General features: G+C 45.1%; 1 pseudogene across 1 annotated transcript; it reads left to right on the top strand.

The window, feature by feature from the left end:
* Positions 1 to 242: 242 nt before the first annotated feature.
* LOC147896151 (beta-galactosidase 8-like) lies at positions 243 to 106,239 on the top strand (annotated as a pseudogene). The gene is made up of 19 exons (XR_015541857.1): positions 243 to 419; positions 512 to 607; positions 717 to 829; positions 26,054 to 26,120; positions 26,235 to 26,327; positions 63,377 to 63,520; positions 63,670 to 63,758; positions 64,876 to 64,981; positions 65,077 to 65,164; positions 65,383 to 65,501; positions 81,957 to 82,122; positions 82,227 to 82,435; positions 82,539 to 82,642; positions 82,982 to 83,091; positions 83,208 to 83,321; positions 83,660 to 83,770; positions 104,400 to 104,611; positions 105,321 to 105,642; positions 105,885 to 106,239. The product of XR_015541857.1 is annotated as a beta-galactosidase 8-like (transcript).
* Positions 106,240 to 121,896: the final 15,657 nt, after the last annotated feature.

Below are 121,896 nucleotides of genomic sequence, written 5' to 3'. Positions count from 1 at the left end.
AATAGCTTGAAGGATGAAGGATGACGTGGACGTAGACCCAAAAAGCATGGAGGGCGAAGGGGGGCGTTGGATGAGACGATCGGACGGTGGAGGTGAGATGCATGCAAAGCTTTTTGAATTTGAGTGCGACAAGCGCTTTTCGATGATATGGATAAATACCAGAAACCGTGATCTTCGTTTTTTGCGAACTTCGATCACACACCTTCATCGTTTTGCTTCTTCATTGCTCACCAGCTTCATCCATGGCTCCCAGCTCCTTTCTATCCCTCCCTTGCCTCCTCCTCCTCCTCCTCTCCTCCTTCCCTTTCCCCACTTCCTTCGCTCAAAACGTCACCTACGACCGCCGCTCTCTCCTCATCAATGGACAACGCAAATTGCTCATATCCGCATCCATCCATTACCCTCGGAGTACCCCACAGGTTTTGCTTCGCTCTTCGACAAGTTTCTCGTACTTTACGCTTCCGGAATATATGTATCTTACAAGGTCGTTCATGCATCCTGCTTGTTGCAGATGTGGCCGGACCTCATATCTAAAGCGAAGGATGGTGGCGTCGACGTCATCGAGAGCTACGTATTTTGGAATATGCATGAGCCTCAGCAGGGAACGGTGTGTAAACGCCATAATTCAATTAGTGACACAGTTTGGCGTCCCGGTTTAGCTATATGTGGTACAAAGCGGACAGGGAGCTAAGCTGCTCACTTTGATGATATTGCAGTATATTTTTGAAGGAAGATTGGACCTCATCAGCTTTATAAGGGAGACACAGAAAGCTGGACTTCTTTTTCACCTTCGCATTGGCCCGTACGCTTGTGCAGAATGGAATTATGGGTACGCTCGAGATTCCATACAACGTTCATGATTTTTCGTATTTTTTTCGTAACACTGCTGATTGTTACATCTTAAACGCTTATTTGATCCTTTTCTCGTCTTCTAAGCACGATAGTTATCGGATGAAAATTGGCGAACCCAGTTTACATTGCTGATTAAGACTGAGGTTAAATCTAAAACGCTTATTTGGTCCTCTTCTCGTCTTTCAAGAACCAAAGTAATCGGATGATAATTGGCGAACCCAGTTTTGCACATGTGCCACACAATCTGTAAACGCCATGGATCCATACAGAAAAAGAGGGCGGCAATGCCACACGATGCGTCCTTACCAGGGGATATAGAGTTTCGAGAGTTTGAGTTATAAGCCGAACTATTGAAAAGGATGGTAGACACTGCTAGTCACCAACTACAGTTTAGGAGCTTACAGTCCGAACAATAAGATCAAAGAACCCAAACCATCCACTTTCAGCACGATCTGAGGCTCGGAAATTCAATCAAGCCACAGACAGAGCTCCATCACAGAGAGAGCCAAGCTATGATTCATGACCTGCAGGCCTTATGCATGATTGCAAGGGTCTTCCCTCAGCTTTGACGTATCCTTGGACTTGCCTAAGGCGGGGAAAGAGAAGCCCAATCAATCTTGTACCAAGTGGGGCGGTTCCATGCACACTTATATGTATACATGCACGTGCCCATGTGCGCAAGCCCCAGCAATAATATCTGACCGTATTAGCGGCGTAGGACTATACACTATCAATCCTGGTGTTGCAACTATAATAGATTTCTTGCTTTGTTTTGGAAACTTCTAGAAGAGTTATTTCTTTCAATGAATTTACAATTTTCGCATGCCATACTTGCTAGTGCGTATTTCTCAGTGTTTCTGAAAAAGAAACAATTGATGGGGAGCGCATTGAAGTCTGCAAGCAGATTTCAAAGGGATTCTTCTCTGACAAACTTAATTTAGAGGTCCAAGAGCTGAATACAAGGAATCTAATTTATCATCCACACCCATGACCATTGAATTATAATTCATTTCGAATTTGTCTCGTACAATGTCCTGTACGGTGCTGTATTCACCTAACTCCTTTGCCTATACGACTTACATTGGCTGATGCACTCAGCTCTGGAGCCTGTTTGCTTTCTGAAATGATTTCAGAAGTTTACAGGACTTTTCACGACAAGAAATTGGGGGTGAAAGGTCGTGTCACATGATGCCTTGCTTATCGAGACCATGTTGGCAGCTATGAGACATTTACATTTCATATCTCCGCTCACACTGCTGGTAGGAGGCTGAGGGCCAGAGGCATTTTCTCTGGGGTGTTTCTGTGATGTGTTGGCTCATAGGCAATCTTGATAGAGTCACTTTACTAGACACTCTTTGTATATTATGTGGAAAGGAGCATGGCTTATTCGGGAGGGTTGGACTCTCCATTTTCAAAAGTAGCTAGCCTGATGATCCTGGTAATGGGGGCCTATACTGTGAGAGAGGATTAAGCCCTTCGCACCAGCTCTCCTGACAGGAAATTTTATGAGAGAGGAGCACATCGGGAAGGCTCATTGTGTAGGTGGTCTGGCTAGTAGCATCCTGTACAGGTTTGCATGGTTAATCAATATGCCTCACGTTGCTCTAGCATGCATGCAAAATCAAGTCCTCTTCCTATATAAAGGCCCTCAACCTCATTCGTTCCATCAGCATGATAGGTTGTCACACCATTTTGGGTGGCACTCCATTCATACCTTTGTAGAAGACCACAAGTAGTCTTTACATGTTATTTCCCATAGGTCCAAGAGCCAAGTAACTTTCAAGGTGTTGTAGAATCCAGGAATGGGTTAATGTCATGGAAGAAGAATATAATAACTGAATTCTAAAAAGGAGGCATAGGAGTTGGTGGAATCACCTAAGGGAAAGAATGTCATTGGATACAAATGAGTCAACAAGGTCAAGCACAAAGACGTGGAGAGGAAATCCTAATGGAATAGTGACATGAACATCTACTATCGATACTTATATAGTCAAGGACTAGGCTGTAGATTTACGAACACACAAGACAAAAAAGCGAGAGGAAAGGGACTTTAGCAAGGAAGCAAGGGAGTGAGGGGGTATGTGGAGAAGGTAGAGGGGAGGATGGGGAGGGATGAGAGGACAAGGAGGGGTGTAAAGGGGTTAAACAGTGAGGTATATGGGAGGCAAGGAGCAATGAATGCTGGGATGTTTGAGAGGAAGGTGGAGGTGCTATGCAAAAATATGAGGTTAGAGTGCAAGCAAAGTGTTTGGACCAACTTCCCCACATTCCCTTTTCTACCACTCGCATGAGCGACATTTGTTGGAGCAGTAGACGCCACATGAGGTTTTTGGACCTACCTATGACCTAGCTCAACCTGAGAAAGGTTTTCAGTTGGTAGCATGTGGTTGCCTTCCTGTTGGCCCTTGGCTAGAGCAGATGAGGAGAGGAGCCTAGAGATATCTGTACCATTGTTGTGGGGCACAGGACCTAAAGATGGAGAGGATCTGGCGGTGAGCTTCTCTTAAGGATATGGCGGTATTCACATGGGGTATGGTGGCTTAGCTGATAGAGGGGCGACACACCTTCATATAGAGATAATCTCCTTGGTGGCTGGGCGGCCGTTGCCTCTTCTTTCAGATGATGCCCGAAGTTGTCACGGAGGGAGGACAATGTCTAGGACACTAGCTAGTATCGCCATTTCAAACATTTGGGTTCCTAATTGCAGCCTACTTATGGGGGGACAATAGGTTTGACCTATGGCTACCCTTGTCAATATTTGGCATGATACCATCTACACCCTATGCACCATTTGGAAGCCAGGCACAAAGGGTTCTAGGAAGACTGCTGAGAGGCAGGAGCATTTTCGCAAGGCTTGGCCTACAAGAATCTTTTACACTTTCATGGATCAAGGATTTCATTGGTTATATAGGCCTCCACACAGCTTCCAAGGTTCCCAAGAAGTAGGATGCATGGCAACTAGCTTTTATAGGCCAAAGCCTCACGGATAGCTACTACAGGTCGTTGACCGTACCCTTTGTGTTGTTTTCAAAATTTAATAGAAGGTACTTTTCTCTGACAAAAAAGCACTTAAGTTTTGTGTTGACTATCGACCTGCATGTGAGTTGAGACCTATAGGTTTGGACACACACAAGCACAATCCTGGTGAAGGCCTTCTTACCAACTCCATAAACCTATGTATACTATGATTTTGGGAAACATCAAAACAAACCAGCATGCTTTCCGTTTCAACATTTTGATACTGCTGCAGGATGTATACATGGATTCAGAAATGTGACCTGGATCTGAGTTCAGGACAGATATGTCTTTCTATCCAGATCCCTTAGCTGTTGCAGTACTGTCATGCAATTGCCCAACACCTGGGTATATGTATTTGCTAATGCACGTCTCTTAGCTTTTCCAAACTGTCTCAAGATTATACTGTCATGCCAATACCCCAACACCTTGGGTATATGTATTTGCAAAAGATGGCAGTAATCTTAGTGTTTCGTAGCAGATTTCCACAGGGCCTGGTTTTAAGATGGCATATCTAGCAACGACACCATCATAGACCAGCACAGCATTGCAAAACAAGTCTTGCTATTATGGTCGTCCATATAGTTTCATTAAAACATAATTAGGCAGGAAAAAAGCCTAATTTGTTAAGCCTTCTCTAAAATTAAAAGAAAGGCGTGGAAAATCAAGTGCATGCTCTTAACAACTACCAACCTTATCAGTGGCACAAGAATTTCTCATATACCCAGTATGTAAACAGCTATAAAAAATAATTAAGAAGTAAGGGAAACAAAATCCCAAATTTTAGGTAATTCTATAATAAAAAAAGAGACCCCAAAATAGATCTGTTTTGTATAGCTGATAGTTCTAGGAAAAGTAAGGTTAAGGTTGTCCAAAAACATTATGTTGGAACACATATGCTAAAGGGACATATTTGAATGCTACTTGTTCGAAAATTCTTGCTTTTGAGTATTTTTTCATGAAAACTTCCTTTACCTCCATGCTTTACACCATACAAGGTTTCAAAAAGATGCAATTAATGACCATTTGGAATCCTCTTGCTTTCCTCTTCGCGACAACTTCTCTCATTAAAGTATGCAAGGCCAATTCCATGACCGGTCACAAGCCGATCTTACTCTAGAGGATGGACACATTACCGCTGTCTTGTGACGTAAATATTCTGAGACAGCTTTCATCCTTGGAGATGTATAACACTTTTATTCAATGTATCCCTATCTATGTTCACGACCATTTGGTTTTTTCAAATTAAACCTTTACCTTCACCATCGCCGTTTGCTTATGTGGTTTTTTGAGAATTGACTCAATGAGATTCCTTCACAAATGAGTTGTCTCGCACATTGGTGGCATTGATAATGGATGATTCATATCAACAAGAAACATTGTTTAGGTCTCTAACCTACAACTCATTCTTGGCACTAGTACTTGTCCCACCATTTGAAGCTCCCAAAGCAGTGTTTCTTTAGACAGTTTGGAACTGTCTAGGGCATGTCCTCAATTTAGCAAGCACAATTTTTGTAGATAGAGCCACCCTCTTAGTTAGCATCTCCATCCCTAGTGGAGCTAGGATGGAGCATAGCTCTGTCTCCCCAACCTTATGAAGATGAGTAGAAAAAGACCTACAAAGCTTATGCCATCTCCTCCCACCCCATTCCGCCTTCTCTCCTTCCTGAAAATCTCTTCCTTATCGCCTTTCCACTTTGTGATCTCTTAAAACCTTTTGGGTCCCCTACTTTGTCATCCGTTATCCCAAACCCTTCCATGACTCTATGGGGTGGGGAAGGGGTTACCTATCTCCATTGGGCCACAATGAATTTTTAAAGACCAAGGAGGTATTATAGATAATGTGGCTCAATTGATGTTCGTGTATATATTCAATCCTATGCCTTATCCCCTCGGCCAAGGGGACTTCTTTTTAGAAAATGGTTCGGAATGAAAAGTGGTTGGAGATGCCGCCTTCTTTGAGTCTCGTATTGGTTTGGTATCACACCATATTCCTAGTTTCTTTTGTGTGTGTGTATGCGCATGTGTGCTTTTGTGTGTGTGTTGGGTGATGTCCTTTACGTGTGCAGAAAATGCATAAGGAAAAAATAAAAACAATTAGCAGATTTCTGCAGCACAAGACAAAGGCAAAGCACCGATTGTTTCTAAAGGCTCTACTGCATATGTATCCCCTTCCCTACCTTCACCTTCTCCAACACGGGGGGGGGGGGGGGGGGGGATTTGAATGATGCTGGGCAAAATTCTAGGAAAATGTTTTCAGCCAGGAGACCTTTGCCTTCTTGCACTTGAAATGGTACGTCATTGAATGGTAATATTCCTGAAGAAAATTCGGGCATTGACATTACATGGGCTGCAGTGACAGCATGTCCCACTCTTTTCCCAGAAGAGGAAGTTGCTACGTTGTTGTCTTCTCCTCAGGCTGTCTCTTCATCTCAGGGAAGAGTTTCAGATCCTGAGATTGACATGCAATCGTGAACAGTTTTTGATTGCCTTGTATATATTTCTCTTTAGAATATCAAATGCCTTACTCTCAATGTACAAGGTCTGTGTGACAGTAGAAAATAGAAGTTGATGTGGCTGTATGTCACTAAACTCTGGCCTGATATTGTAGCACTTCAAGAGCATAATCAGCATATGTATGCAGGCCAGACAGGACACTTTGCTGGCTATGATATGTTTTATGCGGGACAGCTTTCTTTTTCTGGTGTACTCTTTCTTGTCAGGCATGATCCTCAGCCAGTTGTTGCCTTTAATGATCCACATGGTAGATGGCTTGTGGTGCAGTGTCTCAACTAGGGAGAGGTTTTTGAATTTGCTTCTATCTATGCACCTCAATCCACTTGGAGTAGAGGCTTGATTTGGGATGCCATGCAATCTTATCCTTGGAGACATTATGCCTTCATTTGTGGTGCTTTTAACAATGCTCCGCATCAGGGTGACAATACTTCTGGTAATACTCACATGTTGGCCTCTGAAAGGCAGAGTTGGTCTCAGTTTTTACTCCATGTTGGTCTTCTTGATTTTTGGAAAGAATTACAGCCCATGCAGCCTGGTTGTACCTTTCAACATAATGCACACTCCTCTTATCAGGCGCGCTTGGATCGCTGGTATCGAGTTGATCCACAGCATTCTGATAATTTTACTTGCAAAATATGGGTTGATTATGCTTTCACATACTCAGATCATGCTCCTCTCTGGCTCAGGGTTTCGTTTCATGACATGCCAGATGACAAGCTCTCACAAAAAAGGATGCTCATAATCAATAATAGTTACCTGGGACATGATACTTTCAAGGCCATGGTTTCTGATGCATTTCAGCCTCTTTCACATCAGAGTCTCATTGACATTGATTATGCTTGGACTGCTTTTGTTTCTAGAATGCAAGCAATTATTCGTGAATATGGGAAAAATTATACAAAAAATCTGAGAGACTCCGTTGCTCAGGCCAAAAGCATTTCTCAATCTTTGACTAAGCTCTGTCACTTTCGTGCTCTATCAGTGGAAGAAAATATGTACTTATGCCAGGCAAAACATTGTCTCCAATCCAATGATCACAGGAAAATTGTTAAGTGGGCGACCAGAGCACAACAAAGGGCTTTTTTTGGACAAAGGCTGCTCGTCTAAAGAGTTCTTCAAGAGTTTACATCACAAACGACAATCTGAAAATATCTGCAGAGTTATCTTGCCTGATGGGGTTTGGACTTCTTCTCGAGCCCAGCTTGCTGAAATTTGTGTTGATCATTTTTCTCGACATTTTGGGCTCATTTTGGGCATGCAGTTTTTTCTACTCATGAGGTTCTTTCAGCAAGAGACCTTTTATTGCATCATGTCAATCCAATTATTTCTCCTATGCAAGATTTGGAGTTGGAAGTTCCTCTCACTAAAAGAGAATTGTCTGATGCAGTAAAATCATGTGGTAGATGGAAATCTTCTGGTTGGGATGGTCTCACTATGGAATTCTTTCTTGAGTATTGGGATTTTCTTAATCCCACCTTGCTGTGTGATTAATTCTACTGGCAGAATCAATGCATGCCTACCTCATGGAGAAAAGGGTTGGTTAAGCTTCTTCCCAAGAAGCAACTATGTGAATCTTTGACTGATTGGAGGCCTATCACTCTCATGCCCGTTATTATAAGATCATTGCTAAGATGGTTGTTGATCGTATCAAAGGATTTTTTCATGATGGCCTTCATCCTACACAATATGGCTTCATTCCTCGTCAGCATATTACAGATAACATTGCCAATGCATATGTTGGCATAGAATATGCCAAATACATTGAGCAGAATGTTTTATTGCTACTACAAGTTGACATTGCTAAAGCCTTTGACACTATCCAACAGGATTTTATCTCGCAGATCATGAGAGCATTGGGTTTTGGGCACAAAATGCAGCATGTCATATATTAGGTCTACAGTGACAGTCAAGCTGCTTGTATCCTAGGCGCTTTGTAGTTCTGTTCGCCAAGGATGTCCGCTCAGTGTACTTTTGTATGCTATTGCCACACACCCGATGCTTCAATACTTGGATCACTTGGTTTTTACCCCGAAGAATACGGAGACGGACCTTTCTTCCCTTATGCATGCTCTCTCTATATATGGCATGGCTGCTGGTCTTCATGTTAATTTTCAGAAATCAAAGCTCTTACCATTGCATGCTAAAGACTGGCATAGTCTTTTATGGCCAGGGGAGATTGTTCCGCCTACTCACTTAGTTCGTCACTTGGGTTATCCTTTGGGTTGGCTGATAACCCGTCGTCAACAAACAGACTGGGTTCTTGAAAATTTGAAAAAGAAGCTTGAATATTGGAAAATGGCGACTTGGCCGTTGCATGTTAGGCTCTGGATATAGTGCAATCTATTTTGGTGGCATACGTTCAGTTCTACTTGCCTTTGATCATGTTTGGCAAGACACGTTGTGTGGATAAAAATGAAAAAATGTTTCTCACTTGTTGCATGTTGATGGGTGAGTGCATAGCTATGTACATAGCTAGTTGGTGGTGGCCTTGAGCTATGGATACCCTCATGAAGGACTCCACACAGATGATATACTTTCTTGAGATGGTAGAAACTTCCACAGGGACTTCTGGGAGATAATGAAGTGCAGTGTAGGTGCACGAGACAATTCAGTGCATGGTATCCAGAGTGTGGCGGAGTTTTGTTGTGGGATGACATGTACTCTTCATGGTTGTCCTGAATCCTTTTTGTATGAGGACATGAGTATTTTTTTGTCGTGGCTGTCTTGAAAATCCATTGTGTCGGGATGGTGTTCACCATATGTGGTAGTCTGGGCAACTAAATGCTAAGTGTTGGAGGCATGCAACTTATTGAATGCCTAACTCGAACCATATGTGCTTTAAGTGCCTTGGTGTAAGAATTTGAGGGAATCCTTGGGAGTGGTAAAAAGGCAAATATGAGGTGGCTAATTAAGAATGATGTGGCTGGAATGGCATGCATGCAAATGTGGCTACGTGAGGATGAAGGGAAGCTTCTAGTTGACGAGCTGGACGTAGATGGAGATGAGAGCTTGCAGGAAGATTCACGACGGAGATCGTGGGCACCTGGAGGATCATCGCGCAAAAAGGAGCTTATGGACGGGCTCTTCTGGGACGACGGGGAGAGCTCGGTGGTTCGGTGAGCTCCCAAGGAAGCTGCAGGGCGGTGGGCAAGAAAGCTCAGTAAGAGAAGGGGTCGCCACTATACGAGCCGAAGGACCACAGGAAGGCGGAAGAGAGGAGCTCAGAAGCACGAGGGTGTAGAAAGAGCTTTGGGAGTTGGGCATCGCTAGTACACATGCCAGGGAGTGCCTTGGACAGAGGAGGCATGAGTCTGTAAGTAGGGGAGAAGCTACGAGGTAGCTATCGACGTGTGAAGGCATAGACACACGACGGGGAGGCTGCTATGATCACGTGAAGGAGAGGCGACGGACTATGGCAGGCAGGTAATCACGTAGACTAAAGTAAGTTGGAGTAGCTGGAAGCTCCTGGACAGCAGTAGAAGGATCGCCACCACACGAGCGCTAAAGCTGGAGTGTGGAAGGACCTTCGCGATGATGAGGTAGAGCCTGGGATGTCGTGAGGCAGGATCTCGGGGATGCACGTAACTGCGGAAGGGGATCTCTACAAAGGATAGCGGACTGTTGCTCTGGAGAGTCTCTCAGGATCTGAGGTCGCTGTTGCACTGGGAGGGCTCCTGGAGGAGGCAGAGATCAAAGGGCCTCTTGATTGAAGAGGAGAACGATGAGCTAGGGAGGTGAATTGTTGCTCGGTGGGGAAGCTTTTGTGGATGGAGGACTTTGGTGATTGTGAATCTTGATTGCAGGTGGAGCACCTTGGAAGATAGAGGGCAGATATGGAGAGAAAAGAGAAGCAGGGCGTTGGCTATGATCATAAGAAGAATGACGAGGCTATTGCTTTTGGAGGAAGATTCTTGCTAAGGGCGACGAGTTTCTGAAGAGGGTGGGCATTACTTATGCTGTGGGAGTAAGGGCAGCAGATGGTTTTAGACAATGGGTTTCATGCAGTCCAAAGGTGCAAATCCAAAGTGAAGATGACATACTCTTGGTCGAAAAAAGAGCTCTGTGATTGTGGCCATACATGATCATGGATCTCGCAAGAAGAAGACTGGCCGATTGTAGTCTAGAATCATAGGAAGGACTTGTGAAATTCTTGGCTGCTTAAGTTTCTCTCAGTGTGGGTTCTCTCACAGAGTTGTGGCAGGTGTTCATGGCAGTTATGCAATTCTGAAGTTGTCATTCTCTGGAGTGTTATGTTTCATGGGTCATCTATGTGTTTCCTGATCAATCAGTAGGAGCTTGTGCAGGGCTGTGTAGTCCACTGGGTTTCTTTCTAAGGTTGTTAGGCTTCCAAAGGAAATGTGGCCAGAGTATGAGTTTGTATATAGAGGTGTGTAGGGACACAGATGTTGAATGAATCCCTTTTGCCTTGTGATGGTGTTGTTCTATTGTCTTAAACGTGGATGAGGGTGGCTGTGAAGGCGGATTAGGCTCTACTGCTTTTGTCCATCCACGTTTTGGTGCCTCCACGGAGGCCTCTGCACTTCAGTTTACAAGTGTGAAGCTGTGCAGTCAGTTGTAGTGTTGAAGAGCTGAGAGAGATGGCATAGGACTTTCTAGAGTTCTGGGGGATGCCATATAGTGAGATTCCTGGAAAAGATGGAATTTACAGCACTTATGACGGATAGGGCAACCCCTGAGATTTTGTTTCAGATCATGAATTATTGTTTGCAGGGAGATGCAAAAGCATGGTTACAGACTCAAGTTGCTACCTTCAGGACTGCTCATCCTCAGCAGCAAAATCCGGAGTATACAGTGGTGAGAGCAGCTTTTCTTGCACAGTTTGCACAATCCAGGAACCCTAATGAAGTTTGGAAAGAGCTGTGCAAAGTGAGACAGGAGGAGCAGGAGGTTGACCAGTTACCTGATTTAGTTTGGGAGGTTATGGAGTTTATGGTGTGAAGCTCTTGTGCCGGAGGTACCTCCTCAGATGATTAAGAGAGACTACCGCTTTATTTCAGGCTTGAAGCCTTCACTCCGTTTGAAGGTGGAGCTGAGGAATATTGATAGCTTTGAGGATGCAGTCCAAGTGGCTAGGGAGAAGGAGTGGAAAGTCAAGAGACTGAGGCAGCTTGGCATGCAAGAAGAGCCTAAGAATCTGGTAAGTAGCCTAGAAATGATCAACGCATATGCAGAGAGAGAGCCGGTGTCTATTCCTGTGCAGGATGATTCCCTGAAAAAGGATTTGCATGAAGCTGTGGAGCTGATGAAAACACTCAGCCTAAATTGGATGGAAACTGCAAAAAGAGGCAAAGGTCAGAATAACAGGAGAGAAGCTATGGCTGGAGGAGAAGGAAGTTCAGCTGGTGCAGGGAGAGGACCAGGTTATATCAGCAATGTTCAATGCTGGAGTTGTGGGGAGTGGGGACATATCAGCCCTCACTATGATAAGCCAGCCAGGGTAGGAGGAGATGTCTATCCTGAGTAGCAGAGAACAAATGACAGATCAAGTGACTATTGTATGGAGGTGAAAGATCTGAATCAGCTCTGTACCAGTGGTATGAAATGGGAGGATAAGGGGAAAGGAAAGGCAATTAGCTTGATCAAAATGGAGACCATACCAGAGATTATGTCTGTACCCATGCAGTGTAATATGAGCTTGTTGGAATATGGAAGCAAGAACTAGAAACTAGAAAACTAGAAGTGAAATAATAACAAGATTGAAAGACAAGAAGTACCTTGAGAAGAGTGTAGACAAGACACAAGCTAGATAGATTGATTGCAATGATGTGACCCGTGAATATATGGGCCAAAGTACAAGACATAAAGCAAGAGTGCTTATGGGATAATTGTAGAGGTGCCACATGGCACACACTCAAGACACAAAGACTAGAATAGACTTAGACAAATGTAGACTAAGGAAATAGTACACTTAGTGTGCACTTATCTCCAACACCCTCCTTAAGTGGACACTAGGAGTAAGACAGAAAGACAAGACTAGAAGACAGACAAAGAGACTGATAGACTGAGAGACAAGATAGAAGACATGACAGACAAAGATCCTGAGACACCCCTCCTCAAGTGATATCCTCATATGGGTCCACAAGGGTAGGGACAAGATGGATCTAAAACAAAACACAGTCAGATTGATAGACAAATAGACAGACAGACAAGACTAGATAGACAGAAGACTGACTGTAGTCAAACAGAAAGACCAAGACACTAGAACCCTTTGACCTACATCATCGGTGGTCAAAGTGGTAGACAAGAAATAGAAGTAATCAGAAAGCCCACTTCTCATCATATGAGGAAGGAACAGCAGGATCAGCTGATGGAGATGTTGCAGCAACATGGGCTGAGGTAGATGCAGGGGCTGATGTAGAGGGTTTTGAGTAGCAGTCCCTCTCCCGGTGATTATCACGGCCACAAATGGTGCATGGATGAGCCTTGAAACAGTCCTTCTCCATATGATTAGTTTTGCCACAATGGGTGCAAGGCTTTCTTACCTTAAGAACTTCCTTTCTTTGCTAAAAATGCAGTGTCAGTTACCTTTCGTTGTTGAGTTCTTTCTTCCTCTTGGAGAGCATTGATGATACCTTCAAGAGAAGGATTATTGTGATACTTGAAGGTAGTGACAAGAGTAGCATAGGTGTCAGGTAAGCTTTTGAGAAGCACAGGAATAGCAATATCTTCGGAGATGGGGGACTTCACTGATGCAGGCTGAACCATAAGACTGCGAAGATAATTGACATGAGAGGCTATAGTAGCTCCCTCCTGCATATGTAGATCAAAGAATGAGATCATAAGTGCAATCTTAGAGTTTTTAGATCTGGGTGCAAAAAGGGTATCCAAAGTGATCCATGCTTGAGAAGCAGAGTGTATGTCGGAGATGTGATGAATGTAATCATCTCCCATGCAGTGTAATATGAGCTTGTTGGAATATGGAAGCAAGAACTAGAAACTAGAAAACTAGAAGTGAAATAATAACAAGATTGAAAGACAAGAAGTACCTTGAGAAGAGTGTAGACAAGACACAAGCTAGATAGATTGATTGCAATGATGTGACCCATGAATATATGGGCCAAAGTACAAGACATAAAGCAAGAGTGCTTATGGGATAATTGTAGAGGTGCCACATGGCACACACTCAAGACACAAAGACTAGACTAGACTTAGACAAATGTAGACTAGGAAAATAGTACACTTAGTGTGCACTTATCTCCAACAGAGCTGTAGGCTGGAATTGGAAGAGGAACCTGAGGAGACAGTCATAGACGAAGAGACACAGAGTGAGACAGAGGAAGAGAGCATCTCATCAGAGAAAGAGAGTCAGTTGTCTTCACTATTGAAGAAACCAGATGTTGATGTAAGGGAGCTGGAAATCATTACACTTATGAATGGAGGCTTGTCAGTTGCTATGGAGGAGGGTGTTGCTCAACCAGATCTGTGTGAGGTGGTAGAAGAGAGCCCGAGAGAAGGGGTTGCTGCCACAGATGGCAGAAAGGTTGAGAGCCCGTTAAAGGCAGCTAAGGATAAGTCTGTGTGTGTAGATGATGATCATGCTCCAGTGTTGTGTGGTGATGATGTGCATATGATGGCTGAATGCAATCAGTTCGTGGTTGACACTGTGATTGTGCATACTGAAGAGGCTGAGGTTTTAGGTTCAACAAGTGAGGAAGAGAGAGGTGAAACTAGCAGTGAAGATGAGAGCTCAATCATGTCTGATAGTGATGAAGCTGAAGTGGCTATTACTGATAAAGTGAAAGACCTACAGTTAAAACACTTAGTTTGGGTGGGGCCAGCAAGTGTTGATTGTGTGCATGTGGACTGTGATGTGTATGATGAGGTTAAGATTCAGTGTTTACAAGATGATGGTGATTCAGATGATGAGCTGGATTGTGTTTTTGATGATGCACTGGATGATATGTTAGCATTGATCTCTTTGAAAAAGAATGTAAACACTAGTATGCATGTTGAGCAGGATGGTAGTGATAGTGTGGTTGATCATCAGCTGGATGCTTTACTTGATGATACCCTTGTGGGTTTTGCACCTGAGGTCGGTAATGACAAGAAAATATGTACTTCTTATGACTATTCAGAAAATGAAAATGTCAGTGAGGACAGGATGCATAGCAAAGCATGTGTTGATATGTTTGAGCATTCTATAGGTGGGAAGGATGTTTGTTTGCTCCTGGGTGATCTTGATAATTCATGTGATGGGTTAAGTTTTGAAATTTATAAGGTTGAGGCAAAAGGGTATGTTGAGAAGTCCCTAATCACAGATTATGAGCTGGTGGTGCTCGTAAGATCTATGTGTGAGGTAGTGACCTCAAAAGATGTGGCTCATGTGAAGATGAGAAAAACTCATGATACAAGTGTGATGGCTAATAGCCAATGGAGTTGTGTGATGTCTTGGCAAGATAAGCTATGGGATCCTGGAGGCTTAGTGAGGATGTGGGTATATGGAAGGAGCTGGTGGCTATATCAATTTGGTGTGTTGTTGATTCCTTTTGATCCACGGGGATGGTGGATTATGCATATCTGGCAATGGAGGGTTCAAAGTTTTCCTTTTGATCCAGGAAAAGAAAAGCAGAGGCATAGAGTACAAGCTTGCTTTGTTTTTTATCCAGGCGGTTTGCTGATGTTTTTCTTTAGCTGCTGGACATGAATGTCACAGCAGAAGACAAGGGGTTGCTAGAGATGTGTGGATAAAAATGAAAAAATGTTTCTCACTTGTTGCATGTTGATGGGTGAGTGCACAGCTATGTACATAGCTAGTTGGTGGTGGCCTTGAGCTATGGACACCCTCATGAAGGACTCCACACTGATGATATACTTTCTTGAGATGGTAGATACTTCCACAGGGACTTCTAGGACATAATGAAGTGCAGTGTAGGTGCACGAGACAATTCAGAGCATGGTATCCAGAGTGTGGCGGAGTTTTGTTGTGGGATGACATGTACTCTTCATGGTTGTCCCGAATCCTTTTTGTATGAGGACATGAGTATTTTTTTGTCATGGCTGTCTTGAAAATCCATTGTGTCGGGATGGTGTTCACCATATGTGGTAGTCTGGGCAACTAAATGCTAAGTGTTGGAGGCATACAACTGATTGAATGCCTAACTAGAACCATATGTGCTTTAAGTGCCTTGGTGTATGAATTTGAGGAAATCCTTGGGAGTGGTAAAAAGGCAAATATGAGGTGGCTAATTAAGAATGCTGTGGCTGGAATCAAGAAAGGCATGCATGCAAATGTGGCTACGTGAGGATGAAGGGAAGCTTCTAGTTGACGAGCTGGACGTAGATGGAGATGACAGCTTGCAGAAAGATTCACGACGGAGATCGTGGGCACCTGGAGGATCATCGCACAAAAAGGAGCTTATGGAGGGGCTCTTCTGGGAAAACGGGGAGAGCTCGGTGGTTCGGTGACCTCGCAAAGGAGCTGCAGGGCGGTGGGCAAGAAAGCTCAGTAAGAGAAGGGGTCGCCACTATACAAGCTGAAGGACCACAGGAAGGTGGAAGAGAGGAGCTCAGAAGCACGAGGGTGTAGAAAGAGCTTTGGGAGTTGGGCATCGCTAGTACACATGCCAGGGAGTGCCTTGGACAGAGGAGGCATGAGTCTGTAAGTAGGGGAGAAGCTACGAGGTAGCTATCGACGTGTGAAGGCATAGACACACGACGGGGAGGCTGCTATGATCACGTGAAGGAGAGGCGACGGACTATGGCAGGCAGGTAATCACGTAGACTAAAGTAAGTTGGAGTAGCTGGAAGCTCCTGGACAGCAGTAGAAGGATCGCCACCACACGAGCGCTAAAGCTGGAGTGTGGAAGGACCTTCGCGATGATGAGGTAGAGCCTGGGATGTCGTGAGGCAGGATCTCGGGGATGCACGTAACTGCGGAAGGGGATCTCTACAAAGGATAGCGGACTGTTGCTCTGGAGAGTCTTTCAGGATCTGAGGTCGCTGTTGCACTGGGAGGGCTCCTGGAGGAGGCAGAGATCAAAGGGCCTCTTGATTGAAGAGGAGAACGATGAGCTAGGGAGGTGAATTGTTGCTCGGTGGGGAAGCTTTTGTGGATGGAGGACTTTGGTGATTGTGAATCTTGATTGCAGGTGGAGCACCTTGGAAGATAGAGGGCAGATATGGAGAGAAAAGAGAAGCAGGGCGTTGGCTATGATCATAAGAAGAATGACGAGGCTATTGCTTTTGGAGGAAGATTCTTGCTAAGGGCGACGAGTTTCTAAAGAGGGTGGGCATTACTTATGCTGTGGGAGTAAGGGCAGCAGATGGTTTTAGACAATGGGTTTCATGCAGTCCAAAGGTGCAAATCCAAAGTGAAGATGACATACTCTTGGTCGAAAAAAGAGCTTTGTGATTGTCGCCATACATGATCGTGGATCTCGCAAGAAGAAGACTGGCCGATTGTAGTCTAGAATCATAGGAAGGACTTGTGAAATTCTTGGCTGCTTATGTTTCTCTCAGTGTGGGTTCTCTTACAGAGTTGTGGCAGGTTTTGATATAGCATGTTGTTCATGGCAGTTATGCAATTCTGAAGTTGTCATTCTCTGGAGTGTTATGTTTCATGGGTCATCTATGTGTTTCCTGATCAGTCAGTAGGAGCTTGTGCTGGGCTGTGTAGTCCACTGGGTTTCTTTCTGAGGTTGTTAGGCTTCCAGAGGAAATGTGGCCAGAGTATGAGTTTGTATATAGAGGTGTGTAGAGACACAGATGTTGAATGAATCCCTTTTGCCTTCTGATGGTGTTGTTCTGTTGTCTTAAATGTGGATGAGGGTGGCTGTGAAGGCGGATTAGGCTCTACTACTTTTGTCCATTCACTTTCAATGTTTCATTTATGTTCACCCAAGATGCATGGGGGCTTGAACATTTTGAATATTCATGTTCATATCCTTGCTCATAAAGGGAAATTGATGTTATAATTCATGCACGGGGTTCAGCCTAGGGCTGCCATGATTCGTTTCTTGCATTTACAAATCACCACCCCTGCTTTTGGTCATTGGCAGCCCACGTAGTGGGATTTTCTCTTTGGTTCTATTGAGGGCAAGGTCAAAGGCTGTCCTTTTGTCTCCAACCTATTATTGAATTGGAAGCACATTCTCTCCCATTTGGAATGGCATGGTTGTGATTCTATGCAAGGCAACTCTTGAGAGCTGAAAGCATACATTGGTCTAGAGCTTTTGCTCTGCCTCTTGCAGTGCAGGAACCTAGACGCTCCTATTTTCTCACTTTCAAAGGTATTTTCGGTGGCAGATGTCATCCATGATGATGGTACTCTCTTTTCCTTTGGCAGCTACAAAATATCGTGTGGGGATGCATTATCCTCCTGTTTGGCGTACCATTGATTCTATGCTTCAGCCTTTTCTGCCGGTTCCTCCTCTTGAGATTGAAGACAAGCTTCATGACTGAACTATTCAACCTTCTGTGTCCACATCCCGTCCGCTGAAAATTTCTCATATTACGGTATCGGCATTGTATAAAGTTCTGTTGTCTTCACCTTGGTCTTCGGACCCGAGCAAATCAGATTTGGCATATGCATCAACATGGTGGTGGAAGAGACTACGCTATATTGGATTCTAAAGTTTCTCTTCGGCAACAGATTTTCTGGTGGTGAGTTTTGTTGGGAGTTTTCCTGTCTGGGCAGCTTATGGCATGCAGACATATTGCTCCTACTGTTTGTAAGCGATGTCATGCTCTACGGGAATCTGTGCTTCATATCTTCTGGCTTTGTCCACATACTCGTGATTTGCTAGGTATCATTGGATAGTATTTGAGAGCCCGTTTTCCAAATGTTGTTTTTGGAAAATTCTTCTAACTCTTTGGCATTCATCCACGTCGACCGGAGTTTGATTTGCTTTTTACTTGGGTTAGATACTGGGCGCTCTAGACTCTATGTATAGATCACAATCATAGGGTCTTTGGTGATCCTCATTTATCCACTTTCTTTTTCTTTCGAAGATCTTTGCAGCAATCTCTCTTTGATTGTCTACAAACTCACGTATAGATTCTGATGTAAATCTTCCTTATACTGAGATTTTCTGTTGATGTACTGTCCAGGTTTCCTTTTTTGGGAAGCTCTCTTGTAATATAAAGCAACGAAATTTTCACTAAGAAAAGTGTCTGTTGGGTGATGTTTGAGATTACTCTCTTTACAACATCTTTGCTCACCAAAAATGCACGGGGGATTAAATATCCTTAACATTTAGGTGCATATCCTTGCTCACAAAGAAAAGATGATGCTGCATTTTCTACAGGATTCTCAGCCTTGGGCTGCAATGATATGTCACTTATTATTACAGGTCAATACTCCTGATTTTGGATATTGGCAGCCTAGACAATGGGATTTTTTTTTTATTTTTTTATCCAAGAAAGAGACTTCTATTAAGCAAGAGAAAAAACCCGCGAGAGCAAGCTCAAAGCGGAATACATCATGAAATCATGAGGATAAATAAACCCCCTCAGAATGAGGTGGAAAACAACCATGGCTGAGGCTGAAAGTGCCACCTCAACCCTGTAGGAGTCTCAGAGAAGAAAGGGGAATCCTTCCATTCCCATAAGAAATAAGCCCTCCTAGCTGAGGCTACACGGGAGTCTCCCTGCATACTCGTCCATACGGCCATCAAGGTATGTATGGTGTCTGTCTAGATACTAGCCAATGTGTGCGAGGGATGAACCCGAGTTCCCTCCAATGCCTCTGTGCATCTGGCTCTCCAGATATGCTAGGCTGCTATGCTCGCTAGAATCTCCCAAGAGGTATCCACAGAGCATTTACAGCTGCAAAAGGAAGGTGTGGTATCACATCCAAAGAACAGGACTCAACCGGATAATGTCGAATCAAAATGGCCCGAGAGGAGTCAACTCTCTCATAGAATACCTGAGGCCCTGTAAGAGAAAGCCAAGCCATTGAGCCCCATGTCATAAAGAATGGGGAGTGGACAAAGTGACTGAAAATCCTAGCTACCCCCATCCAAATCCGTGGAAGGCAAAATTAAGTTCCGTGGGATTTTATTTTAGGTTCCGTGGAAGGCAAAATTAAGGGTTGTCCTTTTATTTCTAGCATGTGGAAGCATATCCTCTCCCATTTGGAATGGACGAGATTCTTTACAAGGCAACTCTCTCAGAGCATAGAGTATACATTGGTCTCGAGTTTTGGTCCCTTCGTTGCAAGTGCAGGAGCCTCGCCCCTCTTATTTACTCAATTTAAAAGGCATCCACTCAGTGACAGATGTTGTCCAAGATGACGGGTTTCCTCTTTCTTTTCCATTGGCTGCTACAAATTTTATTTTATTTTTTCTGCAAAAAAGAGACTTCTATTAAGTAGGAAAGAAACTCGCTAGAGCAAGCTTTGTGCGGAAATACAACATGCTAGGCATGTAATAAAAAACACCTCAGAAGAATGAGGTAGAAAGAAACCAAGGCTGAGGCTGAAAATGCCAACTCAACCCTGTAGAAGTCTCAGCAAAGAAGGGAGATTCTCTCCAATCCTTGAGTAACTCTCCTGGAGGAGGCTGCTCGAGATGATCCTTGCATGGTCACCCATATGGCCATCAAAGTGTGTACCATATCTGTTCAAGTACTGGCCAAGGTCTAAGAAGGGTGAACTTGAGAACCCTCCATAGCCTTAATGCATCTGGCTCTCCAAATGTGCCATGCTACGATGCTAGCTAAAACCTCCCATGGAGAGTCAACCGAGGAATAAGCAGCCCTGAAGAGAGTGGCCGGAACATCTTCTAGAGAGCACGACTCCACACGGTGTCGTCGGATGTGAAGAGCCCAAGAGGAGTCATGTCTCTCAAAGAAAACCTAGGGCCCTGAAAGAGTGAGCCAAGCCACTGATCCCCATGTCATATAGAAGGGGAGGCGAACAAAAGTGCTGAAAAGTCTTGCAATCCCCTTCCATATGATTCTCGCCTATCTGCAATCCCAAAGGCAGTGTTGTCTTTAATACTTAATAGAAGTCTCTTTTTGCAAAAAAAAAAAGGCAATGTTGTATTGTCTTCGAAGCAGAAGGGCAACGAGGGCATTCCCACCATGAATAGAAAGCATTACAAATCCATTTGGCGGAAAATTACAGCTATGCTTCAGCCTTTTCAGCCCATTCCACCATTGGAGCTTCAAAAACGTCTTGATGATTAGATTATTACTTCTCCAGGGTCGTTCTTTAAACCTTTATTGTTGTCACATATTACTGTTTCTTCATTATACAAAGTTCTTTTATATCCACCATGGGTTTCTCACAAGCTCAATCAGCTTTGGCAAATGACTCGCATGCCATAGTGGTGGCGCAAAAGATTGAGATACATTTGGCATTCTAAAATGCCACTCAGACAACAAGTTTTCTTGTGGCGAGTACTATTGGGAGTTTTTCCATTTGGACAACTATTGGCACGTAGACATATTGCTCCGGTTGTTTGTCGTAGAGGCTTAGCTCCCTGGGAGACTCTAGCATTGCTCCTCCACTTAGGATTTTCTCACTTTCCTTAGACAGCGTTTACATGCCAGATTTCCAAATGCTGTCTTTGGAAAGTTTTTTTGGATCTTTGGGATACACCCAGCTACTACAAAAGAGTTTGATTTGTTTTTTGTTTGAGTATGTTTCACACACCTCTTGAGCGGGCTGCTATAATTTTGGCAAACCTTCGACCATATTATGATTATGCAAATATGCCAAAGCTCTATGATGCGCATGACCAAACCTCGCATGCCATAAATCACCAGGAGTAGCATATGAAATAGCCAAAGCATACTGATTATAGGGCTGAGCATCAAGCTTGTAAAGACCCATGCTGGCCTCATGCCTATAGCCACAATCTCATACCCTTTCTTTGGATTCTTGATCTTGCATTAATCATCCTGAAACTCCACAAGCATGTGCTGATCACGGGCCATGAATGAAACTGAATCAAGATTTTTTCTCAAGTCAGGAACATACCAGACATCATGGATACACTTTTTCTTCCCTGAATCTAGAAGGATCGGAACATCTCCCACTCTTGTGATGTCCTGAGTTGCATCATTAGCACAAGTAACCTGTCTGCCACCATGAACAGGTTTGATTTCTTCAAACCACTCTTTCCTGTGAGTCATGTGCTTTGATGCACCACTATCTAGATACCAAGTATCTATGGTAGCAAATGAAGAGCTTAAGTGCTCATGCCAGAAAATGGATTCAATTGCTACAGTGCTCAAGGCCAGTCCCTTGGCACTTAGCTCTCGGAGGATATTCTTGATGCCCTTTCTTTGGGCTTTGATTCTGTGGAGGAGGATAGTCGGATCACTTCTCTTTTCATCATATTCCCTAGCCTCCCACAGGTATACCACCGACTCCTTGCCTCTAATGGAGTTGTGTTCGGTTTGGTTACAAAGATCCCTCCCCTTCCTGGCATGCCCTCTTCGACAGTAGAGGCAGTCATATCTGATGGGGTGCCACGAGTTAGGGTCATTTTTTCTGACCCTAACATGACGGATGACTATATCATGCTTCAGTGCCCCAATGGCTCATTCTTCAGACAGAGGATAGAGGTAGCAGGGAGACAGAACCAGTGCAGGACATGCAGGATTCCTGGGCATTTTGCCAGAGATTTGTCCATGGAAAAAGAAAAGGCTTGGAAGGTCTTCTGGTGCAACTCGTTCTCGTACCACCACTTTGGCACAAACAGCACGTCCTGCACCTTCGACATGTGCTACTAGTCCTCCGACAGATATTCCTGGAACTTTGGCACCAGCCACTACTAGTGAGGGTTGTCGCTTCTACTTCTACAACACAGGAGGATGCCACTGGTGCCACGGAGCATTCACCTTTACAGGAAGGTGACATCCCTTTCATAGTTTCTGACGCTAATGTGGTGCCCCCTATTCCCCCAATTGCAGAGCAGGAGGGGATACCCACTTATGGTTCACCCATGGAGAGAGTCAGAGCTGATAATCACACTGATAGGCAGTCCCTTGACCTTCCACCTCAGCAGCCCCCTTCTTCTTTGCATCGTCGTGTTACTTCTCTTGATAGAGGTAAGGGGGTTATCTCTTTCACACGATCGAGTGCTGGGATTCTTCGCACTCTGGCTCTAGACTTGGCTCACAGGAACTCTTTCACTGCTCTGGAAGATATTGCAAATTTTGATATGGAGGAGTTTGTTCCCTCCACTTTAGGGGAGGCTGTTATTGGGATTCCTATAGACACAACCTCCCCCTCTGAAGGTGTGGGGATGCTTTCCTCCACTGACAAGAGGGGTTTTTCACAGGAGAGGATTGTCTCTGCCACCAGGTCGGGTAATGAGGATTGTCAACTAGAACATTCAGAGCCTAGGTGGTTTGCCACATCGCCGCCGTAGGCAGCTAACCGGTGATTCTATAGACATACTCTTTCTTTAGGAACACAAATTGGATGCCAAAGATTGTGCTAAGTCAGGCAAGTTACTTTCAGGACACACTTTTTGTCGCCTGATCTTGGTACTAGGGGAGGTACTTGCATTTCTATTTCTTCCACTATGCTCCCCTCGGTGGTTGGACACGGGGTTACTATTCCCTCTAGAGCTCAATGGATTATTTTATTGATTGGGGGACGTAAGGTTGGCTTGTTAAACCTGTATGCCCCAAACATTAGAGGGGACCGTGTCCTTCTATGGAAGAAACTGGTCTCTTGGTCCTCTATTGCAGATTCTTGTATTATTGGAGGAGATTTCACCATGGTTGAGATGCCTTCAAATAAAAAAGGGGGCAGAGAAGGTGGGATTCACCCTTTGGAGAGAGAAGCATGGAATGCCTTCCTATTTCAATTCGGTGCCTATTTCAGTTCGATGGCAGAGATGCTTGGTATGATGATGCTTTTCACACTCAGCCACAGTCACTCCTGTTTTCTTGGTCAAACAGGAGGGTGTTCATATCCATGCACGGATTGACATATTTTATGTGGATGATCGGTAGAGGTGGGTCAATATGCATTAGCACTGTGGTATCCACTTCAAACCATTTTCGGTATTGCTTCACATATACCTCCTCTTTGAGGTCTCCATTTTAGAAGGTTGAGTTGACATCAAACTGATACTTTGGCCACCCATATGAGATAGTCATGACCACAACACACCTGATAGTGGTCATCTTCTCTATAGGAGCAAATATCTACTCATAGTCAATGCCTTCTACCTGTGAATATCCCTAGGCAACCATGCGTGCCTTATCTTTTTCCATTTCACCATTGGCATGATATTTCACCTTGTATACCCACTTTGTGCCAATGATAGATCTGCCCACTGGTAGATCTACTAGTTCCCATGTTGCATTCTTCTGGATAGAAGACATTTCTGATTTCATTGCATCCAACAATAGAGGATCAGTATGTGCCTCCTGAAAATTATCAAGCTCCTCTGGAGCTTCGTTTCGAGTCGTAGACCCAAGAAACTCATTAGCTTCATCTATTGAGCTGTTCTCGAGGGTGGAAGATAAAATTGTTCCTTAGGTAGTAGACCCAAGTGAGACCCATGGCTGAGCTACTTGAACCATAACTGTGACAAATTTTGCAGAGTAGACCACTAAGTTGTGTTCGAAGAACTCTAAAGCGGATGAAGGGCTACCTACGGATGAAGGACTTACAACAAGACTAACTATGCTTTTTTTTTTCCCCCCCCAAAAAAGAGACTTCTATTAAGTAAGAAAGAAACCCGCTAGAGCAAGCTCTGTGTGGAAATACACCATGCTAAGCATGTAATAAAAAACACCTCAGAGGAATGAGGTAGAAAGAAACCAAGGCTGAGGCTGAAAATGCCATCTTAACCCTGTAGAAGTCTCAGCAAAGAAGGGAGAGTCTCTCCAATCTCTGAGAAAAGTAACTCTCCTGGAGGAGGCTGCTCGAGATGATCCCTGCATGGTCGCCCAAATGGCCATCAGAGTGTGTATCGTATCTGTCCAAGTACTGGCCAAGATCTAAGAAGGGTGAACCTGAGAACCCTCCAAAGCCTCAGTGCATCTGGCTCTCCCAATGTGCCATGCTGCAATGCTAGCTAGGACTAACTATGCTTTGACTAGACTGGGTGGCGAGATTGACTATGCTTTGACTGGTGGACTGACTCACTAGAATGATTGACCGGCTAACTGTGCCTATATTCAAATGCAAGCCTAATCTATATGCTCCTACATGGTCATGCAAGAAGAACATGACTTGCGATAAGATCTTCAAAACTTGATTGATCTAAGCGAATGAACTTCTGGCAACATGGCTATCATCATGCTCCTAAGGTTGTCCACCTAGGCTTTGATACCAATGTAACATGCACAAGGATTCTAATTGTAGTTAAACAACCCTAGACTAACTTCAATGAAAGACTGCATAGCACAGAGAATGCAAATCTAACACAAGGCACGCAAATCGGTATGCAATGCAATGTGCAATTACTAATATGATGTTGTAAATGTCGAAATATGAACATGAGCCCCTTTATTTAGACGATGGGCTATGACTAACTCTTGCTGCTGCAAGGCTAGTAAGGACTAAATGCTAATGTAGAGACGACAGGGAATGCTGATGTAGATGCTATAACGCACATCCGAACTGTGTAAGACCTTCTATAGCTGAACTGGTGCCTTCCAAGAACTACTCCGAATTGAGGTGGGGCTGGAACTGAATGTTGAATAGAACTGAGGGCCTAACTGCCTAGAATGGATCCTGGAATGCATGCCCCACAATGGAGGGCTAAGGCCCCTTAAATAGACTTTTAGGGAAGACTGACTGGGTCAGCTGGTACCATTGACCCTAGTTGGCTCGTAAACTCCAACAATTGACCCCAGGCCACAATCAAAAGTCAACGTTGACAAAAAAATCAACAAGTTGATTTTTTGACTAAGAAGTCAACTCTGCGTGTTGTGACTTATTCTTCTTGAAACCATGCAAATCTGCTGCTAATTGATGATGGGAACGTGCAGCTAGGTGTCACTGCCACCTAGGTTTGGCCCTGGTGCATGTGACAACTCCTGAGATCTTATTATCATTCTTTAGAGGGGTGATTGGGCACCACTAGTGAGCATCTATGTGGTCCCCCTCTTTGGGATCAAGCATAGCAATCCTTGTGCGACAGTTTGTGGGAGTAGTCCTGACCTGGAAATCCAATCACATAGGAGTGCAAATATGCCTCCAGAACACCAATGTGCGGGCTGGAAAAGAGGGCGAAGGAACTGACAAGCTATAAACAGAGACAAAGGAGGGGAAGGTAGGCAAAAATGGAATAGTTGTAAGGGAAGAAATGGAATAGTAAGAGGGCAGGAGGGTGGGCTGAAGCACAAGGAGGGGGATGATGGGATGGGTAGAAGGGAGAGATACCAGGAGGAACAGCAAAGCAAAGCTCCTAATCTTAACTACTTTATATTCCGTTAAAATAGCTGTATTTCAAACATTAAAATATTGTTTTCAAATTTTCTAAAGGTTGTTATAACCCTTGTTGTGCTCACGATTTATATATCAAATGAGCTCTATGCACTAAAATTATTCTCTTGTCCTTTTGATTTTGTTGGGGAATAACTCCCATCGAAATCAAAAGCTTGAATAGAAAAAATATAAAAGGAGAACCACAACAAGAGAGAATAGGACAATTAATTACGTCTTTATTGAAGAGTTTTCCATGCTCTTTTCTATTGTCACTTGTTATTGTTTTCTTGATTTGTTTTATAGAGGCTTTCCAGTGTGGCTTCACTTTCTCCCAGGAATCAAATTCCGAACTGATAACTCTATTTTTAAGGTAAGCTCTTCAGTGCCATACCTTTTCAATAATATGCATGGTTTCAAATTGCTTTGGTAGCATTATTTAAAGCTAAGCATATAGACTTACGTGATTGTCAATTTTACATGGCAGGGTGAAATGGAGAGGTTCACAAGAAAGATTGTGGACATGTTGAATGACCAGAAGCTCTTTTATGGGCAAGGGGGACCTGTAATCTTAACGCAGGTGAGTCGCATCACAAATATATTAAGGAAATCTAAAGTTAATACAAATTTCATGTAGAATTTATATGTGCAGGGAGAAATTCTTCAACGTTACAGTTTCCCCATGTTTTCCACCATTAGGAAGAAAAAGGATTATACAATACTGTAAACTCCAAGAGGTGAATGAGGAGGAAACCAAGACTAAACTAATTTTTTTGTCCGATCCATGAGCATGGTTTCATTTCCTTCATTCACAGCTATTCAACATTGGTTTGCTTTGTATTCTCTTGGAAATATGCATATGTAGTACGGCCTCTTAGGTCTCCTCTAAGAAACCCCAAGAAGACTTCCCAACATGAAGAGAGAGAGATCTTATCCAACTTCAAACGTTAGACTCCATCCTCTATCACACATTCAAATGTGGGTGTATATTTATACAAATACTTGGGGTCTCTCCAGCTATTTTTGAGTTTTTCATTACTCTTCTAGAGTGTTTTTCCTCATGCCCAGCATGATGTATTTCCGCATCGAGCTTGCTCACCTGGATTTTTTTCATACTTAATAGAAGTCTCTTTTATGAAAAAAAAAATTTGCTTGGGGTCCTTATCCCAACAAGGGTTGGGTCCTCAGCCCCAAATCCATTCACTCACACATCAAAGGGTCCTCACATGCTTATCACACCTACACACCCACGCACTGATATCTTGCTGCTACTACATGGAAATATTCCAGCATCTCCTCGCAATGCCAACACACAAGATTACATTGCATGTTTGTGGATCATGTGTTCAAAAAACCAATGTTCCATGGTTACATACTTCTCCTTCCACTAAAGAAGTTCAAATCATCACTTTTTAAAATAGTGATTTCTCCAAAAATAAGCTTGAGCACTAGCATTCTCTTTGCACATCAAAATTCCTCCAAAAAAATTAATGACAATAGCCTCTTGATCACCAAGAGTTTCACGCATTTTTGGGGGACTACCTAGGGTAGAGTACCCAAGCACACATAGAATCAATCAGAAACAAAAGTCCCGATCATCAGGTACATAGATCTTTGAATGGAGAGAGAGATCTCTGATGTCGGCAGTGAGAGAATGAGTCGGTGTTGAAGCATCATCTTCTTCTTCGTCTTCACTTGTTACAGCCCCAACCAAGTTGGCATGATCTTTGTTTTGTTGCTTGGCAAGCTTCTTGAAGCAACGATCCTCGGTATGACTAAGCTTCCTAAAGTGATTGCATTTGAAAGGCATGAATTTGCCTTTGTCCTTGGAGTACAGTGCATTGGAGTCCGGAGTGTCTGCATACCGTCTTTCATGACCAATGAGCATAGCAGCCATAGGCTCATAACCCATTTGTGTCACACGCAATGCTAGTATGATCTCCCGGTACTTAGAAATTTCCTCAATGCTTGAGAGGAGCACAACAACTTGATCATCTTCCCCTACAGGGACCTTCAGACTAGCAAGCTGAGTGACAAGGGATTTCATATGATTCAAGTGAGCAAGAAGAGAGTCTTCATGCTTCATTTGCAGCTTGAAGAATTCTATCTTAGGAATACCTTTGAATTGATGATTTTGGTGCCGAGAAATCCTTCAAACTTAGCCCATAATTCGTGAGCAGTGGAATCAAAATCAAAATGATGAATAACTTCATCACCCAACCCCAAACCAATGAGAGAAAGAGCTTTGTCATTCAGATTCTCCCAGTGTACAATTTTCTTTTCATCTGATTGTGGTTTTTACTCCTTGCCACTAACAATATGCCACATTCCATCTTTCATAAGTACAAGACGCATCTTTGTTTGCCATGTAGAAAAGTTCTTACCAGAAAACTTCTCAAATGAAATGATAGTTGATTTAGAAGACTCCATGGCTGGAAAAGAGCCTCTCTCCCTCCTTCGCTGCTCCTCCTCTCCCTCCCCTCTCGCCAGCCCCCTCTCCCTCCTCCCTCACCCTCACTCTCCCCTTCCTCCTCCCCGCCCTCCCTCTCCCCCCCCCCCCGCTGCCCCCTACCTCTCCCTCCCTGCTGCCCCTACCTCTCCCTCCCTGCCCTACCTCTCCCCTACCCTTCAGCCCCCCTGCCCCCCTTCTCCTCCCCCGCCCCCTCCCCCGTCATCCCTCCCCCCCCCCCCCCGCTGCCCCCTTCTCCTCTGCCCTCCCTCTCCCCTGCAGCCCCCTCGCCCCCTTCTCCTCCCCCTCCCCCCTCCCTCGCCCTCCCTCTCCCCCCCCCGCTGCTCTCCCCTTCCCCCATCCTTTCTTCTCCCCCGCCCTCCCTTTCCCTCCCTCCTAACCCGCCCTCCTTTCCTCTCCCCCTCCCCCTCCCCCTCCTTCCTCTCCCCCGCCCTCCCTTTCCCTCCCTCCTATCCCCCCCCCCGAGGAGACCCCAAAAAAAAAAAAAGAGAGAGTTATTTAAAAAAAAAAAAACCTCCTCCCTCTCCTTCCCCGCCCCCTTCCTTCCTAACTCAGCTCCCCACGCCTCCCCCTCAGCCTTCGTTCGTCTCCGCCTTTAGTCTATCCTCTCCTTCCCTTCCCCTCTCTCCTACCCTCTCTTTCTCCTTCTTCCTGCGCCCGCGTTCAGGGCATCCTGGGCAGTAGTTTCACGGGCGGAGCTTTTTCAGTGTTGGAATCGGCCTTTTCACATCGATTGGCGAATGGATCCCCATTCAACCAATCTCCGTCCACTTCCACCGGCCGCGAGAACCGTCATTTTTTCAGAAGATGAGTTGCAGCAGCTCAAGAAAGATGTGGAATTAGAGGACTCCACATCACTTTTCGCCCGCATCTTTGGGTCACACCCTTCTAGATCATAGGCTAGAGACTGGATGCTGGCGGCATTACCAGGAGACCTTGCCCCACACCTCAGGGATATTTGACTTTTGGGACGTGGATTCTTCCAAGTGGTTTTCGACTCCCACGAGTCCACAACCCTTGTTCTCAAAGCTAATCCCCTGGCTTTAGGTTCGAGGAGGATCTTTCTTTTACCTTACACCTTGGGCTTCGATCCGGTCGAGGAGGATAGGCAGGTCACATTACTGTTCATTAGATTTCCTAGTCTTCCTCAGGTCTACTACCATCGACTGCTTGCCACTATCGGAGCCACATTCGGAGTGGTCACTGAGATCCCCTCCCTTCCTCGCATGCCTTCTTCCTCGGCAGAGGCAGTCAGTGTAGACAGGGTGCCTCGTGTTAGGGGCATTGTCTCTGACCCTAACATCTCAGATGACCACATTATGCTTCAGCGTCCAGACGGCTCTCTCTTTCGATAGAGAGTCGAGATTTCAGGTAGACAGGACCAGTGCAGGATTTGCAGGACCCTTGGGCACTTTGCTAGAGACTACCCAAGGAAGAGAAAAAGACCCAAGAGGTCTTCTGGTGCGGCTCCTTCAGTACTACCACGACTGCACCTCCCCAGCACCGTGTACCACGCACTCCAGGACCATCAAGAGCAACAGGGTGCCCTGCTTCGCGCACCCCAGGACCACTAGGGGCAGCAGAGCGCCCAATGCCCGCAGCACACCCAATACCACGATGGAGAGCTATCAGAGCGGCTCCCTTACCTCAGGAGGAGACTTTTGATCCTATTCAGACAGACGCCTTCCTGAATCCAGAGATGGATGTTGCTGCAGCCCCAAACACTACAGTTCCACATCAGGAGGGGCCTTTAGATCCACCAGCCCTAGTCACTTTGGTTTTTGACCCCTTGGTTTCCAACCATGAGGGGGCTACAGGTACTTCTTCCCTACAAACTGTTCCTGTTCCTGCCACAGTCAGTACAACTGAGAAAGTGTAGGCGTAGATGAGGGCTCCTGATTCCTCTTCACCCAAGCCACAGGCCTCCTCAACCTCCAGCTCCAGTTCTGTTGATAAAGACCTGGCAGGTCCTTCTCCTCCATCTTCCACGAGTGTAGGTCTTCCTCGCACTCCTTGACCAGACTTGCTTATCAGGAATTCTTTTTCAGCACTGGTAGTTTCGGCGACTTGCATGGATGATGAGGAGTTTGTGACCTCCACCTTAGGGGTCCCGGTCATTGGGATTCCTTCTGACAGGGCCTCCCTTTCAGCGGGTGTGGGGATCCTTTCACTTGCTGAGTTTCCTGCCCTCAGCAGGAGTGTTTCGGCCCAGGGGAAGCTGGTCTCCTCTACTAGGTCGGGTAAGCCTTTCCATCCAGCATCCTCCTGTAGATGAGGATAGGTGCTATTGATATCCTTTTTATCCAGGAACACAAGCTGGATGCCATTGATTGCTCTAAGTCTGGCAAACTGCTTTCAGGACATACCTTCTGGTCACCTACTATGGGCACAAGGGGAGGTACTTGCATTTCGGTCTCTCTTTCTATTCTCCCCTTGGTTGCTGGTCACGGTATTATCTCCCCTTCTAGAGCTCAATGGATCATTGTTTTGATTAGAGGGCGTAAGACTGGTCTTCTCAATCTTTATGCTCCCAACAACAGAGGGGAGCGGATCTCCTTTTGGAAGGAGTTACTCTCTTGGGCCCCCATTGCAGATTCTTGGATCATTGGTGGTGACTTTAACATGGTTGAGTTGCCTTTAGACAAAAAGGGAGGCAGACAGGGTGGAATTCATTCTTTGGAGAGGGCAGCCTATATAATCCCTATGGAATCCCTCACGCTCTTTGAAATCCATCTCGCTCTTCTGAGAGACAGCAATAATTTTGAACGAAACTTCCTTCGTAATAACCAGCAAGTACACTTTCTTTTCTGCTCTCCCTCTCTCTCTCTCTCTCTCTCTCTCTCTCTACAGAGACACTAGGGCCCAGGACAACATGTCGGGCTGGACCCCCCCGAAGGTATTTTATTACTTGAAGAGAATCTGTTACAAAAGTTCAGCGTAGAGCTGTCTGGTCCTCTCTCCTTTTCCAAAACGTGCATCCTTACAAGAGCTTCAAGCTCATTTCAAATTGGCAACATGCCACTTGTCTAAAATCTAGACTAAGTCCTATTACATGCCACTAAGGGGCACTCTGGAGTCTTCAAAGCAATTGGTCACACGAACTGCCTCCTAGATGCTTGTCAGGCTCCCGTAGCGCTTAGGAAAAATAACACCACCATGGCACCCATTAATTGTTAGAGCTTTGCATGCAAATAACACACTGTGGACTAATTCTAGTCACGGTGGGCGTCCCCACTGAACACATGTGCACACCTAACAAATATAAAAATATATATTTATTCTCTGGTTGACCGGAGTCAACACTCTTGATTATAATTAAGGAGCTTTGACCAAGGGTCGAGGCGCCTTAATTATAGCCAAGTCTCTCCAACCGAAGTTGGCACATCTTGGTTAACCGGGGTTAACCCTCTTGGTGCATGCCAAGTCTTGTTGACCGAAGTCAACACTCTCTGACCGTAGTCAGCTCTGTAGTTCTCTGGTTAACCGCAGTTAACCCTCTTGGTAATAAACCAAGTCTCCTTGACCGAAGTCAGGTTTACTTGACTAGAGTCAAGTATCTTTGACCATAGTCAATCCCTTGACCATTAAAAGAACTCTTTGACCATAATTAACATATATAAAACACTTTAATTATGATCAAATAAATGGTCAACTGTACTTTGACTTAGGATATTTACATTGTGGTGACATTCCCCTCGGCTTCTATTTAGTTGACCTCAACTAAAAAGCTTCCTTGTAAACATCCAAAAGCTGTGGATGGTCGGATAACATGTCTTCGTCCATCCACTTGGCATCTAATGCCGTATAATTTTTGAATTTTACAAGATACCTGTAAAACTCCTTACCCTGAGGGCCTTTGCGCACAGTATGGTACACAATCTGCTCTGGCTGAAGGATCTCCTCCAGCTCATCCACTTCTGGTGGATCTTCTGATACTGGTTCTGTAGGCTCTGGTCCCTAGAATTTCTTTAGAAGACTCACATGGAATGCATTGTGAATCCTCCAATGCTCTGGCAATGACAACCTGTATGCAACCTCATTTATTCTTTCCGTAACCCTAAAAGGGCCATAGTATCTGGGAGATAACTTTGCATACACTTTCTGTTTGCCTTTAAACTTGCGGAGCCTAGCTTTTTCAAACTTCAAAAGTACCCAATCCCCTTCCTTGAGATCTAATTGTCTCCTATGCTTATCTGCAGCTCTTTTATGTTTCTCTTGAGACCTTTCAATTGCTGTCCGGACTTGGCTGTAAGCTGTCTGGAGGTCTCTCACAAACTGATCAGCTGCAAATATTTCATCTTTGGTCCTCAATATAGGTGGCAAAATCACTTTCCCATATATGACCTCAAAAGGGGCTTTCCCTGTAGAGCTATGTACTGTATTATTGTAAGAAAACTCTACCAACGGTAGGTACTTTTCCCAGTCTGAACTTTGGTCACCCACGTAGCATTTCAGCATATCCAAAACTGTAGAATTTGCTACTTCACTTTGACCATCTGTCTGGGGATGGAAAGAAGAAGAAAAATTCAAATTCGTCCCCATGTTATCAAATAAAGCTCTCCAGAATAGACTGGTCATTATGGGATCTCGATCACCAACAATGGACTTAGGCATACCATGATGTTTAAAAATCTGTACCATGAAAAGCTTAGCCATATGATCTGCCTTAATGGTTTTGCGAACCGGAATGAAATGAGCTTGCTTGCTGAATCTATCAATGATAGTCCAAATCCCATCATTCCCTGACTTTGATCTTGGCAAATCAAAAATAAAGTCCATTGTAATACTTTCCCATGGTGCCTGAGGCACGGGAAGAGGCATAAGTAGGCCAGGTGCCTTCCGTCTATCATACTTCACTTTCTGACACGTAAGGCATTCAGTAACAAACTGATGTATATCTTTCCGCATCCCTGGCCAAAAGAAATACCTCTCTAGTGCTAGAGTTGTTGCTGTAATTCCTCTATGTCCAGCATAGGGAGGTGCATGGCATTCCTCCAAAATCTTTTTCCTCATCTCCTGGGTGATGCATAGGCAATCATCTTTCATTAAATACCTATCTTTCAGGGAATAGTGACTGGTGGATTGCCCCTCTTGCATTTGCTGCAAAATTTCACCAAAATCTGCATCACGAGCATATTGCTCCCTCATGCCTTCCAGGTCCTGATGATAAGCAATAGTCACATTATTGACCTGGAGTCTTCGGGACAAGGCATCTACCACTCTGTTCCGAATTCTTGGGGTATGGACAATCTGAAAATGATACATTGACAGCATGTTTGCCCATTTCATATGCTTCTCGGAAAGCTTGGTCTGAGTCAAAAAGTATCTTAGACTTTGGTGATCTGTCTTAACAGTAAAATCTGCACCCAAAAGATAGTGCTTCCATGTATGGATGGCATGAATTACAGCCAATAACTCTTTCTCATAGATTCCTAGATATCTTACTGCATCCCGAAGTCTCCTGCTTTCATAGGCTACTACATGACCATTCTGATGCAATGCAGCCCCAACACATTCTCCACAAGCATCGCAATCAACATCAAAAGATTGATAAAGATCCGGGACTACAAGAATAGGCTCTGTAGTCAACTTCTCCTTGAGTGTATTGAATGCTTTCTTCTGTGATATTCCCCATGAGAAGAATGCATTTTTCTTAGTAAGGTCATGTAATGGAGCTGCGATATCAGCAAAGTGTCTGATAAACCTTATGTAGTAAGAACACAGGCCTAGGAAACTTCGAACTTCATGCACAGTTTTCAGCTCTGGCCATTCCTGAATGGCACGGATCTTCGCTCGATCCATTTGTATCCCATTCTTGGATATTATATGCCCCAGATAATGGATTTCTTTCAAGAAGAATTCACTTTTCTTGTTGTTTGCATAGAGCTGATGATTTCTCAGCTCTTGAAACACTATAGCAAGATGTTTCCTGTGCTCTTCTTCTGTCTTAGAAAAGACTAAGATATCATCAAAGAAAGTACCCGTGAAATGCCTGTACTTTCGGAAAATGCGATCCATCATTCTATTGAATGTGGCTGGAGCATTTGTCAACCCAAAAGGCATCACTAAGTATTCATACAAGCCGAATGTAGTGCGGAATGCTGTCTTGTGCACATCCTGAGGCTGTATCCTCACTTGGTGATAGCCACTCGTCTGTCCTGCTGAAAACTGAAGCTCCGTTTAACTGATCCAGCACATCATCAATGCGCGGAATAGGGAATCTATTCTTGATGGTCATTTTGTTCAGTGCGCGATAATCGACGCACATACGGAATGAACCATCTTTCTTCTATACTAACAGTACAGGGGAACAAAAAGAAGACGAGCTGGGCTGAACCAACCCTTTGGACAGCAAGTCCTGTACCTGAGCCATAATCTCCTCTCTCTGAGTCGCACTGACTCTCTAAGGTGGTCTGTTTGGTGGCTCACTACCAGGCATTAACTCTATCTGATGATCTTCTGGTCTCTCTGGGGGTAACTCCCCTGGCAAAGCATCAGAAAAGCAATCTTTAAAGTTTACAAGAAACTGAAACTTATCTTTGTCTGCATCATTCATTTCAGCATGCATATCGTTCTCTTTTTCTTTTATAAAAACCATGTACGCAGAAATTGCAGATTTTATTGATTTACCACATGTAACATCAAATACAATGGGGATAGTGTCCCCTTTATTCCTGGGAACTAAACGCTGATTTTTCCCCCTATGCAAAAACTCTAGCACTCTTTCAGGAAGAGTCAACTTCACTGCCTTGCGATGAAACCAAGGCATTCCCAAGACTACATCATGATGTTTCAGTGGAGAAATGAAGAAGTCTTCCTGATCCACATAACTCTGTACATGAAGACGCAGCTTCCCTATCAAGGGAGTGACTGGCACAGGATTCCCATAGAACATCTGATCGGCATCCAAAGCCCTGCCCAACTCCTCCGTCTTTATTCCGAGCCTCTAGGGTAGATCCTCTGATATGAAATTATCAGTAGCCCCTGGATCAAATAAAATCAGCGCTTGCTGATCTCTGACTTTGCCCCATGATAGCAGCAATTCTCGTTCTTCTGGGTTTGAAGCATGACCCAGTATGTCAGGAATCCCCCCCGCCATTGGCTTTTGCGGTCCTCGTGGCTTCTCTGCCTCTTTTCCCTTCGAAGTTGAAGGCTTTTCTGGGCACTGGGCAGCCACATGCCCCTCTTTGCCGCACCTGAAGCATTTCCCATCTCTACGGAATTCAGCTATCTGTTCAGGGGTGAATAGAGATTTGCCTTTATAAGTCTTTGAAAACTGAGTACCCCTCGGCTTCTGAGGCTGAAACCCTTTCTTTTCAGCCTTGGGGTACTCTTTCTTTTCTGATTTTGAAAAATCAGTTTTCTTTTTATCAGCACGTCCTGCATGCAAGGATAGCACTGTAGATGGATCCTGTAACGGCACAAGACTAGCTACTGAAGCTGAATGCATAAGGTCTTGAATGTTCTTTGCCCCCAAAGCATTCACTACTGCCTGAATTCTTGGAGTGAGACCTGCTCTGTACTTTCTCATTTGGGTCCCTTTGGAGATCTTTTTGAAAGGTGCAACCTGCAAATAAGCATCCCAAAACTTCTGGTTGTACACATCCACTGTATCTCCTGCATCCATATGCAAGCTGTCCCAATCTTGAAGAACATGGTCTCTAAACTGTTTAGGCATAAACTGCTGGTAGAAGGCTTTCTTGAAGTCCTTCCACTTCCTTGGGGCTGACCCATCTGTGGTCTGTGCACTCCACCATGCACTAGCTGTCGCCGTCAAGTGCAAACTGACCATTCTTAACTTGGAGGATTCTGAAAACTTTTCTGTGCCGAATGCAGCATCAAACTGCCTGATGAACTACAATGCTTTGTCTGTATGACCATACTGTCCATTGTAGGTCATAAACTTGACAGATTTTCCTCCCTCTTTAAATTCCTTGGTCTCTCTGGAAGACTTTCTCTTCCTAGACTTCTTATGTTTCCTTCTTTTTCTGGATGGTTTATCTGATAAAGAAGAAGAAGATACAGAAGTCGAACTTGAGGTAGACGGTGATGGACTAGGAGATCGGTGATGATGCCTCGATCTCTTCCTATTATGAGACCGTCCCCTATGAGATCTCTCTTTCTCTGGCTGTACACGGGAGTGTGCCTCTGGCATTGGCACGTCATATACTGCATTAGGCATAGCTTCTGCTTGAAACAAATGCTGAGCCCTTGGATCCTTTTTGAGATTTTCCATCTCTTGTATACGAGTGCGTACCATCTGTTCAAATTCTTGTTGAGTTTGTGGCACACTTCTCTGTCTTGGATGTACATCCCTATCTTGTGAATCCCACTGGATAGGTGATTGATCCATATTCTGAGATCTGCAAATTTCACACACACACCGTGTAGGTAACTGATGCACAACTACCTTTGCTTTTCCAACAGAAAAATACCTCAACAAGAGGTGTCTTGGATTCACAATCTATGCCAGTACCGGCTATCAATTCAAGGCATATACCCACACAGTTGCCAAAGCATCAACAACTATATTGCCCTTTTCTGGCTGCTGCAGATGGCTTCAAAAGGCATCTGTTTTTCCCTCTTTTCACTGCTCAAAGGCATGCATACTTTTTTTCTGCAAATCTCTGTTTTCTCTGCTTTTCTCTGCTTTTCTGCTGCTTTTCTGACAGTAAAAGTCTGCTTTCTTTGTTTTCTCTGTTTTCTCTGCCTTTCTGCTGCTTTTCTGACAGTAAATACTTTCTCAGATAGGTGAAAACTGCTAGTAGAAACAATCTCTGCAACTTCTTTTTTTTTTTTTTTTTTGGGACAGTAACTGGATGGGTAACCGGCTGGTTACTCTAACCAGATCAATCCTGTTCTGGTCTGGTTAGATTGACAGACTAGTTGGTCTGTAACTAGGCCACCGACTGAATTGAACTAGGCATAGTCTGGTTACAATGACCAGACTAGTCTAGTTTAGTCAAGATAACTAGACCTCTAACGAGTTCACTAACCAAGGTTAGGTTAGATGAACTCATGGTCTGCCACATCAGCAAATGTGTCGCTCAACTGTCTGCCATGTCAGCATGTGCTTCCACTGCCACGTCAGCATCCACACGTGTCTGCCACGTCAGTTGAACCCTATCAAGACCTCTGCCACGTGGGCGCCACGTCAGCTCGCACGTGTGGCCGCCACGTCACCTGTGTGCCACGTGTGAGCACCACGTCAGCTCTGTGCATACCTACCATGTCACCTGCCTGCTGCTCACCTCCCTGAACCTTCACAACGTCGAGCGTGCGCCACATCAAGGCCACGTATAAGCGCCATGTGTCAGCGTATCTGTCGCCCGCGCCTTTGTGAAGATTTCAACCTTAGAAAGAAATTAGATGACGGACGAAATTGTCTGCTCACGCGACGGAATCCCTTCGCGTTTGAATTCCGGCGGAGTCTTCGTATCTAACATACAGATCTGAGTCGGAGTACCATAGCGTCACCAATCTAACCCTTGGTATTACACTTCCATCCGACGGCCTTACGCTACCAATGAAATCTGTCTCTGTCAAATCTTAGGCCTGCGCAAATACATAGCGCCCACTATAGGTCTCATCAATTCACGCGTGTCGACTAGCATCCAACCTCCTTGTGATTTCACGCTTCTGCCTCGACGTCAACTTTGGATGTCTATTCGTACGATGAGATCCTCGTCACGCGATTGTTTCTCTTGGCATATGAATATCGTCAATGAGACCGTGCATAACTAGTATGGCTTCAAAGCTCCTGTGTGCGTCACACAACTCTCGAATTTTATTTTGTTTTCAAAATTTTCCTGGATCGTCACAGCCTTAGAAGGGTGTGAACCAGGGCTCTGATACCAATATAATCCCTATGGAATCCCTCACGCTCTTTGAAATCCATCTCGCTCTTCTGAGAGACAACAATAATTTTGAACAAAACTTCCTTCATAATAACCAGCAAGTACACTTTCTTTTCTGCTCTCCCTCTCTCTCTCTCTCTCTCTCTCTCTCTCTCTCTCTCTCTCTCTCTCTACAGAGACACTAGGGCCCAGGACAACATGTCGGGTTGGACCCCCCCGAAGGGATTTTATTACTCGAAGAGAATTTGTTACAAAAGTTCAGCGTAGAGCTGTCTGGTCCTCTCTCCTTTTCCAAAACGTGCATCCTTACAAGAGCTTCAAGCTCATTTCAAATTGGCAACATGCCACTTGTCTAAAATCTAGACTAAGTCCTATTACATGCCACTAAGGGCCACTCTGGAGTCTTCAAAGCACTTGGTCACACGAACCGCCTCCTAGATGCTTGTCAGGCTCCCGTAGCGCTTAGGAAAAATAACTCTTCCTAGTACCTGCAACAATTAATTAAAGCGCACCACCATGGCATCCATTAATTGTTAGCGCTTTGCATGCAAATAACACACTGTGGACTAATTCTAGTCACGGTGGGCGTCCCCACTGAACACATGTGCACACCTAACAAATATAAAAATATATATTTATTTACTGGTTGACCGGAGTCAACACTCTTGATTATAATTAAGGAGCTTTGACCAAGGGTCGAGGTGCCTTAATTATAGCCAAGTCTCTCCAACCGAAGTTGGCACATCTTGGTTAACCGGGGTTAACCCTCTTGGCGCATGCCAAGTCTTGTTGACCGAAGTCAACACTCTCTGACCGTAGTCAGCTCTGTAGTTCTCTGGTTAACCCTCTTGGTAATAAACCAAGTCTCCTTGACCGAAGTCAGGTTTACTTGACTAGAGTCAAGTATCTTTGACCATAGTCAATCCCTTGACCATTAAAAGAACTCTTTGACCATAATTAACATATATAAAACACTTTAATTATGATCAAATAAACGGTCAACTGTACTTTGACTTAGGATATTTACATTGTGGTGACAGCCTAGGATGCCTTCCTCTTTCAGTTCAGTGGCAGGGACACTTGGTTGGATGATGCCTTTCATATTATGCCACAATCACTCCTGTACTCTTGGTCAAACAGGAGAATACACATGCCCATTCATGCACGGATTGACAGATTTTATGTAGACGATTGGGCACTTGACAGAGGAGGATCTGTATGCATTTCTACTGGGGTTTCCACCTTAGATCATTTTATAGTGGTCTTGCAGATTCTTGAGCCTCATCGAAGAGGACGCTCTGCCAGTGTTAGGATTCCGGATGCTTTTTATGCAAAGGAGAGCCTCACGGAGGATATTTTAAAGATTTGGGTTTCTCACATACAGGGTGGAGCTGTCCACCCATCTCAGGTAGCTGCAGCCTTATCCGGAATTAGTGACTATTATCATACAGTCACTAATTGTAGGAGATGTGAGATTCTCAGATGTGAGATTGGTATACGCCAGCAATTAGCGTCCCTTCAGAGGGAAGAGCAGAAGAGGCCCACAGATGCTTGGATTCAGGAGCGCCTTGCTGCAGCAAGGGCTCATTTGTAGACATTGTTGGATCAGAGAGCAGAATATGCCTTTCATGCATGGGAATCCTTTTGGATTTAGATGGGTGGCAGGGTCAACAAACAATTTTTCTCTACTCATGGGCCCAGACATAGTAGAGATAGTGTTTCGCAGCTTGTTGACTCAGACGGGGTGTTACAGTCAGATCCTAATGCTGTCATGCGTGTAGCTTCAGATTTTTTTGCATCCCTTCTTACTGCAGATCCAGGCACACATGCCATTGATAATACCAGAGAGGTTATTTGGCAGTGTATCCCTGTATTGGTGAAGGATGAGATGTATGTTTCTCTGGATGCACCTTTCACCAATGCAGAATTTAAGACTGCATTACTTGCCCTTCACAAGGGCAAGTGCCCAGGTTCAAATGGACTTACTCCCTCCTTTTTTATTACTTTTTGGGAGCAGATTGGTGATCACATTACATCAGCCCTGCAGTGCGTGTCGGACTCTGGTGAGATGCCGGACTCACTTACAGAAGGTCTCATTCATCTCATCCCAAAGGGGGGTAATAGGAATGTTGTGTCTCAATAGAGACCCATCACTCTTTTGGGCACTTTTTACAAGATTCTGGCGAAAGCCATCAGTCCGCGGCTACAGGTTTTTCTTCCAGATTTGATTCATGACACGCAGACAGGGTTTGTGCATGGCAGAAGTATTTTTGATAATATTTTCTCATTTTGGGAGGCCTCAGAATGAGCCATGCAAAGCCGCCAGAGATTGGCCATTCTACTCTTGGACTTTGAGAAAGCTTACGACAGAGTAGACTGGGATTTTTTAGAGGGTAGTCTATCTCGCTTTGGTTTTTCAGATGCATGGATTAAAGGAGTATCCTCTCTCTACAGATCAGCCCATAGCCAGTTGCTCATTGGGGGGGTAAGAGGGGACAGGTTTCAGATTTCCAGATCCGTCCGCCAGGGATGTCCTCTTACCCCGTTTCTTTTTCTGTTTGTGGCGGAAGCTATGAGGATCTACATTAGATCTCAAGCTGATATTTATGGGCTGAGGCTTCCTATCCGCCGGGAAGAAGAGCTCCTGGATAGTGAGTTGGCAGATGACACGGCTGTTTTTTTGGATGCCTCCCCCAGGACACTCACTTCCTTCCGGACAGCCTTGGATTTGTTTTGCACGGCTGCAGGTGCACACATTAATTGGCTGAAATCCAATGGTTTTTGGATTTGCGAGGATGACACCCCGGATTGGGGTAATGATATTGGCTTCACTTGGGTACAGAGGGGCATCTCCGTCAGATATTTGGGCTGCCAGGTTGGGGTGGGCATCTCTCCTTCACAACAGTTTGCTCCGGTGTTGGAAAGCATAAGAAGAAAGCTCCTTTTTTGGAGCTCAGCCAAACTTGACTTGGCCTCCAGGGTGGTGGTGGTTAACCAGGTTCTTCTAGCCACAGCATGGTTTGTATGCTCTTGTTGGTGCCACTCTAGGGATTGTATCACTTAGCTTAAGAGGCCTGTACAAAAGTTTTTATGGAGTGGTCTAGATGGCACAACTGATGTTACAGCCAAGGTGGCTTGGGAGACCTTGATTCTTCCTACAAGAGAAGGGGGTTCGAATATCATTGACCCAGATCTACAGTGCAAAGCTTTACTCTGCAAGTTCGTTCTGAGAGGGCTTATGCCAGGGCAAGAGCCTTGGAAGGATTTTTTTATCAGATACATACAGTCTCGCACGCCCACTTCAGGAGAGGATTGGACACACAGTACTAGATGGGTTTTCACCATAGCCCACCTCAGGTCTCCCTCTTCCCCTCTTATGGTTGCTATCCTGAAAGCATGGGCCAGCTTCAGGAGTACTCTTCGCAGGATTCCCCCATCCACCCGTGAAGAGACTGAAAGGCAGCCTATCATGTGGAATGATAGGATTTTGGATGAGCTTGGCAGACCACTTGGAGCTTCTCCTTACATGCAGTGGCCAAGATGGGAGAGGGGCCTTGCATCTGCAGTGGGAGCATGGAAAGCCTTCAGGAAGCTTGCTGCAGACCGACAGGCCCAGATTCTTAATCTCAGAGGGAGTGTAGGGAGAGTCCAACAGATTGATGCAGCCTTGCCCTTGGATCGGGTGGACACAGATGACATGCCTATTACTTGCTCCACCTGGATAGGGGCATTTTCCAGATTGGGAGTTCCTTTACAAGTGATTGCTTTTCTTGACACACATGAGGATGCCTTAGTTTTTTATGTTTCTTCGGGGGGCAGGCTGTCCAGATCCACAGACGATATCTTGTTGGAGGTACCGTTTCAGCCAGTCATGATAGTGGGCTTCATGGAGCATGGCTCTCTTTCAAAGTGGTACTTGGATCCTGACCCGCTTCTCCTCGCCCTTGGCTCATGGAGGCTGTGGCTCTATGGAGTTTTCCCAATTAAGTTTTTGCAGTGGGACCCTGGGGAATGGGAATGGATAGATGAAGGGCACCCCCTTCTTTCGTTACACGGTCAGTAATGCCAGGAAATTCCAGCTCAGCTGTAGGGGTTGGAGGCCCACCAGAGCTCATCATTGGGAGAACTTTCAGATTCCTGCTGACTTGCAGAAAATTTTTTGGCAGAGACTTTGGAAATTCCACCGGAATAGAAAAATCACTCTCTTCTTTTGGCTTTCTATTCATGGTGGGATAGCAGTAAACCATTGGAGATCCAGGTTCGGAGCTGACCCTTCTTGGCCTCGCTGCCTTTTATGCTTTGGAGACAATACTACACTGCCTTTGGGATCGCAGACAGTCGAGAATCATATGGAATGGGATTTCAAGAATTTTCAGCACTTTTGTTCGCCTACCTTTCTATATGACCTGGGGATCAGTGGCTTGGCTTACTCTTTCAGGGCCCCAGGTATTTTTTGAGAGACTTGATTCCTCTTGGGCTCTTCACATCCAACGACACCTTGTGGAGTCGTGCTCTCTAGAGGATGTTCCGGCCACTCTTTTCAGGGCTACTCACTCCTTGGTCGACTCTCCATGGGAGATCCTAGCTAGCATTGCAGCATGGCACATTTGGAGAGCCAGATGGACTGAGGCTTTGGAGTGTTCTCAGGTTCACCCTTCTCAGATCTTGGCCAGTACTTGGACAGATCTTGGACAGATACGATACACTCTGATGGCCATTTGGGCGACCATGCAGGGATCATCTCGAGCAGCCTCCTCTAGGAGAGTTACTTTTCTCAGAGATTGGAGAGACTCTCCCTTCTTTGCTGAGACTTCTACAGGGTTGAGATGGCATTTTCAGCCTCAGCTTTGGTTTCTTTCTACTTCATTCCTCTGAGGTGTTTTTTATTACATGCTTAGCATGGTGTATTTCTGCACAAAGCTTGCTCTAGTGGGTTTCTTTCTTACTTAATAGAAGTCTCTTTAAAAAAAAAAAAAAAAAAAAAGAGTAGAAATGCAAGTGTAACTATGGAAAGATCACCTTGGTAAGTTCTTCATGAGCTAGAGCAGGTCGGGATCTTCTTCATGGCAAACAGATGCAGAAGTGAAGCAAGTGCAGGCAGAAGTAGGAAGACATGGCGGGCAAAAACTGTAAAATCAGCAGCAGCTCCAAGAGAATGACCGATAGCTGCATACGGGCACCATCTTGCGGATAGAAGGAGCAAATGGCGGGGGGATGGAGCAGAGGTCAACCATGAAGAGGATGGACAGCTCCACGTTGAGATGGTTGCATCATGCTTGGGATGTCAAATCATTAAGCTCAAGAACAAAATCCGCGCGCAGAAACAAATTTCGCCACTTCTTACAAGAGCTATAACTTTTCACAGAAAACTCAGATTGCAGTGATGTAAAAACAAAATTTGTAGTACTCAAGGTCCTATACAACTTTGCTGCAGACACAAAGCTGTGATTCTACTTCTAGATCTGGACAGAAGCGTCACATTGTCCACAAGTCATAGAAATAGCACCACTCCAAGACATCTTTGTAGCTGAAGGAAGGAGAAGAGAGGTGGCAGATCATTGTGTGGTGAAGAGAGGTGGTGGTCGATGTAGATCACCTCCTCCAAATGCTCCAAACAATGGTGAGACTAAGGGAGGGGAAAGTGGAAAGGAAGGAGGAGAAATGGGTGCCTTCCAAGGAGGATAAGGGAGAGTAGCGTCATTGGCCTCCCTCACCACATCCTCTTGGAAGAGAGAGAAGGGCTAGGAACATGGCTCTGATACCACATGAAGGAACATGTGGCAAGCTATCTCTAGGAAAGGAAAGATTGCAAGCATAATGGAAATGATCTAAAATGGAAGTAGGCAATAGCAATGAACCAAAATACTCACATGTAGATAGCTTGATGTTGACTGATATGATAAGACTCCAAGACTAGTATAAGACTATATAGTGTGAGCCTCTAGACTCTAGAAAGTCACAATGCATATGGGATAATCTCCCATATGACACGTGGCATTGTCTAGGACTCACTAGACTATAAAATAAGTCCTAGGGACCTAGGACACACAAATACACTCCAACAGCCACTTTTGGCAGTTAGATTTTGCAAATTTTGGGCATTTGCTGAGCAATTTGTTGCATTTCAAGCCTTTGATAGGCTGTGACAGCAATTGGAATTTTGGGCATATTTTTTGCAAACTTTGGTTGTGCATCTTACATCCCGGAAGGGATTTTACTTGTCTAGCTTGCTGCATTTTTGAGTTGTCTGGCAGATATGGCTCAGAACAATCACAATGAGGTCTTTGGAGTTCTCACACAGGAGGATAAGTTGGATGGCACTAACTACTCCTTGTGGAGCTTTATGGTACGCAACATTCTAGTTGGCAAACATCTCTGGGATTATGTCAATGGAGATGAGACAAGGCCAGAAACTGTGGCTATACCTATCACTCCTACAAGTGGATGTAGGGGTAGAGGTCAAGGTGCAAGACAAGTGGTAGGAGCAATAGCTGCTACTTTGGTGGCTCCCACAGCAGAACAAAAAAGGTGGGATTCACGAGATGCACAAGCTCTTTCAGTCATTTCTCTTTCTGTCAAGAGGTTTATCATTCCTCACATTCGATCATGCAAGACCTCGAAGGCAGCTTGGGATATTTTAGAGAGCATGTTTGCAGCAAGAAATGATGCGAGAGTCTCATTCCTGAAGAGAGAGCTATCTCATACACACATGGATGAGGGAGATTCCATGAATGCTCACCTTACCAAGCTTCAGGATTTGAGGGAACAGTTGCTGAATATAGATGAGATTATTCTAGATTCAGAGATGATTACCACCATTCTGAATTATCTTTCTGAGTCCTATCTCGGCTCACTGAATTTATCATTGAGGGGGGGAATCAATCCTCTTTCATTTCACGAGTTGATAGGACTCTTGTTGCAGGAAGAGCAGACAAGAAAGAACATGGCCACACGAGCTGGTGAGCATGCCATGCTTTCAAAGTTGAGGCCCAAAGGGAAAGGGCAGCAAAAGCAACATGGAAATCAGCCCACACATCAGCATAAAGCTGATTCGGGACAGCAGCCCTATCATAAGGCTAAAGGTGATGCAGAGAAGCCTAAAAGGAAGGGCATTTGTCACTACTGCAAGAAGCCGGGTCACTACATTGGTGAACGCAAGAAGCGAATAGCTAAGGAGAAGAAAAAGGAATCTCGGGGTTGGCTGTCTCAGATGCATCAGCTCCTAATGCACATGAAGGAGGGGATGTTACAACCAACTTTGTGGAAGAGCATTATGCCTTTTTGTCTTGCATTTCAGATTTTCCAGTGGCTAGTCCAGATACTACAGCCACTCTTGAGGATGACCCGTATGCTTTCTTGACTTGCAGCTATGACCCTTCAAAGGATGCATGCTCTTTCAGTGTCAATGAAACACTGAACACTTGGTATTTTGATAGTGGTGCTTGCAAGCACATCACTTCAAGGAAGAGTCTTTTTGCATCTCTGCATGCACCACCCACTAAAAAGAAGGTGACATGTGCAAACAATTCTTCTTATTCAGTGTGTGGAGTGGGTGACATCATACTCACCTCCACGGATGACATAGATTTCAGAATTACTGATGTTCTTTATGTGCCAGGTATAAAGAAGAATTTATTTTCAGTGTCCTCTCTCAATCGAGGAATTCAGGTCATATTTGATGATGCTAAGTGTGCAGTATGAGACAAAGAGAATGACTATGCTTTGATGTTGTCTGGCACTGTGTATCACGGTCTTTTTCAGCTTGACATTTATGAGAAAAGATCCGATCTTGCACTTTTAGTGAGCCGAATGCAGAGTTATGGCATGCCAGATATGGGCACATGAGCTATGGCAGCTTGATGACACTTCAAAAGCATGCTATGACTGATGCATTGCCTCCTTTGGAGTCACCTCCTCCTCATGCATGTGAGGGATGCATCCTTGGCAAGATGCATAGATTTCCCTTTAAAAAGGATGGTGCAGTAAGAGCTACTCACAAATTACAGCTCATACACACACAATAGTCCCATGGAAAGAATTATCTACATCAAGAAGGATGGGGGGGATATTTTGGTCATCATTTTTTATGTAGATGATGATGGAACATACAATGGTATGGTATTGTAGGCTAGACTTGGTCTAAGTTATTCTAGTCTAGGGTTTTCACTTTATACTTGGGTTTCATGTATATCCCAAGTCTTGTACTTCTATTGTTGAACTATTTAGTGGAGCTTTGTGTGTGGACTACACTCTCGTGTTCGTTATCCACTTCGTGTCTCCTCACAGTTCCAACAATTGGTATCAGAGCTTCGCTCCCGCATTGCTTCCCGTGCTTCTACCACTCCCGGGTTTCAGTTCTCTCGCGAAGAGTCACTTCTGTTGCAAAGAAATCAGTCCAGCCAGCTCGTTTTTTTCCTGTAGCAGCTTTCTAGAGGTCTCCTGTAGCTGGGCGCCTTCACCAGGGTCACTACTGGACCTAGGCGACTACAGACTTGCTGTTTTTGGGATATTTAGCAGCCAGACATCCTCAAAATCAGCTCCACTTGCTGATTTACAGTGTTTTTTCTAGTCGCCTATCTTAAGGAGCTCCATCTGGACTAGGCAATCTCATTCTGGGCACTTTTGCTGCTGATTTTGTCAGTTTCCAGCCCCTACATCAACTCGAACTGCTTCTTGAGCATCCTGTGCCTGGACAACTTCAGATCTGGCATTTCCTTGCTTTCTTTCATCAGTTTCCAGCCTATTTTCAGTTCGCATTTCTCTAGGACGACCATCTGGGCTGGGTGACATCATTCCTGGTAGTTTTGTTGCTGATTTTGGACTGTTTCAGCTCCCAAAATCTGGTCGACTTCTTTCTGGAGTCATCTTGAAGCTATTTTGGACTGGGAGATCACTTTTCTTGTGATATTTTACACGCAACAGACAAAAATCAGAATTGGGGGCAAGTTATTGGATGCATATTGAGCCAAAGGTTGGCTAATAGTGAATGCTATCATTGGATGCTTTGTAAGCAAACATTTGCTTCAGATTTTATACCTTTGGTTGATGCTTCTCAAGCCTTTGTTTGGCTGAAAGTTGAGAATACTTACAGAGCAAATACTATTGCCCATTTTGCCTTGTGATTCCGGAAGGGAATTGTGCTTTGTGACAACACCTTTGGGGCAGATTTGCTATCTATATTTGCATTTTATTTTCAGTTTACTTGTGAAGTGCAATCATGTCTCTTTCAGAGAATTTTGGCACCCTGACTGAAGCGGATAAGTTGGATGGATCAAACTATGCCTTGTGGTCTTTTATGCTGAGGAATATTTTGGTTGGAAAAGGCCTTTGGGATATTGTTAGTGGAGATGAAATTAGGCCTGTGACTGCTCCTAGTACTCCTAGCAGTCAAGGTTCTATTGCTAGCTCATCTTATCCTCTTTCTGAGGAGCAAGAGAAGTTTGACCGTCGCAATGCTCAAGCACTTTCTTTGATTTCCTTGTCAGTGAAGAGGCACATCATGAAGACTAAAAAGTCTTGTACTTCTTGTAAGGATGCTTGGGACAAGTTGTCCTGTATACATAATGTTAAGAATATGGCCAGGGTGATTGCACTCAACAATCAGCTTAAGGATCTGAAAATGACTGATGGTCAAACCATCACAGAGCATGTAGCAAAAATTACAGATTTGCGAGATCAGCTTGCAAATGTTGATGAGGAAATTGAAGAGAAGAGATTGGTCTCTATCACTCTTAATAGTCTTGCTCCTTCATATAGTACATTTGCTACATCATTGAGCATCACTCTCAGGGCTGCATCTATTTCTTTTGAAGAATTGGTTGGTTTGTTATTGTAGGAGAAGAAAGAGCTCATAATTTTTCTCGTGGCTCTCATGGTAGTGAGCAAGCTCTGCCCATTGGGGAGAGGGGAAATTTTCAGAAATATAAGCCTAAAAACAACCAGCCACAAGGGGCAAATAATAGTACCAATAATGCCGGATCAAGCAAAGATGCTAGGGTGAAAAAGGGCAGATGCAATTACTGCAAGAAGCCAGGCCATTACATTGCAGAATGTCAGAAACGCATTGCAAATGAGAAGAAGAGGCAAGGCAACTCAAACAGTAATTTTGTGGCTCATACTGAGAGCAATGCATCTAGCTCACATGCACACTTTGCTCAGGATGATCAGGATTTTGTATTTGCAGCCACACTCTCTGAGCTATCTTCCAAGGGGGATTGTGATTGTGATCATGCTATTGCTCATAGCAATAATGATGATGCCTATTCACTTAATGTGAATGAGAATTGGTATTTGGATAGCGGTGCTTCACAGCATATGACTCCTCATAAGGAGTGGTTTGAGAGCATCAAACCTGTGTATGGGCGGCAAGTTACTTGTGCCAATGATGCTTCTCAAGACATTATAGGAGTGGGACATATTCCCATTAAGCTTGATAATGGCAAAGTCAAGTATATTCGTGATGTTTGGTATGTTTCAGAGTTGTGGAAGAATCTTATTTCAGTTCCATCCATAGCTCATGATCAACACATGCTTGTGGAGTTTCACGATGATCAATGCCAAATTAAAGATCCTAGAAAGGGATATGCAGTGGTTGCCACCGGCACTTATGATAAGGGTCCTTATAAGTTGGATGCTAAGCCCCATGTGCAGCATGCCTTGGCTACGTCTAATGCATCTTCATGTGATTTATGGCATGCTAGTTTTGGTCATGCACATCATAGAGCATTGGCATACTTGCAGAATAATCAAATGGTTGAAGGGATGCCAAAATTGCAGCAACCATCTAGTTCTTTTTGTGAAGGGTGTATTATGGGAAAGTTGCACCATTTGCCTTTCAAAAAGGATGGATCAGTCAGAGCCTCACATATACTGCAGCTTGTGCATAGTGATGTATGTGAGGTGAATGTGCGGTCACATCGTGGTGCCAAGTATTATGTGTCTTTGGATCTTCCTCATGAAAGAAAAATCTGAGGTGTTTCATTGGTTTCACGAGTTCAAAGCACTTGTTGAGAACCAAACTAATGCCAAGATCAAAACACTTAGGACAGATAGAGGAGGGGAATACATGTCTCATGCCTATAAGAATTATCTGGCTCATCATGGGACTCATCATCAGAAGACATGCCCTTACACACCAGCTCAAAATAATGTTGTTGAAAGAAAGAATAGGACTCTCATGGAGATGACCAGATGCATGCTGAGCTACAAAAAGATGCCTAAAGTATTTTGGGGTGAGGCTGTAGTTACAGCCACATACATTCAAAATAGATGTCCAACTAAAGCATTGGTGAATCGGACTCCGTTTGAGGCATTCTCTATGGATATAAGCCAAAGGTTAGCCACTTCAGAATTTTTGGATCAGTGGCATATGCATTAGTACCAGATCAACACAGATTCAAGCTTGATGATAAGGGAATAAAATGCATATTTGTGGGTTATAGTACTGAAAGCAAGGGCTATAGGCTTTACAATCCTGAAACACGGAAAATTATCATAAGCAAAGATGTTGCTTTCAATGATAATGATCGCTTTATGCCTAATGATTTACATATGCCCATTGAGGACACTACACCTTTGGATATTGTTCATTTTGAGTCAGAAGATATGCCATCACATGTGTTTAACACACCAAGTTCTTCCTCCACTACATCTGGAGAAATTCCCCATATTGGTGAAGGTAGCACTTCTGAAATTTCAGTTCAGAAATCAGTCAATGAAAATCAACCTATTGTCTATGAAAGGAGGAGGGTAAAATTTGCAGATCAGTCTCAGCCTGCTGCAGCTAGTCAGCCCCTTCCTAGATGGGCTCGGGCTACCATTCAGGATGCACAAAATCAGCCTGTGTTGGGGAGAACAAGGTCTAGCACAAGGCAAGCACAAAATCAGGTCAATTATGCCTTGATGAGCACAGTTATGGAAGCTGAAATTGAACCTCAGTGTTTTGAGGATGCTCAGAGACACCCATTATGGGAAGATTCTATGAAATCTGAAATTCAGTCCATTGAAAAGAATGCCACTTGGGAATTGGTTGATCTCCCTGTTGGGAAGAATGTAGTTAGCACCAAGTGGATTTTTAAGTCAAAATATCATTCGGATGGCACAGTTGAGAAACATAAAGCCTGTTTAGTTGCCAAGGGGTATAGTCAGGAGGAAGGAATTGACTATGAGGATACTTTTGCTCCTATAGCCAAGATGACAACCATTTGGACTGTCATCTCTCTTGCTTCGGACTGTCATCTCTCTTGCTGCAAGTTATGGTTGGCCTGTTTATCAGATGGATGTGAAGAGGGCCTTCTTGAATGGAGACCTAAAGGAAGAGGTCTATGTGCAGCAGCCCCAAGGTTTTGTGGTTAAGGGACAGGAACAAAAGGTATGCAAGCTTCGCAAAGCTTTATATGGGCCGAAACAAGCACCTCGGGCTTGGTACCATAAAATCCATCAGTTCTTATTATCACAGGGCTTTGTTAGCACTCATACTGAGCCAAATCTCTATGTGCTTCAAAAAAAATCAGAAATCATCATTCTTATTCTTTATGTGGATGATATCATGCTTATTGGCAGTGATGAGGGAAATATTGCATCAGTAAAATCAGCTTTGTCTCGGTCATTTGATATGATAGACTTGGGTTTACTGCACTATTGTTTGGGCATTGAGTTTTGGCAAACTCAAGATGGTATTTTTTCATGTCCCAAACTAAGTATGCCAGGAGTATATTACAGAGATTTCACATGGAGAATAGTAAGCCTGCAGCTACACCTCTTGAGAAGGGTCTCAAACTGTCTAAGTATGATAAGGCTACAAAGTTTGATGGCACTTTGTACAGACAATTGGTGGGGAGTCTTATCTATTTGTGTTCCACAAGGCCTGATATTGCTTATGCTGCAGGAGTATTGAGTCAGTTTATGCATTGTCTCACTATCACTCATTGGAATGCCGCCAAGCGTGTTCTCAGATATGTGCATGGCACTATTACTCTTGGGATGCATTATACCAATGCTTGTGATCTTGATCTATGTGGCTTCAGAGATTCTGATTGGTCAGGGGACATTGATGATAGAAAATCCATTTCTGGCTACTATTTCTCTTTGGGTTCCGCATGCATATCTTGGTTAAGTAAGAAGCAGGCCAGGGTCTCTCTTTCTTCTAGTAAAGCAGAGTATAAGGCAGCAAATGCAGCTACTACAAAATGCATATGGCTAAGGAAGCTACTTTATGACTTACTGTCACCACAATGTAAATATCCTAAGTCAAAGTACAGTTGACCATTTATGTGATCATAATTAAAGAGTTTTATATGTGTTAATTATGGTCAAAGAGTTATTTTAATGGTAAAAGGATTGACTACGGTCAAAGATACTTGACTCTAGTCAAGTAAACCTGACTTCGGTCAAGGAGACTTGGTTTATTACCAAGAGGGTTAACTACGGTTAACCAGAGAACCACAGAGCTGACTACGGTCAGAGAGTGTTGACTTCGGTCAACAAGACTTGGCATGCGCCAAGAGGGTTAACCCCGGTTAACCAAGATGTGCCAACTTCGGTTGGAGAGACTTGGCTATAATTAAGGCGCCTCGACCCTTGGTCAAAGCTCCTTAATTATAATCAAGAGTGTTGACTCCGGTCAACCAGAGAATAAATATATATTTTTATATTTGCTAGGTGTGCACATGTGTTCAGTGGGGACGCCCACCGTGACTAGAATTAGTCCACAGTGTGTTATTTGCATGCCAAGCGCTAACAATTAATGGGTGCCATGGTGGTGCGCTTTAATTAATTGTTGCAGGTACTAGGAAGAATTATTTTTCCTAAGCGCTACGGGAGCAGGAAAGCATCTAGGAGGCGGTTCATGTGACCAAGTGCTTTGAAGACTCCAGAGTGGCCCTTAGTGGCATGTAATAGGACTTAGTCTAGATTTTAGACAAGTGGCATGTTGCCAATTTGAAATGAGCTTGAAGCTCTTGTAATAAAGGAGATTTTTCACGTTTTGAAAAATAGAGGTTACCAGACAGCTCTACGCTGAACTTTTGTAACAGATTCTCTCTCATGAATAAAAATTTTCGGGGGGGTCCAGCCCGACGTTTTGTCTTGGGCCCTAGTGCATCTACAGAGAGAGGGAGTGAGGGAGAGCTTATGAAAGTATAATTACTGTCTTTTATGAGCTGTAATTGCTGTCTTTTATGAGCGAGTCGGTTTTATTGGTATCAGAGCAGAGGTTCATGGCCTTCCTAGGCTGTGACGATCTAGTGAGGAGGCAATAGTGGCTAACGGGCAGAGATAGTGCAAATTGTTCAGTTTTGGATTGTATGTTGAAGCTGGATTATACGCAAGTGTGAAGGAAGGCAAAGCGTACGCTGACCCGAGGCAAGATACGCTGGTGATGGCGTGGGCACAAGGGGTGCTGGCTACTAGGCCTGGGGCCTCATGCCTATGACGGTGTAAGGACGCCTCTAACGGAGAGTCAAAGCGAACAGACGACGATGTGGCATATTTGCAAATGAATAGCTCTGTGAGCACTATCGAGGGGAAAGACTCCATGATTCTGCATCTGGCACTTGCCGCTGAGAACGGGAGATCCTCGGTAATCTGCGTGGAAGAGACCAACTTACGCCTTACGTGTGACGAATTTAATCGATGATAAGGCGTCGTAGATCGCAGACGTTTTCCTTTCGTCAACTTGTTCCGTCGTCGATCCCTTGCACGGGCACTAGGTGCTGCAGACGTAACCACGACGCAGGCGCGGCGCGCGACGCCAGTCAGCCAGCCAAGGTCTGAACCTTAGGTTGACGTGGCAGCCAGCAGGTCCAGCTGACGTGGCAACCACACGTGCGAGGTGACGTGGCAGCCAGGTGGCGTGCACGTGCAGGTGCTGACGTGGCAGTACATGTGGCAACCAGCTCAGCAGATGACGTCGCAAGACACGTGGCAGGCTGATGTGGCTAACTAGTGGTTAAGTTTAACTCTGGTTAGTTAACCCTGGTCAGAGGTCTAGCTAACTTCACCTAACCAGACTAGTTTGGTCACTGTAACCAGACTGTGACTAGTCCAGTTAGTATAGTTGTAGACTAACCAGACCAGAACCAGTCAGTCTAGTTAAAGTAACTAGCCAGTTCCTCCATCTGGTTGCTGTTCTTTCCAAAAAAAAAAAAAAGAGAGTTGCAGAGACTGCTCCTGCTAGCAGATTTCACCTGCCTATCAGATTTCTACTGTTAGAAAAGCAGCAGAAAAGCAGAGAAAAGCAGAGAAATCAGAGATTTGCATAAGTAAAGAAATGCATGCCTTTGAGCAGTGAAAAAGGGGAAAACAGATGCATTGTGAGTGTCATTTGCAATAGCCAGAAAAGAGGCCCATAGTTTTGGGTTTATGCTTTGAATTGATAGCCCAGTTACTGGCACAAGTTGTGAATGCAAAACACCTCTTGTTGAGGTACTTTTCTGTTGGAAAAGCAAAGGTAGTTGTGCATCAGTTACCTACACGGTGTGAGAAATTTGCAGATCTCAGAATATGGATCAATCACCTATCCAGTGGGATTCACAAGATAGGGATGTACATCCAAGACAGAGAAGTGTGCCGCAAACTCAACAAGAATTTGAACAGATGGTATGCACTCATATACAAGAGATGGAAAATCTCAAAAGGGATCCAAGGGCTCAGCATCATTTGTTTCAAGCAGAAGCTATGCCTAATACAGTATATGACGTGCCAATGCCAGAGGCACACTCTCGTGTACAGCCTGAGAAAGAGAGATCTCATAGGGGACGGTCCCATAGCAGAAAGAGATCGAGGCATCATCACCGATCTCCTAGTCCATCACCGTCTACCTCGAGTTCGACTTCTGTGTCTTCTTCTTCCTTATCAGATAAACCATCCAGGAAAAGAAGGCAACACAAGAAGTCTAGGAAGAGAAAGTCTTCCAGAGAGACCAAGGAATTTAAAGAGGGAGGAAAATCTATCAATTTTATGACCTACAATGGACAGTATGGTCATACAGACAAAGCATTGCAGTTCATCAGTCAGTTTGATGCTGCATTCGGTACAGAAAAATTTTCAGAATCCTCCAAGTTAAGAATGGTCAGTTTGCACTTGACAGCAACAGCTAGTGCATGGTGGAGTGCACAGACCACAGATGGGTCAGCCCCAAGGAAGTGGAAGGACTTCAAGAAAGCCTTCTACCAGCAGTTTATGCCTAAACAGTTTAGAGACCATGTTCTTCAAGATTGGGACAGTTTGCATATGGATGCAGGAGATACAGTGGATGTGTACAACCAAAAGTTTTGGGATGCTTATTTGCAGGTTGCACCTTTCAAAAAGATCTCCAAAGGCACCCAAATGAGAAAGTACAGAGCAGGTCTCACTCCAAGAATTCAGGCAGTAGTGAATGCTTTGGGGGCAAAGAACATTCAAGACCTTATGCATTCAGCTTCAGTAGCTAGTCTTGTGCCGTTACAAGATCCATCTACAGTGCTATCCTTGCATGCAGGACGTGCTGATAGAAAGAAAACTGATTTTTCAAAATCAGAAAAGAAAGAGTACCCCAAGGTTGAAAAGAAAGGGTTTCAGCCTCAGAAGCCGAGGGGTACTCAGTTTTCAAAGACTTATAAGGGCAAATCTCTATTCACCCTTTGTCAAATAGCCGTAGAGATGGGAAATGCTTTAGGTGCGGCAAAGAGGGGCATGTGGCTGCCCAGTGCTCAGAAAAGCCTTCAACTGATAATTTCATATCAGAGGATCTAGCCCTGAGGCTGGGAATAAAGACGGAGGAGTTGGGCAGGGCTTTGGATGCCGATCAGATGTTATGTGGGAATCCTGTGCCAGGTACTCCCTTGATAGGGAAGCTCCGTCTTCATGTTCAGAGTTATGAGGATCAGGAAGACTTCTTCATTTCTCCACTGAAACATCATGATGTAGTCTTGGGAATGCCTTGGTTTCACCGCAAGGCACTGAAGTTGACTCTTCCTGAAAGAGTGCTGGAGTTTGTGCATAGGGGGAAAAATCAGCGTTTAGTTGCCAGGAATAAAGGGGACACTATCCCCATTGTATCTGATGTTACATGTGGTAAAGCAATAAAGTCTGCAATTTCTGCGTATATGGTTTTTGTAAAAGAAAAAGAGAATGATATGCATGCTGAAATGAATGATGCAGACAAAGATAAGTTTCAGTTTCTTATAAACTTTAAAGATTGCTTTACTGATACTTTGCCAGGGGAGTTACCCCCAGAGAGACCAGAAGATCATCAGATAGAGTTAATGCCTGGTAGTGAGCCACCAAACAGACCACCTTATAGAGTCAGTGCGACTCAGAGAGAGGAGATTATGGCTCAGGTACAGGATTTGCTGTCCAAAGGGTTTATTCAGCCCAGCTCGTCTCCTTTTTGTTCCCCTGTACTGTTAGTACAGAGGAAAGATGGTTCATTCCGTATGTGCGTCGATTATCGCGCACTGAACAAAATGACCATCAAGAATAGATTCCCTATTCCGCGCATTGATGATGTGCTGGATCAGTTAAATGGAGCTTCAGTTTTCAACAGGATAGACTTAAAGAGTGGCTATCACCAAGTGAGGATACAGCCTCTAGGATGTGCACAAGACAGCATTCCGCACTACATTCGGGTTGTATGAATACTTAGTAATGCCTTTTGGGTTGACAAATGCTCCAGCCACATTCAATAGAATGATGGATCGCATCTTCCGAAAGTACAGGCATTTTACGGGTACTTTCTTTGATGATATCTTAGTCTTTTCTAAGACAGAAGAAGAGCACAGAGAACATCTTGCTATAGTGTTTCAAGAGCTGAGAAATCATCAGCTCTACGCAAACAGCAAGAAAAGTGAATTCTTCTTGGAAGAAATCCACTATCTGGGGCATATAATATCCAAGAATGGGATACAAATGGATCGAGCGAAGATCCGTGCCATTCAGGAATGGCCAGAGCTGAAAACTGTGCATGAAGTTCGAAGTTTCCTAGGCCTGTGTTCTTACTACAGAAGGTTTATCAGACACTTTGCTGATATCGCAGCTCCATTACATGACCTTACTAAGAAAAATGCAGCCTTCACATGGGGAATATCACAGAAGAAAGCATTCAATACACTCAAGGAGAAGTTGACTACAGAGCCTATTCTTGTAGTCCCAGATCTTTATCAATCTTTCGTTGTTGATTGCGACATTTGTGGAGAATGTGTTGGGGCTGCATTGCATCAGAATGGCCATGTAGTAGCCTATGAAAGCAGGAGACTTCGGGATGCAGAAAGATATCTAGGAATCTATGAGAAACAGTTATTGGCTGTATATCATGCCATCCATACATGGCAGCACTATCTTTTGGGTGCAGATTTTACTGTTAAGACAGATCACCAAAGTCTGAGATACTTTTTGACTCAGACCAAGCTTTCCGAGAAGCATATGAAATGGGCAAACATGCTGTCAATGTATCATTTTCAGATTGTCCATACCCCAGGAATTCGGAACAGAGTGGCAGATGCCTTATCCCGGAGACCCCAGGTCAATAACATGACTATTTCTTATCACCAGGACCTGGAAGGCATGAGGGAGCAATATGCTTGTGATTCAGATTTTGGTGAAATTTTACAGCAAATGCAAGAGGGGCAATCCACCAGTCACTATTCCCTCAAAGATGGGTATCTAATGAAAGATGATTGCCTATGCATCACCCAGGAGATGAGGAAAAAGATTTTGGAGGAATGCCATGCACCTCCCTATGCTGGACATAGAGGAATTACAGCAACAACTCTAGCACTAGAGAGGTATTTCTTTTGGCGAGGGATACGGAAAGATATACATCAGTTTGTTACTGAATGCCTTACGTGTCAGAAAGTGAAGTATGATAGACGAAAGGCACCTGGCCTACTTATGCCTCTTCCCGTGCCTCAGGCACCATGGGAAAGTATTACAATGGACTTTATTTTTGATTTGCCAAGATCAAAGTCACAGGGAATGATGGGATTTGGACTATCATTGATAGATTCAGCAAGCAAGCTCATTTCATTCCGGTTCGCAAAACCATAAAGGCAGATCATATTGCTAAGTTTTTCATGGCACAAATTTTTAAACATCATGGTATGCCTAAGTCCATTGTTAGTGATCGAGATCCCAGAATGAACAGTCTATTCTGGAGAGCTTTATTTGATAACATGGGGACGAATCTGAATTTTTCTTCTTCTTTCCATCCCCAGACAGATGGTCAAAGTGAAGTAGCAAATTCTACAGTTTTGGATATGCTGAAATGCTACGTGGGTGACCAAAGTTCAGATTGGGAAAAGTACCTACCGTTAGTAGAGTTTGCTTACAATAATACAGTACATAGCTCTACAGGGAAAGCCCCTTTTGAGGTCATATATGGGAAAGTGATTTTGCCACCTATATTGAGGACCAAAGATGAAATATTTGCAGCTGATCAGTTTGTGAGAGACCTCCAGACAGCTTACAGCCAAGTCCGGACAGCAATTGAAAGGTCTCAAGAGAAACATAAAAGAGCTGCAGATAAGCATAGAAGACAGTTAAATCTCAAGGAAGGGGATTGGGTACTTTTGAAGTTTGAAAAAGATAGGCTCCGCAAGTTTAAAGGCAAACAGAAAGTGTATGCAAAATTATCTCCCAGATACTATGGCCCTTTCAGGGTTACAGAAAGAATAAATGAGGTTGCATACAGATTAGCATTGCCAGAGCATTGGAGGATTCACAATGCATTCCATGTGAGTCTTCTAAAGAAATTCCAGGGACCAGAGCCTACAGAACCAGTATCAGAGGATCCACCAGAAGTGGATGAGCTGGAGGAAGTCCTTCAGCCAGAGCAAATTGTGTACCATACTGTACGTAAAGGCCCTTAGGGTAAGGAGTTTTACAGGTATCTTGTAAAATTCAAGAATTATACGGCATTAGATGCCAAGTGAATGGACGAAGACATGTTATCCGACCATCCACAGCTTTTGGATGTTTACAAGGAAGCTTTTCAGTTGAGGTCAACTGAATAGAAGCCGAGGGGATGTCACCACAATGTGAATATCCTAAGTCAAAGTACAGTTGACCATTTATTTGATCATAATTAAAGAGTTTTATATGTGTTAATTATGGTCAGAGTTATTTTAATGGTCAAAGGATTGACTACGGTCAAAGATACTTGACTCTAGTCAAGTAAACCTGACTTCGGTCAAGGAGACTTGGTTTATTACCAAGAGGGTTAACTGCGGTTAACCAGAGAACCACAGAGCTGACTACGGTCAGAGAGTGTTGACTTTGGTCAACAAGACTTGGCATGCACCAAGAGGGTTAACCCCGGTTAACCAAGATGTGCCAACTTCGGTTGGAGAGACTTGGCTATAATTAAGGCGCCTCGACCCTTGGTCAAAGCTCCTTAATTATAATCAAGAGTGTTGACTCCGGTCAACCAGAGAATAAATATATATTTTTATATTTGCTAGGTGTGCACATGTGTTCAGTGGGGACGCCCACCGTGACTAGAATTAGTCCACAGTGTGTTATTTGCATGCAAAGCGCTAACAATAAGCGCTAACAATTAATGGGTGCCATGGTGGTGCGCTTTAATTAATTGTTGCAGGTACTAGGAAGAATTATTTTTCCTAATCGCTACGGGAGCCAGGCAAGCATCTAGGAGGCGGTTCATGTGACCAAGTGCTTTGAAGACTCCAGAGTGGCCCTTAGTGGCATGTAATAGGACTTAGTCTAGATTTTAGACAAGTGGCATGTTGCCAATTTGAAATGAGCTTGAAGCTCTTGTAATAAAGGGGATTTTTCACGTTTTGAAAAAAAGAGATTACCAGACAGCTCTACGCTGAACTTTTGTAACAGATTCTCTCTCATGAATAAAAACCTTCGGGGGGGGTCCAGCCCGACGTTTTATCCTGGGCCCTAGTGCATCTACAGAGAAACTTGTAGGAGATGCTCTCTGTCAAGGATGCGGAGGGGACATACCACAAGATTTCTTGGGCCTCTTCTTCTTCTTTGCGCAATTTCTAGCAAGATGCCCAAAGGTTCTACAAATCCGACACTGATCCTATCTCACGCTCATATGCCAACAGTGCCTGAAGTGCATCTAACTCCTCTTGGAGTGTGGATGGTTGTGGCTGATCCCATACCCAAATCAGATGCTACATGGTTACGATCATATATGTCCAACTGTAATCCATCTCGCTCTTCTGAGAGAGAGCAATTATTGTGAACGAAACTTCCTTCGTAATAACCAGCAAGTACACTTTCTTTTCTGCGCTCCCTCTCTCTCTCTCTCTCTCTCTACAGAGACACTAGGGCCCAGGACAACATGTCGGGCTGGACCCCCCCAAAGGAGTTTTATTACTTGAAGAGTGTTACAAAAGTTTAGCGTAGAGCTGTCTGATACCCTCCTCCTTTCCAAAACGTGAAAATCCCTTTTTTACAAGAGCTTCAAGCTCATTTCAAATTGGCAACATGCCACCCACTTGTCTAAAATCTAGACTAAGTCCTATTACATGCCACTAAGGGCCACTTTGGAGTCTTCAAAGCACTTGGTCACACGAACCGCCTCCAAGATGCTTGTCCGGCTCCCGTAGCGATTAGGAAAAATAACTCTTCCTAGTACCTGCAACAATTAATTAAAGCGCACCACCATGGCACCCATTAATTGTTAGCGCTTTGCATGCAAATAACACACTGTGGACTAATTCTAGTCATGGTGGGTGTCCCCACTGAACACATGTGCACACCTAAACAAATATAAAAAAATATATTTACTCTTTGGTTGACCGGAGTCAAAACTCTTGATTATAATTAAGGAGCTTTGACCAAGGGTCGAGACGCCTTAATTATAGCCAAGTCTCTCCAACCGAAGTTGGCATAACTCTCCAACCGAAGTTGGCACATCTTGGTTAACCGGAGTTAACCCTCTTGGCGTATGCCAAGTCTTGTTGACCGAAGTCAACACTCTCTGACCGTAGTCAGCTCTGTAGTTCTCTGGTTAACCGCAGTTAACCCTCTTGGTAATAAACCAAGTCTCCCCGACCGAAGTCAAGTTTACAAGTATCTTTGGCCGTAGTCAATCCTTTGACCATAATTAACACATATAAAACTCTTTAATTATGATCAAATAAATGGTCAACTGTACTTTGACTTAGGATATTTACATTGTGGTGACATTCCCTCGGCTTCTATTCAGTTGACCTCAACTGAAAAGCTTCCTTGTAAACATCCAAAAGCTGTGGATAATCGGATAACATGTCTTCGTCCATCCACTTGGCATCTAATGCCGTATAGTTCTTGAATTTTATAAGATACCTGTAAAACTCCTTACCCTGAGGGCCTTTGCGCACAGTATAATACACAATCTGCTCTGGTTGAAGGACCTCCTCCAGCTCATCCACTTCTGGTGGATCCGCTGATACTGGTACTGTAGGCTCTGGTTCCTGGAATTTCTTTAGAAGACTCACATGGAATGCATTGTGAATCCTCCAATGCTCTGCCAATGCTAATTTGTATGCAACCTCATTTATCCTTTTTGTAACCCTGAAAGGGCCATAGTATCTGGGAGATAGCTTTGCATACACTTTCTGTTTGCCTTTAAACTTGCGGAGCCTAGCTTTTTCAAACTTCAAGAGTACCCAATCCCCTTCCTTGAGATCTAACTGTCTCCTATGCTTATCTGCAGCTCTTTTATGTTTCTCTTGAGACCTTTCAATTGCTGTCCGGACTTGGCTGTAAGCTGTCTGGAGGTCTCTCACAAACTGATCAGCTGCAAATATTTCATCTTTGGTCCTCAATATAGGTGGCAAAATCACCTTCCCATATATGACCTCAAAAGGGGCTTTTCCTGTAGAGCTATGTACTGTATTATTGTAAGCAAACTCTACCAACGGTAGGTACTTTTCCCAGTCTGAACTTTGGTCACCCACGTAGCATTTCAGCATATCCAAAACTGTAGAATTTGCTACTTCACTTTGACCATCTGCCTGGGGATGGAAAGAAGAAGAAAAATTCAAATTCGTCCCCATGTTATCAAATAAAGCTCTCCAGAATAGACTAGTCATTCTAGATCTCAATCACTAACAATGGACTTAGGCATACCATGATGCTTAAAAATATGTACCATGAAAAGCTTAGCCATATGATCTGCCTTTATGGTTTTGCGAACCGGAATGAAATGAGCTTGCTTGCTGAATCTATCAATGATAGTCCCAATCCCATCATTCCCTGACTTTGATCTTGGCAAATCAAAAATAAAATCCATTGTAATACTTTCCCATGGTGCCTGAGGCACGGGAAGAGGCATAAGTAGGCCAGGTGCCTTCCGTCTATCATACTTCACTTTCTGACACGTAAGGCATTCAGTAACAAACTGATGTATATCTTTCCGCATCCCTAGCCAAAAGAAATACCTCTCTAGTGCTAGAGTTGTTGCTGTAATTCCTCTATGTCCAGCATAGGGAGGTGCATGGCATTCCTCCAAAATCTTTTTCCTCATCTCCTGGGTGATGCATAGGCAATCATCTTTCATTAGATACCCATCTTTGAGGGAATAGTGACTGGTGGATTGCCCCTCTTGCATTTGCTGTAAAATTTCACCAAAATCTGCATCACGAGCATATTGCTCCCTCATGCCTTTCAGGTCCTGATGATAAGCAATAGTCACATTATTGACCTGGGGTCTTCGGGACAAGGCATCTGCCACTCTGTTCCGAATTCCTGGGGTATGGACAATCTGAAAATGATACATTGACAGCATGTTTGCCCATTTCATATGCTTCTCGAAAAGCTTGGTCTGAGTCAAAAAGTACCTCAGACTTTGGTGATCTGTCTTAACAGTAAAATCTGCACCCAAAAGATAGTGCTTCCATGTATGGATGGCATGAATTACAGCCAATAACTCTTTCTCATAGATTCCTAGATATCTTTCTGCATCCCGAAGTCTCCTGCTTTCATAGGCTACTACATGACCATTCTGATGCAATGCAGCCCCAACACATTCTCCACAAGCATCGCATTCAACATCAAAAGATTGATAAAGATCCGGGACTACAAGAATAGGCTCTGTAGTCAACTTCTCCTTGAGTGCTTTCTTCTGTGATATTCCCCATGTGAAGGCTGCATTTTTCTTAGTAAGGTCATGTAATGGAGCTGCGATATCAGTAAAATGTCTGATAAACCTTCTGTAGTAAGAACACAGGCCTAGGAAACATCGAACTTCATGCACAGTTTTCAGCTCTGGCCATCCCTGAATGGCACGGATCTTTGCTAGATCCATTTGTATCCCATTCTTGGATATTATATGCCCTAGATAATGGATTTCTTCCAAGAAGAATTCACTTTTCTTGCTGTTTGCGTAGAGTTGATGATTTCTCAGCTCTTGAAACACTATAGCAAGATGTTCCCTGTGCTCTTCTTCAGTCTAAAAAGACTAAGATATCATCAAAGAAAGTACCCGTGAAATGCCTGTACTTTCAGAAAATGCGATCCATCATTCTATTGAATGTGGCTGGAGCATTTGTCAACCCAAAAGGCATCACTAAGTATTCATACAACCCAAATGTAGTGCGGAATGCCGCAGTTAACCCTCTTGGTAATAAACCAAGTCTCCCTGACCGAAGTCAGGTTTACTTGACTAGAACCAAGTATCTTTGGCCGTAGTCAATCCTTTGACCATTAAAAGAATTCTTTGACCATAATTAACACATATAAAACTCTTTAATTATGATCAAATAAATGGTCAACTGTACTTTGACCTAGGATATTTACATTGTGGTGACACCAACCACGGGAATTGATAACGTACTCATCAAGTTCCCAATTAATGGATCAGCTATCTCAATTCTCTGCTGTAAAGAGAGACATTGGGCATTGAAGCATAATATTATCATCAAAATTGGTAGCAAAGCAAGGAGGGCAGGGATCTCTGTGACCAGCCCAAATGATGATCCAATCGTGGCAAGAAGACCATGGTAAAAGTGAGGAAGACTCAAAAATCTGAGAAGTAACTCGTCTGTTCTTCTGTATGGGGTCAAAACTCAAGGTGAAGAAGTGAGAAAAATCTTAAGGACAAGACTATAGCACTACACCTGTGGCATCCAAAGAATAAAAAAAAGCCCTCAAGTTGGGTTTTGCTGTGTGTTAACGCAACCAAGGGTTTATCTTTAATAGAGAAAAAGAAAAGTTCTTAAACAAATGAGTAGCTTCATGTTTGTGTCCATGCATCCAAATATGGTGTCTGTGAATTCTCTCACTTAAAATCATAGTATATTAGAAAATTTTATTGATATTTTATGTCCTATCTAACAAGTTCAAATTTCTTTTCTCGTGAAACAGATTGAGAATGAATATGGTAATATTGATAAGCCATATGGAGCAGCTGGAAAGCGGTACATGCATTGGGCAGCAAAAATGGCTGTAAGTTTGGACACAAAAGTGCCTTGGGTGATGTGTCAACAAAAAGACGCTCCTGATCCAATAGTAAGTCTCTTTTTTAAACTCAGCTTTGTTGATATGGATTAAGTATAGAAATGTGAATGATGTTCCCTATCAATTTTTAAAGACATGTAGTCTTTACTAGGTAAGGTGTTTTCTTTAGAGTGATTAACACTATGTATAATTTAATGCAGATCAACACATGCAACGGATTTTACTGTGATTCTTTCAAGCCAAATTCCCCTAAGAAGCCCAAAATGTGGACTGAAAATTGGACAGGATGGTAAATGTTTTGATTTTTAAATCTATAGGACGTTTATGTCATTCATAGTTTGAATCATGAGTACATTTTGCTTCCAAAACTTCGTTTTATTATGTCCACTTCGACTTCTTTTCACTCGTGATTCTTGCATGACTTTAGCTTCTGAGGCATACGTGGCTTTCGTTCCCGAGGATTCTACTCATTGCATTGTTTTAATTACTTCCTCAAATTACATAATCTGATTCGTTCATGAGGTTTCATTTCAGATTTTCTTCAGACACAGACTTCATGTTCGGTTATGATTTCAGTATGAGAAATGGAGTTGTACATGAGTAGATTAACCTAGGAAGATATATTATTCATCTTTTGCCCTAGCTAGCACGTTTGAAGGCAATTTATTGTGCTGCATGGAAATGAGCCATGCAGAGGAGGGAGCTAGCATAGCTGAAGGTAGAACCTTACAACCCTTCTTGTTTGTATGGGTGGCAGAACAGCCCATCAAGGGGGCTGAGCACCAAGCCAAGGGGCCTACAGAGTTTGTGCCATAAGGCGCCTTCTACAACTCCCAAAGGGAGCTGAGACCTAAGCCAAGTAGAGGCAAAAGGAGAAAAGGGACAGAAAGATAGGGGAAAGTAACAAATGCGAAGAAAAGGGGCTAGAAGTTCGAAATCCCATGAGCAAACTGTTCACAGGCTGAGCAGACGGAGACGGTGTGGCAACGAAAACTGAATAGTATAACTCATGCTATTCCTCCAACTCAGACCACAGAGCTTCCTAAGAACCGGGAAAATGCTATGAATCTGTTTAAAGGGAAAAGGAAAGAGCAATGGAAGTCACAGGTGGGGAGCAGCTCAACGCCAAGACGACCACTTTGCCCTAAGGCTGATTCTTTTGTGTTTTGGTCTTACCCAAGTGAAAACTTAAGCACATAATTTAGGGAACTTTTTATTTTATTTTTTGAGTGAAAAAGACTTCTATTAAGTATGAAAGAAACTAACAAAAGAAAGACACTCAAGGCACAAATACATCATGCAAAGCATGTAAAAAGTGGTAAAGTGCCAATGAAAATATGTGTAGAATTAAAGATATCAATATCCCCTGGTTGTGAACAAAACTAACATATGAAAATCATCAACAGGTTTCTTGCGTTTGGTGGCTTAGAACCTCATCGCCCTGTTGAAGACATTGCCTTTGCCGTAGCACGATTTTTCCAGAGAGGTGGTACTTTTCAAAACTATTACATGGTATGAGATACAAGATAACTTTGCTTCAAGCTCAGGCTACTTGATTTTACAAAGAAGAACAATACTCTTTAACATTCTGATGTTTGAAATCTCAGTACCATGGAGGAACCAACTTTGAACGTACAGCAGGAGGACCTTTCATTGCAACAAGCTACGATTATGATGCTCCAATAGATGAATACGGTCTGTGCACATCTTACTTTATGCCCTATTATTCTGCATCAGTATCTTTTAGATATCACTACATGCTTGAAGGCAAGATGATTACCTCATCTGTATGGTTACTGACACACACAAATTTCAATATAATCAAAAACTGGAGAATATAAGAGGAAATGGGAACTACCGCTGTTGCACGAATTGTATCCTAACGATTATTGTGTTCCATTGTCTTGCTACAGGGTTGCTTAGGCAGCCAAAATGGGGTCATTTGAAGGAGCTACACCAGGCCATTAAGCTTTGTGAAAAAAACCTCCTTTTTGGAGCTGTCAAAAGTATATCCCTTGGTCCACAACAAGAGGTATTCATTTCCTTTCTGCAGCATATATTTAAGATCATCAAATTGCATGTTTATTCCAATAGTGTTCTGAACCAAGTGCTTGATATTCGATGGAGTTTCCTTTATTTTGTGGAGGAGCAGATCTTCCTTTTTCATACTCTCCTGGAGTTCAATATGACCAATAATTTTGTATATGTTTCCTACTTGTTTTCAGAATATTGTCAGAACATGAGGGTAAATCATCGGGATTCTCTAACTATTTGCCAACTGTTTCCCTTCCAATTACTGTTTTTCATGGAAACTGTCTGACTGATGCTACAAATAGATACTAATTCAAATCTTGGGGTCAGATTCTGACCCCATGCTTGACAAATATTTTCTGTCCTCCTCTTGATTTATTAATTTCAAAGTAACCCAAAAAATATACTGTTTTAAGTGCCGTCCACCTAGGAATCCCAAAAGAAGATGAGAAACTGTTTAGATCACGCTCTTGTTGGTGGCCAGAAAGCATAGAGTAGCTAGTTGGACATGGGTTAGGGCCCAAATGAAGGAACGGAAAGGAGGTGGAAAGAAGGCAAGGGAGATAGAAGGAAGGAAGCATAATTTGAAATTGAAAGGAAAGGAAATGGAAATGGGAAGAACTGCAAGAACCAAAGGAAATCACTTACATGACCAAAAAGATCCACTTGAGTTGATTGATGTGAAAAATAAAAGTACAACACTCATATCTCCCCTTAGAGCAAAGAGTGTGAGACCCAACACGCAAGGAGTAGACCGATCCCCCCTCCACTGCAATACTGCAAAGAGGAAGTCCAACTATCCAACACCTCCCGTGTGATGGTGACTTCTCAGCGACCGGTAGTGAGAACCATTCCTCATCACCCCCCGAACTAGGTAGGAGTCTCGCATAGCCATAAGAGTAAAAACCCAATACAATCATTTTTTGGGAGACTACCCAGGGTAGAGTATTCTTATTAACTCCAAAGACACAAAAGCATACATCATTTTAAAGGGACTACTCAAGGCAGAGGACCTTTATTGACTCACATAAGAGAAATCATAATACATATGGGTCGCCATCCTCAATGAGGGTGACATGGGCAGATAGTTCTTGGTCAATGACTGGAATCTCCTTTGGGGTCTCCTCTCCTTCAACCAAGTTGGCATGATACTGGTCTTGTTCTTTTTCTTTCTTTGTGTAGCAATGTGCTTCAATATGGCCCTTGTGCTTACAATATCTGCACGTGATGTTCTTATGGGCTTTCCATTTGCTAGTGGAGGCAAGAGCTTCTTCAGTGCCTGATGTAAAGAGCGGACATTCTTTGTTCCAGCGATCTTTTTCGAGAAGAAGAGTCACCATATCATCAAAGGTTGTCGAGGCAAGCCAAAGTACTTCAAGAGTATTCTCAAAACGAGAGACTCATTCCATACTCTTCATGAGGATAACCATTTTGTCCTCATCATCAAGTGAACACTTCAGACTAGAAAGTTGTTGAACAAGAGATTGCATTTTTTCCAAGTGTGCACTTAATGCATCATTATCCTCCATTTTTAACTTATAAAATTGCAGCTTCAAGAAAACCTTAGAGTTTTTTATTTTATTACCAAAAATATTCTTGAGATGCGCCCAAATCTCCTTGGCAGTAGATTTGAAGTTGATATGATGAATCAAAGAGTTGTCGAGGCAAAGCCCAATAAGAGCAATGGCTTGAGTTTTGTTCCTTCCATATCTTGAGTTGTTGAAGATCCATCATTGTGGCGTAGTCGCGATCATCACATTCCATACATTTTCTTTCATGAGGAGCAGCTGCATCTTCGTTTACCAAGTAGGGAGCCCCTCGCCCTTGAACTTCTCAACAATGAGGGATGTGGAAAGAGAAGCCATTGTGTGACAGCTTCAAAATGAATGCAGCGCCAAGAGGAGGAAGTGGGCAGCAGAGGCAACATGGAGAAGAGGCAACGTGGGCAGCATACAAAACAGGCATCATGGGCAGCGGGCAAGGAGAAGATGCAACGCGGGCAATGGGCAGGGAGAAGAAGCATCGCGGAGGCAGCACGGGCAGGAAAAGAGAGGCTGGAGGCAATGCGAGCTGTTGCACTGGCAGCTAGCAGCAAGTAGATGATGAGCAGCTCCTCCAAGTCGGCATCTTGATCTCCATGATGAGGCTAGAGCTTGAGGGAAGAGCTGCCCTTTGGGAGAAGAGAGCTTCCATTTCCGGGCTACCTCACTCCTAAGGTTTGCCTAAGGAAGGGAGAGCTAGAAAGGGGACATGGCTCTGATACCACATGAAGGAACGAGGAGGAGGTGGAAAGAAGGCAAGGGAGCTAGAAGGGAGGAAGGATAACTTGAAATAGAAATGAAAGGAACTGCAAATGAAAAGAAATGCAAGAACCAAAGGAAATCACTTACATGACGAAAAAGATCCACTTGGGTTGATTGATGTGACAAGTGAAAGTACAACACTCATATAGAGTGGACACACACACTCAAGTACCATATGTATATGGGATAACTCCCAAGATGCCACATGGCACTCTCTCACACAAAGACTCATGAACTGTTAGGAAATAGAGTCAAGTTGAGTCAGTTTTGGCGTATTCTAGTGAGTCCTAGTGTGAGTTTTATAGTGCTAGGTGTCTAGGAGTGCCACATGTCATATTGGGAGTTATCTCATATACATTTGGTACTTACTATGTGCGTGCCTATCCTATAAAGACATTGTACTTGTCACTTGTCATAACACTCAACTCATTCAAGTACAAGCTACTTTGGTCTACATGTGAGTACTTGTTCATTGCTTTCATTTCCTTTCCATTTTATTATGCTTGCTATCTTTCCTTTTCATTTCTAGTGTTAGCTTGCTTCTCTCCCACCCACTATGTTTATTTCATGTGGTATTAGAGCCAATTCCTAGCCTTGTCTCTCCTTCCCTTTCCAAGAGGTTGAGGTGAGGGAGGCCAATGAAGATACTCAAGTCTCTTCCTCCTTGGAAGGCCCTCTTCTCTCTTGAGCTCCTCTACTTCTACTCCTTAGCCTCACTCGTGCGTTGCTTCTTACTGCAGCAACCCACCAGCCGCCATTAGTCTCCTCGTCGCTATTGAAGTTGTCCGTGCCAAAATCGTTATAAAAAAAAGGAGTCGCAACCTTTACGATGATATCTCTATAGGCCAAACAGCATCAAATTCGAAGTCAAGCAAGGAAAGCAAAATGTAGATCTCATTGAGATATACATTTTTCCTTTTTACAGCTTGTCAATACAACGTCTCTACGGAAAGATATGGGTATTTGAAGATCTGCCTAGCCAAACTATCCTAATTTCACCTGCAATCCCAAAGGCAGTGCTGTCAAGGCTCGAGCTGCTGCTCCTCCCCGTTCCCCTGCTGCTCCCCCTCCCTCAGCCCGTCCCTCTCTCTCTCCCCTCAGCCTGTCCCTCGCCCCCTCCCTGCTGCTCCCCCCCCTCCCCCCCTGCTGCTCCGCCCCCTCCCCCTGCCTGTCCCTCGTTCCCTCCCCCTGCCCTTCCGCCCCCTCTCCCTGCTTCCGCCCCCTCCCCCCTGCTGTTCCGCCCCCTCTCCCTGCCTCCGCTCCCTCCCCCCTGCTGTTCCGCCCCTTCCCCCTGTCCCCCCCCCTCCCTTGCTTGCCCTTCGCCTCCCCCCTGCTGTTCCGCCCCCTCCCTGCTGTCCCGCCCCCTCCCTGCCTGCTCTCCCGCTCCCTCTCTTCCTCTCAGTCCTCTCCCTACCTCTCAGCCTGCTCCCCCCGCCTCCTCCCTGCTTCTCCGCCCCCTCCCCCCCCCCCTCTCCTGCCCTTCCCTTCTCTCCTTCCCCTCTCCTTCTTCTCCTCTCCTTTCCCTCTTAGCCCTCCCCTCCAACGCCCCCTCCCTCCCTCTCAGCTTGCCCCTATCCCCTCTCAGCCCCAGCCCCTCTCCTCCTTTCCTCCCCTTCCCCCCTGCTTCCTCCTTGCCTCCTTTCCCCTCCTTCTGCCCCCTTTTCTCCCTCAGCTTTTTTGGAACGGAAGGAGCCTTTAATTTGTTAGAGTCGGCCTCCTCACCTTGATTGGCGATGGATACCCCGTCAGCCAATCCTACTCCACCTCCACCGGCCGTGAAAACTATCACTTTCTCTAAAGACGAGTTGCAGCAGCAAGGATGTAGAGATTGAATGCTCTACCACGTTGCTAGCACGCATCTTCCGGTCTCACCCCTCCAGATCCCAAGCCAGAGACTGGATGCTTGCGGCTCTCCCCCCAGACCTCACTCCTCGATTGTTAGATGTTCGCCTTCTGGGATGAGGTTTTTTCCAGGTTGTTTTTGACACTCCAGAGGCTGCGAGCACTGTGCTCAAGGCCGAGTTTTTACACCTGGGACACGGGAAGATCTTCTTTGAAGCCTTTCACATTGGTTTCGACCCAGTAGAGGCAGATAAGAAAATCTTCTCGCTCTTCATCAGGTTCCCCGGGCTTCCCCAGGTTTACCATCGACTTCTTTCTGTTATTGGGGAGCATTTTGGCGCAGTTGCTGAGATCCCACCCCTCCCTGGGTTGCCATTGACTGCAGCAGAGGCAACCAAGGCTGATGGGGTTCCTAGAGTTAGGGTCCTTTGCAAGGATCCTAACCTCAAGATGGACCACGTCATGATCCAGCGCCCGGATGGTTCCTTTTTTCGCCAGAGAGTGGAGATTTCAGGCAGGCAGGACCAGTGCAGGATTTGCAGGACCTCGGGACACTTTGCCAGGGATTGCCCCAGGAAGAAGAAAAGGCCCAAGAAGCCCTCTGGTACATCTACTGCCTCAGGGCATCGACAGGGGGGTCAGGGGGGGGGATTAGACCCGGCACTTGCCCCTCGACCTCGACAGAGGGGTGGTACAGGTCCAACTCCTACTCCTCGTTCTTCACGTGGCGGTCCTGCTCAGTCAGGTGGTGGTATAGGTCCAGTACCTATTCCTCGGCCTCGACAGGGGGGTGGTACAGGTCCTTCACCTGCTCCTCGACCCCCACCTCCCTCAGGAACACGCGACGCTTTACAGTGGGTTCCAGTACGTGTGCAGGTCCCTCCTTCAGTTCACGAGGGTACCTTAGTAGACTCTGCTTCACCTCGAGCTGTCCCTCCTGTCTCACCTTGTACAGTCCGAGACGCTAAAGCTTCGACCTCCTCCCCAGTTGCAGCTTCTTCCTTAGATCCAGCAGTGCCAGATGCTCCTCTTGAGGACGGAGAGATCTCCGCGGCTGGGCAGACACAGGATAGAGAGCATTCCTCACTCCCTCCCTTGGATAGGGGGAAGGGGATAGCTTACACTGTTGATCCTCTTCCCTCACAAGGGATCCTTCGTACTCCAATGTCTGGCTTGCTCCACAAGAACTCGTTTTCAGCCTTGGCAGAGAGTTCAGATTTCCCAGAGGAGGAGTTTGTGCCCGCTACTTTTGGGGAGCCAGTGGTTGGGTTTCCTATTGACAGGGCTTCTTCTTCAGGTGCCAGGATTCTTTCCCCTATTGATTTTCCACCACTGGGTTCCTTCCCTCCCTCCTCGAGCAGGAGGTCTTCCCCTGTTGAGGGGTTTGTTTCCGCCACTAGGTCGGGGAAGGTGTTCCACTCTACATCCTCTCGTTGATGAGGATTATCAGTTGGAACATACAGGGCCTAGGTGGCGTCCCACATCGCCGCCGTAGACAGCTGATCCGGGATCAGCTTCATCCAGGTGTTACTGGGGGTTCCATTGATATATTATTTATTCAAGAGCACAAGCTGGATTATAGAGATTGTGCCAAGTCAGGCAAGTTGCTTTCTGGCCATACTTTTTGGTCGCCTGCCTTGGGCACTAGGGGAGGCACTTCTATTTCAGTTTCGCAGTCGGTTCTCCCCTTAGTTGTTGGGCACGGAGTCATTATCCCCTCTAGAGCTCAGTGGATTATTCTTTTGATTGGAGGGCGTAAGGTTGGCTTCCTCAACCTATATGCCTCCAACATTAGAGGGGAACGTGTCCTTATGTGGAAGACTTTGCTCTCCTGGGCCCCCATTGTGGATTCTTGGGTGATTGGAGGTGACTTTAACATGGTCGAGTTACCGTCAGACAAAAAAGGGGGTAGAGAAGGCAGACTTCACTCTTTGGAGAGAGCAGCTTGGGATGCCTTCCTTTTCCATTTCTGTGGCAGAGATACTTGGTGTGATGATGCCTTTCTTATTCAGCCACAGTCCCTCCTGTTCTCTTGGTTGAACAGGAGGCAACAGATGCCTATTCATGCTATGTAGATGACTCGGCACTAGACAGAGGTGGATCGGTATGCATTGCTGCGGGGGTTTCCACTTCAGACCACTTCCCTGTTGTTCTGGCTATCTCAGAGCCTCACTTGAGAGGCCGATCTGCCAGCATCAGGATTCCAGATGCCTTTTACACAGAGGAGGACCTTACGGAGGCAGCCCTACGAATATGGTTTGCTCATGTCCAGGGTGGGCAGCCACATCCATCACATTTAGCCGCTGCCCTCTCTGGTATTAGCGACTTTTACTGCTCAGTTGCTTCTACCAGGAGACGAGATATTCTCAGACGTGAGGTTGGTGTTCGCCAGCAGTTAGCAGCTTTGCAGAGGGAAGAGCAGAAACGGCCTTCAGATGCTTGGATTCAGGAGCGCCTTGCTGCAGCGAGGGCTCATCTGCAGTTATTGCTTGATCAGAGAGCAGAGTATGCCTTTCATGCACGGGAGTCCTTTTGGATTCAGATGGGTGGTAGAGTCAATAAACACTTTTTCTCTACTCTTGGCCCTAGACATAGTAGAGAGAGTGTATCTCAGCTTATTGACTCACATGGGGTTTTACAGACAGAGCCAGATGACGTCTTACGCATAGCTTCAGATTTCTATGCCACCCTCCTTACTGCTGATCCTGAGACACACGATAAAGAGGATGCTAGACAGGCTATTTGGCAGAGTATCCCAGTGTTGGTGAATCCGGATATGCATGTTCTACTTGACGCACCTTTCACCAACACAGAGTTCAGGACTGCACTTTCAGCCCTTCACAAGGGCAAGTGCCCAGGTTTAGATGGCCTCACCCCGTCTTTTTTCATTGCATTTTGGGATATGATTGGAGACTATATTACTTCAGCCATGCAGGCCATTTGGGACTCTGGCGAGATGCCTGAGTCGCTTACAGAGGGCCTCATCCACCTTATCCCAAAAGGAGGTATAGCAGAAATTTATTGTCCCAGTGGAGGCCTATCACACTTCTGGGGACTTGTTACAAGATTCTGGCCAAGGCTATCAGCCTCCGATTGCAGCCACTTCTCCCTGATCTTATTCATGACACTCAGACGGGATTTGTGCATGGCAGAAGTATTTTTGATAACATTTTTTCTTTCTGGGAAGCTTCAGAGTGGGCCATGCAGAGTGGCCAGAATCTTGCCATTCTACTATTGGATTTTGAAAAAGCTTATGACAGAGTAGATTGGAGTTTTTTGGAGGTCACCCTTCTACGCTTTGGATTCACTGATGTTTGGATCAGAGGTGTTTCCTCTTTGTACAGATCAGCCCATAGCCAGGTACTTATTGGTGGGGTAAGGGGTGAGAGATTTCAGATTTCGAGATCAGTCCGTCAGGGATGCCCCCTTGCTCCTTTCCTTTTTTTATTCGTGGCCGAAGCTATGAGTATCTATGTTAGATCTCAAGCTGACATCTTTGGGCTGAGACTTCCCATCAGAAGAGAAGAGGAGCTGCTTGACAGTGAGTTGGCTGATGACACAGCGATTTATTTGGATGCCTCTCCACAGACGCTCACTTCTTTCAGGACAGTATTGGATTTATTTTGCTTGGCGGCAGGGGCGCAGATAAATTGGCATAAATCCAATGGCTTTTGGATCAGTGATGAGGACACTCCAGTTTGGGGGCTTGACATAGGGTTCACTTGGGTTCAGAGGGGTGTGCCTATCAGGTATTTGGGCTGCCAGGTCGGCTTGGGTATTTCTACCACGCAGCAGTTTGCTCGCGTGTTGGAGAGCATCAGAAGGAAGCTTCTCTTTTGGAGCTCAGCCAAGCTGGATCTTGCCTCTAGAGTTGTGGTGGTCAACCAGGTCCTCTTGGCCACTGCCTGGTTTATTTGTTCATGTTGGTGCCGTTCTAGGGACTGCATCATTCAGCTCAGAAGACCGATCAGGAACTTTCTCTGGAGTGGGCTTGATGGCACAGCAGATGCCTTAGCCAGAGTGGCTTGGGAGACCCTCATCCTCCCTACACAGGATGGGGGTCTCAATATTATTGATCCAGATTTACAGTGCAGAGCTTTACTTTGCAAGATAGTGGTGCGAGGACTTATGTCAGGACAGGAACCGTGGAAGGACTTTCTTATCAGCAGCGTACAGAGGGCACACCTTCCTCAGGAGGAGACTGGATGAGCAGTGTTGGATGGATCTTCACCACAGCACACCTCAGGTCACCTTCATCCCCTCTCATGGTTGCCATTCTGAAAGCTTGGGCTAGTTTCAGAAGCTCTCTTCGGAGGATTCCTCCTTCCTCCCGGGAAGAGATTGATAGGCAGCCCATCATGTGGAACGACAGTATTTTAGATGATCTTGGCAGGCCACTGGGTGCCTCACTCTACATGCAGTGGGCCAGGTGGGAGAGGGGACCTGCTTCTTCTTTGGGATCTTGGAAAGCTTTCCGTAGGCTTCCAGAGGAAACCAAATCAAGGTTGACAGGACATCTCAGAGGGAGTGCAGGGAGGATCTTGCAGATTGAGGCAGCCCTTCCAGAGGCTTGGATAGATACAGATGATATGCCTCTCACTTCCTCTACTTGGGCAGGTACTTTCTCGAGAGGCGGGGTTCCACTTCAGGTCTTAGCCTTCCGAGATGCACAGGAGGATGCTTTGGTTTTCAGTGTCCAGGATGGTGGCAGAGTGCTCAGATCTACAGAGGACATCTTGCTTGAGTCTGCTTTTCAGCCTATCAGGGTTGTAGGCCTTTTGATGCAGGGATCAGATTCAGAGTGGTTCTTAGACCCTGACCCCCAGTTACTCTCCACCGGGTCTTGGAGGCTCTGGCTCTATTGAGGAGTTCCCATCAGGTATTTATAGTGGGACCCCGGAGAGTGGGAGTGGATTGACGCGGGGCATCGAGAGAAGACCATCCCCTTCTTTCGTTACACGGTCAGTAATGCCAGGAGATTTCAGCTCAGTAGTAGAGGCTGGAGACCCTCCAGAGTTCCTCATTGGGAGACTTTTGGTATTATTGCGGATCAGCAGAGGTACTTCTGGAGGAGGCTCTGGAAATCCCACAGGAATAGAAAGATCACTATCTTCTTTTGGCTTTCTATCCAAGGAGGGATTGCAGTGAACCTTTGGAGGTCCAGATTCGGAGCCGCCGACCCTACTTGCCCTCGTTGCCTTTCTGCTTCGGAGTCTATTCAGCATTGCTTATGGGATTGCAGACAAGCGAGATTGATTTGGATGGGGATAGCCAGGATCTTCAGTCACTTTGCCCATTCCCCACTTTTTATGACTTGGGGCTCGGTGGCTTGGCTTTCTCTTACAGGACTTAGGTTTTCTATGAGGGACTTGACTCCTCTCGGGCCATTTCGGTTCGACGTTATCGGGTTGAGTTCTGTTCGTTGGATGTGGTTCCACACCGTCCTTTTACAGCTGTACATGCCTCTGTGGATACTTCTTGGGAGATTATAGCGAGCATAGCAGCCTAGGCATATCTGGAGAGCCAGATGCACAGAGGCTATGGAGGGTACGCAGGTTCATCTCTCGCACACATTGGCTAGTATCTGGACAGACATCGTACACACTCTGATGGCCGTATGGACGGGTATGCAAGGGGACTCCCGTGCAGCCTCAGCTAGGAGGGCTTCTTTCTTCAGGGAATGGAAGGATTCTCCTGTCTTCTCTGAATCTACTACAGGGTTGAGATGGCACTTTCAGCCTCAGCCTTGGCTTCTTTCCACCTCACTCTGAGGGGTTTTTTTATTATCCTCATGATTTCATGATGTATTCCGCTTTGAGCTTGCTCTCGCGGGTTTTTGTTCTTACTTAATAGAAGTCTTTTTCATGGAAAAAAAAAAAAAAAAACTATCATGATTTCGCATTTTCAAATTTCTTTCCAATTTCTCGGAAATTTTTTGGAATTTTAGGCCTGAGCTGCACTTGGGGTTATAACTCTGCACATTTCAACCAGTTTTTTTCCAAACCCAACCTTTTAACAAAAACCCTAATTTTCAGAATTTAGGGCTTTTCTGACTTTTGCAGTCCTTTGGCATAATTTTTTTTTCCCCAAAAAAGAGACTTCTATTAATTAAGAAAAAAACTCGCTAGAGCAAGCTCTGAGCGAAAATACAACATCATGAAATCATGAGGATAAATAAAACCCCCCTCAAAGTGAGGTGGAAAACAACCAAGGCTGAGGCTGAAAGTGCCACCTCAACCCTTTAGGAGTCTCAGAGAAGAAAGGAGAATCCTTCCTTTCCCTGAAGAAAGAAGCCCTCCAAGCTGAGGCTGCACGGGAGTCTCCCTGTATACTCATCCATACGGCCATCAAAGTATGTACAGTGTCTGTCCAGATCCTAGCCAAAGTGTGCGAGGGATGAACCTGAGTACCCTCCATAGCCTCTATGCATCTGGCTCTTCAGATATGCCAGGATGCTATGCTCGCTAAAATCTCCCAAGGAGTATCCACAGAGGCATGTACATCTGTAAAAGGAAGGTGTGGTACCACATCCAACGAACAGGACTCAATCTGATGACATCGAACCAAAATGGCCCGAGAGGAGTTAAGTCTCTCATAGAATACCTGAGGCCCTATAAGAGAAATCCAAGCCACTGAGCCCCATGTCATAAAGAATGGGGAGTGGGCAAAGTGACTGAAAATCGTGGCTACCCCCATCCAAATCATCCTCGCCTTGATGTTGGGGATGGAGGTTTACTATCTACTTCCAAGGATGGCATTCTTCTTGAGGTTGCCTTTCAGCCTGTCAGGATTGCTAGTTTTGTGGACCATGGAGCGGGCTTGCAGTGGTACTTAGACCCCGACCCTTTGTTTTTGGCCTTGGGATCCTGGAGGTTGTGGTTATATGGAGGTGCACCTATCAGGTGCTTGCAGTGGGACCCAGGAGAGTGGGAGTGGATAGATCATGGGCACCGAGAGAGGGGGATTCCCTTCTTTCGTTTCACGGTTGGTAATGCCAGGAGGTTTCAGCTGAACAATAGGGGTTGGATCCCCTCCAGAGCCCCCCATTGGGAAAGCTTCTTCATCACCGCAGATTTGCGTAGAAATTTCTGGAGGTGGCTCTGAAAATCCCTCAGAAATAGAAAGATCACTCTTTTCTTTTGGCTTTCTATTCATGGAGGGATTGCAGTGAACCTGTGGAGATCAAGGTTTGGGGCTGATCCCACTTGTCCTCGATGTCATTCTGCAGAGGAGTCAGTGTGACATTGCCTTTGGGACTACAGTCAAGCGAGGACTGTTTGGAAAGGGGTTGCTCGGATACCTAGCATCTTTCACACTTCCCCTTTCTTCATGACTTGGGGCTCGGTCGCATGGTTATCTCTTACCGGCCCCCAGGTGTTTTATGAGGGTGAGCCTTCTTCTTGGGCACTGTCGGTCCGCCGGCAGGTGATAGAGCCCTGCTCTCTGCAGGATGTGCCACTTACGCCCTTCAGAGCTTCTCAAGTTTCAGTGGACACCTCTTGGGAGATTTTGGCTAGCATTTCCTCTTGGCACATTTGGAGAGCCAGATGTACTGAGGCCTTGGATGGCACCCAGATACACCCATCACAGGTGTTCACGGGTATTTGGACTGACACGGTTCATACTTTGATAGCCATATGGGCTAGCATGCAGGGCCCCTCACGGGCAGCCTCTTCTAGCACGAACAAAGGGATGCTCCACCAAATAACCTGTCTAGCATCCTCTCTATCCCGTGTCTCAGGATCAGCAGTAAGAAGTGTGGCATAAAAATCTGAAGCTATGCGCATGACATCATCAGGATCTGTCTGTAAAACCCCATGTGAGTCAATAAGTTGGGATACACTCTCTCTACTATGTCTAGGGCTAAGAGTAGAGAAAAAGTGTTTATTGACTCTGCCACCCATCTGAATCCAGAAGGACTCCCGTGCATATGAAAGGCATACTCTGCTCTCTGATCAAGTGATACTTGCTGATGAGCCCTTGCTGTAGCAAGGCGCTCCTGAATCCAAGCATCTGAAGGCCGTTTCTGCTCTTCCCTCTACAAAGCTGCCAACTGCTGGCGAACACCAATCTCACGTCTGAGAATATCTCATCTCCTTGTACGAGCAACTGAGAGGTAGAAGTTGCTAATACCAGAAAGGGCAGCAACTACCTATGATGGCAATGGCTACCCACCCTAGACATGAGAAACCCATATCTGCAGGGCTGCCTCTATAAGGTCCTCCTCTGTGTACAAGGCATCTGGAATTCTGATGCTGGTAGATCAGCCTCTCAGGTGAGGCTCTGAGATAGCCAGCACAACAGGAAAGTGGTCTGAAGTGGAGATCCCAGCAGCAATGCATACCGATCCACCTTTGTCAAGTGCCCAATCATCTACATAGAATCTGTCAATACGTGCATAAATAGGCATCTGCTGCCTCCTGTTCAACCAAGAGAACAGAAGGGACTGTGGCTGAATAAGAAAGGCATCGTCCAACAAAGTATCTCTGCCACAGTAGTGAAAAAGAAAGGCATCCCAAGCTGCTCTCTCCAAAGAGTGAAGTCCTCCTTCTCTACCCCCTTTTTTGTCTGACAGTAACTCAACCATGTTAAAGTCTCCTAGAATCAGCGACTGAATGATAATAGTCACTAATTCCAGATAAGGCTGCAGCTACCTGAGATGGATGGACAGCTCCACCCTGTATGTGAGAAACCCAAATCTGTAAAATATCCTCCATGAGGCTCTCCTCTGCATAAAAAGCATCCGGAATCCTAACACTGGCAGAGCGTCCTCTTCGATGAGGCTCAAGAATCTGCAACACCACTGGAAAATGATCTGAGGTGGAAACCCCAGTAGAAATGCATACAGATCCTCCTCTGTCAAGTGCCAATCGTCTACATAAAATCTGTCAATCCGTGCATGAATGGGCATGTGTATTCTCCTGTTCGACCAAGAGTACAGGAGTGACTGTGGCATAATATGAAAGGCATCATCCAACCAAGTGTCTCTGCCACTGAACTGAAAGAGAAAGGCATCCCAGGCTGCCCTCTCCAAAGAATGAATATCACCATGTCTGCCTCCCTTTTTGTTTGAAGGCAACTCAACCATGTTGAAGTTGCCACCAATGATCTAAGAATCTGCAATGGGGGCCCAAGATAGTAACTCCTTCCAAAAGGAGATCCGCTCCCCTCTGTTGTTGGGAGCATAAAGATTGAGAAGACCAATCTTACACCCTGCAATCAAAATAATGATCCATTCAGCTCTAGAAGGGGAGATAATACCATGACCAGCAACCAAGGGGAGACTAGAAAGAGAGACCGAAATGCAAGTACCTCCCCTTGTGCCCATAGCAGGCGACCACAAGGTATGTCCTAAAAGCAGTTTGCCAGACTTAGAGCAATCACTGGCATCCAGCTTGTGTTCCTGGATAAAAAGGATATCAATAGCACCTCCAGTGATGCCTGGATGAAGCTGGTTCCGGATCAGCTGCCTACGGCGACGGTGTGGAACTCCGCCTAGGCCCTGTATGTTCCAGCTGACTATCCTCATCGACAGGAGGATGCTGGATGGAAAGGCTTACCCGACCTAGTAGAGGAGACCGGCTTTCCCTGGGCCGAAACACTTCTGCCGAGGGTAGGAAACTCAACAGGTGAAAGGATCCCCACACCTGCTGAAAGGGAGGCCCTGTCAGAAGGAATCCCAATGACCGAGACCCCTAAGGTGGAGGGCACAAACTCCTCATCATCCATGAAAGTCGCTGAATCTGCCAGTGCCGAAAAAGAATTCCTGATAAGCAAGTCTGGCCGAGGAGTGCGAAGAAGACATGCACTCGTGGAAGATGGAGGAGAAGGACCTGCCAGGCCTCTATCAGCAAAATTGGAGCTAGGGGTTGAGGAGGCCTGTGGTTGGGGTGAAGAGGAATCAGGAGCCCTCATCTGCGCCTGCACTTTCTCGGTTGTCCTGACTGTGGCAGGAACAGTTTGCGGGGAAGAAGTACCTGTAGTCCCCTCGTGGTCAGAAACCAAGGGGTCAGAGACCAAAGTGACTGGGGTGGTGGATCTAAAGGCCCCTCCTGATGTGGAGCTGTAGTGTCTGGGGCTGCAGCAACGTCCACCTCTGGAGTCTGGAAGGCGTCTGTTTGAATAGGATCAAAAGTCTCCTCCTGAGGTAAGGGAGCCGCTCTGATAGCTCTCCATCGTGGTACTGGGTCTGCTGCGGGCATTGGGCGCTCTGCTGCCCCTAGTGGTCTTGGGGTGCGAGAAGCAGGGCTCCCTGTTGCTCTTGGTGGTCCTGGAGTGCGTGGTACAGGGTGCTGGGGAGGTGCAGTTGTGGTAGAACGTGAAGGAGCTGCACCAGAAGACTTCTTGGGTCTTTTTCTCTTCCTTGGGCAGTCTCTAGCAAAGTTCCCAAGGGTCCTGCAAATCCTGCACTGGTCCTGTCTACCTGAAATCTCGACTCTCTGTCGAAAGAGAGAGCCGTCTGGACGCTGAAGCATAATGTGGTCATCTGAGATGTTAGGGTCAAAGACAATGACCCTAACACAAGGCACCCCATCTGCACTGACTGCCTCTGCCAAGGAAGAAGGCATGCCAGGAAGGAAGGGGATCTCCGTGACCACTCTGAATGTGGCTCCGATAGTGGCAAGCAGTCGATGGTAGACCTGAGGAAGACCAGGAAACCTAATGAACAGTGATGTGATCTGCTTGTCCTCCTCGACCGGATCGAAGCCCAAGGTGTAGGGCAAAAGAAAGATCCTCCTCGAACCCAAAGCCAAGGGATTAGCTTTGAGAACAAGGGCTGTGGACTCGTGGGAGTCGAAAACCACTTGGAAGAATCCACTTCCCAAAAGTCGAATATCCTTGAGGTGAGGGGTGAGGTCTCCTGGTAACGCCGCCAGCATCCAGTCTCTAGCCTGTGATCTGGAAGGGTGTGACCTAAAGATGCGGGCGAAAAGTGATGTGGAGCCCTCTAATTCCACATCTTTCTTGAGCTGCTGCAGCTCGTCTTTTGAAAAAATGACGGTTCTTGCGGTTGGTGGAGGTGGACGGAGATTGGCTGAATGGGGATCCATTCGCCAATCGATGTGAAAAGGCCGATTCCAACACTGAAAAAGCTCCGTCCGTGAAACTACTGCCCAGGACGCCCTGAACGCGGGCGCAGGAAGAAGGAGAAAGAGAGGGTAGGAGAGAGGGGAAGGGAAGGGAAAGAGAGGGGCAGGAAGAAGGAGAAAGAGAGGGGAGACGGAGGTAGGCTGAGGGGGAGGCCTGGGGAGCTGAGAAAGGGAGGAAGGGGGCGGGGAGGGAGAGGGAGGAGGTTTTTTTTTTTTTTTTTTTAAATCTTTTTTTCTTGGGGGGGAGAGCAGCGGGGGGGGGGGGGGGGGGGAGGAGGGAGGGGGGGGGGGGGGAGGGAGGAGGCGGGGGGCTGGGGGTGCAGGGGAGAGGGAGGGCGGAAGAGAAGGGGGCACCGGGGAGGGGGAGAGCAGCGGGGGGGGAGGGAGGGCAAGGGGGGGGGCGGGGGAGTAGAAGGGGGGGGGGGGGGGGAGGGCGGGAGAAGAAGGGCTGGCGGGGGAGAGGGAGGGCGGAGAAGAAGGGGCAGCGGGAGGGGCAGGAGAAGGGGGCAGCAGGGAGGGAGGAGAGGGAGGGGGGCAAGGGGGGGGGGGGGGCTGGCTAGGGAGAGGGAGACGGGGGAGGGGACAGGGGAGGAGAAGGGGGCGGGGGGGCTGGCGGGTGGGGGAGAGGTTGGGCGGGGAGGGAGAGGTAGGGGGTAGCGGGGGGGGGGAGAGGGAGGGCGGAGAGGAGGAAGGGGAGAGGGAGGGTGGAGGGAGAGGGAGAGGGGGCTGGCAAGAGGGGAGGGAGAGGAGGAGCAGTGAGGGGGGGAGAGGGGGGGGCAGCGAGGAGAGGGAGGAGAGGGAGAGGGGAGGGCAGTAGCTCACGGGGAGGAGCAGCAGCTCAGGACTTGATGCACCCCTAAACACTATATTTTAACAATAGAAGTCAACAAATTACATTCCATTTCAGGATTTCTTAAAGTTATCGATCCTCATTGTAGCTAGGAACTTGCAATAGAAGTCAACAAATTACATTCCATTTCAGATTTCTTAAAGTTATCGATCCTCATTGTAGCTAGGAACTTGTTTTATTTGAATAAAGGATTCTTGAACATAAGCTATTTTTTCTGCTTGTAGTAGATACCAAAATATGGTGTCTGTTAATAAACATTAGAAAAAAGCACTCTCAAGTAGATAACATTTTGTGCACATGCAGTCCTTTGTTTCTATTTTGCACATGACGAGCTAAATGTTTTTTTAATGCCATTTTTGACGAGAAACCAGGGGCATGTCTATATGACCAAAGGAAATCGCTGTTCCGCTTTCCTTGCAAATAAAGAAGAAAAGCGAGATGCAAAAGTTCATTTTTAATGGTACACTCTATGTTCTTCCAGCTTGGTCAGTCAGTATATTACCTGACTGCAAGAATGTGGCATTCAACACTGCAAAGGTGAGTGCACATACTGATATACACATCTCTCATATTTCAAAGCAATCCAACTTTCTTTGCAAGTCGCTTTCTGTGCCCTGATCAAGAAATCTTTGCTTACACAGGTCAAGACACAGACTTCTGTGATGAATATGCAAGCTGTAAATCCAAAGTATGTGGTCCCATCATACAATCAATCACATTCATCATTAGCATGGAGATATTATAAAGAACCAATAGGAGTGTGGGGAAACAATGCCTTCAATATCACAGGGTTCAGGGATCAAATCAATACTACGAAAGATGTAACCGACTATTTGTGGTACACAAAAAGGTGATCTCATGATCTTTACAATTACTATTTTTTTCTGGAAAGCCTATAGAGACCGCCAAATGTATTGTTTAAGGATTGCTGACCGTTTGGTCATTGCTTGCAGTGTTCAGATCAACAGTACATTTCTGAAAAGCCGTGCCAGGCCAAGCATCTCAATAAAGTCACTAGGGCATTCGATGCTTGTTTTTGTAAATGGAGAACTTTTAGGTAAAGACATTAGAGCAATATAGGTTCTTCAAATACATTGCCACCTGTGTAGAGATTCCAAGTCCCCCTCATTATTTCTTCTCACAGTATAAAGGTGCCGAAGTGTGCAAATATATAATATATGTATGAATAAATACATCCATAAGTGAATAAATGAATAAATATAAATATGTATGTATGTCTCTCTCTCTCTCTCTCTCTCTCTCTCTCTCTCTCTACACGTGTGTAGATATATAATATATGTGTGTAAATATCCCTCATTGTTTTCTTTTTTGTCAAAGTATAAAGGTGCCAAAGTGTGAGGCTCTCTTGCAAACATTTTAGTGTTTAAATGGGCAGGTAATGGATATGGAAGCTATCCAAGCTCAGATTTTCAGCTGCAAGTCCCTTTGAAACTACAAGATGGCAATAACTATATTTCTCTTTTAAGCACAACTGTTGGATTGAAGGTGAAATATTGTAACCTTGAATTACCAAAATATATTTAAGGCATCTAGATAAATTCAACACCACAATCTCTAGTCAAGACCTATGATATTCTAATATCTGTTTTGTTTTGTCATAGAATTATGGTTCCTTCTTTGACACTGCGGGGGCTGGAATTGATGGACCTGTTGCGTTGATAGACGTTTCCGGAAATGGAAGAATAGATCTTTCATCTGGACAATGGACCTATCAGGTTTGAAAGATGAAACAAACATGAATGAATGCACACTTTTAGCCATGCAACGTACATAAGTCATGAGGAGATATGTATGCAAATTTAATAATAGAAAGAACCAGGCACAATAAGCCTGAACAATAAGGACAAGGATTTAAAGAACTGACTCCCTTTGCAAATCAAAAGTGGTTTTGTTATGCATTAGTCTCCTTGTTTCCACTTGAGTCATTGAAAATTCCCTTGAATCTTATGGAAATAAAAGATTTTGATAATTATCACAAGCATATATGATTGTGCAAGGTTACTAACAGACTGTATGGAGGAAGCTAATCCACAAATCTGCCATTTGTAAACAGATCGGTTTGAAGGGTGAAGAGTTACGACTTAACTCAGAAAGTGAGACCCTGAATGTCAAGTGGACATTGGAGCAACCACCACCTACATATCAACCCATGACATGGTACAAGGTAAGAATCTTCTTAGCCATGAAGGACAAGCTTCAACAATGAAGTGTTCTTGCAAGCTAGGCAAGAGCACAAAAATGTTATTACGAGTCATGGTCTTGTCCTTGTTGGGAGAAAGAGGCTAGTTTAAAGAATAATAGTCATGGTCTGGTCCGTGTTAGAGTTGACTTTTGAGGGTCAACATTGATGAGGATAGGGAGACGAGGTATGAATGATTTGGTTCTAAAGGCCAACAGTTAAAAATGAACCCTCTAGTGACAGATATCCCATGACATTTGATGTAGAAAAAAAAAGTGACATTTCAGCTTGATTTCCACCATGAATGAATTCAACTAGAGCATGAAGCTCTTTAGAAATCTTCGTGGCCTGAGTGAGCTCCTGAGCTCCCCGTTTGAGCTGCTCCCTGCTGCCCCTCCATCCTGCACCCCTCTCCCCTCCCTCCCCTCCCCTCCCTTCCCCTCCCTCCTCCTCTCCCTGCCAGCCCCTCCTCCCGGGCTGCTGCTCCCTCCCCCGCTGCCTTCTCCCACTCCCATCCCTCCCTCTCCTGCTGCTCCCGCTCCCCTCCCTCCCTCTCCCGCTGCCCTCTCCCACTCCCCTCCCTCCCTACCCCCCGCTTCCCCTCCCTCCCTAATCTCCGCTCCTCCTACCTGCCCCTCCCTCCCTACTCTCCGCTCCCCCTCCCTGCCCCTCCCTGCCTACCCCCCGCTGCCCCTCCCTCCCTACTCTCCGCTCCCCCTACCCGCCCCTCCCTCCCAACCCCCGATTCCCCTTCCCCACCTCTCCCTACCCCTCCGCTGCCCCTCCCTCCTTACCCCCCGCTTCTCCCTCCCTTCCTCCGCCCCTTCCTCAGCCCCTCCCCCGGCCTCAGCTCCTCCCTCCTTCACTCCCCCTCCCCTCCTTCCCTACCCTGCCCCTCCCTTGCCTGCCCCCCCCCCCTCCACCCTCTTCAGCCCTCTCTGAGAGAATCTCTCTTCCCAGTAGCAGGTTTTCGGACGGACTGAGCATCTTTGTGTTTGTGTCGGCCTTTCCACCTTGATTGACGAATGGGTTCCCATTCAGCCAATCCTCGACCGCTTCCACCAGCCGCAAGAATGGTTACCTTTTCCAAAGACGAGCTTCAGCAGCTCAAGACAGATTCAGAACATGAGTACGCTACCTCACTCTTTGCTCGCATCCACGGTTCCCACCCTTCCAGGCTACAGGCTAGGGATTGGATACTTTCGGCTTTACCTGGAGACCTCGTAGGGCACCTCACCAATGTTCATCTGCTTGGGCGAGGGTTCTTCCAGGTGGTCTTTGATTCTCCAGAGTCAGCAGGTTTAGTACTCAGGACTAGTCCCTTGGCATTGAGCTCCAGGAGGATCTTTTTGACACCCTTCACTTTGGGTTTCGATCCGCTAGAGGAAGATGGCAGGGTTACCTCACTTTTCATCAGATTCCCTAGCCTTCCTCAGGTTTACCATCGACTCTTACCGTCCATAGGAGCCACTTTTGGGTTGGTCGCAGAGATCCCCCCCCTCCTTGGCATGTCCTCTTCAGCGGCAGAGGCTGTCAGATCGGATGGGGTGCCACGAGTCAGGGTCATCGTCTCTGACCCTGATATTACAGATGATCACATTATGCTTCAACAACCAGATGGTTCCTTTTTTTGACAAAGAGTCGAGGTTACTGGGAGATAGGATCAGTGTAGGATTTGCAGGACCCTTGGGCACTTCACCAGAGATTGCCCAAGGAAAAAGAAAAGGCCCAAACGGTTTATTTCAGCTTCTCATCCTACTTTTTCTACACACGCTGCCAAAGCCCCCCTTTCTCACCCAGGACCTTTGGGACCAGCCCGTAGACTTGGACCCTCTTCTTCAGCGCGCACAAAACGATCAACACATCCTGCTCCTGTCGTCCCCTGTTGGATGCCTGTGAGGGTTGCTGACACTCCGCCACCTCTACGAGGCACCTCGGACCATTCTCAGTTAGAGACAGGTGATATTCCTGTAATTGTTTCAGGCGTAGATGTGGTTGCCCCAGTCCTCCCACTTGCTCATCAGGAGGGGCAACCCATTTCTTCAGGTCCTATCACTAATGTTCCTGATCAGCCCCCTCCCTCTATTAGTCACACTTCACCTCTTGATAGAGGTAAGGGGGTTATTTCTCCTACTCCCTCGAGTGCAGGGATTCTTCGCACTCCTATGCCAGTTCCCTCTTACGGGAACTCCTTTGCAGTACTGGCAGATTTGGCAGAGTTTGAGATAGAGGAGTTTGTACCCTCTACCCTGGGGTAACCGGTTATTGGGATTCCATTGGACAGGGCTTCCCCCTTTGCTAGAGTGGAGTTTCTTTCACCAGTTGATTTCCCTCCGTTTGACAAGAGAACTCTTTCAGAGGAGAGGATTTTCTCCACCATTAGGGCAGGTAGGACCTTTCACCCGGCCTCCTCCTCCTGTCGATGAGGATCGTTAGTTGGAACGTTCAGGGCCTTGGTGGTATACTTCATCGTCACCGTAGGCAGCTGATTCATAACCAACTCCATCCATGTGTTTTAGGTGGCCCCATTGATATCCTTATGCTCCAAGAGCATAAGCTGGATGGTAGAGATTGTGCCGAGTCAGGTAAGCTTCTTTCTGGCCATACTTTTTGGTCACCTGCCTTGGGCACCAGGGTAGGCATTTGCATTTCTATCTCTTCTTCGATGCTCCCCTTGGTCATTGGACACGGAGTCATAGTCCCCTCTAGAGAACAGTGGGTTATTTTGCTGATTGGTGGGCGTAAGGTTGGCTTTCTTCACCTTTATGTACCCAACTTGAGAGGGGATCGTGTCCTCCTTTGGAAGGAGTTGCTCTCTTGGTCCCATATTGCAGATTCTTGGATTATTGGGGGCGATTTCAACATGGTTGAGATGCCTTTAGACAAAAGAGGGGGTAGGGAAGGTGGCATTCACTCCCTTGAGAGAGCAACATGGGATGCCTTCCTTTTTCAGTTCAGTGGCAGAGATGTTTGGTATGATGATGCTTTTCACACTCAGCCACAGTCTCTTCTGTTCTTTTGGTCGAATAGGAGAGTAAGGATGCCTATCCACACACGGATTGACAAAGTTTATGTGAATGATTGGGCACTGGACAGAGGTGGGACAGTATGCATCAGCGTTGGGGTATCCACTTCAGATCATTTTTGGGCTGTTTTGGTAGTTTCAGAGCCTCAAGAGGCTGCTCTACCAGTATCAGGATTCCAGATGCCTTATATGCAGAGGAGGGCCTCACAGAGGCAGTGCTACGAATTTGAGTTTCTCACCTGCAAGGTGGGCGACTGTCGTCCCCGTCAGATGTGGCTGCAGCCCTCACTGACTTTAGGAGCTTTTATCATTCTATTGCTAGTTTCAGGAGAAATGAGATTCGCAGGTGAGAGATTGCCATTCGCTAGCAGCTGGCAGCCCTCCAAAGAGAAGAGCAGAAACAGCCTACAGATGCTTGGATTCAGGAGCGCCTTGCTGCAGTAAGGGCTCATTCAGATACTTTTAGATCAAAGAGCAGAGTATGCCTTTCATGCCAGAGAGTCTTTTTGGACGCAGATCGGAGGTAGAGTCAACAAGCAATTCTTCTCTACTCTTGGCTCGAGACATAGTAGAGAGAGTGTTTCGCAGCTTACTGACTTAGACGGGGTACTTCAAACACACCCATATGCCATCATCATATTGCTTCAGATTACTATGCCTCCCTTCTGACTGCAGATCCTGATTCACAGGCTAGAGCTGATGCTAGACAGGTTGTTTGGCAGCATATTCTTATGTTGGTAACATAGAGTTCAGGACTGCTCTTATTGCCCTTCATAAGGGTAGTTGTCCAAGGTCAGATGGACTTACACCTTCTTTTTTTATTACTTTTTGGGATCAGATTGGGGATTGCATCACCTCAGCTCTGCAGGACGTTTGGGACTTGGGTGAGATGCCGAACTCACTCTCGGAGGGTCTCATTCATCTTATCCCAAAAGGAGGATGCAGAAATTTAGTGTCTCAGTGGAGACCGATCACCTTACTAGGCACTTTGTATAAGATCTTGGCGAAAGCCATCAGCCTGCGATTGCAGCCCATCCTGCCAAATCTTATACATGACACGCAGACAGGCTGTCCATGGTAGAAGCATTTTTTATAACATTTGGGAGGCTTCTGAGTGGGATATTCATGAGGGCCATAGACTGGCAATTCTACTCCTGGACTTCGAAAAAGCATATGACAGGGTAGATTGGGATTTTCTAGAAGAGGGGTTTCTGCTCTTTACAGGTCAGCCCATAGCCAGGTACTCATTGGTGGAGTCAGGGGAGACAGGTTTCAGATTTCCAGATCAGTCCGACGACATGGCTGCTGTTCAGCTGCTCCTCTCCCCGTGAGCTCTGCTGCCCACCCCCCCTCTCCTCTCTCAGCCAGCCCCGGGTCTCCCTCTCCCTCACCCTCGCTGCCCTCCCTCTCCCTCCCCTTGCCAGCCCCCTCTCCCTCTCTCCCTCTCTCCTCCTCTCCCTCTCTCCTCGCCAGCCCCCTCTCCCTCCTGCCTCACCCTCCTACTCCCCTTCCTCCTCCCCGCCCTCCCTCTCCTCCACCCGCCAGCCCCCCCGCCCCCTCCCTCCTTCTCCCCCGCCCACCCCCTCCTCTCCCTCCCCGCCAACCCCCTCTCCCCCCTCCCTTACCCTCCCGCTCCCCTTCCTCCTCCCCGCCCTCCCTCTCCTCCACCCGCCAACCCCCCCGCCCCCATCCTCCACCCCCGCCCCCTCCCTCCTCCTCCCCTGCCCACCCTCTCCCCCTCTACCAGCCCCCTCTCCCTCCTCTCTCACCCTCCCACTCCCCTTCCTCCTCCTCACCCTCCCTCTCCTCCACCCGCCAGCCCCCCCGCCCCTCTCCTCCACCCCCACCCCCTCCTCCTTCTCCCCCGCCCACCCTCTCCCCCTACCCGCCTTCCCTCTCCCCCTTGCCAGCCCCCTCGCCCGCTCTCCCACCCGCCCCCTCCCCCGCGCCCTGTCCCCTCCTTTCCTCTCCCCCGCCCACCCTCTCCCTCCCAGCCAGCCCCTCCCCGCCCCCCTTCCCTTCATAACCCGCAGCTCCCCTCCACCTCCCTCTGCCTCCTCTCCCCCGCCCCCCTCCTCCCCCCCCGCTGCTGCCTCCCCGCTTCCTCTCCTCCTCTTCCCCTCTCTCCTACCCTCTCCTGTTCTCCTTCCTCCAACGCTCGTGTTCCAGGGCGTCCTGGGCAGCGGTTTCACGGACGGAACTTTTTCAGTGTTTGAATCGGGCCTTTTCACATCGATTGGCGAATGGATCCCCACTCAGCCAATCTTCGTCCACTTCCACCGCCCGCGAGAACCGTCATTTTTTTAGAAGACGAGTTGCAGCAGCTCAAGAAAGATGTGGAACTAGAGGGATCCACATCACTTTTTGCCCGCATCTTTGGGTCACACCCTTCCAGATCACAGGCTAGAGACGGATGCTGGCGGCGTTACCAGGAGATCTCGCCCCACACCTCAGAGATGTTCGACTTTTGGGACGTGGATTCTTCCAAGCGGTTTTCGACTCCCATGAGTCCACAGCCCTTGTTCTCAAAGCTAATCCTCTAGCTTTGGGTTTGAGGAGGATTTTTCTTTTGCCCTACACCTTGGGCTTCGATCCGCGGTCAAGGAGGACAATCAGGTCACATCACTGTTCATTAGATTTCCTGGTCTTCCTGAGGTATACCATCGGCTTCTTGCTACTATCGGAGCCACATTCGGAGTGGTCACTGAGATCCCCCCCCTTCCTAGCATGCCTTCTTCCTCAGCAGAGGCAGCCAGCTCGAGTTAGGGTCATTGTCTGTGACCCTAACATCTCAGATGACCACATCATGCTTCAGCGCCCAAATGGCTCTCTCTCTCGACAGAGAGTCGAGATTGCAGGTAGACAGGACCAGTGCAGGAAGAGAAAAAGACCGAAGAGGTCTTCCGGTGCGGCTCCTTCACGCACTCCAGGACCACCAGGAGTAGCAGGGCGCCCTGCTTTGCGCACCCCAGGACCACCAGGGGCAGCAGGGCGTCCAAAGCCCGCAGCACACCCAGTACCACGATGAAGAGTGATCAGAGCGGTTCCCTTACCTCAGGAAGAGACCTTTGATCCGGTTCAGAGAGACGCCATCCAGACTCGAGAGGTAGATGTTGCTGCAGCCCCAGACACTACAGTTCCACATCAGGAGGGGCCTTTAGATGCACTAGTACCAGCCCCAGTCACTTTGGTTTCTGATCATGAGGGGGTTTACCGATACTTCTTCCCCACAGAGTGTTCCTACCACAGTCAGGACGATCGAGGGAATACATGCACAGATGAGGACTCCAAATTCCTCTTCAGCCTAGCCACACAGGCCTCCTCAGCCCCTAGCTCCAGTTCTACTGATAGAGGCCTCGTAGGTCCTTCTCCTCCATCTTCCACGAGTGCAGGTCTTCTTTGCACTCCTTGGCCAGACCTGCTTCTCAAGAACTCTTTTTCGGCACTGGTAGACTCGGCGACTTTCATGGATGATAAGGAGTTTGTGCCCTCCACCTTAGGGGTCCCGGTCATTGGGATTCCTTTTGATAGGGCCTCCCCCTTAGCAGGTGTGGGGATCCTTTCACCTGTTGAGTTTCTTGCCCTCAGCAGGAGTGTTTCGGCCCAGGGGAAGCTGGTCTCCTCTACTAGGTCGGGCAAGCCTTTCCACCCAACATCCTCCTATTGATGAGGATATTCAGCTGGAACATACAGGGCCTAGGTGGAGTTCCACACCGTCGTCGTAGGAAGCTGATCCGGAATTAGCTTCATCCAGGTGTCACTGGAGGTGCTATTGATATCCTTTTTATCCAGGAACACAAGTTAGATGCCAGTGATTGCTCTAAGTCTAGCAAACTTCTTTCAGGACATGCCTTCTGGTTGCCTACTATGGGCACAAGGGGAGGTACTTGCATTTCGGTCTCTCCTTCTATTCTACCCTTGGTTGCTGGTCATGGTATTATCTCCCTCTCCAGAGCTCAATGGATCATTATTTTGATTGGAGGGCGTAAGATTGGTCTTCTCAATCTGTATGCCCCCAACAACAGAGGGGAGCGAGTCTCCTTTTGGAAGGAGTTACTATCTTGGGCCCCCATTGCAGATTCTTGGATCATTGGTGGCAATTTCAACATGGTTGAGTTGCCATTAGACAAAAAGGGAGGCAGACAGGGTGGAGTTCATTCTTTGGAGAGGGCATCCTAGGATGCCTTTCTCTTTCAGTATAGTGGCAAGGACACTTGGTTTGATGATGCCTTTCATGTTATGCCACAGTCACTCCTGTACTCTTGGTCGAACAGGAGAGTACACATGCCCATCCATGCATGTATTGACAGATTTTATGTCGACAATTGGACACTTGACAGAGGTAGATTTGTATGCATTTCTATTGGGGTTCCCACCTCATATCATTTTCCAGTGGTATTGTAGATTCTTGAGCCTCATCAGAGAGGACGCTCTGCCAGTGTCAGGATTCCGGATGCTTTTTATGCAGAGGAGAGCCTCACGGAGGATATTTTACAGATTTGGGTTTCTCACATACAGGGTGGAGTTGTCCGCCCATCTCAGGTAGCTTCAGCCCTATCCGGAATTAGTGACTATTATCATACAATCACTGATTCCAGGAGACGTAAGATTGGTATACGCCAGCTGTTAGCGTCCCTTCAAAGGGAAGAGCAAAAGAGACCCACAAATGCTTGGATTCAGGGTTGCCTTGCTGCAGCAAGGGCTCTTTTACAAATATTGTTGGATCATAGAGCAGAGTATGCCTTTCATGCATGGGAATCCTTTTGGATTCGGATGGGTGGCAGGGTCAACAAATACTTTTTCTCTACTCATGGGCCTAGACATAGTAGAGATAGTGTCTCGCAGCTTGTTGACTCAGACGGGGTGTTATAGTCAGATCCTGATGCCATCATGCATGTAGCTTCAGATTTTTTTGCATCCCTTTTTACGGCAGATCCGGGCACACAGGCCATAGATGATGCCAGAGAGGTTATTTGGCAGTGTATCCCTGTATTGGAGAAGGATGAGATGTATGTTTCTCTTGATGCACCTTTCACCAATGCAGAATTCAAGACTGCATTACTTGCCCTTCACAAGGGCAAGTGCCCAGGTTCGGATGGACTTACCCCTTCTTTTTTTATTACTTTTTGGGAGCAGATTGGTAATCACATTACATTAGCCCACATATAGTGCCAGGATTATTAGGCTATTATCCTTAGCCCTTTAAGTGTAGAGGCAGTGATCAATTTCACTCCTTCTAAAACCCTAGGACCGAACGAATGCATCAAACTTCTGATACCATTCTCTAGGTGCTTGCTTAAGACCATGGAGACTCTTCTTCAGCTTGCAAACTAAATGCTCTTTGTTCACCTCCCCTTCTATATGACCTGGGGATCAGTGGCTTGGCTCACTCTTTCGGGGGCCCAGGTTTTCTTCGAGAGACATGACTCGTCTTGGGCTCTACACATTTTGACGACACCTTGTGGAGTCGTGCTCTTTAGAGGATGTTCCGGCCACTCTCTTCAGGGCTGCTCATTCCTCGGTTGACTCTCCATGGGAGGTTTTAGCTAGCATTGCAGCATGGCACATTTGGAGAGCTAGATGCACTGAGGCTATGGAGGGTTCTCAGGTTCACCCTTCTCAGATCTTGGCCAGTACTTGGACAGATACGGTACACACTCTGATGGCCATATGGGCAACCATGCAAGGATCCTCTCGAGAAGCCTCCTCCAGGAGAGTTTTTTTTTCTCAGGGATTGGAGAGACTCTCCCTTCCTTGCTAAGACTTCTAGAAGGTTGAGTTGGCATTTTCAGCCTCAGCCTTGGTTTCTTTCTACCTCATTCTTCTGAGGTGTTTTTTATTACATGCTTAGCATGTTGTATTTCCGCACAGAGCTTGCTCTAGCGAGTTTCTTTCTTACTTAATAGAAGTCTCTTTTTTGCAAAAAAAAAAGATCAGTCCGACAGGGATGCCCTCTATCCCCCTTTCTATTCTTATTTGTAGCTGAAGCTATGAGCCTCTATATTAGAGCTCAAGCTGATATTTTTGGGCTGAGACTTCGTTGAGACAGGAAGAGTTGCTGGACAGTGAGCTGGCAGATGACATAGCTATTTTTTTGGATGTCACTCCACAGACACTCACCTCTTTCAGGATAGCCTTGGATTTGTTTTGCATTGCAGAAGGGGCTCACATTAACTGGAACAAATCCAATGGTTTTTTGATTAGTGATGAGGACACTCCAGATTGGGGTGCTGATACTAGCTTTACTTGGAATCAGAGGGGTGTCTCCGTCAAGTATCTTGGATACCAGGTTGGGGTGGGCATTTCTCCAGCATAGCAGTTCGCTCCCGTGTTGGAGAGCATCAGGAGGAAACTCCTATTTTGGAGTTCGGCCCAGACTTGACCTTGCATCCAGAGTGGTGGTTGTAAACTAGGTACTGTTGGCTACAACCTGGTGTGTCTGTTCTTGTTGGTGCCGATCTACAAGCAGTATCACTCAGCTCAAGAGACCTATCAGGAATTTTTTGTGGAGTGGATTAGAGGGCACTTCAGATGTGATAGCCAGAGTGGCTTGGGAGAGACTCTTATTCTACCCCCACTGAGGAAGGGGGTCTCAATATTATTGATCCATACTTACAGTGTACAGCCTTGCTCTGCAAGATGGTGGTCAGAGGTTTGATGCCTGATCAGGAGTCATGGAAGGATTTTTTCTTACGCAGTATACAGACATGCACACCTTCTCAGGGAGGGGATTGGATGGACAGCCCTAGATGGATCTTTACGTCAGCCCATCTCAGATCTCCTACCTCCCCTCTCATGGCTGCCATTCTGAAAGCTTGGGACAACTTTAGAAGTACTCTTCGGAGAGTTCCACCCTCCTCTCGTGAAGAAATTGACAAGCAGCCCGTCATGTGGAATGATTGCATACTAGATGAGCATGGTAGATCACTGGGCATGTCACACTACATGCAGTGCTCTAGATGGGAGTTGGGCCCTGCATCCACGGTGGGTGCTTGGAAAGCTTTCAGAATGCTTCCAGAGGATCAGAGAGTTCGTTCAGTTAGTCACCTCAGAGGAATTGCAGCCAGGATGCAGCAGATAGATGCAGCCATACCAGTGGAGTGGATGGATACAGACCATTTGCCTATTTTGGAGTCCACCTGGTTGGGGGCTTTTACGAGGACAGGTATCCCTCTGCAGGTTATAGCCTTGCGGGATGCACATGAGGATACCCTTGTCTTTCAGGTTCATGCAGGAGACAGACTCCACAGATCTTCAGAGGACATTCTCTTGGAGGCTCCTTTTCAGCCTGTCAGGATTGCAGGATACATGGAGATGGGTAGAGACTCACAATGGTATCTTGATCAAGACCCCGTTCTTCTGGCCCTTGGATCTTGGAGGCTTTGGTTGTATGGAGGTTCCCCTATTAGATCCCTGCAGTGGGATCTGGGGGAATGGGAGTGGATAGATGCAAGGCACCGAGAGAATAGCATCCCCTTGTCGTTACACGGTTAGAAATGTCAGGAGATTCCAGCTCAGTTGTAGAGGTTGGAGGCCCTCTAGAGCTCCTCATTGGGATACTTTTCAGATTTCTGCAGAGGTGTAGAAAAACTTTTGGAGGAGACTTTGGAAATCCCTCAGGAATAGGAAAATCACGTTATTCATCTGGCTTATTATTCATGGAGGGATTGCAGTGAACTTGTGGAGATCCAAGTTCGCGGCTGACCCTACATGTCCTCGATGCCACTTAGCGGTTGAGTCAGTGCAGCACTGCCTTTGGGAGTGCACTCAGGCGAGGACGATTTGGAAGGGTGTTGCTAGGATACTTTGAATTTTTCATAGAGCACCCTTCTTCATGACCTGGAAATCAGTTGCTTTGTTGTCACTCACTGGTCCACAGGCTTTCTTCGAGGGACATGACACAGACACAACTTTCTTTGTTCGAAGATACCTTGTGGAGTCATGCTCCCTCCGAGATGTTCCGTTTACTCCATTTAGAGCTCCCCATGCTTCTATAGACACGTCTTGGGAGATTCTGGCTAGTATTACAGCATGGAATATTTGGAGAGCCAGATGTACAGAGGCTTTGGAGAACTCCCAGGTTCACCCTTCTCAGACTATGGCCAATATCTGGGCAGATACTATACACACTTTGATGGCCATTTGGGAAAACATACAGGGAACCTCCAAGACTGCTACTGCTAGGAGGGTTGCTTTTCTCAGAGTCTGGAAGGGTTCTCCTTTCTTCTCAGACTCTCCTTCAGGGATGAGGTGGCATTTTCAGTCGCCACATGGGATTTTTGTTTGCTCATTCTGAACTGGTTTTTCTCATGCTTGACATAATGTACTCCCGCACTTGACCTTGCTCTACGGTTTTTATTCATACTTAATGAAGTACTTTTCTTGGGAAAAAAAAAACTAGAGCATGAATATCTAAGCGAAATGCCGACCAAATGTGTCAAATTTGCATCTCACAAGTTCACATTGTAAGAAAATAATACAACGTTTGTGCTCAATAGATAACAGGATCTCGTACGCAAGAGAGAAAACAAGATAGTATGGAGAATCAAAAATTTGATTACTGTAGAATTGATACAATAGATGGCGCTGCCTTCTAACCGTGCGCTCCTGTGAAAGAAGCTTCGATGGCGTGCTGGAAACAGTAGAAGACGGAGGCTGAATGCTAAGGAATCAAGGTTGCTGTAGCCAGTGACGAAATGGACTTCACGAGCTTGCTCTTATATAGCCACCAGTCGTAGTTGGTTAGGCTCAATTGGGTGGCCGACCCAGTCCGCCCAAAACGGTCGACTGGGGGTCGGCCCCGAAATAGGCCACCGACCATACGACAGAACCGGTGCGCAAAACAGAGCAACTATCCTACGGCATCCGTTCGGCCCACAGCCATCCGGGATCATCTAAGGCTCCAAACGGGCCCCGCAACCCGAGAGTGGGATGCCCTGAGAAATGCTCCGTCTACCCTCAGTGCGGTCAGTCAAGGGATGCCTTCCCGCACTTGCATGTAGCCTAGTTGGCGGTGTGCCAACTCTATCTGAAGCTGTCCAACCATCAGGCCACACATGGCCCCCATCTGGTGTCCAAACCAGGACCTACTGGATAACCGGGCTACTCAAATGCCTTCTCCTCATATGGGGGGCTTACAAGTAGAGTTAGCTGGTTCCCACGTAGTTACACGAGAGTGGAGCAATCTAACACACATTTTGAAACGCACTCGGGAATGTGAGACTCCAGCATGGACCTAAATTAACATGGTCGAAAAGTGGTCATGCTTGTTTCATATACAATCATGCCTGATTAAACCGTGTTTTGATTTTAGTGAATTACTACCTTTACTGGCGTCACACCAGGGCATGAACTTTCCAATTCACTTTGGTTAGATTCTAGAAATTCCGTTTCACAAACATATAAGAGGGAATCAAACATGAAGGTCTGGAAAAAATGTATGTTTATGAATTATTGTGAGTTGCACGTTGGGATTCTGTGTATACAGATTTTATTTGTGGCTTCATATGCAACCAGGACTTGTAGATGCCTACCTCAGATATACCTGGGAGAGGGACTCATCTCCTTTAGCTCACTCAATTTGTGCAATGGCGGATGTGTTTTTTTAGGCTTCAAGTTGGCCCTCCGCGGTAGATTTGCGAATGACTTCCCACTTAGTCAATCCATCTTCCACCTCATTAGCCATGAGAACAGAGTTTCATGCATCCATGGCTCTCACCCTTCCCTTATCGAAGCTAGAGATTAAATGGCAGCACTTCCCTCCAATCTTTCAGCACATTTTAGGATGTTAAAATTCTAGGGAGATGTTTGTTCTAGGAGGTCTTTGATTCCTTTGAGACTCCCCTAGCCCTCAGTTGCAAAAATTTGTTTCTTACTCCCCATTCTCTGGGTTTTATCCCGGTTGAGGAAGACAAGAGAATCATCTCCATTTTCATCAAATTTCTTGGACTTCCTCAAGCATACCATCGTCATCTTTCCACCATTGAAGCCCTTTTTGGAATGGTTTATGGGTACCTTTGCATACTGGATTGTCCTCTTATAGGCGGTCAAGATGGACGAGGTGTCGCATGTCAGGGGTCCTTGTCTCTATAAGGATACATTTTGCTTCAGCATTTGGATGGCTGCTTTTTAGGTAGAGGATCGAGATTGTGGGATGGTAGGACCAGTGCCACATTTGTAGACTCTTTGGGCACTTTGCTATCAATAGTAGTCTTCTTTCCCAAGTGCTTCCTTCAGGTGGAGGACCTCCTTTGACTTTCACTGCAAGGAAGTAGGGCCTATTGCTTCTCCTACTAGGGTAAAGAATTTTTCCCCAAGGGGTAGGCCTGTAATTTTAACTACCAAGGCATATATTTTGTTCCACTTGTGGTTGCAAGAAGTCTGGAAATTTGGTTTATGGTTGCACTTTTTGGTCTATTACATTTGGCTCCATAGGAGAAAGTTTCAGCCATCATTATCCCTCTTGTGGTTGGCCATAACATTATTGTTCCATCTAGCACAATGAATTATTTTTCTAATTGATGGAGCCAAGATTGGAAGACTGTGAACAGCGCGGAGCCACTAGAGCTGAAGTATTTGCAGGTAGAAGCGGCAGAGTACCCACATGTGACAAAGTGCAGCAAACTTCAAAGCTTGGCACAGAAGCACAGATTGACGCGTGATAGACACACACGGCAGCAGCAGCCCGCAGTGCGAAACCTAAGGCGCACTCCAAGAAGAGCTAGCCAATAGACCGTGACTGTGCACGAGAGGCAGACTGTAGAATAGTCTTACAAAGAAGCCTCGGCGTGAAAGTCAGGCAGAAGGCGCGAATGACACGAAGATTAATGGCTGGCACGTGATGGTGGCCCGCGGGACCAAAGAGCAGTCCAAAAAAGCAGACTGGCTGCAAGCCGCACACGTAGGAAGGTGCTCCAACAAAATCATCGGTACAGATGAGCAACAAAAAGCTCGTAAGGCATCAAAAGAGGCCATCCAGATTTGCTCATAGAAATCCCGTGAATGAACACGTGGCAAAAAGGTTGCAAATGAGTCCGGGGAAAAAATACACAATAAGTTGGAAGGATTAATTCAAAGGGAGATATATGGCCCCTTGAAGGCCTCTCCCTCTAAGGTATAAAATCACACATTACAAGTGTGCAAGAATACCTCCAAAAAGAACACCATGCAAATTTTTTAAATAAAAGTGTTGATGTTAATCAACATACAACAAGAAGATTCACACACTGAAAGTTGAATGATGAATTGAACCCAAGAATCACAAAGGGAGCACGTGAGGAAGAACTTGACAGTAGTTAGAACCCGACTTATGATTGTTGGAATGTGTGCAAACATGAGTGAGTGCATGAGGAGAAGACATGGGGCAAATATGTGCAAGGGCTGATTCCATAAGTCAAATGGGTGCCCATTGCCCAAATGTCAAGGTATAACCACGTCAAGTTCCCTTTACACCTAGTTCAACAAGTAAACAAAAAGTTGAAGAAAACAAATGCAAATGATACATCAGTTATATCTTGTCTTTTGAGACATAATACAAATCAGTGATGAGGAGACATAATACCCAGGGAACTTCTCAGAATCTTACACAGGACGAGACATAGTCTTTTACACGGAGACACACCAGAGCCCAGAGCGTCCACTACCGATAGTCAGTGGCTACACATGGGAGTCAGCCTTCAGGGATGAGACGAGGGATACAGGAGGAGTTCGAGGATCAGGCGGGGTCGCAGTATTGTATGGGTCTTCCCTCGCTGGAGCCATCTTCGTTGAGAGGAAGGACGCACACTCCCGATTCATGTGGATCCGGATCTGACGCACAGCCACTCGTGACCTTTTCATAGCAATATGCTACTTCCCGCCAGACACATCCCACTTCGCCAAAGTTGCACAAGAGGAGTGTGGGACATCACCATATGCACCCTTAGATCAGGATATCCTAGACCTTTCAACTCGCAGGGAAGTCCTCCTTGTTGGGGACTTCAACGCCAGGACGAGCACGCGCCAGGCACCACTCCTGGACTTCCGAGACGACTCTATCATGCTACCAGACATGGACCTAAACGGAGCAATATGACCAGGATCTCATCGGACTGACACGATATGGACATGTGCTTCTTGATTTGGGCAGGATGCATGATCTCATCATCATCAACGGGCTTGACCTATGGCCCTCCTCAAGTGGTTTTACTTGCTTCCCACAAAGGGGGGGCATTAGTGTAGTAGATTACATCATGGGATCCCCTACCTTCACCTCACGTATCACCGACTTCACCGTAGCACCACTCCCTCTAGGAGTTGATCACACATACCTATTCTTCACTATCGCCACCTCATGCTTAGCCACACTACACACACCACATATGAAGCACGACACCTACCACGACATACACTTTGATCATAGCCTCTCCCCTGCCTACTCTGGACGCCTAAATAGACTCCTAACCTACATTGATCACATACCACTCATAGAGGACCGTGCTGCCCAGATTAGTCACACTCCACGAGGGAGCCCTCCAAGTCTTTCTCCACACGACACGGTCCACTAGACCACCACCTCTTGGTTCTGTACCCTGTAACAACTGGTACAATGCGGAGTGCAAGGCTTATCACCAACAACTCTGACTTGAAACCAGGTGTCACCTCCCAAACACACCAGACACGGTAAGCAAGTACCGACATCTCGTACGTCGGAAGAAGCAGGCATTTTTTCGTCGAAATGAGGAGGAGCTGCTGAACATCTTGTACAACAACAACTCTAAGGAATTTTGGCGGAGATTCCTTGAGCGTAGGTCTCCATCACCCCTCACCGACACGAGAGTTTGGCACACATATGCACGCCATCTTTATGATGTCCCACACCAGCCTACTCCAGATCTCATACACACACCTCGCCCCACCACTTGCACGTTGTTCACCAGAGGGGGAGTCAAGGATGCGACATTGAAACTGCACAATGGCCGAGCTAAGGACCACGAGGGGCTATGCACTGAGTTTATCGCATATGGGATCGACACGTTAGCCCCGATCCTAGCAAAGCTATTCAATGACGCTGTTTGCCTTGGCTTCCCCCGCACTTGGGCACTCAACACCATCACCCCCATCCACAAGGCAGGGGATCCCATGGACCCGAGTAACTACAGGACTATCATGATTGGACATGTGATGTCCAAGATCTATGCAACAGTATTGGATGCGTTGGTCAGCTTGTCCGCAGAGATGAGAGGGCTCAGAGCAGAGGGTCAGGCCAATTTCAGGTGAGACCATGGGACTATGGATCACATACTCACACTCAGGAGTGTCATAGAGGAGGCCAGATCACAGAAGGAGAGGATATATTGCTGCTTTGTGGATTTCCGCAAAGCCTATGACACAGTACCTCGAGCTCGACTCATCACACACCTACAGGCACTGGGATTTGATCAGGAGATCATCTGGGCAGTCATGGCACTTTATGAGAGTCTCAGGCCGAGTTCGGACAGGCGCAGGTTGGACATATGAGATCTTGAGTACCATAGGGGTCAAACAGGGTTGTTCCTTATCACCAACCCTGTTTGGCCTCTACATCGATGAGCTACAGACTTTCATGGGGGCTTCCGGAGGGACCGGTTGCTCACTTGCTGGGATCATCATCAGGATTCTTCTTTATGCAGATGATGTGGCATTCTTATCGTCCACACCCGAGGGGCTCCGGCGACACCTGGATGCACTGCAGGCTTTTTGTTTATCCCATGATTTGGAGGTCAACCTTGGCAAGACCAAGGTCATGATCTCTAACACCTCTCGAGCAAACATGCACCGGAAGTAGTTCACTTTTGGTGGGTCACCAGTTGAGAAGAAGAGGAAAATATTTCGTTTCTTTTGACTTTTCATTCATGGAGGGAAGGCAGTAAGTTAGTGAGGATCACTTTCAAGCTGAACTCTCTTGCGCTTGCTAAGGAGTCTACTTCCCTTTGGGATTGTAGATAGCCTAGGATCATTTGGACTAGGATTGCAGGACTTTTGGGCAGGTTTTCTTCCTCTCCTTTTTTTGTTACTTGGGCTTAGGAGCTTGGCTCTCTTTGGTAGGCCCCACATTTTATTCACACCTTAGTGGCCATTTGATCTAGGATGCAAGTGTCTTCAAGGTCTAGTCTTCAGCTAGGAAAACAAAAGGACGATGCATGCCACATAAATATAACAAGAACCACTTGAAGGCACTGTTGGAAAGGTCACCTCCCCATCTGTAAGCCCCCATATGAGGAGAGCAAGGGGGAGGGAGACCTGGGGCAGGATGTGCCCAAAAGAAGAGAGGAGGGTACCTGGCTGATCTGCAGGAGCATAAGGTGGAGCAGAGGACAGCAGCAGGGACGCAAAAGAAGAGGCTATGAGCTCATGGATGACATCAGTGGTAGTACGGAAAAGTACGGAGCTGAGGCGCACACGTGTGGGCAGATCAAGAATCCAAGGAAGGGCGCAGCAGAGGCGGGACAGACCAGCACATGGGTCAGCCAGGAGAGAGGCTGGTTGGGTTGCTTGGAGGCAGCCAACCAGGCCTTATATAGGGCAGGCCTAGGGGCTGGGCCCTTGCCTTGAAATGAGGGCTCATGCCCTAGTTTTGTGGTCCAAGAGGGCCCTTGTTTTGAGCCCCAGAAGGGGCACATTTTATAGGCCAGAGGGGGCAGGATGACCGACCAGCAGGTCGGCCATTTTGGATCTGCTGGGTTGGTTGGTTGGCCAGCCCTCTGGGCCTATAAAAGGGAGGGCCTTGTGCCCTCATAATTCATCATCTGGAGCAATCAGTCCACCAGCAGAAGGAGCAGCAGCAGGGCTACCTTTGGGCCTATAGTCAGGAGGAGAAAGAAGTACCTTGTGCTGAAGACCTAGCTTAGGGCCATTCTAAAGGCCGATCAAAAAAACTAAAGGAAGGAGTCCGACTCAGATTCAGAGGGTGACACAAAAGCCAAAGCTAATGTGGTAATCAAAGAGTTGTTCTTGGTGACATCTCCGTGTGTTACTAAGGTTAGATATGCCGACCTAGAAACTATAGTGATGATATCTGACATTGAGATGTGGGTCGACGAGGAGTCAGATGCCTTTGTGAAGGTGAAGGACAACATGGAGTGCTTGGTATCTTCCAAGTGTGTGGCTGCTGATACTGACACGAGGGTGGATTTCATGGAGTGCCCTAGGGTTTCATGTTCAGATGGATGTTGTACTTCAGAAGGGGACAATACAGGATTACACAGGCTATTGGTATGTGCCTTGATGAGGTGCATGGTTCAACATCGAAATGTTTTAGAGGACTACAAACAGGGAGTTCCTGGAACATCGTCATCGACGTGTTGGCATTGGGCTGAGATGTGTCGGTGAGAGGGGGTGTTGGAGAGGTCACCTCCCCATTTGTAAGCGCCCATATGAAGAGAGCGTTGGGGAGGGAGATCTAGGGCAGGATGTGCCCAAAAGAAGAGAGGAGGGTACCTGGCTGACCTGCAGGAGCATGGAGCAGAGGACAGCAGCAAGGACCCAAGAGAAGAGGCTATGAGCTCACGGATGACATCAGTAGTAGTACGGAATAGTACGGAGCTGAGGCGCACACATGTGGCAGATCAAGGAGCCAAGAAAGGGCGCAGCAGAGGCAGGACAGACCAGCACATGGGTCGGCAAGGAGAGAGGCTGGTTGGACTGCTTGGAGGCAGCCAACCAGGCATTATATAGGGCAGACCTAGGGGCTGGGCCCTTGCCTTGAAATGAGGGCTCATGCCCTAGTTTTGTGGGCCAAGAGGGCCCTTGTTTTGAACCCCAGAAGGGGCACATTTTATAGGCCAGAGGGGGCAGGATGACCGACCAGCAGGTCGGCCATTTTGGGCCTGCTAGGTCGGTTGGTTGATTGGCCATCCCTGTGGGCCTATAAAAGGGAGGGCCTTGTGCCCTCATAATTCATCATCTGAAGCAGTCAGTCCACCATCAGCAGCAGCAGCAGGGCTACCTTTGGGCCTATAGTCAGGAGGAGAAAGAAGTACCTTGTGCTACAGACCTAGCTTGCAGGAGGCTGCCCACCTAGGCTGGTTTCCAGACAGCAGGTGGAGAGGATCATTCTGGACGGAAAGTCTATAGACGCTCGAGGTGGAGCACGCGGGCTTGAGTCTAGAGATAGCCAGCAGATAGGAGAAGTAACTTGTGGTAAGATCAAAGGACCACACCATTGGTAGGACTCTGGATCTATCTCTTTTGTATTGTGTCCTTAGCTTACAGGCGCTTGAGGTGGAGCACGCGGGCTCGAGTCTAGAGATAGCCGGCAGATAGGAGAAGTAACTTGTGGTAAGATCAGAGGACCACACCATTGGTGGGACTCTGGATCTATCTCTTTTGTATTGTGTCCATAGCTTTCGACGGAAATGTATTATTTTGGTGTCTTTTATATCTGGCTGGTTCATTGTCTATTGATGAGTCTGCACATCTATCCTATGCACATAAGTTTAAGAAGTTTGTGATTCCACACCCCACATCACACTGTGTGAGATCCTGAGCTATTCTATCAGTCTTCCGCTGTGCGTACCCTCTGTTGGTCGATTTGTAACAGGCACATCCATTCCAATTAAAAATAATAAATTTGTGGAAGTTTTGATGCTTGTTTGACATCTTTTAAGTTACTTCTAGTTTGTTCAAATGTAAAGCCAAGATTATATTGAGTTTAGGGTCAATCACTTAGATGTCTAAGGGGTATGTAGGATATGGCATCTTTCTTTATCTAAAGTTGAAAATCTTATGACAAGAAGGAATAAAGAGAACAATGTAGTTTGTGCATGAGATGACTATCCCACTCTAGCATTAGTCCACACCTATGCAACACTAGAGCTGCAAGCGTAAGAGAAGCCTAGTCATTTGACTCCCACTCTCTTGGTTCGATTTCCCCTTCCCCTTCTCATTTACCATTCATTCAAAAAAAATGATAGTGTAGGAGGGTTTCTTCAGCTTTTGCAACATTCCAATCATTGACTGTAATATAATTAACAGCTGCAGAGGATGTCACTGTAGTTGGGATGCATCACATTCCTCAGACTGTTGTCTTTCCCTTGAAAGTGGTGTCAACTCAAACTTGTACAGTGCATACCTAGGCAATTCAAGCAGGACGTGAGACCAAATGAACTTGCAACTATGCAGAAAACTACAGGTAAGAATTCTCATTGACGAGTGTTCACAGCACCTGCATGAGCTGCTGGGATATACCAGCATGATAGAGTCCTCCTGCATCATATCGGGGGATGGGAACATAAAAGTACCATCAGCATTCTTCATAAGCACTGCCCAGTGGTAATTCAACAGTTGTAACAGACGAATCAAGTGTATACATGTTTCCCTTGCTTCTGACCTTCTGGATACCAGAGGTTCAATAGAATAGCCATTCTCGAGACCTGAATAACACTGACTTAGGAGGGGGAGGGGAGGGGGGCGGGAAGAGAGAGAGAGAGAGAGAGATGCTATTGCTTTTAACATCAATATAAACTCTATGCTTGAAGCAGTGAACATTTCTGTTTAGCAGGATGAGAGCGAGAGAGCGAGAGAGAGAGAGAGAGAGAGAGGCTGACTACTTCAACTTTCTTTGTCTTTCAGACAACTTTTGATTCTCCACCTGGAAGTGACCCGGTGGCCTTAGACCTAATGAGTATGGGTAAGGGTCAAGCTTGGGTGAATGGTAAAGGCCTTGGCCGCTATTGGTTGAATTTTCTCTCTTCTAACCTTGGATGTTCGAGTGAATGCGATTACCGAGGTCCTTATGAATCCACAAAGTGTAGTAAAAACTGTGGTCAACCTTCTCAAAGATGGCAAGTTCCTCCTCGTCATCGTCCCCCCCCCCCTCTCTCTCTCTCACACACACACACACACACACTTTTTTTTTTTGAGTGAAATGCATTTGTCATTATATTACAATGAACAGTCCCAAAGGGATGCCAGCTACAAACATTAGAAGATGTCATTATATGACAAGAAAGCAGGATAATCTCTCTCTCTCTCTCTCTCTCTCTCACACACACACACACACACACACACACACACACACACACACACACAGAAGCACGCACGCAGGTGCACGTGCACGAGCATGTGCATACGCATGCCCAAACGAACACATACACACCCATGCACAGCACAGGCGCACCTAGGCAAGTGCACATGCTCTCTCTCTCTCTCTCACACACACACACACACACACACATTTTTTGTAATACTATATTTTACTGTGAGGGAAACCTCTAAAAGAGGTAAAACCATCATGAAGTACAAAAGGAAAAGGTACAAAAATGCAGCTGTCAAAGACAAAGAAGACAGGAGGTCAAGAAAAATGACCAAGAAAGGAAAAGAAGTGTGTGCACGCACGCACACACACACACCCACACAAACAAATAGGCATTCGTGCATAACACAATCACACAATGGATCAACAACACCCTCTATTACACCTAAACTTGCACTTTTCATCATCTATGCTGTGTGTTCTATCTGACATGCGTTACAAAACATGTGTATACACAGGTACCACATTCCTAGGTCATGGTTGAAACCCACTGGAAACCTACTAGTGTTATTTGAGGAGGTTGGTGGTGATCCGACAGGAGTTTCTTTTGTTACAAGAGCGATTGGAACTGTCTGTGCCTATGTATCAGAAACAGATCCTACCCATATGGATGGACATACTCCAGCAAAGACAAATAAGCCTGAAATGAGGCTTCAATGTGGGAAAAACCAGAGCATTTCATCCATTCAATTTGTTAGCCATGGTAATCCTCAAGGAACATGTCAAAATTTCAGGCAAGGGAGTTGCCACGCTGAGGGCTCAATCAACATTGTAGAGCAGGTTAGAAATGCTCATTTCCCTTTAATTATCTCTCGATTGGGCACAGATGCATAGAAAGTACAGAAAAATGCATAGCAATCTTCCCGTTCTTGACCTGATAATGCTAAAGTTGTAAAGGAAAAATTAATATTATGCATGTCTGCTCTCTCTACACACACACACGCACGCACATGCATGCATGCACACACGTTTGCACATCCTTGCACAAGGCTCATGTTGCTTTTCTTTTGTGCTTACTGCAGGCATGCGTTGGAAAAGAGCAATGCACTGTGAGCATGTCAGCCTTTTCAGAAGATCCTTGTCCCAGTGTACCTAAGAGCTTGGCTGTTCAAGCAATATGCTCCTAGTTCAAGCAAGATGCCCTTGTGGAGGTTCCCATGTTTTTTTTCCATTTATGTTATTAAAGAGAGCCATCGAATCTCTCTATACATACTTGTAAATTTTGACATTCACATAAAACCTTGTCTTTCCTTCGTGTTATTTAGAAATAAGAGACTGCAGTCAACTTCAGGCTTATAGAAACCCAGATCTTGTAGCAAGGGCCCCTCAGTGTCTCTATACCCTAGTTCCTTTGTACAATTGCAAATTTTATATGATTTCAACAAGCAGCTCTGGGAACCTTACATCTACGATACAAACAGCTTCGAACGGTCCACTAGCCTTACAAAAGCAGATTACTAATGTTTATAAGCTAATGCAAACACTTTTGGATCCTGTCATCACTGTGGCAATACTTTTTTCCACGTGTTCTTATCGATGTTGATATTGTCAATATTTAGAGACTTTTGATTTACACTATGAGAAGCAGTGCTTGATTATTCCAATCCATAAGCTTCCAAAGTGAAATTTGTTTCCCAACAAGTAGGCAAAAGGAAAAGCCAGTAGACGTATTGCTTTCATATGCTCTATTTGATACATAGACAGACTTGGTCGAAAACCATTGTGAAACTAATAGATTTATAGCCCTCTTACAAACATAATAAACTTATTTGATGATCTTTATTGAATCCCCCTTTACGAATCATAAGAGCATTCGTACTTGCAGCATATGCGATTAAATCACAAGATTGATAAATGTAGGATCCAATCCCCCCTTTGTGTGCATCTGCGAGGTTGCAAATGATTGAATTCATCTCCTTCTTGTACAAACTCTGTGAAAGATTTCTTGAAATGCCGTCCTTTCAGGTATCTATATGGTGGTCGGCCATCATTGATCACCAAAATTATACAAGTCAAAATGACTTGTCCGTCAATAACCCAGTTTTGACATGATCCAGTTTCACATGATCGACATGTTTCTCCTCCTTTTTCCTGCTTAAGAAAAAAACAAGGTGCCACAACTACTAAGTCCCCATATTAAACAAATGTAAAGTTACAGAAATCAACAATAAAATAAAATCTTCTAGTGACATGTAAAAGGCAAAGACCACATGAGTAAAGTGGGAGATGAAAAAGCAAGCGAGTAAAATACATATGAAGATGGATGGAAAGGGAGAGGAGAGAAATAAAGGGGAAGGGCCAATAAATGTGGGGGGACCATGTAATGGAACCCACTCTCATAGAGTTGCTCAAGGTGCCACTCTCATAGTTTCTCATTAAATTAAGAACAAAACAAGGTTCCACGACCACTAAGTCCCCATATTAAACAAACGTAAAGTTACAGAAATTGACTATAAAATAAATCTTCCAATAACATGTAAAAGGCAAAGATCACATGAGTAAATTGGGAGAGAAACAAGAAAGTGAAAGTAAAATACTTATGGGGAGAGGAAGATGAATGAAAAGGGAGGAGAAGAGACTTAAAATAGGGGGACCATGGAATGGCACCCACTCTCAAACGGAAGGGAGGCAGGCTAGAGAGCTATGAGAGTGGGAGGAAGAGGAGGGAGGAAGGGTAGTAAAGAAGGTTTGGAGGGAGCAAGGAGACATGGCAATGGAGAGAAAGGGGGAGAATTAGCATCAGAAGGAAATGGAAGGTGGAGAAAGAGTAGGTTCAATGCCTACTGAAGAGGGAGATGAAAGTGAAGAGCCTACTGAGATGAATGTGAATAGTAGCAAAGACAGATGCTGAGAGAGAGAGAGAGAGAGAGAGAGAGAGAGAGAGAGAGAGAGAGAGAGAGAATAAATCATATATATATATATATTGTGTGTGTGTGTAATATATACACGAGCAATTTTAAATTAATATACATATGTGTGTGTAAACGTCAAGATGCATATATATGAGTACACCAGAGCAGTTCATTAACCTAGGTACTGGTTGTCTAGGCAAAGGAAAACAAAACAATCTCTCTCATATACATATATATATATATATATATATATAGAGAGAGAGAGAGAGAGAGAGAGAGAAAGGAGAATACATATATACAAATATATACATTTATACATATATATGCATGAGCAACTCGGTCACCAAGGTACTGACTGTGTGGGCTTGGGAAAACAAAGTAGTACTCCATGAGCTCGAAACCTTTATGTAGACTTTAGGTGGGGCTGGTTGCCCACTTCAAAAGGAGAGGAACCATATCACTTGCTATGCAAATGCATAATGCAACTATAGAGGCATGTAGTAATGCACTTGAGAAAAGTGGTTGATCACCAAGATGAAAGGGCCTAGAAGGGGAGCATGTTTATGATAGGACACATAAGTAGCAACCAAGGACACAACCTTGGCAAACAATGAGGTTGCAAGGTCATTGTATGGTCTAAAGACTCCTCTGAGTCTATTGAAGAGAAATTTTTTGTACCTTTTACTTTAGAATTGAGCTCATAGTTTTGAAATCTTCCATTGCTTCTACTCAATTGACCTCTCCTCCTTTACCGTTAATTTGCAAGCTACTATCGCTGCTACTCAATTGACCTCTTCTCCTTTACCCATGAAACTTGCATATTTCATAAGTGTGGGTAAAGGCAAGACATCTTCTGCTTCCCTCAATTGTAGTGCAACATTCCACATTCTCCCTCTACTCTTGGCTCCTTTTCCTTCTCAGGCATTGCAAATTTCCTTTGCCCCAAACACAGAAACTAGCCACTGCTATGATTTTCCATAGTTTTTACTTGAAGCATATTTGGTTATGTCCTCCACCTACATACCAGACACATCACCATCCTTTGTAGCTTGGAATAAAGAAACAATTTGCTTTATCCGCCTTCATAGCCAAGTTGTTTTTATGATTCTTTATGAGTTAAGAAGGTAGTAAAAGAGGTTGCTGAAGATGTCTTGCTAGAGGGATGCAAATCACATTCATCTTGCCTATGTGGGCTTGAAAGACACTATGCCACTACAAAGTCAATCACATTACTTAAGAAAGCTGAGATTATAAGATTCAGTGGTCTCAACAAAGGGCAAAGGGGTGCAATTGACAATATCACAGTAAGTGCTACTTTAAAGCTATAGCTAGTGAGTCCCCAGAATCTCCCAATCCAATCAAAAGTAGTCTTGATGGAGTTGCAAGTGTCGGGCTGATTTCAGTGGATGGCTGGCCAAACAATAATATAGAGCATCAATTTAGCAAAGTGAAACTATTAGGAAAAAGCTCATCCATCAAATCTCTCTCTCTCTCTCTCTCTGGTATGAGAGTATTGAGCTCATTAATATGTCAATATGCTAGGAGGTTGACCATTGATAGGAGGGGAAATGACCTATAAGTCCTTTAATTGAAATAGATAAAAAAACAATGCTCCAACCTTATTTGATGAAGCATGATTGGCAGTCCCAAATGAGTAGTATGTCTGGATGTTCGTTGAGACAATCTTAGAAGGTTACATATTAGAACATCATCCTTAAGATGAAGCCTCGCCCTTTACCTTGTGGGTCTCGAGGACACAATTGAGCGCTACTCTGGGCTTCTTTTTCTTCTTTGAATCGCTTTATCTCGGCCAGTAAGGCTTGGGCAACAACCAAGGGGGTGTTGATGATTTAAATGCAAGAGGAAGCCCTAGCCATCCCGCATGGTCGGGGAGCAAGGAGAAAGAGAGGGGTTGGAATGCACTCTTAGAGAGAGAGAGAGAGAGAGAGAGAGAGAGAGAGAGAGAGAGAGGCAATGGAGAGCGAGAGCTAGCGCGGGGAATTTGGAGAAATTTCGATGTAGGATTCATTTCACACGCGTGGGCATGCAAGGCTTCTCCCTTCTACATGCCTTCTCCAGCCTTTGAGCTCTCCTCCATGGCACTTTTCTCCACTCCCTCCATCGTGGTCCTCTCGCTCCTTTCTAGTCCTTCCTTTGTCACGTGATAGTTTTGCCTTCTCTTCACATGACACATTCCACACTCTTCCATGCAACATGTGGAACAATCTTACCCACCTCTCTCCTTTATATATATATATATATATGTATGTATGTATGTATGTATGTATGTATGTATGTATGTATGTTTGTATGTATGTATGTATGTATGTATGTGTGTGTGTGTGTGTGTGTGTGTGTGTGTGTGTGTGTTGTTAAAAATGGGGAGAGGGTGAGAGACAAGATCTGAGGCACGAACTGATGTTGATAGATTGTGTTATCACAGCAAGTACATAGCCTCTTTTATAGGCTGGGCAAGTCTTATCTTCCCACACTGACACCTCATAGATGAGGTCACACACAAGAGAATGTAGATCCTATAATCTAGGGGAGGAATCACACCTACCACATGAGGTGGCACAAGTTGCCTCAAGACTCTTCACACTCACACAACTGTAGGACACTACTAGGACTCTAGGACCACACACACTAGGACTCCGATTCCAACAAACCCCCCTTCGAAGCTAGGGTGAGAAACTATGACATCATCCAGACTATGCATCCCAAGCAATCTCAGAGGCTAACAGATGAGCATAATTCAGAGGCTGAACCAAGCACTCTCATGGCTTAGGTGTCAACGTGATCAAAGACTCAAATCTGAGCATGGATGCATGACCAACTCATAGGTCTAGGGAGTACACCAACATCTTGGAAATTGGCCAGGCCTGTGGCCAGGCCTGACCCCTGTCTCCTAACTGGGTACATGGAAATAAGTGGAGCCTTTTATAGGACAAGGCACACAAAATTACAAATTATTACATCATTTTAGGGGGACTACCCAAGGCAGAGTACCTAACACACATGACTCTAGAAAGCCCACTCTTCATCTATCACCTCATGGAGGGATAGACCAGAAACAGCAGCAGTGCAGGCTTGTTCCTCAGGTCCAGAAGGTGTAGCTTCATCGTCTTCGTCCTCACTCTGCTCCGCAACCAGATTGGCATGTTCTTTGGCTTGTACCTTTGCCATCTTCTTGAAGCAACGATCCTCTGAATGGCCAAGCTTCTGACAATAATTACATTTAAGAGGTTTTCCTTTCTTCTTGGGCTTATTCTTGAGAAAGAATGCTTTGCCAGATTCAAAGGAAGATTCTGCTTTCTCTGTAAGCCTACGGTCCTCATCAATGAGATGAGCTACCATATCCTTAAAGCTCATATTGCGGCTGACTCTTAGGACAGCAAGGATCTCATTGTACTTGGAAATGTCTTCAATACTTGAGAGAAGTACAGCAACTTGATCATCATCTTCAACAATGGCTCGGATGGCAGATAATTGTTGGAGAATTGACCCAATATTGCTCAAGTGTTCATTGAGGGTTTCAGTTTCCTTCATCTTGAGCTTGAAGAGTTTTTGTTTGAGAAATACTTTGGAATTATTGATCTTATTTCCAAACAAATTCTCTAATTTTTCCCAAACGTCATTTGCAGTCTTATCAAAATCCACATGGTATGAGCTGGAATCAGTTCGTTTTTGTTCCATGAAGCATTCTCCTTCAAAATAGGGTCGATTAAAAAGCAAAAATGGGCAACTTCATATGGCGACAGTAGCAGCAAAAATCACCATTTGGAGGCCAAAAACGTGCTGGAATTCTTCCACGATGATGGCTCATTTCAGACGCAGGTCGTCGAGGCAGAATACTACTACTGGAGATTGCACAGATCAGGGGCAGAAGGAGGAGAGCAGAACTGAAGTGGCCATCTGACAGCAATGTGGAGATGATGGAAGAGTGGCCCAACGAAGGAGAGAGGTAGCGGGTAGAGGAGTTAGCAGGAAAGTGCCAGAAGAGTGGCCTAGCGGAGGAGAGAGGTAGCGGGCAGAGGAGTTAGCAAGAAAGAGGTAGCATCAGCATGGGTAGGATTACGAGGGATGCGTGAGCAGATTGCGAGGGAGGCGTGAGCAGACTGCAAGGGAGGACGGGCAGAATGGCGCAGCATCAAGGAAGATAGCTGGCAGAACTGGAACGGCCTACTGGTCAGTAACGTAGACATGGCGACATGCAGTAATGTTATCGCAGAGACATGGCAGGAAAATCGTGCGTGATGAGGCAAGGCTCCAGTCAGGGAAGACCTGCTCTGATACCAATTGTTAAAAATGGGGAGGGGGTGAGAGACAAGATTTGAGGCATGAACTGATGTTGATAGATTGTGTTATCACAACAAGTACATAGCCTCTTTTATAGGCTAGGCAAGCCTTATCTTCCCACACTGACACCTCATAGATGAGGTCACACACAAGAGAATCTATATCCTATAATCTAGGGGAGGAATCACACCTACCACATGAGGTGGCACAAGTTGCCTCAAGACTCTTCACACTCACACAACTGTAGGACACTCCTAGGACTCCGATTCCAACATGTATGCATGTATGTATGTATGTGTATGCATGCATGTATGCATGTATGTATGTATGCCTGTATAATGTATGTACGTATGTATGTATATATGTATGCATGTATATGTATGTATGTGTGTATGTTACTCACGCATGTTTTTGTGTGTGTGAGTGTGTGTAACTCTCTCTCTCTCTCTCTCTCTCTCTCTTGCCTCTAAAAACAAAATTAAAACAAAATGTATTTTTAAAACATTATTTAGAAAACCAAAAACATAAGACTATATATTTGCCTATGGATGACATGGCCTAGAGGCAAGGATTGAACAGCCCCCACCCTAGTCTGCTCATGGGGAACACGATTAATGTCATGATCATCAAAGAGGGCATGGGAAATGTGTTAAGCTCTTTCATAAGTAATTATCATTTCTTGAAGATCATATTGTATAGGCTTTGATCATAAAAAGCTACTTTGGGTAAGGATCATTGCAAGATTTCCAAGATGATGTATAGGTAAATGACACCTTCTTTGATGGGGACCTATGTGCATATAGTCAAACCAAATATGGATATGCTCAAGGATTTTTTTTGTCTTCTCTCTCTCTCTCTACACACACACACACACACACACACACACACTTACTATCCTCATTCCCTTTTGTCCTTGTAGACTATTGCTCTTCCCTTTAAAGTACTTTTGAAAAACCTTTTTTATAAACACAAAATATTTTCCCTCATTTTCTTCTTTATTTATTCTTATTTCTCTTTATTTTCCTTATTTTCCTTAAAAGCCTTCTTATTTTTTCCTATTTTTTAAAAATTCTTTATCCTTTATTTCTCCTCCCTATTTTTTTCCTATATCTCCCCACCTATATTTTCCTATCTTCCTAAAAAAAATTGCATTAATTTTCCCTAATTTTCCATTTCTACTTCAAAAAAAATAAATTCCTTATTTAATTTTATTCCCCCCCGACGACTACCTCCCTTTCTAGTCTCTCCATCTCTCGACTAAACTCGCTTACCAAACCCCCCCCCATACCTAACTCTCGCTCTACCCGTTTCACCCCTCTTAAACTCCCTCTCGCTACTTCTTTCTGTATCTATTCAATTTATTCACATCTTTTTATAATTCTTTTTATTTTCATACCTTATATATTTTTTATTCTCTTATTATCCTAAAACTTTCCTTTTATTTTATCTTTTCTCTTATTTTTAGTTTATTATTCTAATTTATTCACAATTATCTCTATCCTAAACCTCCTAAACCCACCTAACATTACCACCCCTCCGACATCTACTATCTCCAACTCCTATGACATTCTCTCTCTCGACTCCCACGACTACATGCCTTATTAAAACCCCCTACAAACCTCCACACTCACCCATCTACTCACCCTTATTGCCCCTCCCACAACCCCTACTATGCATGCTCCTCTCACCCCATACCATTCAGTGCACCCTCGCTTGTACGTGGCTCTAAGTTCCTCATAGTCACATGCTTCATGACTATTTGTGCGCGTCTCTCCCGTCCCTCATTGCCTCGCCTAGGTCCTTCTACTCTTAAATACCCCACTGCCACTCCCTGCTATAAATACTCTGCCACATCCTTGCCTCCACAGTCTGCTTTTGATGCAGTTGCATGCGCGTAGCTTGACAACCAGCACCTCTATGGTCTACCGTCTTTGAAAATGGGCTTACAGGTACTACAATGGTCAACCTTTGCCACCTTGGCTGCAGTGCCATCATTACATGCACCTTCCTTGCACAACCAACGAGATTGCGCCCCCCTCCTCTCCAATCCCGTGGTCTTCGACGGTGTCATTTATTGTTTACAGGTTTGTCTTTTTTATTGCAAACCCCCCACCACCCCCTCCTCTTCTTAATCCACATCCTGCCCCTCTTTGATCTTTACCTCTTAGTTTTTTCCTCTTTTATTCTGCATCACCCACCCCCTCCCTCTTCCTTCTCTAATTATATGTCTAAATTCCCCCCTCTCAATATACTTATATCTAATTCCTCCCCCCCCCCTTAAAACCCCCTTAATTATTTATATTTACCCCCTTCTCTTTAAAGCATTATTTTTGGCTTACCTTTTTGGCATGCCTTTATTTAGATTACTTATTTCTATATTATCCTGTTCTAACCCCTTTTTTATATAAATTCTCTTCTTTTCTTCTCAATTACCCATACAATTACATCTTCATTAGTTCAAATTTTCCTGCACATCTTTTTACATTTCTTACCCCCTTCCCCCCCATTATTTTTACATTAAGTCCTTTTTCCCCCTTTTTTCTATTAATTTGTATTATTTTTCCCTCTATTTTGGCTTGGTTGTTTAAAACTACACCTGCCAGCATCATTGTTCCTCCTCCACGCTTCTTCCATACACCCCTCCCTTCCACACTCTTCTCAGTTACCCACCCTTCTAATACATTTCAATATTTATTCTCTGTAACCTCCAAACTCATTCCTCTACCCAAAAAAATTTGTTTTTACATTAAGCTTGATAAGTGTATGGCCAAGCGCTAATTTTATTGTGACTCCGATAACAAGGGAGGGGTGTTTATGACACCTGTCTTCCCAACTAAAGTCAAAACTGGCTCTTACGGTTTTGCTTGTTGGATGGTGGCAAGTAGGTAGACTCCCCTCTTCAATAAAAGTGATGCTTGCTAGGACTTATCCAAGCTCAACTCCTATATAGTTTCCACAAAGTCATTTCTACAAAAGCTGGTTTCCTTTATAAACAGGGATTCAACGACTTGTACAAACTTTTCCAATTAGTCCTATTCCATTGTCTAGCTTCGCTCTTTTGTCTTTTCACTATGCAAAGGGGTGTTGTCAAATCTTACACACACACACACACACACACACACACACACACACACACATCTATATCTATATCTATATCTATATCTATATATATATATATATATATATATATGTATCTCTATATAGATATATATAGTGGAAACACACACGCACAAAACAATGATGACACCAAAGAAGTGGTGGTCCATTTAATGGCATTTCCTCCCAAATATTCACATGCTATTCATTTGATTTTTCTAATTGCACATTCATGGTGGTCCACTTTGTAGGCATTATGAGTTATCCTAATCTTTCCCACATGGCCTCATTTGTATGTATCACGATTATTGTCACATTTTAGAAAAAAAAAGTGTGTTATTGAAATCTAGTGGTCATTCTTGTGGTTTTGATCCATGCATGGTGCAAGTGGTGATGAATTCTAAAATTTCTAGTTCAAGGTGGTAAAAGATAATTGTAAGTTTGCCAATGCAATCAAACACTTCTAGATTGAATTTTGAATTGATTGGAGTTTACATTATAGTCAAGTAGACAAAGGTATAGTCTTAAGAAAGGTATAGTCAAGTAGACAAAGGTATAGTCAAGTAGATGAAGGTATAGTCTTGAGAACCATCTACCATCTTGGAGGAATAGCCTGCAAGAATGATGGATTTTCCCCCCATTATGAATTTCTACCACCTTTTTCACTTGCCATGATTGAAGCTTTGTGGGAAATTTTACAATTATGGCCAAGATGTACCAACCATTGCAATCATCTTCTTGTTTGCTCCTTCACAATTGTGGGATTACTATCCTCTCCACTTGTTGTGGTTGGGCAAAATTGCTCCTTAATTTCTTCACCCTTGCCTATTATTACACCATGTCCTTTCTCATTCATTGTTCGGAAGTTCATCCACATCTCTCCAACTGCCAAGATATCATGAATACAAGCTAGTTGAGAGTTTGGCATAGAGGCATGTGCCTCTTACTTTGCATTTTGGATTGATTGAGTATGGATGTTGATGGGAATCGGTTATGTAAGTACAAGTATTATCAAAACTTGCTATGAGCATTATTTGTCTAAGTGTGATCCTATTCTACTCCGCCTCACACTTTTAAGGTAGAAGCTATCTTTTACGTCAATTTCCCTTTAAAGCCTTGAGCACTTCCCTATAATAGTAGAGGGACTATTGAACTTAACACTTTTATGATAAGTAATACTAAAATTTTAGAAAGCATTGGATTCTATAGTTTTTTTACTTGGTGTTGCCTACTTCTTTGGAGTGACTACTTGATCACTTGATGTGGCTGTCCCTCCATTTCCATTTGCTTACATGTCATGATTTCTTCCTCCAACTTGTAGTGACAAGTGGTTTTGAATTTTATTGACTAATATTTATCTATATAAATATTTCTCATTACAAGGTAACGTGCATCTTTTATACGATGCTTCGTTGGTCTTTTATATGAACTTTTTGTAAACATAGTCTTCCTTATCTATCTTCCTATAGCTTGAAGTAAGTCCCTACTTCAAATTGATATTGAATTTATTATACTTAAATTTTCTTTGATTTATTCCTAAATACTGAGCCTTTATTAACCATGAACAAGATACCCTCCTACTTCCACTTCTATGGTAGGATCCCCTAATTATCATATATTGATGAATGTGAGGAAAATTAATCAATTATAATTTTCACACCTTACTACAGAATAAGAGTTTATATGATCTTTAAAATTGAGGAATTTTCTCATTATACAATTTAATAGATGGAGATAAGGTCCTTTGGTTAGTATAATATTTGTATATGATTAGGATTTTCAAAGCAAAGGATTCTTGAATAGTGGGTTATTAACTATAGGTTTTTTGTTGAAAATGTTACAAAGGGATTACAAACTCACTAATTTTGGACCAATGATAGACTTATTGATATATCTAGGACTAAAGGGACATGTAATTGCGCTTGACCTTGTGAACTATTGATTGTTAGTAGAATGACACATTTTCCATTTAATTATGTTCCTTACTAGATTCTATGTGGGGGATTGGGCAATGCATAGAGGGGGAGCCACAATATCTTGCTAGGGATGATAATGTTAGACAATTCCTCGATCATGATGCACCTAGAGTAGCCCTGCCTTGGATTCCATAGAAGGGGGTTTTCATTCTTGATTTTTTGTTATAGGAGGAGGAGGTTGGGAGCGAGCCCTACCTCCCCTAGGATGGTGGGGCTAGCAGATGTGATCCAAATGAGTAGTGTGGAGCATAGGCACTTCAACAGCAATGCTTTCTTTACAAATATATGAGAGAATTGAGATGGGATTTAAATTCCACAGAGCATCTCAACAGATACTAGGACCCAACCTCTCAATGTCTCATAAATCGATATGAGGGTACACAACTTGACCTCCAAGCCATTGGTTGAGTTCTACATCACTCCTCGAAGGTGCCTTGGGTCCAGTGTCTCCTATGGGGAAAGATGACCCTCACTTAATAGGCACTTAGTTATAACACTTGCAAGATGAGAGTGGCCATATGTACTTAGAACCTCAAGAGAGACTCTACAGTAGACCATTTCCATTTATTGATAGTTGTTTCAATTTGAGAAGGAGTCCTCCAAGGTTCTCATAGACTAGGAGCCAATACACACTGTGTCACTATTGTCATCAAGCATAAGTAGGTAGGTGGAGGCCCCATTCACTAATGAGGACATCTCAAGGCCCTCCCTTTGTAGTGGTTCATAGCAAGTATGGATTGACATCTTTTTTCTATAGGTTCTTCTAAGCGTGCATACATATACCCTTGAATTTGGCCTTTTAGAGACCTTTGACTTTGGCTCACTCCCTTAGTCATTGAGTCACGGGTGATTTGTTTGATCCCAAAAGGGGGAGATTGTCATGCATTCAATATTGGCACTAATCACCCAGCTGGATATCACCTATAAGATTGTAGCCAAGACCTTGAATCTACAATTGTGGCCCTAGGTTGTTGACATCATTCATGGAACTCAATGAGTGTTGTTCGAGAACAAGATATCCTAGACAAATTTTTCATCTTTTGAAAGTATATTGATTGGGCTTGAGAGGAACCCAAGCCTACAATAGTCCTGCTCTTGGATTTTGAGAAGGCTTAGTATAGGGTGGTATGGCCTTTCTTGAAGGGCACCATGCAGAGAATAGGTTTCTTTGGACAAATAGATTCAAGGGGTCTTTGCCTGATATACGAGGAATGCTAGCTAGATGCCTATTGAGGGTCATATGAGAGAGAGTCTTTCTCCCTTTCCCACTTTGTACACCAAGAATGCCCTCTCACTCCTTCCCCTTTTTTCTTTATGTTGGCAAAGGATCTAGGCTTTCAATGCTTCTAGGAAATGCACCTCAATGGGATTGGCTCTTAGTTCATCTAGAGAAAGAGTTACTCAAAATTTGTAGATGATAGGGCAAACTTTTGTGGAGGGAATGAATTTGGGTCTAGAGGGATTGCAAGGAGCCCTTGAGCTGCTATACTATGTGGAATCTAGGATTGGGATATATTGGACCAAAGTAATCAGCTTCTCCATGACAACTAAGGAGGTCCAAGAGATCTTGGACTAGGGGGATGCAGCTAGCTTCCATTGGATTCCATGAGGATAGAGAATGTTACCAGGGTCAAAAGCACAATCTAGAGCAAGTAAGATGAGATCATTGTGTGTGTGTTGTAGTGGCAAAATTGAGCTTGTAGGTAGATTTGCTAGATCTGATATGATAGAGATAGACAAAGTGCTCTCTAGATGTTAATTGCAATGGTTAACAAAATTCATGTAAATGGTGAAGTTGGAGAGGGTGGGAGAATTATAGTCTATCTGCCTTCTTGTAGCCATATGGGCCCAACTGTTTGTAATATGAGAGTGAAAGAGGTACAAGAGAGTACAAGGGTTAGCCCTCCCTTTAAAAGATGGAATGGTTTTAAGGCCAAAAGTTTGACTTTGGACTTCATTGTGTACTTGCAACATTTGGAATAAAAGCTCTCTCTCATTCTCTACATTTTCTTGTACTTGAGTCTTCTTGTTTCCATTATTGGTTGCCTTGTGATTGCCACTGCCCTACCTTCACACTTACTTCCTCTTCTGCTCCCCATTGCCTCCTCTCATTCCCCTTGCCCTCTTCCATCTTGCTCTCTTCACTCTCATGGAACCACATGAACACAATCTGATAGATGCTTGGGTGACATGAGGCTCATGCATAAAAATATCCCACAAGGAGTTGCTTAGGATTGGAGGCTCCAACAACATTCTTCTAAGATCCCCATGATGCGTGAGTCACTATCGGCAGAGAACACATTTTTGATGCCCTTGCTAGGGAGTTTGAGGTATGCTTTTGTACTGCATAAGCTTTCTACCATTACCCTCCCATTGTACAATGATTCTAGCTTAACTAGGAGTGTTGTTAGTGGAGTAAAGGATCAGATTGAAAGGAGAAATTGTATGCTTGAAGTAGGAAAAGTAGAAATGTCATTTTTGTCCATAGGGTGTTTTTGATGAATTTGAGCTTTTTTACAAGTATTTTTTATTGTCAAATCATAGGAACAGCTAGATTGGTTGATTGCTAAAGTGTGTGTGGTGTCAAATTTCACTCAAAAATAAGTTGAATCAGATTTGGTTGAGGTGTGTTTGAGTTCCCAGCTCGCACCTTCAAAAATCTCCCATTTGATGCTTTCAAGTTGTTATTTTTTGTAATTTTTTGGCTTGACTAGGTAGAATAGTTGCATAGCATCCCCTTGTGCTCACAAACCCCAGACAGAAACTCAAAAATTCACAAAGAACACCAAAAACTAGTTGTTGCTACTTTACGATTACCATAGTGTGATTGACTGAGTCACTGCGTTATAATGCAATGACTTTGACTCATGGACTGCTAGTTGGCCAACCACCCCCACCCATGTCACCTAAATACACATTCACATCAAAAGTTAACCCGCTACTTTAAAGCTAACATGGTGACTCTGAGGCCATTACGTTAGGAGTTGCTGCTATAATTAATCGGGCATATTCATCACTCATTGAGTTACCAATCGCTGCTTTACCAATCACCGTCACTTTAACTTACCCGCTACATTAAGAGTCACTGCTTTAACAACCCATCCATTAAGAAGTTGTTGCCATAGAGCTAACACGGTGACTACTACTATAAGCTAATGCAATGACTTGACAATGCAGTGACTCATGAAGTCGTTGCGTTAGGGCTAATGCAACAACTACTGCTTTAAGGACCTAGTGACTGCTTTTGACTGGTCAGCCAGGTTGAGTGAGCAATACATGTACTGGAGTATTGGTAGGGTGATAGGAATTGACCCAGAGCTAGAAGATAGCACTTCAAACAACATTTTAATCGACCCATCAAATGCTCGGGTGCACTAATAATAAGCCATATGTATCACATGCGTTCAAGGGGTATTAAAAGACTCCTCGACTGAAATTTCCCCCCAATAAAAATGCCCCTCTTTACTATATACTGTAGTGATTTTTTTCTAAAGTTGAATTAAAATTCCCCTCTTGTTATTGCAATCTTGTTAATTTATTTTGAAAAGTTGAATTAAAATACCCCCTCATTTTGAATGCACATGGTACACAAAAATTCTATGAGGTGAAGGCCCCTAAGGTCAAATGCCACATGGTCAGTTTCATCTAGGATCTCAACCTTACGTTCCTATTTGGCTCATAATCCCACACACATGGAGTCCTCAAGTTTGGAGGATGCCATGAGCTGTGATGCCAAAATGGGGGAAAACACGAACCCTGAGGCTATCATGACTCCCAATTTTAGCTCCATTAGGCCCCAATCCCCCACACCTTCCACTATAGTTTGATTGAGAGAGTTATTTTCTAATTTTATGGGATGGTTTGGCTTGTTTGACCCTGACTTAGTCAACCCCTTCACTAGCCGAACCAAAGTATTTAAAGAGAAACAAGATCCTCCACCAACTTCTGCATCAGGTAATGCTTAGAGTAACCCATGCCCATCTCGATTGAAGAACCTACAAGGCCTTGTCTTCAATTATATGAGGATGAACCATCCTTTACTATAACCTTTGAGCCCTGGATACCTAAGTTTTGGCCACAGAGTCTTGAAGGGCAAGGAAATGATCAAATGGACTTTGGGGAAACACTTTACCACCTCCAATGGCCCCAAAAAGCACTCCTTTCCCTATGGTTGCACCCTATAGGCTGGTGCCTAATGTGAGCATACCCATGCCAAGGCCCATGTCAGTGAGGTTGAAATTTTGTGATATTTCTTTGTTTCTATGCTTAACATGTGATTTGGAATTGGGAGGAGACTTCAAAGAGTGATAAAGAAGAAATCTAGTAAGTCAAAATATTCAGTGTATCAACTTGTTTTTGTTAGTTTTGGGTCAAATAATGATGTGATTGAGTTGTGTTTGTTGTTTTCAAGTAATGGATAACTATGACACTTTTCAAGTTTGTGGCAAGGTTGGTGAGTAATTAGTGCTAGAAACTAGCACTGCTAGCATGTTGGAGGGAGGTTGAAGTCAACAATTTAGTATGCTGAACCGACTCTTTTTTGTGAATGCTTCCCTAGTGCAAACAACTTGGAATCACTATTCATCACATTGAATTGCAATTCCATGTACAAGAATCTTGTTTGGGTCAACTATGCCACAAACAATATTTCATGTAATTTCTCTAAGTACTTGAGTTTTGGTTAGTGGTTTGTTGCTCGAAATGAGTTCCAACATTTTTCCTTATGTATTGAAAGGAAAAAATCAATTAATAAAATTTGAAATTTTTGTGAGTGACTTAACGATTGTTCCAAAAACCATCTTATCGATAGA

This window comes from Dipteris shenzhenensis, chromosome 12 (assembly GCF_047967505.1).
Source record: "Dipteris shenzhenensis isolate YYH24624 ecotype China chromosome 12, Dip_SZ_1.0, whole genome shotgun sequence".
In the NCBI taxonomy this organism is placed as follows: Eukaryota; Viridiplantae; Streptophyta; class Polypodiopsida; order Gleicheniales; family Dipteridaceae; genus Dipteris; species Dipteris shenzhenensis.
This window is presented reverse-complemented; position numbering and strand designations above follow the sequence as displayed.